The 144,179-nt window shown below is 43.8% G+C and overlaps 1 protein-coding gene across 2 annotated transcripts; it reads right to left on the bottom strand.

The window, feature by feature from the left end:
* Nucleotides 1-68,869: 68,869 nt before the first annotated feature.
* LOC147457840 (uncharacterized) lies at nt 68,870-134,112 on the bottom strand. Of its 2 annotated transcripts, none has more exons than XM_086512631.1 (5): nt 133,974-134,112; nt 70,367-70,988; nt 69,946-69,974; nt 69,464-69,520; nt 68,870-69,366 (listed from the first exon to the last, which is right to left on the bottom strand). In XM_086512631.1, exons 2-5 carry the CDS (start codon nt 70,974-70,976, stop codon nt 69,124-69,126), a joined length of 939 nt encoding a protein of 312 aa, XP_086368757.1. In that variant the 5' UTR covers nt 70,977-70,988; nt 133,974-134,112; the 3' UTR covers nt 68,870-69,123. The 2 variants fall into 2 exon arrangements, with proteins under 2 accessions (XP_086368757.1, XP_086368758.1); XM_086512632.1 differs by having other exon boundaries at nt 70,367-70,983; nt 133,974-134,071.
* Nucleotides 134,113-144,179: the final 10,067 nt, after the last annotated feature.

Genomic DNA, 144,179 nt, shown 5'->3' with positions numbered 1-144,179 from the left:
TCTATTTTGAAGTTCGGGTACAGTTGCTCGGAAGAGGATGTCAGATGTTTTTCCTGTTTTTCATGGCCTCGATTGGCGGGCTTCAATGTCACGGCAGGTGATACCAAAGATCGGGTGGATCAAAGCCGGAAATGGGGAGTGTGGGTGTGCGTTATGGCTTGAGGGTTGGACCACCAGGCACCAAATGGCCATGCAATGAAGGGGGGGCAAAAAAAAAAGGATTACTTAAAGTTTTTGAAGTTTTTTTGGGTGGACTTTGGGGACCCTTGAAGGAGGGGTAATGTGGAGCTTCCATGTGATGAAAAGGTCATCCCACATGCGCTCACAAGAGCTAGAGGCCTAGAGTATATGGGGTAAGGGGTTAGGGACTATGAGAGTATAAGTGAAGACTGGAGAGCTCCACAAGCTCCGGGCTATGGCGTGTGGGTTGTGCAGGTGGCATGCATGGCGAAGCTGGGCGATAACCAAAGTTTAGGGTGGCGTTGCTTGCGTGGATAGGGTGATGAAATGGCAGGCTAGCCCGTGACAGCACGTTCTAACGAGAATCAAAGTTGCCCCTCCCTAAACCATTTTTGAAGGCAAATGCTCAAAGGGAGCAATGACAGCACCATTGTTCCAATATGCCACTTTAGTGGATTCATTAGATAGCAAGGGAAAACATGCAATTCATCTAAAATTCACATTGTTTTATGATCTTATGTACAAACTCTACCAATTCATTACTTAAGGTGGTTTCATTTTATGTTTATGCAAATTGTGTCAAATCTCCAAAACTGCGCACGCCAAAAATCTCACTTTTAATTGATGAACAATTTTTCTCACAATTCAGTCCCAAGTGTGGATTTTCCGATCCACATTAGTGATTTGGGTACAAATGTTTTATATGGATGCAAATAGAACCTTTATAAGCACAATTTCATATGTTTTAGATGACAATGTAGGTTTTGCAAGTAATTTTGCAAAATGAAATTTCTAAAATGAATTGAAACTACAAGTTACATGTGAGTTTGATATATGACGAGGCTATGGAGCAAAACTTAAGGTCTATATTGAAATACGTAATTTTTTGTGTATATATTGGTGAAAGAGGCTTTGAAAGGCTAGATTTTGCCTTTCTCTCAGCATTTTCAAGATTCGGATTTCTTGCTTATAATGTATATTTGGTGTAAGAACTAAGTTTTTAAAGTTAAATTATTGTTACTTAACATGATTTTCTATCCAAAAATCTTTCAAACAAAGCAAAATCTATTTTTAATAAAAATTTATGATCATTTTATGTGATTTTTGTCCAAACTGCACTAAACTTTTATGTTTTTTTCATCTTAGAACTTTTTCTCATAATTTGAATATTGGGATTGAGTTTTACATGAACAAAATTTGGCACTCTTTATCACCTCATAATCAACATGGAGTATGAGCTTGACTTCTAAATCATGTTTCTAGCTTCACCAAATAAATATAACAAGTTGGTGGAAAAACACGACACTTTAGTGTCTCGAGACACTAGTGTCCAATTATAAAACTAGTGTTAAAGTGTACTTGCACTATGTAGATAGTGAATATGGTTTTTTTGAAGCTATTAAAAAATACCTACACCATTTCAAAAAAGTGAAAAACCTTGCAAAACATCTAAAATGCAAATGTGACAGGTTAGTTTATTATGGTAATGGACAGTCAAAAGACCCCTCTTGCATAAACTCCAAAACCCTTTTCCTTTCCCTAATGGTTTTAGCTTCAAACAGCTTCTCTACCTTTTCCTTACCCTTTTCTCATTTTGAGTACTTATGTATGCCTTTTTTTTTTATATCCATACAAAATACTTAGTGTTTCCCTTTGGGCCCCCAATCTTGAAATATTAGAAAATATTTCAAAATATCTTTATCTTTTAAGTTGTTTGCAGCTTCATTTCATTTAGTTTTACGAGAATGTGCCCATTCAACCACACCCATATGTCTCAAGTGCATAAGTGAATGGTGAATTTAGAAAATGCAAAGACACATGAAGGCGGAGTGTCAGAGTTTTTTTTTTTTTAAATCAATATAAAAGAAGGTGGTCAAGTATACTTCAGTATATTTGTGCTTCTTTTCTCCTTTATTTTCCCTTTAAAAGCATTTTCTTCTTTTGGAGCGTCTTTGACTATGCAAGTAGTGATGAATATTTTATTTTTGGAGCCATTACGAATACTTGTTTCAATGAAAAGTGAGCATTGCTATTTATTTGGCATCCTTTAACGTGGTTTTTGTTGACTTTTCTTTTCTTATCTTTGCATGAAAAAAGATCTTTCCAGTACTAGCTGTCACTTTTGGGGGGGGGGGGGGGGGGGGGGAATCTCTTATCACTTAGTCACATCACTTTATTGAAGCTTGAAAGAACTTGGGAAAGGGGAAGCTCAAATTTGTACTTGCAATTTGAAAGATCTGACAAGCGACCACCAATCATATAACCAAGCTAATTCATTTGTTTCAATAGCTATGTATCTCCTCTCACCATGGAAGTAGCATTGTGGCAAATTTTGAAGAATCTTCTTAGTAAGTATTTGATTTTATTTGCCCATTAGAAGCAGCAAAGTGGGTAGAGAGAGAGAGAGATAGAGAGAGAGTGTGTGTGTTCGCCAACTCCATCCACATATCCAAGCATGCCTCATGACTCATCATCGAAGTAGCATCGCAGCACAAGTGGGAGAGAGAGAGAGAGAGAGAGAGAGAGAGAGAGAGATGCGCACTTCCCTTGACTAGATAGAGTTGCTAAAGAGAAGTTATGGGTAGTAAATATATGATGATAACACATTGATATGCTAGATTGTAATGCAATATAGCTCTAGCTCTGGTTAAAAGTTTGGATCATGATGGATACAAATTAAGTTCTTCACAATTACTCTTGTCCTTCCTTAAGTATACCACCATTGGATCTTGATTGCATTTCATTGATGCTTGGGTTTTAAAAAATTATTGGTTTAACCCCTTCTCACCTAAAACAACCTCAACAATTGTCTGTCATAGATCATGTACTATTTAAAGAGCTTCCGTCTGGCTGGTTGGGGGAATACTATGAGAGCTTTCGTGTGGAGTAGACTCCTATCCACGATGTTCCTTTCTTGATAAAGCACTTTCACTTGTGTTGAAGAGCTCCCTTACAACCCTTGCTAGGATGGAGTCAAGGATTACAACATAGGCTGGGGGTGCACTATGTAATCATGTCAATGTACCACGTGAGTTCAGTAGGAGGGGTTTTAAAATGCAAGAATTTTAGGAAATTTAATAGAGATACTTAAAAACAAGGGGTTTTCATATTCAATTTTTGTTAAAAAAACCCTAAAATAAGTGCACCCCCCGAGCTCCCTACATTGGGTGTGCACAAAATTTCCTTAGTAGTATGGGCTAGACAAGTGTGAGATAGCGCCTACAAGTAAGGCTAGGTTGACGAAAGTCAAAGTCAATATTCACCAATCAGCCTCAATCAAGTCAACCTCAACCAAAGTTGACCCTAGCCAAAGTCGAACTCAATTGAATCAACTTTAGCTCAGCCAAACTTAGCTCAAGATGATCAAGGAAAAATTAACCTCATCTAAGTTGACCTCTCTTGAACTCAACCTTAGCCAACGTTGACCTAAGCTACTTCAACCTCAACTATGTCGACCTCAACCCAATGTCCAATGGTATGTGTACACGAAGTTAGCCAGGAAGGCGTGGGGCCTCTGGGTGTGAGAGATGTGTGTGTGTGTGTGTGTGTGTGTGTGTGTGTGTGTGTGTGTGTGTGTGTGTGTGTGTGTGTGTGTGTGTGTGTGTGTGTGTGTATCCGGAAAGATAATAGGCAGATTGTTGAGGGCAAACCATATAGCATGGTCAAACCAAATTATGCTTGACTCGCACGCAGCTTTGGGGTCTAAGAATCTGCAAGCACACTTAAGGTAAGGCCTAAACACATTCCATACTGTCTCGGTGTAGTAATCAGCGTTACTTTTACTAAAGGTCATCACCCCTTTAGTTCTTGCATACAAACCTGTATTCGAACTACATTTTTTATCATCAAGGAAACTCATATTGAACGGAGCTTTAATCAAATCCCCTTTGTCCAAGAGTTGGATCCCTTTCATAACTTTAAGTTTGCATTCCTCAAAAGTTGCAGGGGCCAAGTTGGCAAGGAAGACCCAGGTTTCCATAGATATGGGTGCTAGAAATCCTTTATTTGGGAACATCCATAGCCTATGGTCTACCCCCAAGGATTCTACCTCAATTTTCCTTGAAGGTAAAAAAGGAAATGCCCTAGAAACTTTCGGTACCATTTCCAAAAGCGAAGCTTCACTGAGTGAACAAAGGTCTTTCTGAAATTCTTTTACCGCTTCTAAAGCCGCTGCATCTCTACAAAAGAGGCTATTCGGTGGAGAGACTATAGGCGTAGAGGGAGCTATAACAAAGATAGGACTAAGCCCACAAAATTTTCTAAGAAGATCGGAGAGTTCAGAGCCTTTGGAAGAAAAAGATGCTAAGTCCTGAATATGTGTTTTGGAAAGTCCAGCCAGATTAGAAGTAAATTCCATCAAAAGGTTGATACCATCAGATTTATTTTTTACAAGGAGAGCCAGTACTTTAACACTAGGTTGGTAATGGGACACTTTTATGTCCTGTTAAGTGACCATTTTCCTTGAATTATGTCAAGAGTTTCAAAATGGATTTTGAGGTGCTATCTATCTAGAAAGTTGTCTCATGAGCTGAAAAAAACTCGAGATTTTTTTGGAAAATCAATTCCATCTTTAACATTGTCCTTGCACAACATTTCACAACCTAAACTGTGTGAAAAAAACGGGTCCTGTTTTTGGCTTTTTTCAACTTTTTGCAACTATACCACTCTAGAATTCATGTTTGTGAGGTCTATAATGCTAGGGAACTATCTTTAGTAGTCCTCAACATGTCCTGATGCTTCTAGGGAGACATAAATATTAAAGTTGTAAGATATGACCAAATCACAAAAATTGTCAAATCCTGTTTTTTAGCCAATTTTAGCTCTTTTATGATTTTTTGGTGGATTTCATGATATCCAAATGCATTTTTTATTTTCTATGTCGCATATTGTAACATAAAGCTAACATTCCTTGAGTTTTGGGGCACCTAATACCCTATTTTGCATAGTACACAACGATGGTTGATTTTTTCAATTATAGAAGAAAACGAAACATTATAGTATATCAAGTATAGCTTTTTCAATATTGTAGTTTCTTGTGACAACTACATGCATTTTGTAGGTAGTAACCATATCTAGTCATAAGGATCAAATTTGGCTAGATATTGAATAGTTTCTATGGGATTCTACAAGTCATAATGTTGAGCCCAGTTTTTCCATGTTTGTTGTATTTAACACTTCATCTTTGTCCCCAAGATTCCCCTTGGTAAGAGATGTATTATTCTTTTGACATGCTCCATGGCTCCTTATGAACATAAAGGACAATAGGGAGCTAAGAAAACATGCATATATTATTTGTATTGAGCGTGGCTATAGAAACTTTGATGATAGGTTTGCAGAATGGTAAAAATTCAACTTTTTTGTACCTATTTATTTTGGCAAAACAAAAAATAGTGAGTGAGAAGCAATCATATGTTCTGATCACCAACCCATTGAAGTTAACTAGGGAATTTATCTCAAGTCCTACAAAAATCCCTAATCTTATTTTTATGCAACAAAACGTAAGAAATGACTGTTTTGATGAAAATTCACTGGTCCATCAACTTTGGAGGCTTGGTGTGACCAAAAGATGAGAAATTTTACAAGTTTATTATTTTTTCATGTTTAGTAGGCCTTGAACTATAACCTCATGAAAGGATTTTACAAAATGAGTGGATCTACTATGGTTCAGGAGGTATTTTCAAAACCCTGAAAGGACACTTTTATGTCCTGTTAGGTTACCAACCTAGTGTTAACCCATTAGTCAAATTAAATAAGTTGGACAAGAGACAGACTAGAATCCTTCGAAGCATCGTAAATTAGGGCAGAGGCTTCTCTATCTTGTATACATTTTAGTACAAGTAGAGAGGCAAGGGAAAGGGGTTCCACAGGAAGAGCAAGCCCTTGGGAAAGGGAAACAATCTGAAAGGTCTTTTCAATTTCTTTCGCGAGTCGTAACTTCTCCGAAATCAGAGCTCTTTTTTCTAGGTCAGAGCACACTTTAACTCTTGCAATGAGCTTTCCCACAACCTGGTTAACAGAAGTAATAGATTATGTAAATGATAGTATTTAAGGTAAAGTGAGAGTCATGAATACAAAATGGAATGGTAATGCTAGCAACCTTACACCAGTCAGGTTAAAAAGCCACTGAGACTGTGTGATAGCACCCCGCACCCCGGCCTATTAGAGTATAAAAATTATGCTATAATAGGCGAAAGTTTCTAGAGTCATTGTCTGAGAGAGATCAGCGAAAGTTTCTAGAGTCATTGTCTGAGAGAGATCAACATCCAAGTCAATCTTTCATTTGCGTTTATTGTGTGTGTAGCAGTTCTAAATCTATATATATACGCAAACGAACACTAACTGTTCACAGACCAACAATTCTAGAAAAGTACAATGGATTTGTACAATAATCTCTTTGCTGTTGAAATAAATTATGTACAGGGTAATGAAGATAACAGAATAAAGCTCAGGAATCCTCAAACCCAAGGTCCGGGAAATTTTGCATCAAAATAAGAGATCCACCAATTTGTTAAGAACGGAATGTTTTAATCAAGGAAGGTAGCCCTCACCTGCACCCATAGCCACAAGAAAACAATTTGTTAGCATGTGACTGTACGCAGGTGATGCTGGGCATCCCAGTTGTTATCCATGTCACCAAAAAAAAAAAACCACAGTTCTTAACTTGTATTTTGTTGTTGTTTTTTTTAGAAAAAAAGTTCCTTGGCTTTTTTGCCAAACTGAAAAAAGGAGAGTAAAAAACCCCTAGAGCAGTTATATATCAGGTTATTTCTTGAATATATAAAATATATATATTATTTATTTATTTATTATAAAACTTTCCTTGTCAAACTTAAGATTTATAGGAGAGATTTTTTAGGTAGATTAAAAAAAATTCAATTTTAATCAGACTGGCAAAACCAGATCCGGTCAGCCACACCTAAGATCAAGCTGAAGGTGTAAAGTTAGACCTGACCAGATCATCAAGTACTAACTCCTTTTTCTCTAAACATCTGTATTTATTAGAATTTGGTAGCATAACCAGTAATACCAAAAAAATTCTCATTAAGTATCAATTTTAAAAGCATCAGTTTTCCAAGATAAGTTTCCATGAATCTCCTCATACCCCACCAGTATACAAAATAAAGTTGAGTATCATTCAGTGATCTGGCAGTTTAGATCAGTTTCCTTATATGCCCATGTTTTTGTAACTTTGCGCTATTTTCATGTCAAGCAACCAAAAACAAGACCAGAGTGAGTGTATGTAATCCATACTAGGCAGAAAGAATCAACTACTGATGTGTACTCATCAGTGTTGAGTTTTTTACCAACCAATTTCTATTACTATGGATATTCCCAAAAGTATAATTATACCAATGTTCCAAAGGTGAAACAACTTAAAAAACCAGTCAAACCATCAAGCTTTTTCTTTACAACCATCATCATTTATCAAAACACAGAATATTATCCATATTTATGTTAGATTTGATGCAATTTTTTAAAGGAAGACTAAGTATGTAAGCAGTTAGTACCCAACAAGAAGCAAGGAAGTCCTGAATTCCAAAAAAGGACCTCTAACTTAACAATCTTCAGAAAAATCTATCTATAACCACCCAACAAGGTAGGGTTTATTAAAATTTTAATAATCATCAGAGGTGTGATTTAGAATATCTTAGCGGGTGTGCACCGAAGAAGCGAAACCCGGCAGTCAGCCGATGCAACCCAGCAAAAAAATGAACGAATTGATATGTAAAAAAGCCATCAAATTCAAAAAGATAGGGCACCAATTTCCGAAATCTATACATAATGACCTCTTTAGCCGATTCAAAAATATACACCATATCTAGAACCCAAAACATTCCGTGGTCTTATCCACTTACCAATGGTACCGAGCCCTGTATTATTACAGCTGACAAAACAATTTCCGTACCAATCATATATATCCAATACAACACACCCCCCCTTTTTTTAATTTGAATTTCTGATTTTCAAAAAACCAACAATATCCTTTTTCATTTCTCCTACTGCGTAGCAGTTTCACAAACGAACGCATCATCAAGCAATAAACCACTTTACCTTTAAGTTCCACACATCCAAAAAATTCCATTTAGCAGAGAAAACCTGTTGTAGCCAGAACTTCCGGCAATACACCAATATAAAAAGAGCAGAATAGAATTTCAGTTAACCTGTAGATTACGAGCCGAGGGAACCTCAACAATCGATTTTTCGGATTTTTTCGGCATGATGCAACCACATTCTTCAGCAGACACTCACTCACACAGTAATGACCTCACACAGTAATGAACTCACACACGCAGAGAAGTGAACCAAAAACGATGTTGCTAAGTGAGTATGAGTACTCACCATTTTATACAAGTTGAAGTCATCTGTAGACGACGTGACCCACAGTGGTACCGGCCCCCTCCCATCGAGGTCACTTTATGCTAGCAAGTCTTTAGGGATTAAATCAAGCACGAGATCCGGCAGAATCAGGCACCTTAGGCATTAATCTTGCTTACACTAATCGACTGCAGACACCCCCCTCTTAGTACAGGCGGTGACATGTAGTAGGAGGCCCGCTTACTCAGAAAAAAGCCACCATACTCTATTTCCCAATTTTACCCTAATACAAGCTAAAGTTTAAAGTTACATGCAAGGACTGGCAGTGCCTGTCACATTATGGCCCCCCCCAATTACCAAGGCATTTCCATAGTCCCCGCCCAGCCGGAGTGATTGCCACTGGCCTCGGGTCTACATTCATATAATTCCCCCGAGCCATATGATAGGCTCTTGGTATACTAAAAAGTGAGAGATAAACCACCCTTCGGGTAGTTTTATATAGTTTTCCCTTTTTGTCTCGGGGTCGTACAGTGTGTTTAAAAGAGAAATTGTGATTTAAACAAGTCCAGATTCCATTTTCCAAAACCACTCCTGCTATATTGCATACTTGGTGAAACAAACCATGCTACAAAGCATTTTCTGAACAATGCTAAGATAGTATAAAGTTTGAATGCACGGACAGTTCAGATTGTATACCAAACACCTAATTTGTAATGAATACCAAACCATTCCATAGTTGATACCTGGTCCTTTAATTAGTTGAGAATTTTATTGTATTAAACCTCGGATGATCATACATAGCAATTTTTTACACCTACTTCCCAACCCTATGGTAAGCTAAATGTCATTCAGCCATCACTAGGGTAAAAAATTCACCAATCATAATGGTGAGAGTAAAAAATAAATAAAAATTGTCTAGGAGTAAAAACTAGTGGGTCTATATAAGATGGGAGATATATTTAAAAAAAGCAAAGTCCAGAGTTCCCTTTCCGGTGTTTAGCCTCTTCAGCTAATCAGCTTACTAGTCGTATTATGGCATACAAACAAGAACAGGTTTTTTCTATAGCAACTGCACATCTTTATCTGTCCAGTACATCTACTCGGAGAGAAACTTTACTCCGTTATGAACATCATTTATTTCGAGAGTTAGGAACCTCAGTTTCTCAAACCAAGTGGTGGACCTATCAGGACCGAGTGACTCGAGTGACTCTATGGGGTCGAGAGCATTTCAAAAATAATATCCGATTGGCGATGGTTGTTGAGGTACTGGGCCTAGGTCCACAATATTATTACATAGAATATTCAATAAAGCCAGGTTTTTCTGATCGGTTATACCTGCTAGCCCAGTTTCTACCTGCTCATAAGATTTTCTTGTATCATAATTATGATCATCAATTAAGAGGATATTTTAACATTACTCCACGCACTTGGGAGTATGGGGTCCTCTTGGCGACTCATATCCTACCTTTGGCCAATCGTCCAAACACATGATTCTACTGTGACAGCTGTTTGTGCGATCATGTAATGGGCGGTATAATAGAGATGTAGATGAAGGGCTCCTGAAATATTTAGCAGCTAAGCTTTTTTGTTCCGTGGAAGATTTTGTGTGTGTGTGTGTGTGTGTGTGTGTGTGTGTGTGTGTGTGTGTGTGTGTGTGTGTGTGTGTGTGTGAGAGAGAGAGAGAGAGAGAGAGAGAGAGAGAGAGAGAGAGAGAGAGAGAGAGAGAGAGACATCAAACATCAATAGCTTCAACAATCCCCATGATAATATTAATCCTTCAATAAAGCTTAATCAAGAACCAAACCTGGTTGTTAATAGCACCAAACTGGAATTAGATAACGATTAAGGAGTTTAAGCTCCTTATAAATTTTTAAGAAAACTTATCAACAAGATTAGCAGAACATAAGCTCATGATGAAGGAGAGAGGGGGTGGAAAATCCGATCGCCTTGAGCTCTCCTTGCCAAAAACTCTTTGAGATCTCTCTCCCCTATCACCTTTAGTATTGATAATATCGGTTTGCTCATTAATACACTCCACTTCCAATTCCATAGTCCTTGATCTTTCATAAATAAATCCATTTGCAAAATAGTTCCACTATGTGGGATATGTTCTGCAAGCTCTCGTACTTGATCTCTAAACTTCGAGCTCACAACTTCTTCAACAGCGTCAAACATCCGATATTCTAGAATTCCTCCGCTCTTCATCGCCGCCTTATAGCATGCAAGGAAATACTATGGATCGTGCCCTTGAAAAATACCACACAGTTCCCATACGGCATCAAGTGCCATCTCCACCGCATCATCAATCTGCTCTCTCTTCTTCATGACTTTCACTTCGAGTAGATATCCTTGTACTAATTCAAGCATCATCTCGAGCAACCATATTTTTATCAAATCCTTTGGATGTTAATGTTTCCATAAGCTTCATCATCTGCTCTGAATTCTCCATCTATATTTCCCACCCCGGCTCGTTTTGTATTGGGTTCACCAATGATGTCAAGAGATAAGGTGTTTGCTAGGGGAGCTAGGCAAGCGGGGGGGCCTCTTGCTGTGAGAGATGTGTGAGAGAGAACAGATAAACAGGGATAGCTCCAACAATCACCATGATAATAATAAACCTGAAGTAAAGCCTAATCAAGAACCGAATCGAGCCGTTAAGAGAACCATAACTTAGATTAGATAATAATTAGGGAATTTAAGCTCCTTACAAAAGTGCAAGCGAACGTATTAACAAGATTAGCATAACATAAGCTCATGATGAAGGAGAGAGCAGTGAAAAATCCGGTCGCTTCAAGGTCTCCCTACCAAAAACTCTCTAAGATATTTCTCCCCCTTCACCTCCAAAAATCAACACTCCCCAACTACACAAAAATGATAGAATTTTTGCCCTTCTACGGCGAGTTCTTCTATTTTTGGCTTCCTTCTATTTTTATCAACCACTTCGGTCCTTTTTAGCATGTGAACCACTCCTTTTGAGTTGTTATTTTCGACATGACTTGTGAGGCCCGCTCGTGAGGCCCCCCTTGCTAGGCAGGCATCGGGCAGGCAATATCGTTGGCCCTACTACTGGTGGGAGGGTGCCCCTTTGTATTCAAAAACATTGGCTTCTAAGGACACATGGGAACTCCCCACATCAACATATCACATCGTCAACTTTATCACGCTATCGGTGGTAGTCACCAAAGCCAAAAACAATGCCGAATGCCACCAGGGCCACCACAACAGTGTGCGAGGCAGCTTGCACCATGGCCAAGCTCTAAGGAGCCTTCTCACTCCCCCTTCTTAAGACCATAAGGATCCCACGCTCCATCTCTTATACACCAAGCCTCTACCCCCACACGCCACATACGGGTTAATACACTACCACATGGCAGGCCCTCATTATCCAGCCTCCTTTAGCCTCAAACTCTTACAAAATGCCACATGTGACCAATAATAATAAAACCTTTTTCTTCCCAATACTTCAAAGTCTTGTAGCCTGATGCTCATAGGTTCCATGTCTCGGTGACAAAACCCTGTGAAAATCCTCCGAATAGGCTTCAAATCATGATATCCCCCTCGCCCATTGACTTTGTCGAGTCCTCGAACGGCGCCAAAAAGTCATTTGATGTCCTATCGACAATCGTCGCCGATTTCAAACTTCAATATCTTCCCGATCCGAGATTCGATTGGTGAGCTGTAAACTCCTTTGACCTTCACACATGGCAAACCTTGGTGAGGTTGAAAAAAAAATCCCATGGTACAACGACCATGGTGACCAACATGACAAAGAACTGGCCCCCGATGAAACTTCCACTAGCAATATCTTGGTACCCAAAATCTTGTTTGCCTATTTGAAAAAATTGACGTGCTCCATAAGATGAGCACTTCTGCCTATGCATTCACTTCATCCTTGACCCTTCATCTATAGCTGTCTAATCCAATATGAATTTGCAAATCATTCTGAACTTCAAACTCTTATAACTTTCTCATGATAGCTCCGATTGACAAGCCGTAAAGACAAGCATGTGGAGCACAATGAGTATTGCATTTCTAATTCCTAAACTTATATTTTTGAAAACTTCAAATATATCCACTTTTAGCATCAAAAACATACTTTATGGCCCTGTAAATCCACATCTGGTATATATTTAGCATTAAACTTGCTTGTTACCCAGCCTTGGTCATTGCTTGATAAACATATTGACATCAAATAGGTTTAACTTGTATCCTTTTAATCTTTTCCCCATCATGAAAGTGGAGCGACACGACATCCACCTCCTTTGAACCTGCACAGTCTCCAGTCTGTGCCAATCGGTCCTCAATCTGTATCTTCTATAAGCACTTTAAGCTTCTTTCCATCATCAAGCTCACAGAGTTGGTAAGTATATGCAAAACCATATAAGGTCTTAACACTAGGCTGGTAACCTAACAGAACATAAAAGTGTCCTTTCAGGGTTTTGAAAAAAACCTCCAAAACCAATATAGTAGATCCACTCATTTTGTAAAATCCTTTCATGAGGTTATAGTTCAAGGCCTACTACACATGGGAAAAATAAGAAACTTGTAAATTTCTCATCTTTTGGTCACACCAAGCCTCCAAAGTTGATGGACCAGTACATTTTCATCAAAACAGTCATTTCTTACGTTTTGTTGCATAAAAATAAGATTAGGGATTTTTCTAGGACTTGAGATAAATTCCCTAGTTAACTTCAATGGGTTGGTGATCAGAACATATGATTGCTTCTCACTCACTATTTTTTGTTTTTCCAAAAGAAATAGGTACAAAAAAGTTGAATTTTTACCATTCTGCAAACCTACCATCAAAGTTTCTATAGCCATGCTCAATACAAATAATATATGCATGTTTTCTTAGTTTCCTATTGTCCTTTAGGTTCATAAGGAGCCATGGAGCATGTCAAAAGAATAATACATATCTTACCAGGGGGAATCTTGGGGACAAAGATGAAGTGCTAAATACAGCAAACATGAAAAAACTGGGTTCAACATTATGAGTTGTAGAATCCCATAGAAACTATTCAATATCTAGCCAAATTTGATCCTTATGACTAGATATGGTTACTACCTACAAAATTCATGTAGTTGTCACAACAAACTAACAATATTGAAAAAGCTATACTTGATATACTAGAATGTTTCGTTTTCTTCTATAATTGAAAAAATCAACCATCCTTGTCTACTATGCAAAATAGGGTCTTAGGTGCCCCAAAACTCAAGGAATATTAGCTTTATGTTACAATATGCGACATAGAAAATCAAAACTCCATTTGAATATCATGAAAGCCACCAAAAAAATCATAGAAGAGCTAAAATTGGCTAAAAAACAGGATTTGACAATTTTTGTAATTTGGTCATAACTTACAACTTTAACATTTATTTCTCCCTAGAAGCATTAGGACATGTTGAGGACTCCTGAAGATAGTTCTCTAGCATTATAGACCTCACAAACATGAATTCTAGAGTGGTATAGTTGCAAAAAGTTGAGAAAAGCCAAAAATAGGACCCGTTTTTTCACACAGTTTAGGTTGTGAAATGTTGTGCAAGGACAAGGTTAAAGATGGAATTGATATTCCAAAAAAATGTCAAGTTTTTTTCAGCTCATGAGACAACTTTCTAGACAGATAGCACCTCACAATCCATTTTGAAACTCTTGACATAATTCAAGGAAAATGGTCACTTAACAGGACATAAAAGTGTCCCATTACCAACCTAGTGTTAACTATGTCATTAATGGTCTAGCTTTATCATTTATTAAATTCCCATCACAAATCTTTGTTCCATATTTGACATATCAACACACCCAATTAAGGAAAACCCTTTATAGTGAACTCCTTTAAACTCAAGTATGCTCCAATTAGTTGTGCACACGTCTTGACCATCATGCTCGATTTAGGGAGATTCCTCAAGCTCAAGTATGCCTTACCCTGTCCATGTAAGCTTATTCACCACTAAACCCAGATCTCTTCCCACTTAGCATAAATCAAAAAAGGAAAAACCTATTTTCAAGCAACCTGCTACAAGGATAATCAATATCCTTTGAATGCGCAACTTGCACTTCAGTAGCCTCCAAGATCAAATGGGATAAGAAGGAATTTCCCAAACACTAGAGCAGAATAATATTCACATGAGCATACTTTGCCCGTATCAATCAACATCAAGCATTTCTGGTGCAGGTATGCTATTCCTGGATCTAACAGGAAGCAACCACAATGCATACCAAAATGTACCCATCCATATTGAATCTGCTTTTGAAGATCCGTAGAATCTCCTGGATCAAATACCATTGAGAGCACATAGCATTGATGGGTCCCACAATATACTAGAGCTTCACCTGAAGCATAGTGCAACACCCACATCCCATAAAATTTTAGCAACTTTAGCTCATTACCAGCAAGCAGTAAAGAGCACTTACTCCCTTTTACTCGCATTCAGAACATCACTGACATAAGCACCATTAGAAATAGCATCCAAACCCAACGATAGCTGGTACATTGTCCAAGAAAATTGTGCACTCCTTGCAGTACCATTGATCATTTAGCCTCATCACCCCCTTGAAACTTTGAACAATTTAAACCTTTTTTAGAGATATCCTCCACTGGGATTCTTGTATGTTGAGCTTGTACCTGATAATATGCATCTATGGCACCCTCCATTGGATTGGTAGAGCTTTCAAACTTTGCTTCATCTCTCACAGAGCTAGGCATTGTTTCCCCTTGCACTTCATGATGAGAAATAATACAAGGAGGAACTCTCTGCATATCTTGCACAAGTTGCGGAGGCTCTTCTTGCACCCTCTTTGAATGGGTACATGTATCAAAAATCTCTTCTATGCTACTATGATCATCTCCTTCAAATCTAGCCAAGAAACCATTCATTATTGCATCTCTTCTTCTATGATAACAGCACCTGCAAACATATTGTTAGTAACAAACATAGACTCATTGGCATTCTCATGCACATCCTGTGTTGGCTCCACAATCTGCGACACTTCATCATTTGTGTTGTGCATATAATAACTTTATCTATGCAATCATCTTTAGTAACCCTATTGATTTGCACAACTTCACATGCTTCCATGATGTTGAAGATTCCATTAATATCCTATAAAGGCTTGTCTTCTTCACAAAATCCTTGAGAACAACCCATGCCAAGGTCAGTAACTTGCGAAACACTTGCTATATATGTCTTCACTGGAACCACTATTGGAGGTAGCTTTCCATGCGAGCAACCTTTGAAAAAATTTCATCAATTTTTGTTTCAACATTAAATTCATTCTTTACCTTTCCTAGGTTGCTCAAAATATGGTCCTCCAAAACTAATATGCTACTTCCAAAGCTATATTTGCCTTGGCTTTGCTTCTTACAAAAATGTGTTCCCAAAATATATCATAGTTAAGGAACTGCATCCGTCCCCTTCGAAGACCTTTATTGAAGATAATCTTGCTTTGTTCAGTAATACGCTTCATTTCCAATTCCATAATCTTAGAGCTTTCATAAATAAATCCATCTACAAAATAGTCCCACTATTTGGGATACATTTCTACCAGCTCTCGAACCTCATCTCTAAACTCAGAGCTCACAAATTCTTCAAAAGCGTCAATCATCCGGTCTTCTAGAACTCCTTGGCTCTTTAACTTTTCTTTATAGCATGCAAAGAGAACCTTTTGATTGTGCCCCTTGTTAACCCTCACGGCTCACGGACACCCTATCACCTACGACGGACATGTATTATGTATTTGGTAGAGTCAGGTACCGGGCTTGTCGGACCAATAGGGAAAGGTAGAGTGATCGCCGATGAGAGGCGCACTTTAACTTGGACATTCAAGGGATTAGTTGGTTAAGCATGGGCGCCCAAGTGTGAATGGGGTGAGCTCCTATAAAAGCCAACTAAACCTAATTTTTACTCATTCTCTCATTTGTGCAATTGAAGAGTGCTCTTGCTCCATCTCCATCTTCTTCTTCTTCACCTCCTTGTGTGTGTGTGTGAGAGAGAGAGAGAGAGGGAGAGTGTGTGTGCGATCGAGCATTACGAAGGCACGACGGCGGCGAAGCGGTTGAGCGCGGCACGACTGCAGCTTCTTCTTCATCGCGGCGAGGAATCCACCACGAAGGCGAGCGTAGAGCGGTGAGTGACACACCCTTTGTTTTCTTGAGCTTGCTAGTTTAGGCTTGTTGTGTGCTTGGAGCCGTCTGTGGCTCGCACACGGTGTATTGGCAAGTCCCTTGCTTCGACAGTGCGGCAAGAAGCGCACATTTTTGGCGCCGCTGCCGGGGATATGCCCTACACTAAGCTCGGTTAGCACTTTACGCTTCCTTGTGGTGCAATTTCTATCATAGGAAAGGCAGGGAAGGAGTGTGTGGAGATTTCTGTTTTTTGCGTTTTCAGCAATTGCTGTCAAGTTTCAATTTCTGCTATTGTCTGCGTTTTTTCAATTTCTGCAATTTCTGCATTTTCAAGTTCGGCGTTTTCAATTTCTGTCAATTTTCTGCATTTCTGCGTTTTTTCAATTTTCTACAATTTCTGCGTTTTTTCTGCAATTTCTGCATTTTTTGTGCATTTTCTGCAATTTCTGCATTTCTGCGTTTCTGCGTTTTTCTGCATTTTTTTCAATTTCTGTATTTTCTGCATCAAAAGAAAAAAAAAAATAAAAAAAAATTGGAAAAAAGAAAGTTTTTGAGGGAAAAAAAAAAAAAAGAGGGAAAAAAAATCGGAAATTAAAAACGCGAGCGAGCGGGCGGCGAAATTTTTCGAAAATAAAAAACGTGACTCTTAAAACGGACGGGTTGGTTTGTATAAAAGATAGATCGGGATCGGGATCATTTTCCCAAGCCCAAGCCCAAGCCCAGGCCCAGGCCTCAGTCCTATGATATATACTAGACTCACTCTTATATATATACCCTACTCCCTCAAGAGAGAATGAGAGCATGTGGGACAAGTCCTCCACTCTCCTCCTTTCTCTTCCCACTTGCACCCTTAGACTTTCTAGTTTGGGCCTAGTTCCCTACTGCAAATTGACAGTTTTAGGGATTCCGAGGGCATAGAATGACCAAACGGAGGGCTGTAAAGCACGGCACGACCCTCTGACCGATACGCTCGTTTTGAGCTATCACACGGCCCATTCCACGACACGCTCTAAAAAATCTAGCAAAAAAACAAACAAAAAACACGCTAAAAACTAGTCATAAGGCCTCCTAGAGCAGCTTTTTGACACCTTAGGGTATCAAAAGCACATGCACTTACGCTCTGGGCGGGTGCTAGAACACGAGCATATTGAGGGTGCCTCTGTTCATACGGACACCCATTACCCATCCACGATAAGCTCTAGACCCTCAGCGGGGACACAAGGTAGCACCACCCAAGACCCTAAAATAGCCGCTAGTGATTCCTCCTCCGACTCAGAAATCATGGAAGCATACCCTACCCAAAACACTGAGAGAGAAGGCCATGCACCTCCCGAAGCTCCACAGCCTAGTACTAGTATGTTTAGCCGTTTCATGGAAACATTAGGTAGAGCTACTCGCTCGGAACCTGATGCAAATGAAGCACACGAAGGGGGTGGGGAAGTGGAATCTCCTTTCACATCGCACGTGGACCCCACACCCCCAAAGAGTGTCCATGTGGATATCCTACCAACTTCTTACCAAGAAGGCCCTGTTGAGCTGCCTCCTTCAGAAGTTCCCTCTAGAGTACCGTTGGTGACAAGTAAAACCACGGGGAGCAACATTGCTTCTACCTCACAAGAAACCGTTAACACGTCGACTCTAGAAGGATTGTTCATTAATGATCATTGGACATACGACCTCCACACTGAGGTGTTGACGGATCTACACTCTGGCCACGCCTACCATGTAGGATGGATAGAGATTGTACAATCCACCTCTAGTGCCACGAGCATCGAAGATCAACAGAAAATGATCTGTAATGTTATCCATGGCATTATTCAATCAGAAAGGCAAAACCGAGGGGTAAATATACTCTCAACTGGCCCATGAGATTTCTGGATACGAGCAAGGCTCAACAGCCTACTCTATCACAAATGGAGACTCCTCTAATGAGCCCCATGGACCCATCTTACGTCATTTCACCTGGGGTCTCTATGCAATCTGAGCCTCCGAGCGAAAACTTTAGCTTCCCTAACTTGGCTCAACCCTCTATCAAGGAAAACACAGTGCTCACTCCAGGGATAAGCCTGACAGAGAATGTACCGATGACATCTACGGTTAGCGCAGTGCCACTACCTAGTGTCGTAGTACCTAATATGGGGCCTCGACCGTATGTGCCTCTAGCCCCTTATGCACACATGGCCCCCACACCTCCAATTGTACCACTTGCTTATGCTCCTCGAGTGCCGCTCCCTAGCTCTTATCCGAGTGGACCTATGCCCGGTTATGTTCCATATCCTGCATCATCCACACATATGCCAAGACCGGTACCCGTTCCTCTCCCACATATGATTCCAAGAGTACCTCCACCGGCCCTGCCTCCTCACATAGGTGACTTGGCAGCGTTTGCTCAAACCATAGGTCGATCTATCGCGGAAAATATGCGTCATGCATCTGATAGAGAGCCTAGAAGTAAGGCAGTACAAATTGCCAAACTCACGCAAAAATTCAATGGGGACGAAGATGCTAGAAAACACATTGAAGTGTTTGAACAAGTATGTGATTCCTTAGGGGAACGCAACGAACTACATAAGTGCAATGCCTTAAGCTTGACATTAAGTGGGAAGGCTGGAGATTGGTATAGGACCCTAAGGGTGGACGAGAAAACAATCTACCCTACCCTTCGAAGGTTGTTTCTAAAGGAGTACATACGAGAAGGTGTGCTTTGGGGTGTAGCATCTCAGCTACAGAAGGCCGAACGTAAGGAAGGAGAGTCAGTAAGGGACTTCATTAGTCGTCTAAAGCACTTAAACTCTCGTTGCCCTGTAAATGAGCGCTTCAACAATAACCAACTGCTTGATCGATTCATTCGAGGGTTGAGGAATGAAGGAATCTATAATGGACTAGTGATTAGAGGTATCACAACCTGGGAAGATGTCACTGCCAATGCAATCCAATTAGAGGACAACTTGATGATAGCAGGCATGAGGGTGTCTACTGACACGAGATCCACTAGCTCACAAGCCATTGAGTATGAACCCATGACTGCAAAGCCCATTGCCAATGAGCCAAAGGTATTTGAGACATTCTTGACAGACCTCACCAAGGCAATCCAAGAGTCTCTTAAGGATAATCGACCCCCTCAAAATAGTCACATGTATCCAAGAAGGGAGCAACAATGGTGTTCCATTTGCTTAGGTCCACATAGCACTAGTGAGTGCCCTACGTTTAGAGTAAAATTTAATGGAACTTGCAACGCATGTGGTAGGTATGGTCACCAAGCTAAGGATTGTTTAATGATCAAACGTATGATGGCAAATAGACCACCTGTAGCCTGGACGGATGCGCCTCGAGCTCCTGTATTGATGCCTACTCCACCTGTTGAGCAACTACCGCAACACATGGTCCCTAGATCTCAAAATGTTGTACAAGCTACACCGTTACCACCTCCTGTGCTAGGACCGCAGCCCCCGCATCCAAGAGTCGCCCCTATGAACCAAGTGGGTTGCGAGCCATCAAATGCTTATGCAGATGGCTGTGAGGAGGAAATAGACACTAGTATTGCCTACGGACTTGATACATTGGAAGAGTGTCCTATATACTACATGGAAGATTGTTGGGGACAAGTCAAGCCGGTTTATCAAGCTGCTGCTCGGCATCCAGAGGTCAAAATATCAACACCCAGGCTAGGAGGCCACCTCTTCAATGCTACGAGTGTGGTGGACCACATCGAGTAGCGGAGTGCCCTATTAGGCTGCAAAAGAATGCTGCACAGATGCAAATGAATCAAGGGAGCACGTCTGCAATGCCAATACTCACATGTAATCGTTGTGGCATAGATCACTTGATTGCCCAATGCCCCTATAACCCAAATGCGCCTAAAATCACACCCCTAAATTGGTCGAAATTGCTAGTGTGACATCGCCAATACCACCCGTCGCACCCGCTTATGCGATTACACGGTCCATGCTTCAAGGGCCAGGACATATCCTCGAAGAGAGAGATACCGCGTCAGTTATCCAAGCAAAGAAAAAGAAGACACGAAGGAAGAAGTCGCAGAATACGGAAAATTCAAAGCCAAGTTCCAAAACAAACATAGGAACAGGAGATGACCCCGTGTATATGAATGACCTCGAGGATGATTCAGATTCAGTCGAGACAATGGAGACTAGAACCAATACCACAAAGGGAAAGACCGACAAAGAAAACCGTAACATGGAACCAAATGAAAACCGAATAAGAGAAAACCATAAAGAGCCTCTGAAAACACCACAAGTGTTTCCAAATCCAATCCAAGACCCCCAAGATAAACCGCAGGGGCAAAAAGGGAAGAATCGTAAAAAGAAGATTGGGACGTACCCAAACCCTGTAGACGAGATTAAGCAGGTGAAACATCTAAGAGGTTTAGTGGAGGAGACTCAAAGGAAACTAGAACCAGAACCCATGCATATCAAAATTCATGACACAGTGTTTCCCACGCAAGTTCATCCACCCCACATGAACCATAGACCGTTAGCCATATCTAGTATCATCCAAGAAGGGAGTGAGGACAGGACATCAGAAAGTGAGCATACACCTTTCTTGTTGGAAAGGATGTTTAACGAAGGAATACCTGATCCCATTGAGGAATATGAGATTCCATCCTCACCAGTTCCTAGTCAAGGACCTACACCCTGCAAAACGCCAATGAATGTTGCCAAACTAGTGGACTTCATGTCTTCTGAGGTCCGAACCACGATCATAGCAAAGCTGTATGGAGATCCTGAGTTATTCCTTGCACTTCGAGCATTCCTTAACGGAGAGCTACGAACGGGATTACCGCAGTTTGCGCAACCAAATAGGCCTGACTCGATTATGATTGATGAGGAAAATCATGTGCAATCACTTGACTTAGATGGACACGAGTCTGTGATCGAGGTACCCATTAACGAATTAGGGCAGTATTTTGAAGGCGACGAGTCTAATGCGACCCTACCCATCACTACCAAGGGATTAACTATAAAGGGAATTCTTGATGGTGGTGCGGGAGTTAGCATCGTTACAAAAGATTGTTGGGAATCCATGGGAAAACCCCGCCTCAGTGTTACTAACATTGTGGTAAAGATGGCAAATGGTACCATAGCCAAACCTATGGGGATGCTCAAGGATCTTAAGATCAAAGTTCTAGGACACAAGGTACGACATACGTTCATTGTAATGGATTTCTCTAAACACCTTATGTCATATGAAATGATTTTAGGACGACCATTCATGAGGGAAGCACAAATGGTTCATGATTGGTCTAAAAATCATGTCTATTTGCAATTCCAAGACTCTGTCCTTAGAGTGGATTTGGTGACTGGTAAGGTACACCCCTTAGGGAGTAAAACCATTATTGATCATCGCTCTGACACCACAGTTCACTCGGCCCCACTACAATATTGTTACACTTGTAAGAAAGATACAGACATTGGCCAAGATTCTCCTTACATGGATGTGTTACCGGGTATGACGGAATCAGACAATGTGGATTGGGTACACCTAGCATCAACCATAGACACTTGGGGAAATAGGGGGACGACCTGGGTAACACCTGAGGGGAATGAAATGCCTATACCCTTAAATATGCTACAAGCAATGCATATCGCTTCCGACAAGACTCATCCTAATGTAACGAAGAAAACATACAAGTGGGTCCCTAAAGCTTCTTTAGTGACCATAGCTAGTGCTAAAAAAACAGAAGCCTTGTAAGAAACGTACCACTCGCTCCAAGAAAAGTAAGAAAATGTTGCGATGGATCCCTAAACGACTATTGGAAGCCCAAGGCTACTATCAAGGAAATGATCAAATCTGGGTACCAAAACGTAGATTGTGCTCTTACCTATCACCTGACCCAAGTGAGCCCAATCCCGTAGCTCCAAAACGAATCAATGATCGTGAAAAGGAAAAAATCACAGAATGCTACACACCCGCTCCCGAGCTAGTTTGGGTACCAAAGAAAGAACGATTTGTTCCACCTAGCTCAGGAAGGGGGGAGTCCCATGAAGATTCTAGCTCATCATGTAATACATCCATAGAGGTAAAAGCTTCTACACAGCCTCCATCTATAGTAGTGGACCTCATGAAGCTACAAAAGAATCCACACCTCCCAGTGTTCAAGAATCACCTGATGAACCACTTCAAGTTCATCCTGGGAGAGTACCTTACCACCCTTGCAACTTGACGAGGCACCTAGGGTAATAGAAAACTACTGGCAAAAATCCTCACCTATTACCAACTGGAACAATTGGTTTCAAAGGGTGACAAGCTCATTTCAAACGGTATGATCTACCCAAGGAAGGGGGGAGTGTTTGCTGACATCATCATTCATTTGTTTCCCTCTCAACCTTTTCCCTGACCTCTTAATCTCCGATCTTAGGGAATGTACATATAAAGCTTTATACTCACAAAAAAAAAAAAAAAAAAAAGAGCAAGAGCAATTAGCAAACGAGTATGCACATTAAAGTCAAAACATTGACTCAGACCTACACATGTCACATTTGGTACAGTGAAACAGAAACCTATGCCATAAAACACCTTTGATCCTCATCACTTGAGTGATGGAGGGTAGGTAAGATTAGTACGATAGGAGTGTTTCTGTTTTAGAGTTGAGTGATTAGCAAAGTTCTCTTTTCCCACTAATGTGCCTCCTGGAGGTATTCCTTTGTTTCATAGTGTGTACAGGAGCGTGTTGCTATTGATAGGATTTGGACCTTCATGGAACCTTTCTCTCGTTCACACTTCAAATCAAGCGCGACCATCAACACAAACAGGTGTTTCTTGTCCATTAGCATTGCCCTTATCTTTTTTGCATCCATGTTTGTCTGCTTTGATTGTGATTGGTAGCATAATATTCAGCGCATTGGCTTAGTATCAAACATTTAATTCAATGTAATGTTTTGTCATAATCACTTGTCTAGGTTAAAAAATCAAGCAGTCCGACTAAGCTAGTTTGACCAAGCTAGGTATTAGAAATCTTCTCTTAATACCATGGGGAATGCCTTCCTAATAAGCAATGGTTACTTAGGTTCTTAATCCGATTTAGGCAGCATTGTGTGAAATGTACTAGGGCTTTCTAGTGGGCTTAACCCTATTGACCTTTAGCTTAAGTATTATAAAGGGAGTTTACTAATGTGATGAGCCTGGGGAGGGTAACAGTGTTATATGACCCCCCAAAGTTACAAAATTTAAATGCTGAAAATGAACAAACAAAAAATCAAAGTGCCACAATGTAAAATTTTAAGCTGGAAGAGAAATCTCAGCTTGATTTGGTACTTCACTCACATGTATTGCCTATGGTACTAGAGCCCTAGAGGTTCCCAGTGTGGGCGCTTTTCCTTGAAAAGCAAAAAACCCAAGGCATACAAAATAAGCACACACATCATAATTGAATCAATGTGAAAAGACTTTGGGGGGTCAAAGAAAAAGTAATCAGTCAGGCGATGATTTCATGAGAAATTCCTTTTATGGTAGCTTAACTACAAGGTTTTCTAGATATAGCCTCTAGTCAGCCCTCGAACATGAATACTTGGCTCTCGCGATTAAACAACTTAATTGACCACAGAAAATTAAGAAGCTTACCCATGGTATTAATATTCGATCTCTAGTGCTTTTCGACCGTCAAATTAGCGACCCCAGACTTGTTTAATTTTTACCTTTACATCTGTTTATGCATTTGATTACATTGCAATTTAATGTTCATTGCTAACAAATTGTTTGAAATTCTTTTACCAATCAATTTGTCTACCTAAAACTGCATATGCTTTTTTAAGAGAATGCAATTACTGTGCCAATGTTGTTTGATTTTGCAGTGACTGAAGAAGGCTAAGGACATTCATCTCAAATGCTCTTCCACCTCGACGAACCAGCTTCAACTCAATAGCTTCCGAGGACGGAATCTACATCAGGAAGGGGGGCATGTTAACCCTCACGGCTCACGGACACCCTATCACCTACGACGGACGTGTATTATGTATTTGGTAGAGTCAGGTACCGGGCTTGTCGGACCAATAGGAAAGGTAGAGTGATCGCCGATGAGAGGCGCACTTTAACTTGGACATTCAAGGGATTAGTTGGTTAAGCATGGGCGCCCAAGTGTGAATGGGGTGAGCTCCTATAAAAGCCAACTAAACCTAATTTTTACTCATTCTCTCATTTGTGCAATTGAAGAGTGCTCTTGCTCCATCTCCATCTTCTTCTTCTTCACCTCCTTGTGTGTGTGTGTGTGTGAGAGAGAGAGAGAGAGGAGGAGAGTGTGTGTGCGATCGAGCATTACGAAGGCACGACGGCGGCGAAGCGGTTGAGCGCGGCACGACTGCAGCTTCTTCTTCATCGCGGCGAGGAATCCACCACGAAGGCGAGCGTAGAGCGGTGAGTGACACACCCTTTGTTTTCTTGAGCTTGCTAGTTTAGGCTTGTTGTGTGCTTGGAGCCGTTTGTGGCTCGCACACGGTGTATTGGCAAGTCCTTGCTTCGACAGTGCGGCAAGGAGCGCACACACCCCTGAAAAATACCAGTCATTGTTCCCATACAGCACAAGTGCCATCCCACCGCATCACAATCTGCTCTTTCTTCTTCATGGATTTCCACTTTGAGCAGACATCCTTGTACCAATTTCAAGCATCTTCAGAAATCTTGAACTACTAGATTTTTATCAAATACTTTGGAAGTTAATGTTTCCATAAGCTTCATCATCTGCTCTGAATTCTCCATTTGCACCTCCACCTCAACTCATTTCGGTCATGTTCACCAATGATGTTGGGGACTTCTAGAACTCCTTGAATCTTCATCTCTACTTCATAGTATGCAAGGAGACCCTCTAGATTGTGCCCTTGAAAAATATTACCACATTGTTTCCATACGGCATCAAGTGCCATCTCCACCGCATCATCAATGAGCTATTTCGTGTTCGACTCTCTGTCCAAAACGAACGCACAGTCATCACATTTTTACATGATGGAATCAAAACTTGTCGAACCTTTTGGTTTTAGAATGGTACTCATTGAGATCTATCCATTGATATATTGCATGCCATCATATTTCTTATATTCTAGAAGATTCCATTTTTTGATGTGACAACTCCGTCTTATAAATGGAATCTCTCCCCACATTTTGGTTTAGTGGGGAGCTCATAACTTCTACAAATCAACTCCAAATTTGTTAGAGTTTGTGGATTTAGAGCTTACAGGGTGGTGTAGGTAGAAGACGAGGGGTTCCACTTGTAAAACAGGCTTGCTTGTGTTTTTCTATAATGGGAAGAATCGGCTGCCTCAATTTGTGAGAGCCAATCCAAAACATGATGGATGAATTCTATGGAGGTCGCTCCCATGGGCAAATGCAAAGTTTGAGAAAGTAATGTCCATGCCTCGACAGAAGATGTCATCCATGTTTGGTTTCTCAACTCTAACATTGCTTGCTTTACATGGAGGCGCATGCATAACTCTAGGATGGAGCTTCCTCTTTGTAGTTTCATGTTTATCCACATAGCCATTGTTTCATGTTTTAATAACATTTACTTTCATTGTTTGAAATTTTAAATAATGTTCTTTCATTTTTATTCACAACCAAAATAGAGGGAAACACCAAAATTTGAATGTTTAAGTGCTAAAGTGGGGTTCAGTAATAAGCGCGGCAATTATAGCAGCATTAATCACTACAAAACATGTTGTAATATAAGTGATAATATAGGTGGATAATATTTGAAATACAAAAAAATGTCCCCCCACCTCCCTCTCTTCTTGGCCATCCCATTTTGGACTCTCTCTCTCTCTCTCTCCAAAATGCGATACAGGATCGCGGTAAACGTTTTGAGATTTTCATAGTGTATCACAAGGGAGATAATAAGCTGAATTTTAATCGAACTTTGAAAATTTTCTTGAAAGTTGATTATTGACTTACCCGCAGGTTGCTATAGCTTTTCCAAGATTAGTGATGACCAAAAATGCTATTTTGAAGCTTTGAACTTAACTTATCTCGCAAGAAACTTCAGTGATGTCAATTCAGAGAGCAAGATAGATCAAAAAACTTTCTCGATTCCTACTTATCCTACTCCTAATCAAATTAGCCAAAAGATGGTGGAAAGTGTCCACTATCTTTTGGCTAACAACACTGGTATTTCTTTGTTTTCTGCTTGAATAGTGCGTCCACCCTTAGACTCTAAAATAGTCCAAGCTATCAACCACTTGAAAAAAACCTTATCTAAGCCTAAAGGTTCTCAACGAGTACAACTACTTCCAAGACACCTCTACACAACCGAAGTGACACACCTAGACTATGCGGTTTCTAAAAGTTGGTTTTAGTACTCTAGGTGAACCTAGAGGAAGTTTTGGACAATGCTACTCATTAGTGATATTTTTCCCTAGTTTACGTCACCTCATCCCCAACAACAACACCAAAATGTGGGGCTCTTTGAATATCAAGCCTCGTTATCTTTTTGTAGTGACAGTGAGAACCATGAACATAAATGTCATATCATGGGATAGAGTCCACCCCACTAGTTCATGCCGGCTATGAAAGGTCACCAGTCTCTTGAAAAATTCACTCAATCCCTATTTACTCAAAGCTACACTCAACTGCATGTGAGGCAGAAAATGCTAACTACAATACCGCAATCAAATTTTGTCGATTCACCAAGCAAACAAAGTCTAAACAAGATGAAACTTCTAGGGCGGGTAGACAACATCTAAAGACACGTGTGAACCCTCAAATCCCCCTTTGGACCACTTTCCAAAATCGTGCTTATTATCTACAAGATAGATTGACGTGTTCTTTACAACTTGGAACTCTCATTGAGCTCGTAACACATTACAATTATAACAATGGCTTGAAATAAATTGAAAAATTACAATACATGGCCATTTTGGGAAAATATGAAAAATAGGTTTAATCATTACTACGTCTTTGTATTTTTCCCTGATGTGTAGTCACTAGTAGCTACTATCAGCCGATGTCGGCTCAGTTAACACCACTCATCAGCTTCTAGCTTTGTATAGACCTTAGAACGCATTGACATCGTTCTTCTTATAAAGGAATACGCGAGGCCATTATTAATTATTGAAAGCAGGGTGGGATGTTGCTTTTTTTAGCGATGTTGCTTGCTACTGAGCAGAGGTGCAATGGCAACACTGTGTTTTTGCTTCTCACTCTTTTGAACAAGGTCCATGATAAACTTGCTAACACTTTGTCAGAAAACCAAATGTTGGTTTCTAGCTCTATACACAGCTTGGAATTCATCGATGTTGTCCTTCTTATAAAGCAATATGCGAGGTCATTATTGATTACTAAAAGCAAGTAGAGATGTTTCTTTTTTATGATAGGAGGGCTATTGCTTGCTACTGAACGCGAGGTGCGGTGGTAGCACTGTTTTTTTTGGGTCAATGTGTAGCATTGCATTAAGATCCATTTTATGGTTAAGATTCAGCCAAGTGGCTTTATCCTTTGGCTTTATTTGATGTCGTCCTTCTTATTAAGGAATGTGCGAGGTCATTATTAACTATTGAAAGCGAGCTAAGATGTTGCTTTTTTTTAGCAGTGTTGCTTGCTATTGAACGCAAGGTGCAATGGCAGCGCTATGTTCTTGCTTCTCGCTCTTTTCAACAAGGTCCATGATAACCTCACTAACACTTCGTCAAAACAACAGATGTTGGCTTCTAGCTCTATACACAGCTTGGTCCATGGCATGCCCCTCACATTTCATCCAGTTTTGTGGAGGAACATGGATCGCGATCCATGTACACTGTTTGAGAGGAAACTGGAACCATTTGACAAAGATTACTTCCAGGCAACAGGAATCAAAATTTGGGGTCAAGTTGACACCAAAGACACACTCAAAACAATCAAAATTTGGGGTCAAGTTGACACCAAAGACACACTCAAAACAATGAAATTAGACAAAACCTTAAAAGCTTAGAAACTTGACCAAAATTTGGGGCTTTTAAACTTTTAATGATCCAAACTCCAAAAGCCTTTAAAATTAGCATCTATAGGGCATAGACAACTAGCTGACCAAGTTTCATAACAAAATGATGTGAAACATGAATCACGATCCATGTACCTTGGCATAATTTTGGCTGATATTTGAGCAGTAGATAATTGAGACTTTTTCTAAAAAGAACATCAAAAAAAAGTTAAAAAAGTTGATCGAAGGAGCAAAAAATAAAAAACTAGTCAAAAGCTGCAAAGTAGACACAAAAAATCACTTTTGATTGGCAAAAAGAGATTTAAATCCAAAAGGTTTTCGGGGGTAGGCTACTAAAAAAATAAATAACTAGTAGGCCAAATTCCAAGTTCACATACGATGGAACATGGATTGCAATCCATGTACCTTTTTTAAGTTTCTGGACAAAAATTATACCAGCCTATAGAAGAGGTCGGTGTGGACAATATTTTCCCAAGCTAGATAGCCAAAAGCATTCAAAACATGGGTCAAAAGAGACAAAAACACCTCAAGACCAAAATCCACCAAGACGACCTATATCACGTGCGTTCAAGAGGTAATTAATAATACCCCAATATACATACTATACTTACACTGTGAGCCTATTTAAAAAAACCCCACCCCGCTCTGTATGTATACATTTTTATACATTTTGGTCTTTTAATAATCCTCTCCGCTTAACTCACGTGATATCATACACATTCTAAAAAGTGACCGCCCCAAGAAACTAATCCAAACCACACAAAAATCATATATCTAGAGTCAGGGTACTAAGGGCAAGGTGTGTGTCAGTTCCATCAAATTCTACCATAAAGGTACATGGATCGCAATCCATGTTTCTTTGTCACGGACTGTTGTCACAAACTGTTCACGGACTGTTGTCACAAACTGATACAAGACTCACACCATAGCTAAAACTACTCATAAGGAGCCTACTGGTTTTTTTTAAATTAAACTTGGACTTGAATTGAGGATTCTACAAGCAAAATTGAATTTTTTACCAAAAGCACGATAAATTGTGTTTATACTAGATTTCGACTAGCAGATGGGTTGTATACTCATAGCCACCGAGTGTTTTTTCTACAAATTGCAAGGGCTAGAATGTGTGGGGTGAAGTAATTCCGATTTGAGGATGTGAGAGCAACCAAAGAGGTAATAGGCCAGGGTTTCGCAATAGTGTTTTCTTGATGTATTTGTAATCAAGCAGACTATGTTAGAGTAGAAACCCTATTGTCGGAGACTAGTTTAGCCACATTTCCACAGAAGAGAGTGTGAATCAGGGGATGTTGAAAATCGTAGAACCCATTCTTGAGGAAAGTCTATTTGATAATTAATCATATATATCTTACACCTACATGGCAAAGGGATTCAAGAGTGTGCATTTCAAAGAGGAAACAAATATAGAAGCGAGACCATCCCAACCTACACCAACCGTGAAACCATTGAACCTGAAATGTCAGTTTGAAAATGAATAAAGTGCAAAAATTTACAAAGACAGTATGGATCACTACCAATTTGTGGAAACTTGCTTAGTATGCCAGCAGTATTATATGTACGGCATCGAGATGGATTACATCCTACTTATCCATTAGCTATGCATTACAAGTGGGTAGTAGATTTGATTACAATGCCAGTGGGTGTTTGGAAGATGAGGTATATTGTTCTTGCTAGAGAAGGTCTCATTAATCAGGTTGAAGGAAGAGTTTTGCGTACAAAGGCTACAACTATTGTATACAAATTTTTGCTTGAAGATGTAATTTCTAGGTATGATTGTGTTGGCAAAATCACTGCTGACAGAGGAGAGCTGGATGCACATGAATCTCATGAGTTCTTTGCTTGTTTGGGCATCAAATTGGCTCTTACTACGGCATTCAATCCAAAAGTTATAGAGAAGAGTGAAAGGGGGCATCCACCTATTGTTAAGGCTTTAGCAAAGACATGCTAAGGATATATTGGTGATGGCCTAATCTACTACCTTTTGCTTTATGGGCTGATCGCACTACGCATAGTTTATAGGTTATATGCCATTTGAATAGATGCATGGACAGAAACCCATTATGCCTACAGAGGGGGCACTTATGTCTTGGATTATAATGCCATGGGAAGTGAATATGTCTATAGAAGATTTGCTTGCTTTACGTATTTGCCAACTTGAGAGGCATCAAGAATATATTGAGTAGGCCAAAGCAAATCTCAAGGAGGATGTTGCAGGTTTTGGTGGCAAGATTGTTGCTACCAGAGCTGTTTTACCTATGGCTAAGCAAGCTCGTTGGGATGTAAAAGATGTGCATGCTCATACATTTATTCTGTTGTCTATGAAATGCACTATTACTCCTTACATTTACTCAGCAAAATATACAAAACATGCTTGGGATATTCTGGTTGGTCATTTCTGACAGTTCCCTTGTGCAGACTGTTCTTAATGCTTTGCCAAATTCAGACTAGACTTTTGATAGTACTTGGAGAGATGATCCAAGGACATCCAGAAGTTGTTAAGGTTAAGGCATTATAATCCTCTGGCTTTATCCTCCCTAGCCGCATCCCCAACAAGCCTTGTTTTTTCTTTGGGTCAATGTGCAGCATTGGATTAAGTTGCATGTTATGGTTCAGATTAAGCCAAGTGGCTTTATCCTTTGGCTTTCTTTGAAAAAAAGACCACTAACTTAGGAAGTAAATAGTGGCTTACCAAGTAAATAGTGCATGAAGGGCAAGAACTTTGTCTTTGTCAATGCCTAGACTGAGCTTCCAACGGGATGCTCCCCGAAATGTGCAAAGAAATATTTAGTCAGCCTGGCCTAATAGCCTTGGATATCCGTTGTGGGGGATTCCTTTGCTTTTCGTAACCCGTTTTTGCATCACCGTGAGGGAGCTGGTTGTCTGTTGCGATGAAGTAATTTCAAGGTAGAAAACGAAGGTAGGGACTCGGGACTCGGGAGTCACGTGTGTTTGAGTGTGTTGAAGAGGGAAATTGGCCACGACAGAGGAGTTGGAACTAGGTGCCACTTTGCAGGGTGGAAATGCCCAGAGTCTACACCCACCACGTGTACTTCCCACGGGCCATTCTCGATCGTGAGGCATGCACTCAATATTTTAGTGTTATTGTTGTTATTGATCTCATCTCATCAACAACGTGGCAGGCCATGGTGGGCTTCTTGTGGGCTCTCACAGCGGAGAAATTGACGGGTCTTAGCGTTATGGAGCAGCTCTTCAACCCGGCCACGTCGGGATTGCTCTGGTTCGCGGCAGTGGTACAGCTCTTTACTCTGGCGTCCATCATCCCATTCGCCAACGGCGAGTCCACGGACGCTCGTCGTTGGGGACCCTTCAACGCCCAAGCAGAGCGTTGGAACGGTCGTCTCGCCATGATCGGCTTTGCTACCCTGATTGTGGACGAGATGATCTACCAAGGCCCCCTCATCCATCCATGAGCACTTTCCTTTACTATTGCGCTCATGTAACATTTTAATCGATAGTGGGCAGTTGTGCGAATTACATCTTCATGCCATACTCCTACTCGGCTCCGTATAAATCCATAATGATCTCTCTAGCTACCTCTTCCACGCAGCTCACTCACCCAAGCGCCGCTTGTAAATAGAGTCTCGAACCCTTCTTTGTACATTTTAGCATAAAGTTTTTGGGCACGCTTTAGCCTCGTTTTGTGTTTCTTTCCTTGTTTTTGCCTGAATAAAGATATTTTCAATAGGTTTGCACGCATGTCTCTTTTGGGCAAATCCCAGAAGATACCACTTTGCTACAGTGAGAAAGGAAAGGTAGACTTTCGAGTAAAAAATGGGGAGGAGGCCACGTGGGGAGAGAGAGAGAGAGAGAGAGAGAGAGAGAGAGAGAGAGAGAGAGAGAGAGAGAGAGAGAGAGAGAGAGAGCTCTCTGTCTTACATCAAGAGAGAATTTTTTGCACTGTGTGATTTTGCCCTGCCTGTGTGTCGATTGTGGTGGGAACCTCTCGAGGAGGTGAGGCCACAGCATGGACGAGATGGTCGAGGCTCGAGAGGTCACAAGCCAGAGATAGAGCGAAGGGGAAAGTGCAGGCAAGAAGGCGAGGGGGGCAAGCGGGAGGCTGAGTAGGGCTGCATAGGGGGTCTTTCGCCCTGGCCTCTGCTCCTGGTCTGTGTGCGAGATGAGAGGAGATCTCGCTCTGCGCCTACTACGCACTGCTCTGCGCATTTCTCAGATTTGCGTGCGATGGAGCTACAGGGAGATCTTGTTCAAAAGCAAGCGGGGGCAGCCCCACAATCCTCAGCAAAACGGCCCTTGCAAAATACACTGCCGCAGCCTGCTCCTACACCCTTTCACTCGCGATGGAGCTGGAGGAGATGGTGTATGTGGCAGTGTAGGCAAGGCTCAACCAGCCATGGCAAAGCATGCGAGGGCGCAAAGGGCATCGATGGCAAAGCGGGGGGGGGGGGGGGGGAGGGCCGGGGAGAGAAGACAGAGCAGAGAGATAGAAGAGAGAGGAGAGAGAGGGGGTTTCTAGGGGGGAGGATCTGGCAAGATTCCCCTTAAATGGAGTGGACCGAGTAGGGAGTAACCTCAAACTTGGAAAAATAAAAAGTCTTCCAAAACATGTCCAAGTGATGGGTGAGTTAAGGTGGAAAGTCAGCCTTTGTGTCTACACGTACAAAGTGGTAGCCGACTTCACATTAGTGCAATTCTGTTTTTCTTCTCTTTAAAGTGTACTTGCACTATGTAGATAGTGTATTGTTTTTTTAAGCTATTAAGAAATATCTTACATATAAGCCCGCACCATTTCAGAAAAGTGAAAAACCTTACAAAACATCTAAAATGCAAACGTTACAGGTGAGTCTCTCAAGGTAATTAATTGACATTCAAAAGACCCCTCTTGCATGCACTCCGAAACCCTTTTCCTTTCCCTAACATTTTTAGCTTCAAAGAAGTTCTCTACCTATTCCTTACCCTTCTCAGTTTGAGTATTTATGTATTTTATTTTATTTTTGAAAGCCATTAGATATGCCATACAAAATATTTAATGTTTTCCTTTGCCACCCCCAATCTCGAAAAAATAAAAAACATTTCAAAAGATGAGATTTCAAAAACAAAAAAAACATTTCAAAAAAAAAATACATATAAAAGAAGGTGGTCGAGTACATTTATGCAAGCTTCTCTTCTCCTCTATTTTCCCTTAAGCATTTTCTTCTCTCAGAGTGTCTTTGACTCGGCAAGTAGTGAATATTTTATTTTTGGAGCCATTAGGAATACCTGTTTCAATGAAAAGTGAGCATTGCTGTTTATTTGGCATGCTTTAGCTTGGTTTTGTGACTTTTCTTTTCTTATCTTTGCATGAAAAAAGATTTTTTCAATATTAGCTGTCACATTTCGGGGGGGGGGGGGGGGGGGGGGGGGGAATCTCCTCTCATCACTTAGTCGCATCACTTTATTGAAGCTCGAAAGAATCTGAGAAAGGGGAGACTCAAATCTGTACTTGCAAGTTGAAAGATCTCACAAGCGAGCACCAATCGTATAACCAAGCTAATTCACTTGTTTCAATAGCTATATATCTCCTCTCTCCCTCTCTCCCTCTCTCTCTCTCTCCCCAAATATCCACATAGGCCTCATGACTCACCATGGAAGTAGCATTGCGGCAAATTTTGAAGAATCTTCTTAGTAAGTATTTTATTTTATTTGCCAATTGGAAGCAGCACAGTTGGGGGGGGGGGGGGGGGGGGGGAGAGAGAGAGAGAGAGAGAGAGAGAGAGTTTGCCATCTCCATCCACATATCCACAAAGGCCTATGACTCATCATCTAAGTAGCATCGCAGCAAATTTTGAAGAATCTTCTGCGCATGTGTTTGATTTTATTTGTTGATTAGAAGAACCAATTGGAAGGAGAGAGAGAGAGAGAGAGAGAGAGAGAGAGAGAGAGAGAGAGATGCTCACTACCCTTGACTAGACAGAGTTGCTAAAGAGAAGTTATGGGTAGTAAATGTATGATGATACCACATTGATATACTAGATTGTAATGCAATATAGCTCTAACTATGGTTAAAAGTTTGGATCATGACGGATACATATTAATCTCTTGACAATTACTCTTGTCCTTCCTTAAAAATACCATTGGATCTTGATTGCATTGCATTGATGCTTGGGCTTTAAAAAATTATTGGTTTACCCCTTCTCACCTAAAATAGCCTCGACAATCGTCTTTTGTAGGTTATGTACTATTTAAAGAGCTTCCGTCTGGGTGGTTCGGGGAATACTATGAGAACTTTCGTGTGGAGTAGACTCATATCCACAATGTTCCTTTCTTGATAAAGCACTTTCACTTGTGTTGAAGAACTCCCTTCCACCCCTTGCTAGGATAGAGTCAAGGATTCTAACATAAGCTACAGGGTGCACTATGTAATCATGTTAATGTACCACGTGAGTTCAGTAGGAGGGGTTTTAAAATGCAAGAGTTTTAAGCAATTTAATAGAGATACATTAAAATAAGGGGTTTTCATATTCAATTTTTGTTAAAAAAACCTAAAATAAGTGCACCCCCCAAGCTCCCTACATTGGGTGTGCACAGAATTTCCTTAGTAGTATGGACTAGACAAGTGTGAGATAGTGCCTACAAGTAACGCTAGGTTGACCATAGTCAAAGTCAATCTTCACCAATCAGCCTCAATCAAGTCAACCTCAACCAAAGTTGACCATGAACTCAATTGAGTCAACTTTAGCTCAGCCATACAGCCCAAGATGATCAAGGAAAAATCAACCTCATCTAAGTTGACCTTCTTGAAGTCAACCTTAGCCAACATTGACCTTAGCTACTTCAACCTCAACTATGTCAACCTCAACCCAATGTCCATGGGTATGTGTTCACGAGGTTAGTCGGGAAGGCATGGGGACTCTGGCTCTGAGATATGTGTGTGTGTGTTCTTCTAATAAACAAATCATGGGGATTGTAGAAGCTATTGATGTTTGATGTTCTCTCTCTCTCTCTCTCTCTCTCTCTCTCTCTCTCTCTCATATGTGTTCATACGAGAGAGAGAGAGAGAGAGAGAGAGAGAGAGAACATCAAACATCAATCATGGGGATTGTAGAAGCTATTGATGTTTGATGTTTGATGTTCTCTCTCTCTCTCTCTCTCTCTCTCTCTCTCTCTCTCTCTCTCTTGTATGAACACATACGAGAGAGAGAGAGAGAGAGAGAGAGAGAGAGAGAACATCAAACATCAATAGCTGCTACAATCCCCATGATTTGTTTATTAGAAGAACACACACACACACACACACACACAGAGCTTGACTAGCGAGAGTTGCTAAAGAGAAGTTATGGGTATATGATGATACCACATTGATATGCTAGATTGTAATGCAATATAGCTCTAACTATGGTTAAAAGTTTGGATCATGATGGATACACATTAACTTCTTGATAAGTATCCTTAAATATACTATTCGATCTTGATTGCATTGCATTGATGCTTGGGCTTTAAAAAATTATTGGTTTACCCCTTCTCACTAAAACAGCCTCGACGATCATCTATCGTAGATCATGTACTATTTAAAGAGCTTCCATCTGGCTGGTTGGGGGAATACTATGAGAGCTTTCATGTGGAGTAAACTCCTATCCACAATGTTCCTTTCTTGATAAAGCACTTCTACTTGGGTTGAACAGCACGTCTAGTCAAGGCTTCAAGTGTGGGACTTGCTTCAGTGACGTATATGGTTTATGGTCAAGGGCTAAAGATTCCTTATGGCTTTGGTTTTGATTGTTGGTTGTGGAAGCCACTGTGACTCATGGATTACTTTTCTTGGTTATGGTTGTGTTGCCAAAATGCTATCAAAAAAATTGTAGCCATGTTATGTGGTAAATTGGTTTTGCAAAATGGATGTGAATCACTCATATTACGATGGATTTCTCACCCATGTGACAAAGATTGGATTATGATTTATGATTCTAGATTGCATTATGAAGTGTGGTTGTTGGATTTTTGGTAGACATGGTTGCATGCATTTTGGACATTCGTTTCTTGTAAAGTTGTACATATGAACATGATGCCTTGTGTTGAAAAGGTGTGTAGCCTTTTTATTTGTGATCTTCCTAGCTTGGTTTAGCATGAGCATGTACATGTAGTGCAAGTCAGGACTGTAGTGCTAGTTGGCAGGTTGCCTTAACTGTCCATTAGTAATCTTTTTGAAGTATGACTTGTAGATAGCTAAAACTTATGTAGTAACATTAAAAATTTTTGGCAAATATGAGAAATTTTTAGGTCTTGGTTCTTTTTGGCTCCTTCATTCTTTTTTATGCAATTTTTTTGCCTTCAACTAGCCTTCTCTACATGTAAATGTACTAGGGAAGCCTACTGTTCGCATCAATTTTTCACATAGAGGTGCACAGGTTTTGAAATTTATGGTCTTCATGACTTTTGTTAGAACAAGTGTACATATTTTTTTGTCTTGAAATCGTTCCTTTTGGAGTTGTGGTTTGGGAGATACAGTTTGTTCCCACAAGGTATAGGATACGGCAGCCCCATAGATAGTTTGGTGTAGTGTAAGTTGTGAAACCTTACATGTTTGGTGGTGTATCTACACTTTAAAGTTGTTGTTTTGATGAAGCAATGGGGAAAGTGTAAAGATTTTTTTATCAAGTGCATTGGTCAATGTTTATTGTAATTCCATGCCAGGGCAGGTGCTTCTTAGTTTGGATGATGGTCTTTTGGGTGGGCATGTACTTGTAAATTCCCAAAGAATTACTTTTTGGTGGGAGTTCCTTTTATACGGTTTGTGGTGCTAAATGTATGATGATTATGAGTCTTTGTTGAAGTTATCTCTCAGCCTTCATATGTGTTGATATATCATGAGGTCAATAAGGATTTCCTTGAGAGGCTTAGTAAAGTAGAGGACCCAACGGATGTATGGTACCCCATTGAAGGACTTGTACAAGGTGATGATCATAGTGTAGATGCCTTTGTGAATCAATTTAATTCTTTGTGGAAGAGATGATGTGTTGCTTTGGGCTCTAAAAAATAGTAGTACCACTTATTATCCAAACAGTCTCTTCTAAAGTTTTACAAAAAATGGCCTTTAAACCTTATTCAAAGGTTCTAGGTTCAAAAATGATAAACTTTCTAACTCTTTTGTAGCCTAGGATTCCATTGATACAATGTAGAAGCAGTTAGGCCCACTCTGTCTGGCTCATAATCACATAATGGTTTACATATTAATTTTGGAAATAAAAGAATGACAAATGCTTATAGCTATGAATGTCCAGATTGATCAGAAAAGTGAAAAAATTCTCATAGGATGGATATGTATAGGCTCCAATGTAAGCTATGTGTTAACATTCCCCCCCCCCCCCCCCCCCCCCCCCCTCTCCTAGTTTGGGTCGTCTATGACACATCTTTAGGGTATCGGGTAGTGTTCTAGCTCTTGGGCTTTCATTTGCTTCCTCAAGGCATCCAAAGCATCATAGTATTTGATGTGTGGTTTCTTGTTTACTTTGGTCATGTGAAAAAACCCATGTAGGATGCTTCCTCAAATTTTTGCATGTAGTAAGATGGAAAAAACATAACTCAAGCATAGAATTCATAAAGGGCTTCATCCGGTGGTTGATTTAATAAATCATAGCAGAGCCCCGGGTTTCCCTTAAGGAAATCCATCCATGGTTCATCGGGGTTTGATCTACTTGGTGGAAAGTCTGGATGCATGTAAGTAGTTTCTTGGAAATTTTGATAAACATAATGCAAGCAAGACCTGATAACCGCTTCAATATCTCCATATCCTCTAAAAGCGTTTGGACCATACAATCCTCTGAAGCCCTACTTTTAGGTGGACTCAAATGTGGATAATTGAGCCACGTAGGATGTTTCTTTTGAATCAATTGATGGCTACCCCAACTCCGGACTCTTCCCACTAGACAGAAGGTTGGGTCCATTTTATGTCTAGCGGAGTGTGTGTGTGTAGAAGATGAGGCACTCATGATGTTTTTTAGCCAATACATCCCCCAAGTTGGGTGTTGATCAGCAGTATCCATGGCTTTATCCTTGATAAGTTTTTCTTTTACCTTGAGTATTTTGTACTTGATGAGTGGGTAGGGGAGAGACTGCTGATGCCAGGTTGTTGTGATCTACTTTGAAGTGATTTGAGACACATTGGCAGAGTGAAGGATCCATTGCTCCCATACCACAGCCTCTTTCCATATGTCTTCAGTCTCAGGCTCTATGTTGACTTTGAGGGCCTTCTCTACCTCAGTGGGAGAAGTTGTCAATGGGCACTTGTTTGGTTTCTAGCTCAATTGTTGAGGATTATGGGGGCACTGTTGTTGGATCATCATCTTCTTCTGATTGTAAGACTTCTAATTCCCCATTCCCCAATGGCACTATCTCTAGGAGCTCTTCTTCATGTACTCTCTATTTCCCTTTCATCTACTCTTGAGCCACTACCAATGTTGATTGTAAGACTTCTAATGCCCCAGTCCCCAATGGCACTATCTCTAGGAGCTCTTCTTCATGTACTCTCTATTTCCCTTTCATCTACTCTTGAGCCAGTACCAATGTTGATTGTAGTTCAGCTATTTGCTTCTATTAGTGATCTTCTTTTGTCATAAAGGAGAGTGAGATCTCTCTACACTGCATCTTCTCTAGCTTCAACTCTGTCTCCAAGTCTTTGATTCTCTTTTCTAGTGCTTGAGAGACTAAGTTGGAGCCTTACATAGTGAGCACTTACGGATTGGCTTTAAGTTTGGTGAGTAGCTCATTTTGATCCTTGATTCGAGCTTCAGCTTGGGTTGCTTGAAAGTTTGGTACCTCTAGTTGAGTATGTAGCCACTGATCATGTGCATTTGTATCCAACAATGTGGCATTGATCTCTTGGAGCTTCTTACATTGATTTTCAATGGCCATCGTCAGCTGCTCTATTAGTGCTGTCATATTCACTACAACACTACATGAAGATATCGACGTGTATATATCGACGGCCATGCTTTTCCACGTGTATATCGACGTAAGGCTATACGCGTCGATATACGCATCGCAGTGTGCGTCGATATATACGTGGAAAGGCTTTATTTGCCACGCGTATATCCACGCGTATAGCGACGCAAGAAAATTTGGGGAAAAAAAGAGAAACCCGCGCGCAGGGGCTATTTTCGCCTACTAAGATCTTGGCCGAAACCTGCTGCGCAGGTATTATGTCCATCTCCGCCCCCTCCAACCCCTCCCTCTCTCTCTCTCTCTCTCTCTCTCTCTCTCTCTACATCGTGTGTGTGTGTGTGTAGGAAAGAGAGAGAGAGAGAGAGAGAGAGAGAGAGAGAGAGAGAGAGAGAGATAAGGAGCGGTGTGTGTGTGTGTGTGTAGGAAGAGAGAGAGAGAGAGAGAGAGAGAGAGAGAGAGAGAGAGGTGTGTGTGTGTGTAGGAAATAGAGAGAGAGAGAGAGAGAGAGAGAGAGAGAGAGAGAGAGAGAGAGAGAGAGAGACCGGTGTGTGTGTAGGAAAGAGAGAGAGAGAGAGAGACCGGTGTGTGTGTGTGTGTGTGTGTGTAGGAAAGAGAGAGAGAGAGAGAGAGAGAGAGAGAGAGAGAGAGAGAGAGAGAGAGAGAGAGAGAGAGAGAGGTGTGTGTGTGTGTGTAGGAAAGAGAGAGAGAGAGAGAGAGAGAGAGAGAGAGAGAGAGAGAGAGAGAGAGAGAAATGTGTGTGTGTGTAGGAGAGAGAGAGAGAGAGAGAGAGAGAGAGAGAGAGAGAATTAATGTATGCTTAGGAAATTAAAATTAAAGAAAAAAAATTAAAGAGAGAAATGAAATGAAATGTTATATTAACGTCTTCGAAAGGCCAAAGTGACCTATGAGACATGAGACAAGAAAGTTACAATGTGATGGATTTGATACAAAGTCAGAGTAAGAAGATGACAAAATAAAATATTATGGAATCCTAAACTACTGGGTGTGGACTAAACGGCTAAACCAGCTAGCTGGGATAGGTAGATCATAGGAGATCCAGGATATGTCGCGCTGGCGGATCTCATCAATCTCCTCCATGGTCAGTAGTCTGACCGGGCGTTGTGCATGTCGAGCCAAAGTGACCTAGCTAGATCCTCTGATGCAGCCTCTGTCGATGTTGTGTAGTCCTCCGCAGTCGTGGGCGTCTAGATCTCCCTAGCTCAGTCGCTCGTTCGATCAGTAGAGAGATAGGGAAGTAGAGAGAGAGAGAGAGAGAGAGAGAGAGAGAGAGAGAGAGAGAGAGGTAAGTAGAGAGCAAGAGAGAGAGAGAAAGAGAGAGAAAGAGAGAGAGAGAGAGATAGGAAATAGAGAGATAGAGAAAGAGAGTTATATATATATATATATATATATATATATATATAGAGAGAGAGAGAGAGAGAGAGAGAGAGAGAGAGAGAGAGAGAGAGATAGGGAAGTGGAGAGCAAGACAGAGAGAGAGAGATAGGAAAATAGGGAAATAGAGAGAGAAAGAGAGATAGCGAGAGCGAGATCGAGAGAGAGAGAGAGAGAGAGAGAGAGAGAGAGAGAGAGAGAGAGAGAGAGAGAGAGAGAGAAAGAGAGATAGCGAGAGCGAGATCGAGAGAGAAAGAACGAGAGATAGGGTACCTAGACAGAGAAGAAACTATGGAACTAAAAGAGGCAAAGGGGTTTTGCCTGCTACATGCATTGCCATGTACAACTGGGAGTGCACGTATGTGTCTACCCATATAGGATTTGACCAATAAAGACGAGATTTTGACGCGGCGGTCCTGATCTCCATACACCTCTCAACCGAGGTGTACGGAGATTGGGCAAGACTAGAGAATGCGAGGTAGTTTACATTGTGAGGAGTATATATATATATATATATATATATATATATATATCTATATTAAAACAACATTCATAATCATTGTAGATGGCAACGTCATCAACTAACATGGAGGAAAAGATTTCATGCTCGTGCACGCTCTGCAAGTATCAAATCATGCGCAAGCGTAGGATATGTAATGAGCATGTGCACAAGTACGGAGAGTTTGCTAGAGAAACCGTACAGAATCTGCGATACGACTCCTACGGAACGGGCATTGATTTATGCGACATGGCACCTACATCTGAGAGAGAGAGAAAAAAAAAGATTATGCGTGAAGGTCCGACCAATATAGAGCCACGGATGGAAGCAGAAAAGGGCTTACAGACAAAAGACGACCGCATGGAGGAGATGCTGGATGCCTTCTTCCAGACAAGCGAGGAGAACGCGAACGAAGCAGCACCAGAAGCCGTGCGCCTATCTCCTGAAGACATGTTGAGGAAGTTGGCACGTCAACCAATCTATGAAGGTGCCAAAATATCTATGCTTCGTACTTGTCTGGCATTTTTGAATCTTCAGTCAGTGTACGGGTGGTCAAATGCAAGCGTCACTGCTTTGTTTAGGTACGTAATTTACAAAAGAGATTTTCCGATTGCAACGGTGATGTGCTTGGAGAGCTTTTTAATTTAATGTGGCTTAAACAGGTTATTGCGGGAGCAACTTCTCCCGGCTGGCAATGAAATGCCCCCCTCCAAGCCAGACGCAAAGCAACTTCTAGCCTCAGTTGGCTTGGACTACAACAAGATTCATGCATGTCCAAATGATTGCATTCTTTTTCGCAATGAATTCGCAAATTGTCTATCGTGTCCTAAGTGCGGAGCAATGCGCTACAAACAAGATGCAGTTGGCGAGACAGTGCCACCTAAAGTGTTGCGGCATTTCCGTATTATTCCTAGGATAAAAATCATGTTTCGTTGTGGTTCCATTGCAAAGTTGATGCGGTGGCATTCTATGAATAGATCCACTGACGCAACATTTAGGGTGCCCACCGCTGATTCAAAGGCTTGGAGGCACATTGAAGATACCTGGCCACATTTTAAGAGTGAACCACGCAATTTGCGTTTGGGCATGGCAATGGATGGAGTCAATCCATTTGGCTTGAGAAGCTCGTCATGGAGCACTTGGCCTGTGTGCCTTATCAATTACAACCTCCTGCCGTGGCTTGCCATCAAGAAGGGCCATTTGATATTAAGCTTGATTGTACTTGGTAAGTTCAAGGCAAAAAACATGGATGTTTATCTAGCTCCACTAGTTGACGAGCTCCAGGAGTTATGGCATGGGATCGACATAGCAGATGCGGTTGAACCAGTAGGACAACAGCATGCAAGGATCCATGGACTTCTTATGTGGACTATGCATGATTGGCCAGGATATGGAGAAGCTTCTGGTAATGGTTATTGATTTACAAAATTCTCCCTATTCACAAGCCCTTTGCCTTGGCCTCATTCATGCTTTAATATATGCAGGGCTAACAACTTCGGGATACAATGCAGGTCCAATTTGCGGGCAGTATTTGGATGTGCGCTATTCTGCCTCTCTTCGAAAGACAATTTATCAAGGCCACCACCGTTATCTTCCAGATGGCCATCACTTGCGCGAAGGTCAGCTTGGTCGCGTTGAATGTCGTCCTATGCATGTACAAGAGTGGCGTCGCCGATGGGAGCAACATGAGGGGCAACCTGTTCCAGGAATGAAACCTTTGTCCATTCTCCATATGTTGCCGTACTGGGGTGATCTACTAATTAACCATTTGCTGGATCCAATGCATATATTCAAGAATTTTGGAGAGCTCCTCTGGAAGACAATCATGGGAATGAAAGACAATCGAGCTTCATGAGATGATTTGCAGTCAGTTGGAAAGATTCCAGAGCTATGGCCTTTCATCAATGCAGCTGGCCAAACAAAACTTCCAAGAGCGCCATGGGTATTGCTAAAAAACGAAGAGCGACAAGTGAAAAGGGTGATTTCAGAGTTCAGGATGCCAATAGGATATATGCGATGTCTCAAAATAGCATTCACCCGTGACGATCAACTGTCAGGATTGAAATCGCACGACTGGCATAAGTTCTTGCAATTCATTCTTTCAATTGCGATCAAGGGGTGTTTAATGGAGGAAGTGCGGACCTGCATATACAAGATTTCAGAGCTAGTGCGGTGGATCTCTTCCAAGGAGATCTCTTCCAAGGAGATACGGGAGGAATCTATTGCAGTCGCAAGGGCTAACTCCATTGAGGCAGTTTGCATGATTGAGAAGTATCTACCCACGAGCTGCCTAACTATCCAAATGCACTTGCTCGTCCATGTAGTAGATGAGGTTGCAGTGGCAGGTACAGTCCACAGTCGTTGGATGTTCTTTCTAGAGCGGTTCATGAAAACACTTAAGGGTTTTGTTCGCCAAAAAGCGCGTCCAGAGGGGAGCATGACAGAAGGATGGCTGGTGCAAGAGTCTCTTGTATTGACGATTGAATTTCTATCCGTTTCTGACCCAGAAATGCCTCGATTGTGGAGCGATGAGGAGGATGCAAGACTGGTGGGAGAGGAGCCACAAGGGCAAGGGGTGCCGAAGAAAATGAACCTAGCCATGCGAGAAAAGATCATGAAGTTCTGTATACTAAATTCAACGCCGATGCAAAACTGGCTTCAAAGGTACGAAGAAGAGAAAGAGAAACGCAATAGGGAGCGACAGGATTTCAGGCGAAGTTGAACGACTAGAGGCTTACCCTTGCTAGACTATCTCGCTCCTCTACCTGAATTCCCTACAATGGCATGGTTGGACAAGACAGTGAGAGCAGCTCGACAGATCGGAGAACCCATATCTCTAGAAGAGGAAGAGTTGGCTATTGGATGTGACTGGAAGTATCATACATACATGGCACTGTGGTCGCATGGAAAGCATTTCAGAACACAACAAATTGACAGTAGAAGAAACACGTTTGACAGTGGGGTAATGGTTAGTTTCATGCAAAAGAGCAAGGCCAGTACTAGAGACACGAATGAAAGCACTAGCAACCTGGATTACTGTGGTCTGGTGTCAGATATCCTGAAAGTAAGCTTCAGGCGGTTTGAGATGTTTTTGTTGGATGTGAAGTGGTTCAAGGTGATTACTTCTGGTCGCAATGCAACGGTATGCAGAGATGGAAACAAACTTGTGCAAATAGATTCTACAAAGATTTGGACAGATGCAGGCGACACATTTGCTCTCCCCGAACATTGCGAGCAAGTGGTTTGCAATTAGAGATAGACAATGATACGGTGCAAGATCTTATCGATGATGCCTCACTCGTCGAGGCCTAGGCCTGTAAGTGTTTGTGTGAAGACGTTGATTTAAAATTAAGCTTAAAGTTAATTTAAACAATTGTGTTCTGACACTTTATTTTATTTTCTTTGTGCAGGACTTTAGTATGGCAGACCAGATTCCAGATCCTGCTTCCATGAGTGCAGATGCATTCATGGGCTTCGTTACACGGATGACGCCTGCTCAGATGGCAGAGGCTTCTTAGTACTGGGTAGCCAGAGGCACGGGTACTACGCCTCCGGGCTTCACACCGGAGGGTCCGACGCCTAGGGGGGGGACGCCTACGGGGGGAGGACGCCTATGGGTACGACGCCTACTTCTCCCATCACGGCCGCTTCTACACCTAGGGATGGGACAGAGGCGGGTACGTCCTCATCTCTACAGCACAGGCGCACTCGCCGATCTCGGTGATCGTCAGGTGGAGGTGGTGGTTGTTGTGGAGGAGGGTCCACAGATGCTTCGACCCCTTCTTGCTCACGACCCCCGTCCTACCCAGGCACACCTCTTGGCACACCTCGGACACCTTGGGGGGCACACGATCCTAGTGCCTCCAACCTCTATACTGTATAGGCAGATGGTTTTGTTTACATGGATAGAGCCGGGACTGATATGCGACAGCGGATTCGCCAGCTCGCGGAGCTACAATTTTCGACCAGCCTTCTGACGTCTTGGGGTGATCAGGATGGGGACAAAGTCAATTACATAGTGGAGACCATCCTGAGAGAGTACCAGCCTGCTCCGGGTTCTTCCGTTGTTCCGAGGAGGTGGATCAAGGGTGTTGCACGGGACACCGTGAAACATCGACGAGATGCAGCTCGGAAGGCTTTCAGGACCGGCTAGCCGAAGCCTTCGGGCATCCCACACGAGACGTGGCTGCAGATCAGGGAGGATGAGCGGACAGCGGACACGCGGTTCAGACAGCAGCATGAGGCCGCGCAGGTACGACAGATGACCAGGGGGACATCTCATCTTGGCAGCGGAGGCTTCGACACCTTTCGCTATGAGTTTGTGAGTTTTTAATCCAATCTTAACTATGGCGTTTCTTAAAACGCGATGAATCATGTATTCTTATTACTTTGATTTTTGTATAAACGCAGAATCTTGCGATGCATCGAGCTCCGACACGCCAAGAGGAGTCAGATGGATATCGCAGAGGTATCTATGAAGTACTGAATGATCTTGAAGCTTCAAGAGAGCCTGTAGACTGGGAGGCCTTACAGTCTCGCTGATCGCTTGAGGTGAGACGTTAATATGTGTGAGTTGATTTAATTAAGTAAGTATATGTGAAGTAATATCAATACTAATTTTGTGAGTTGTCCTATGTGCAGGTTGCGACGCCTAGTCATTAGTGGACCGAATTTCATATATATGCTTTGTGAGACACAGACACGCTTCTGTGTCTCTTTTTTGTACAGACAGTTATTTTTCAGACAGTTATTGTTTCCCTTATGGTTATGATTACTGTCATTGTCATTGTATAGACATGGTTATTTCTCCTATTCTTGTATAGACATAGTTATGGTTCAGGTTTTGTTAATGGTTATGTTTAACTTTCTGGTTATGCTTATGGTTATTGTTAATTTTGTTTATGGTTATGGTTATCTGCATTATGGTTATGCTTTTCAGTTGGTACGGTACTTGTCTTTCATTAGCCTTAAATCTCATGTGAGATCCTACATGGATAGCATGTAGGAGGCGTATACATGATATGGTTTTTTTTGAAAAGTTTATGCAAAAACAAAGGGAACTCTGTCGAAATTTCTGCGTACGGGAGCATGGTTGATTTTGGTGCTGCTCGCTTTCTTGGGCAGAGGGCAGGAAGTCTGGCTGTGGCTGTGTCCATCTTTTAACTGGGCACAGGCCAGGCTACCTACCCTCTGCCCAAGAAAATTTTTTTTTGTTATGGTCGTCGCTATCTGCGTCGCAAATAGCGACGGGTTCACAGGCACGTGGATATCGACGCACATAGCGACACAGTGCGTCGATATCTGCGTCGATGACACCTTTTTTTGTTGTAGTGATTTTGTAATTCACTTAGCTATTGAGCACTTGTTTTCTTCAAAAATGTAATATCTACTTGGGAATGCTTATGCAAAATACTATACTCTCCTACAAACATGTCTGCCACTTCGATTCCGGTCGTGAGATGTGCATTGGTGATGGTGCGGAAAAAGTTGGTTGAAGGTGGAAATGGAGCCAAGAAGTGTGAGACGTGTACACAAGTGCATGGCCAAGGGTTGAAGCAGGTATAAAGGTCCTCGGCAGACTAGTGACAACGGTGGGATGGCAAGTCAAAGTGTCCAAAGTGCAATGCTAGTCCCAAGAATGTAGTGCTCGAGATGCTCTAGAAGCTTGTCTAGATGACTCGTCAAATGGAGCCACGGTGTGAAAGTTATGCCAGTTCAAAAATAGAAGGCTTTGTAGGTTCCCAACGGACAAGGCAGGTATGGACAGGAAGCCAGAGCTAGAATGGGCACATAGATGTGTAGAGCTCAAGTTGTGGAGCATGTTGATCTTCTCGGATTGTCAATTGGAGCTCCAGGGAAAAAGTTATGGCCATTTGAAGATTTGTCGGGGGCCAGGTGTGGGGCAAGCTGACTGCTTTGCAAATTATGCCATCTAGCATCGTTATGGGTTTGACCAGGCTCTAGGAGGTGGGATGCATCAAGTGAGAATAGTAGGAATTGATGGGCAGTCAATAAAACTTCTAATGGGGAAGATATTCTATTTTGAAGTTCGGGTACAACCGCTCGGAGGAGGATGTCAGATGTTTTTCCCGTTTTTCATGGCCTCGATTGGCGGGCTTCAAAGTCGCGGCGGGTGATGGCAAAGATCGGGTGGATCAAAGCCAGCAATGGGGGGTGTGGGTGTGCGTTATGGCTTGAGGGTTGGACCACCAGGCACCAAATGGCCATGCAATGAAGGGGGGGGCAAAAAAAAAGGATTACTTAAAGTTTTTGAAGTTTTTTTGGGTAGACTTTGGGGACCCTTGAAGGAGGGGTGATGTGGAGCTTCCATGTGATGAAAAGGTCATCCCACATGCGCTCACAGGAGGAGCTGGAGGCCTAGAGTATATGGGGTAAGGGGTTAGGGACTATGAGAGTATAAGTGGAGACTAGAGAGCTCCACAAGCTCCGGGCTATGGCATGCGCGTTGTGCAGGTGGCATGCGTGGCGAAGCTGGGCGATAACCGGCGTTTTGGGTGGCGTCGCTTGTGTGGACAGGGTGATGACATGGCAGGCTAGCCCGCAACAGCACGTTCAAATGAGAATCAAAGTTGCCCCTCCCCAAACCATTTTTGAAGGTAAATGCTCAAAGGGAGCAACGACAGCGCCATTGTCCCCCCCCCCCCCCCCCCCCCGGAGTAAAAAGAAATCCAATGCGTACTTTAGAGAGAGAGAGAGAGAGAGAGAGAGAGAGAGAGAGAGACACCGTCTTCAAGAAATTCCAAAAATGGGAACCCAAAGTGGACCTGATTGGGTGCAAACTTCCCAGTTGCTGTGAAGGGGTCTCTCCATAAGAGACTCAAAAAATGTTTTTTTGAAGCAAGAGTCTTTCTTTTTTGCAATCAAAGAGGAGCTATGTGGAAGAGAAAAGGGAAGGCCAAGGGTGTGTTTCTTTGGCCTTGGAGAGCTTGGAGGAAAGAAATAGCCCCAAGCTTGGCTATAAATGGCTTGTACATCGTTTTGTCATCAAGAAGGAGCATCATTGCTATAATTTGTATTGTTCCCCCTTCCCCCCCTCTTTTTTTGACCGCTCTTCTGCAATCTATGGTGTCGTGTGTGTGTGTGTGTGTGTGTGTGTGTGTGTGTGTGTGTGTGTGTGTGTGTGTGTGTGTGTGTGTGTGTGTGTGTGTGTGTGTTTGTTTTGGGTATACGCCAAACTGGTGGTGTTTGTGTTGTAGAGAGGGTGAGAGAGAAGTCTTGTATGCACAAAGGTCTATGGAATGAACGTTGTAGGATGAAAGCACTCATGTACGGTTCTACATAGGAGGCGTGGGTTTGTGAATTGTGTTAGCGATACGAGGCAGGTGGTGTATGTCACATTTTTTGAAGGGCAGTTTCAGAGGACACGGGTATTGTAAATATCGTGAGCTATATAGGGGCATTTCTGTGTGTGTTGGGTGTGTTTGTGTGATGACGGAATCGGCCATGAATGAGGCAGGTGTTAAAGTAGTGGCTAAGTCAAATGTACGCATGAGGATGACCAACCATGCCAAGGCAAAGTGCTTAGGTGTGGCTCAGGATGTAAGCATGAAAGTAATGGGAATAGAATGTTTGATTGATTTTTTTGTGATGAAGGCAGGTGACAACACCTACCCTATTATCTTGGGGAGGTCATGGTTGCTGGCGATAAGGGCCAAACAAGATTGGGAAATTAGGGATTACTTTGCCGGATAAAGGGAAGGGAAGGTAGGTGGTGCTAGATCTAAAGACTAAAGAAAGTCGGTGCCATCCTATGGCAGTAAAAGGCGAAGGGGATTCAACAACAAGCTATGAGTACAAGATTGAAATAGCTTATGATGAAGGCTACACTAGTACTACCAGAGAAGAGAAGAGTGATGATGATATGTTGAAAATTGATGCTGATTGTTTTGGTGTCATTGTGGAGGGTCTCCCTATTGAGGAAGATGTGCAGCCTCAAGTACATGGTATAGGTGCGGAGCAAGTGGTGGATATGCTGAGTGAAGACCTAACCAAACACAAAAAGGAATATTGTGTTCAGCTTTATGCTTCTTATCCAAACTTGTTTGCGATAGAATAAAAGGATTTGCGGGGAGAAAAGGGGGTATAGCACAAGATCATACTTAAGGAAGAGTACAAGACAAAAGTGTAGAAGTTAAGGATATTAGGTGAAATTCAAAAGGAGGTGCTATGGCAGGAGATAAACAAGTTGCTGGATGCAGAGTTGGATGCAGGTATCATATATCTTGTTAAAGTGTTGGACTGGGTCTCCCTAGTAGTTATCACTCCTTAAAAGAATGGGAAATGGAGGGTGTGTGTCGATTATAAGCCATTTATTGCGGTCCTAGGAGAAACCACTACCATTTGCCATTCCAAGATGAAATTTTGAAGCAAGTGACAGGTCATGAAAGGTATTCGATTATAGAGGGATTTTTAGGGTACTTCTAAATAGGGATTGCACTTGAAGACTAGCTAAAGACAACGTTTATTTCTCCTTGGGGATGTTTTGCCTACCACAAGATGTCGTTTGTCATAGTGAATGCCTATGCCACTTTCCAGTATTGGATGAACAGGGCGTTTGGTCGATATTTGGGCACGTTCATCAGGGTGATTATGGATGATATTGGTTTCCATCGCTCTAGGTCGAAGCATCTATCAAGGCTACAATTGTGTTTCCAAAGGCTTGATGAACCAAGTGGCAGGTTGAACCCTAAGAAATGCAAGCTGGCACATCCTAGAGCTCATTTTTTCTTGGGACATGTGGTATCACAAGATGGCATCAAAGCAGATCCCGACAAGGTGAAAGAATTGGTATTGATGGAGCCGCCGTCAAATTCTCATCTAGTTACGCTTCATTTGTACATAAATTGAAGTATTTGTCATTGTTTTTTTGGATGTTGTCACAGTATGTGTATCCTCTCCAAAAGAGAGCGTAGAAGGTTCACAACTTCAAGTGGGATGGAGAAGCACAGGAAGCTTTTGACAATGTGAAAGAAATCTTGTGCCAGCTATCAATGGTGTGTCCTCTTAATTGAGAGGAAATTTTTTATGTTGCTATGATGGTGGGTATTGTAGATGTTGGCACATTGCTATTGCAAAAGTTGCAGAGGGTCTATTAATAAGTCTATTTATTTCAAAAGCAAGGTGATATGTCTTGAGGAGATGACTTATACTGAGGCAGAGTAGTGGGTCATGACCTTGGTCTTTGCTTTTAGGAAGTTCAAAGTGCATTTGATTGTGCAAAAGTTTTTTGTGTTGACTTCTAACAACTCGTTGGTGCTGCATCTAAAACCAAGGAAGCACATCATGAAGTGGGTGTTGGAGCTTCAAGAGTTTGACTTTAAATTTAAAATTGAACATACTAATCGGTCCCACTTGGCAGATAATTTGGTCAATAAGGGGTCTGATCTACCAGTTTATCCCCGAGTGGTTCGAGATGAGACAAAAGAGGAATCAGATCCGGAGGGCACCTTTACTTTGTGGTTTGATGGGGCATATCGAAGAGGTACAGTGGTGATAAAGGACCCGCAGGGCAAGGTCATGTTTTTGAAGTCTTATGATCTTGAGGATGTCCACACCAACAATGAGGTGGAGTACCTTACTCTTCTTTTGGGTTCGAAGCAGTGTATGGAGTTTGGTATATGTACGTTAGTAGTAAAAGGTGATGCATTATTGGTTGTCCAATAGCTCTTAGGCCAATGGCAGGTAAATTGAGATTCTTTGAAGCATTTGTTTTTTGCCATTAAAAATTTGTTGGAGTTTTTTGAAGGGATCCAATTTAAGCATGCCAAAAGGGAACAAAATCAAGAAGCAAACCAGTTGGCCAATGCTAGGGTGCACGTACATGTTGCAACTCTACACGTGGCACCAGTCGCTTATGTGGGGAGAGAAACTTTAAAGGATGTGTGATTGTTTAAATACAAGCAATGTCTGGAAGGTCTCTCTAAGCTGCAAAGAGAGGTATTTTGCAAAAGGCTTGCGATTTTACTATGATAGGCAAAGAACTCATGACCCATGGCAGAGATGGAGTTCTAAGGAGAGTGCTTTATAAGGAAGAGATAGGCATGGTAGTGGAGCAATGCCATAAATAAAGTGGACATCAAGGTAAGGACAAGGTGTTTTTTTAAGTGTTAAGAGCAAGGTTATGGTGGCCTTAAATAGTACGTGATGTACACTATTGTGCAAAACCTACCATGAATGTCAGGCCATAGGGGGAAGGAGGCTAATACTTGAACCACAGGGAGCTATTATAGCCCAAATAGATTTTGAAAAGTGGAGATTAGATGCCATTGGTCCTCTCCCTAAGTTGACAAGTAGAGAGAAGTGTATTGTAGTAGCCATTGACTACCTCACCCAATGGGTTGAAGCCAAAGCTGTGAAGGAGGTAAATGCACAAGTTGTGGCTCAATTTGTCTTTGATCATATTTGTTTTCATTTCAAAGTACCGTGATTGAGGTAGGGGTTTATGAGCAAACTAATGCGTGCATTGGTAGAGAATCTTAGCATCCAGTATCGATTTTCTTTGCCCTATCATCCCCAATGCAATGGTTTGGTAGAGAGTGCCAATGGGAAAATCATCAACATGTTAACGAACGTGTATAAGCAGGATTCAAAGTGGGAGATGAATTTGGAAAAGTGTTTGTGGACATACAAGACGTCCTACAAAGTGGCAACAAGCTTTACTCCATTCTAGTTGGTTTATGGCAAGGAAACAGTGCTGCCAGTATAGGTGCATCTAGGTGCTTTGAAAGGTATGTGGCACAACAATGCCACCCAACAAGGGGTTTTACAAGGTTGGATTTCTAGTCTTGAGACCTTGTAGATGAATAGGGAGGCAACAATGCATTATTATGTGAAACAGCGAGAGAAGCCGGTTACAAAGGTCAATCAAATCTAGCTGACAAGGATATACAGGAAGGGTATTTGGTGATGAAGTATGAAAGCTACCTGAATTTCACATTCCAAAAGAAGTTTAAGAAGAAGTGGATGGGTTTATACAAAGTGCATAGGGATTTTCCAAATGGGACCTATCTGTAGTGAGAGCAAATGGGAAGCTTCTTAGGCACAGAGTGAATGAAATGCGGCTCAAGCCATATTTTTAAAGGAATCTAGTGCCTAAGGTGCATCAAATTGTAGCCAAGGGGGGTGGGAAACCCACCTAAAAGAATGTAGTGTATAGAGGAGACAAAGCTTTGTACATAGCCTATACATACGGTTGTGGTTATGTGATTGCTTTTGCTTGTTTGTTCAGTGTGTCAGTTTTCAATGTTCTGTAAATATTCTTTTGATCAAACATAGATGTTCAACAAGAGGGTGGGAAATGATGGTGCAAAAACAGTTGGTCAAAGCTTGAAATGGATCCAAGCAATTTTTGACAGCGGGGACGTACGCTTTAATGTGGATTCTTAGGCCAAAAGTTCTCTAAAAGGGGTCTAATTGGGATGGCAAGTCAAAGTGTCCAAAGTGCAATGCTAGTGCCCAAGAATGTAGTGCTCAAGATGCTCTAGAAGCTTGTCCAAATGACTCGTCAAACAGAGACAAAGTGTGAAAGTTATGTCAGTCCACAGATAGAAGGCTTTACAGGTCCTCGACAGGCAGGGTAGGTACGGACAGGAAACTCGAGAAGGAATGGGCACGTAGATGTATAGAGCTCAAGTTGTGGAGCATTCCGGTCTTCTCGAATCGTCAGTCAAATCTCTAGGGAGAAAGTTATGGCCATTTGAAGATTTGTTGGGTGCTAGGTGTGGGGCAAGTTGATTACTTTGTAAATGTGCCATTTGGCATCATTTTGGGTTTGACCAAGCTCTAGAAGGTGATATGCATTAAGGAAGAATAGCAAGAACTGACGAGGCATCAATCACTTCTAACAGGGAAGGTATTCCAGTTTGAAGTTCGGGTACAATTGCTTAGAGGAGGACGTCAAATGTTTTTACCGTGTTTCACAATCTCGATTGGTGGGCTTTAGAGTCTTCGATGGTGGCAAATACTGGGTGCATTGAAGCCAGTAATGGGGGGGTTGTGGGCGTGCTTTACAGCTTGAGGGTTGGACCACCAGGCACCACGTGGCCATGCAATGAAGGGGGTGCAAACAAAATGATTCTTCGAATATATTTTTTTTTATCGACTTTGGGGACACTTGGAGGGGAGTAAAGTGGAGCTGCCACATGGCGCCAAGGTCGTCTCAAATGCACTCGTGGGAGCTGGAGGCTTGGGGTATATGGGCCAAGGCATTGGGGCCTTTGAGAGTATAAGTGGAGAGTGGAGATCTCAACATCTCAAGGCTATGGCGTGCATGTTGTGGCGCTGTGCAGGTGGTGTGCGTGGTGGAGCTGTGTGGTAGCCGGCAGTTTTGGGTGGCCTCTCTTGCGTGGAGACAGGGCAATGACATGGTAGGCTGATTGGCAAGGCATGTTCACACGGGAATCAAAGTGGGCCCTCCCCAAACCGTTTATGAAGGCAAATGCTCAAAGGGAGCAACGGTAGCACCGTCATTGCCCCCCCCCCCCCCCCCCCCCCCCCGCGAGTAAAAAGGAACCCAATGTGTACTAGAGAGAAGGAGACACTATCTTCAAGAAATTCCAAAAATGGGAGCCCAAAGGGGACCAATCATGTGCAAGATTTCCGGTTGTGAAGGGTCTCTCCATAAGAGGCTCAAAAAATATATTTTTAAAGCAAGATTTCCTTTTTTGCACTCAGAGAGGATCTCTGTGGAAGAGAAAAAGAAAGGCCAAGTGTGTGTTTCTTCGGCATTGGAGAGCTTAGAGGAGATGCGAGAGGAAAGAAAGAGCCCCAAGCTTGGATGTATATGGCTTGTACATTGTTTTGTAATCAAGAAGGAGCATCATTGCCGTAATTTGTATCGTGCCCCCTTCCTCCCTTCTTTTTCCAACCTCTCTTGTGCAATATGTGGTGTCATGTGCATGTGTGGGTATATGCCAAACCGGCGATGTTTATGTGTTGCAGAGAGGGTGAGAGAGAAGTGTTGTGTGCGCAAAGGGTTGTGGAATGAGCATCGCAAGATGAAAGCACTCAAGTACGGTGCTATATAGGAGGCGTGGGTTTGTGTATTGTGTTAGCAATACCAAGAAGGTGTAAGTCATGTTTTTTGAAGGTGAATTCAAGAGATAGGAGTGTTGTGAATACCTGAGCTATATAGGGGCATTTATCTATCTGATGGGTGTGTTCCCCATTCCTCCTCCCCAACGGCCTTGATTTTCTTGAATCTTTGCTCTTTAGCATAGAATGATGATTTGATCTTTTCTACTATACGATGAGCCAATTGAGTGTATTCTTTGATCTCTTATAAGCTAGTCGGCTCTGATTTTCTCGGTAAGGAGGTTCTAGCTCTTTTTGCTCATTCTCTGTTGTCTTTTGCCCCATCTTTTCTTCTTCAGCTCATGTCACTTCTTTAGGAGTCTCTGCTTTGAGCTCTGTTGGACTCTCTTGTTCTGTTGGTTCTTGTGTAGCTTCGTCTAATTTTACATCTTCTTGCATCTATGTGTATTCTTCTTCTTGTGCTTCAGTTGTGCATGTAGTTGCTGGCATAGGATCTATCTTTTGCTCTCGCACTGGTTCTTCTTGTGATGTTTTTTAGGCTTGCTTTATACATTGGTGGGTGGAGAAGATACCTCTACGGTAATTGGAGAGGGAGGTTGATCCTCAGGCTTTGTTTTTGGCATGTTAGATGTTCCGACTTCTTCATTTGCTCATGCCAACTCCTCTTTGTGGTAGATCTTTTCCAACTCTACAAGGGGATCTTTTCCATAAAAGGGGTTCTTTTTTCTTCACTTCATTCAAGGGTCTGGTTGCTAGAACTTCTCAAAATTCCCTTGCAACCTCTTTCCCATTGAAAATCTTCTTTTTCTCTTTTGAGTCTTGCAGCCCTCTTAGATGGTTCTTCAATGATGACGGGAGTGGACATACGAGTGCGCTTTGGTGGCTGCTCCTCAAAAAAAAGAATTCCTTTGGCCATCCATTTCTTCTCTTCTTCCACCTCTGGATCAGCTTCACTTTCTTCAGATGCTTTATCCTCAAAGTCCTCCATTGGACCTTCATCACTCTCTTCTTCACTTTCAACCGGAGCCGACTCGTGTATATTTATCTTTCTTTTGAGCAATGGCGGTGGCTCGTCTTCATCTTCTTCCTCATCTTCCCATCCTTCATTCTTCAATCCAGCTTCTAGCCATAAATTTTGATATGGTGTTAATGGCAAGTTGTCTGTCATTCCCACTGCATTGTAGGCAATTCAAGTGAGAACTTTTGGTGCCTCTTGATACTTGATTCCCTTGGTTTTATTTGTAATCTTTAGAGTGTTTAGCACATAGGATGCATGATCAATGGGCATTGGTATCCAAGTCTCGAAATCGATGGTAAGGGCTGAAGCCATTGCATGGTTAGGACAGGTGTATCTTGGTGGCCGCTTTGTCGAGAAATGGAAGTGTTGATGAAAAAAGTCTTGTGGGCTCCTCCGCCAGCTTGTAAATCATATCTTGGAAGGTACACACGGTGGTGTTTATGGTTAAGATACCCATTCTTTTTTTCTCCTTTGACCTCATGGATTCTCCTTCGGTCGGTAATTTGAGTGCCTCGGTCACTATTTCCTTGGAAATATTAAATTTTGTTGGTCGGCCAACCGCACCTGATATTTGTGATGTTCCATCTTCTTGGATGGACTGAGAAACTCATCTTTCTCTTTGCAAATCCACTCCACATAACTCCATTTGGTAGAAAGATTCAATTGTGAACTTTTTGTGAGCTACGTGTAACTCTGGTGTTTGGGCCACATCATAGATCTCTTTTCGCATCATCTGCAACTCAATTGCTTGGTTGTCTGTTGTTTTGAACTTCCCTTGGAAAATTTCTACATGGTTCTTGTCAAGTAGGTCCCTAGAAAATTTCTTTTTTCCCTCGTAGATAGACTCCTCTTCTAGCTTGTACTCTGGAAGGTCTAGTAGACTCTGCTTTTGAGTCTTCTTTTTTGGGGTGGAGAGCTAGTTCTACATTGGTCTCGGAGCAAGCACACCATACATAGATATTATGTGCATTTCACAACGTAAAATCACTTGTTAAGCCGGAATTGATATTTTGTAGATCAAATTCATAATTAAAGCCAAAATAATGACCACCCTGACCCATGAAAACAAAGTGTTACCATCAAAAAGCTAATTTGACCAAAACATTGCATCTGAGATAATAAGCGCACTAGATATCTTGGGCATGATTTTGGCATCAAAATTAGATTTTGGATGTACATATGGATTGTAGGAATTGAAAATAGATAGGATTTGAAGTTTGGCTAGATTTGGGTACATAGATGCTTGATTGGCATCACTTTTTGGCTGGAAGGCCCTAAAAATGACTATGTGTTGGTGCAAAATTTTGGAGTGTCCAAATTGATCCAAAATTGGTATGTAGGCTTGTAAGGACATGATATAGCTGATGGGAACAATTTGTAAGTTTGGACTCATTTTTAAAATGCACCTTACAACCACCTTCGTAATCTTGGTGCTCCACTCTTTCTATTTTCTTGTTGAAATGGCCAATTCTAGGGAGAGAGAAAGAAGGAGTGAAAAAAGAAGGAGCTTTGGAAGAGCAAGAGAAAGAATCTTGGAAGTAGGGAAAAGATTTCTCCTCATCATATTTTCGAGAAGAGCAGTTTGAACCAACAAAAGAAAAGAAAGGAAAGAGGATCAGGTTTTTGTCCCTTTGTCTACAAGTGCAACACACGTGTTAGAGTGGGATTTGTGCTTGATAGACAATTGATTTTTCCATGATATTTGCTTTTTGAGATTTGGGTTCGCAAATCGAGGTACATACTAATGATAGCATATGAAATTGGATTGTAGTGGGGTTTTCAAAATCAATACTAGAAGCTTTTTGGAGTTCCAAACCTAAATTCTATGTCTATTCTAATTTTTTGCTGAAATTACTCATAATTTATTCAATAAATGTCTTCTCCTACAATTGATCTCTAATTAAGTTTATTTTGTGTATTAGCTCTAAATTACATGTAGTTGTACCATGTCCACTTGGTTCTAGCATTAAGCTGATTTCCATCCATAGCTAGAGGCCTAGCGCCAACCAGTTCTCCCCAGGAACTTTGCACTTTATAACCATTTTGATGAACTTGACATGAATCTGATCAGGCTGGATGGAATCAACCATGTCAACAAGCCAACATAGTAGATGTATAGAGTATGGGGCTGATGGTTGCTATTTTACAACACCACGATGCAAATCAAGTGCAATTACTGAATTAAAAATGTGATATAGGTTTGGAAACCAAGAATGGGGAATCAAACCAATCTATAGCAGATGGATTAGGTGGATTTGAAGAGTGAGATATAGCAAAAATAAATAAATTATTAGAGGAAAAAATGAAAAAGGGATTTTGATGAACCAAGCATTGCAAGCAAGAGCTGATGTAACACTTGGCTTGAAAGGGCAAAACACTCAATTTTTGATCAGTGGAGTATCTTTGAAAGCTATGATCCAATAGGATATCTCAAGTGCTATGAAGATAAGTTGGAGTTACACAGAGTATCAAAGGAGAAAAACATTCTAGAATTTTATAAATTTGTGATTCTAGATTTTGTTGAAGAATAGGAGCTTCAACTGAAATATATCCACATTTGGAGCAAGTTTAAGTCAATTGTTATCCAAGAACATTGGAATCTAAGTATGTATGAAGAAGAATGGGATTGTATTAATGTGCTTACCTACGTAGATGTTTGCAAGCAAGTTCAAGCTAAGCTTGAAGATGTTGTAGACAAATGTTTGTTTGAGAACAAAAATCTATTACAGGTTGATAATAAATAAGTTGTTAAGGATGTTCAAGGAAAGCTTGGAATTTTTTATTCTATGTATTGGGCTATGCTAATGGATGATTTATTTGGTTTGGACATACATGAGGATTTAGAGGGCTTGGATGTACAAGAGCATGTGTCTGATGAAGATTTGCAAGGTGATGATTTAGAGAAAGTATAGACTCCTTCTCTAGTGAGGTTCTATGATGCAAAGGATAAAACCTTGTAGGCTAGTCCCATTTTAAATGATGCCTATTCAGAGGAGTTTTAGGATGAACTACAATCTCTTGGTGTTATAGATGATTGGATTTATTATGAAAATGATATGGATAGGAAAGTAGATGCAACTTTCCACATGTATGCAAATTTATTTGTTATAGAAGTTCAAAAATATTTGGTTGAGGGCGAGAAATTCAAAGATCATTCTAAAGAAGATATGGATAGTATGTATGCTCTATGTGAAAATTCTAGCTTGCAACCTAAGTTGCACAAGGTAGAACATTCTTATGAAGAGGTAGACATTGTAAGAAATGCGGAACAAAATAGGATCTTGTAGCAAGGAGAGTAGAGAGAGACATGATGCAAAGTAAATTAGTGGAAAATCAAAAATATTTTAGATTAGTACTATCACAAAGTGTTGGCATCATCCACTCATGCACTATCAAGATATATCTTAGATGGCAATATAGACAACTAGAGCAAGTTTGCAGGAATGTGGGATGTGTGTACAATGGCTCATGGATATGGCCTCCCTTTATAGATGTAAAGGAGAACCTATGGGTTGCCCTCTCAAATGAGAGATAGTCATCCATGCGCCCATGTGTAGCCACCCTTATGTAAACAAGTCCAAGTAGAACTCGACCACTAGCCATTAAATGCCAGCCATTGGCTACTGAAATTCAGCCACTGGCCACCGACCACTAGCCACCGACCACTAATCGGCCATTTTTTGGTCAATTTTTGACCAAGATTTGGCCAAGGTATTCCACTAAAAAGAACTATTTCAACGAATTTTTTAAAGCCCCGGAGTAGGCTCTTGAATTTGCTCTGTACCAGCTACGATCACAAATAAATACCTCATCAATGTGCAAGCTGGAATCCACCAAATATATGTGCACTATTGGCTTCTCCTCATATGGGGGCCTTGCAAACTGTGCAACAAACATTGTTGTGGGCAAAATTGACAGGTGGGAATTGTAGGTATACTAACACCTCCCTCAATGAACACCCAAATTTCTTTCTATTGGATGTGGGATCACTCCGAGTTGATGAAGGTTTTAAGTAGCTAATCTTTTCCAAGAGCTTCAGTGAAGATATCTGCATAATTATCTTTAGTAGGAAAATACTCTAGCTCCACAATCTCATCCTCAATAAGCTCTTGAACATAGTGGTATTGAACCTCAATATGCTTTGTGAGTGCTTGGAAGACACGATTCTTGGCGATCCCCATGCAACTCTGGTTTGTCACGTTGAAGTGTTGTTGCTAAAATAACACAAACACCTAAGTCAATGAGAACTCTCCTAAGACAAACTGCTTCACAAGCTGCAAAACAAGCAACTTTATACTCTGATTCTATTGAAGAAAGAGCGACGATTGGCTGCTTCTTGCTAATCCAAGAAAACACTCCAGAACCAAGTGAGAAACAATATCCAAAAATTGACTTTCTAGAATTGTAGTCTCATGTTCAATCAAAGTCACAATACCCACGCCCGAGTTCCATGCTAGTGTGTGATGTTAATTCATTGATGTATCAAAGGAAGAGGAGGCAAAGTTGCTACATGCATTGGACACCACCAATGTGTAAGTACTCATGTCTTAAATAAATCATACATTTGTGTCTTTCTTAACTTTTGTTCCAATCGTATTCTTGTTGCTCTCTTGGATTGTATATCTCATGCACATGTTACTCCAAACATTGCGTATAAGGTGTATCTGTTTCCAAAGTTTGGAATAGCCAACAATAATTCCATTCTAAATAGACATAGCCCAAACATAAATAAGTGGATTGAAGTCAAAATGAAGCTTAAGTCAAGGTACTACCATGGTCAGGCTCCATGGTACAACTCACCTTGCATCTTATTTCAGACATCATGTGGTTTTCTTACTAAACCATCTCTCTATCTCAAAAACACTTTCTTAAAAAATTGTTTTGGTATATTAAGATGGATTCAATACCTAAACCTCTTAATGAAAGGTTTAAATTTGTTTGGTATATTAGGATGAGTTCAATGCCTAAACCTTTAAAGAAACGGAAAAAATCAAGGCACTTGGCCTAGACGAAGCTGAGATGGCCACATGGTTGGAAAAGGCAACGAAGGTGAAGAAGGAATGCTTGAAAAATAAGAGGTACAAGTACCTTTCCATTGCCAATCCATCAAATGGAGAGTTCTTCAAGTTTCTATTCAAGCTCACGTGGGATGAAAATAGAATACTGAAAAGCACATGCAATAATGACAAGCTCTAAGATCCCATAGGAACACAAACTATTTTGCACGAATGTAGTTTACTTTAGCATTCCAGCTATCATGTCTTGCTTTTCATATACAAAAAGAAGATAATCCTACATCCAATGAATCGCACATAGGGAAAAGACCCACAGAACCTCAATTCAAAGATTATAAAAAAATTTGTGGGTGCATGAAGAAAGAGACTTATTGGACTTATTTGCATAAAGGTGTTTGCATGAAGAAAGAGACTTATTAGACTCGTTTGCATGAAGATAGAGACTTATTGAACTCATTTGCATGAAGGTGTTCATCACAATTAAAAATTCAAGTAGAAGGCCCACAATTACTAGCATTCTTTGATGAATTCTTCAAATCAAACATGAAGAATTATATTGTGCAAATGAAAGCCATGTTTTCCGTTATATTTAGTTTTGAACAAACCATTTAAAAATATATTTTTTCTTTTTTAAGTGTTTATGCACTTCATGGATGGGATAAAGTCTATTAATAATGAGAAGAAGATGGTAGATATAGCCAAAATAGTGGTTATTTCGTTAGCGTAGTGGGCAATTCCAAATTCCTGGCCTGTCGTTAGCCCACGTGCTCCTCTTTATAAAAAAAACCAGCGCTAACAAGCTCTAAAAAAACTACGCCGTCCAAAGCTACCCGACCTTCTCCACGCGCAATTCGTAGGTTACAGCAGCGCTGACAAGCTCTTAAAAAAACTACGCCGTCAAAAGCTACCCGACCTTCTCCACACGCAGTTTGCAGGTTACAGAGCTTGTTGGCCAGTATGTATGTTAAGTGCGGTTCACTTGTCAGGGCACAACAAGTTATTGATGAGCTTACAGTTCGGGATGTCGTCAGTTGGATTGTACTTATTGCAGGATATGCCCGACATGGGCAGGGTCACGAAGCTCTGGGCTGTTTTCATTGTTTGCGAAGCAAGGGCCTCTCTCCGGATGCAGTCAGAGGTTGTTGGAGAAGAATGTTGTGCTTGGCAAGATGCTGGTATACATGTATTCTAATTGTGGTGTACTTTGGAAAGCATAACAAGTTAGCTTCCCAACCGAGATTTCATCTCTTGGACTACATTAATTGCAGGATATGCCCAACAAGGCCAGGGCCAGGATGCTTTAAATTGTTTCCATTGTATGTGAAGTGAGGGTTTCTCTCCAGATGCAGTCACCTATGCTTGCATTTTGAAGGCATGTGGCATTATGCGAGACATTGATATGGGCAAACAAATTCACGATGAGATTGTCAATCAGGGGCTGTTGAAAACAACTGTCATGCTTGGCAATGCTTTGGTTGACATGTATGCCAAGTGTGGTGTACTTTTGAAAGCTCAACAAGTTCTTGGCTAGCTTCCTGATTGAGATGTGGTCTCTTGGACTGCATTGATTACAGGTTATGCCCAAAAGGGGCATAACCTGCCCATGTATGCCAAGTGTGGTGTACTTTTGAAAGCTCAACAAGTTCTTGACGAGCTTCCTGATCGAGATGTGGTCTCTTGGACTGCATTGATTGCAGGTTATGCCCAACAGGGGCAGGGCCTAGAAGCATTGGGATGTTTCTAGCGGATGCGAAGCGAGGGCTTCTCTCCAGATGCAGTCTTGCATTTTGAAGGCATGTGGCACTTTGAAAGACGTTGACACAAGAAAACAAATTCATGATGAACTTGTTAGTCGGGGGCTGTTGCAAAAAACTGTCGTGCTTGGTAATGCTTTGGTTGACATGTATGCCAAGTGTAGTGTACTTTCCAAAGCACAACAAGTTCTTGACGAGATTTATGTCCAGGATGCAGTCTCTTGGAATGCATTGATTGCAGGATATGCCCATCAAGATCAGGGCCAGGAACTGTTTGGCTGTTTTTATCGGATGCAAAGTGAGGGCTTCTCTCCGAATGCGGTCTCCTATGCTTGTGTTTTTAAGGCATGTGGCATTATGCAAAATGCTATCATGGGCAAGCAGAGTCATGATGAGATTGTTAGGCAGGGGCTTTAACAAAAAGATGTCGTGCTTGGCAAGGCTTTGCTTGGCACGTATGCCAAGTGTGGTGTACTTTTGAAAGCAGAACAAGTTCTTGACCAGCTTTCTGTCCGGAATGAAGTCTCTTCGAATGCACTGATTACAAGATATGCCCGACAGGGGCAGGGCTAGGAAGCTAAGGGGTGTTTTCAACGAATGCGGGGGGAGGGTTTCTCCCCTAATGTAGTTTCTTGGACTGCACTTATAGGAGGATATGCCCAACAAGGGCGGGCCAACATGGCAGACTTTCACACGGGCTCCATCGTTTTATCAATGCACCTAGGACAGCGATATGCACAGGGAGAAGGGCCGGAGCGTGGACTCTTTGCTATTTTTACAAGCTTGCAGGGAGATGTAGGGCTCTCTATAGCTTTCTAAAGCCAAGGTAGGAACGCAGCCACAGCCCAACCTGCGTTAGAGGCTGTTGAGAAAAGTTGTCCTGCTTCGCACTATCTTGAAGGGCCAAGTTTTGAAAACAACTAGTGAAGCGAGGGCTCAGCGAGAGCGGTCTCTCTTTAGATGGAATCACTTATGCATGCATCTTGAAGACTATGGCTCTATGCAAGATGCTGATGTGGGCACAAAAAATTAACAACTATGTTGTTACTCATAGGCTCTTGAAAAGAGGGCTCTCTATAGCTCTGTAAAGCCAAGGCAGGAACGTAGAGGTTGTTGAAAAAAATTGTTGTGCTTGGCACTGTCTTGGAGGCTTGAGTGCCAAGTGAAGCGAGGGCCTCTCTTCAGATAGAATCACCTATGCATGCATCTTGAATATTGTGGCTCTACACAAGATGCTGATATGGGCACACGAATTCACAACTATGTTGTTAGTCAGAGGCTCTTGATAAGAGGTGTCGTGCTTGGCACTGTCTTGGTTGACATGTTTGCGAAGAGAGGTCGTAGCCCGGCTGCTAGAGTCTGTTGAAAAAAGTTTTTGTGCTTGGGACTGTCTTGGAGGCTTGAGTGCCAAGTGAAGCGAGGGCCTCTCTTCAAATGGAATCACCGATGCATGCATCTTGAAGATTGTGGCTCTACGTAAGATGCTGATATGGGCACACGAATTCACAACTATGTTGTTAGTCAGAGGCTCTTGATAAGAGGTGTCGCGCTTGGCACTGTCTTGGTTGATATGTATGCAAAGAGAGGTCTTCTCTCCAGATGCAATCACCTACGCATCCATCTTGAAGGCATGCGGCTCTACGCAAGATGCTGATATGGGCACAAAAAATCACAATTATATTGTTCGTCGGATTCTCTTGAAAAGAGATGTTGTGCTTGGCTCTGTCTTGGTTGATATGTATGCAAAGCGAGGACATCTCTCTAGCTACAATCACCTATGCATGCACCTTGAAGGCATGTGGCTCTACACAAGATGCTGATATGGGCACAAAAAATCACAATTACATTGTTAGTCAGAGGCTGTTGAAAAAAGATGTCGTGCTTGGCACTATCTTGGTCAATATGTATGTCAAATGTGGTGCGCTTGAGAAAGCACAAAAAGTGCTTGATGAGCTTTCTGTCCAGCACTGATTGTGGGATGTGCGCAACAAGAGCAGCTCCAGAGGTTGTCATGCTTGGCAGTGTCTTGGTCGAGATGTATGCCAAATGTGATGTGAATGCATTGATTGCGGGATACACGCAACAGGAGCAGGGCTAGAAATCTCTCGGTTGTTTTCAGTGGATGCAAAGTGGGGGTCTCTCTCCGGATGGAATCACACACGCATGCATCTTGAAGGCTTGTGGTTGTACGCAAGATGTCGATATGGGCTTGAAAATTCTCTTTAATAGTAGCTGTTACAAAAAATTTCCGTGCTTGGTAATGCCTTGGGTGATATGTTTTCCAGCGGATCTGAATTGAGGGACTCTTTCCAGATGCAATCACATACGCGTGCATCTTGAAGGGATAAGTTTGTACACAAGATGCCGATGTGGGCCTCTCTCCATATGGTATCACATATGTGTCCACATTGCAGGCATGTGTCTCTATGCAAGAGGTTGATACGGGCACAAAAAAATGAGCTTTTTATTGTTGTTCAGAGGTTGTTGAAAAAAGATGTCGTGCTTGGCACAACTTGGTCGATAATTATGACACGTATGTTGCGCTTCAGAAACGTGACGCTTTCTCACCAACCAAAGTCTCTTGGAGTGATTTTATATCCAGTTATGTCAAGCAAGGGCAGGTGAGGAAGCTCTAAAATTAATTTCTATTTGCTGGTGGTTTGATTGATATGTATACAAAATGTGGTGTCCTCACAATAGCACAAAAACTTCTTGAAGGGTATCCTCCTTGTGGTGTCGTCTCTTTTAGCGGGTTAAGTGCAGGAGATTCCCAACATCGTTGATGCAAGGAAGTCCACTGGCGATAAACATTCAATCGCGCGGTGAGTAAGCATTATCATTTTTTTATTTTTGACACTGAGAACGCAGTTAACGAACGCATTGAAAATTGCACACTGCCGTGGGAATGGCACGTTCCTTCATATTATAAAAATTGGGGAAGATTGTGCAAACTCCCCCATGCAAGAAGACTTGCATGTTTTCTCTTTTTTTTTTAAACATAAAAAATGGAACAATGACATTGACATCTTGTATGATCATGAACATTGAGCTTGACAAAACTCTTAACACTCCTTGTGGTTTTTGGCGAGGTACCCCTCTGAAGCATTACGATCAATAACCAATTTTTGTGGAGGTACACCAGTGAACCACGACGATCGGTATCCCAAACACTCTCAGATAAAAAAATTTAACACTCTTTCATGAAATCTCTCTCTCTTCTCTTCTCTCTCATGAAATCTAACACTCTTTCATGAAATCTCTCTCTCTCTCTCTCTCTCTCTCTCTCTCTCTCTCTCAATTTCCAATATTTTGTTCGATCTCAATTCGATCTAACATAGCTAACGAAGCACTCTAGTTACTTGGTGAGCCTAGTGGGCTGTTTTACTTACTTGAGCCTACATCTTGCCACTTGGCATGACCTAGGCCCTTGCCCTAAGCCATAATCGGACGGCCAGCATAAATAAAGCACGCTGTGACAATATTAGCGACGCTGATGTTGGCTGCAGGAAGTTAGGGCATTACTCGAGAGGACGACAGGTGCACGGAGAGATTGTAAGCAAGGAAGATCGAGGGAATCTCTCCAAATGCAATCACCTATGCTTTCGTCTTGAAGGAATGTGGTACTATGCAAGACGCTGATATGGGCAGCAAAATTCACGATGGTATCGTTGTCCCAAATGCAAGAAAATCAACATTCTCCAATGGCAGCCTGCGTGTTAGCTTCATATAATTGTACTCCTTATTATTCAGCAGCTGGGCTTGTATGTATGGCAGACATGCTAGACTTGTTAAAATACAAAAAAACTTATGCAGAAATTTCAGTAAACATGTCTGCCTTTTGGAATGTTTCTACTTTGGGAATTCACCGTCAAGCACAACAAGAACAGGACGGTGAGCATGACTTTCACAGGATTTCTAAAGGGGATGGTTTGGAAACTCACCATCGAGCACAACAAGATGGCGAGCATTACTTTCACAAGATTTCTAGAGGGGAAGGTTTGGAAACTAACCACTCCTGATCATTCATCCAAGGCATGGAAATATACACGACGAGGCAGACTACCATGCGATGATTCTACCCAACGAGATTTATACGAAACAGATGGGAGACCTTTGAAAGTTGAAACAATGTCTACTAAACCTCCATTAACCTATGGTGTCTTCTGGAATGGGTTAATTTTTGCTTATGTGGAGGATGGCATCTAGACAAAGCAATTGCTTGTATTTATGAAACGTAATGCCATGGTCTGTCTCCAAGTGTGGGCACTTTTACCTGCATATATAAGTTGTGTGCCAGTAGAGGTGCAATGGACAAGGGATAACTCATACATGCTCAACTTGGCTAGAGCAGCTTGTTGGAACAGGATGTTGTTGTGGGTACTGCGTTGCTTGATATGTACGCTAGGTGTGGTTCCCCAGAAAAAGCGCAAGAAGTGTTTAACAAACTTCTTGTACAGGATATTGTCACCTTGCATGTGCTTATTGGGTCTTCGCAAGGAAGCTTTTGAGTATATGAAGGAGATGGAAAACAAGGGTCTCTATCCAAACTCTGTCGTGTTTGCTTGTATCTTGAAATCTTGTGGCATCACTGAGGCAGCAACAAGTGGTCACAAATTGCATGCTCAGATTATTGAAGAGAAATTGTAAAGAAAAATCATACTTGTCTCCAATGCATTGACGGATATGTATGCTAAGTGTGGTCTACTTGTAGTGCTCAGGAAGTGTTCCAAGGTATGGAAATTCGAGATGTGGTTTCATGGAATATGCTTATGAGAGCGTATACTCACTATGAGATGTGGGACAAGGCTATCATATGCTTTGAAAGAATGCAGTTTGTAAGTTGTGCTCCATATTAGGGCTAGCAGATACATGCTAAGATTTTGAATGATCGGATTTTAGAAAGAGACATTGTTACCGCCAACTCCTTACTTGACATGTTTGCAAAGTGTGGCATGCTTGCAGACGCACGGGAGATATTCAACAGGCTTCCATTCAGGGATGTAGTCTCTTGAAATTCACTAATTGCAGGATACACCCAGCATGAGCTTTTTGTTGAAGCTCTGAGATGTTTTTAGCAGATGTGTAGCATTGGCATGACACCAGATGTGTTCACTTTTGTTTCCACAATAAAATAATGTAGCAGCTTAGCAGCCTCATGCAAGGGCCACGAAATACATGTTGACATAACTAGGGATGGGCCATTGAACATTGATATGGTTCTTGGCACTGCCTTAGGCATGTATACCATGTTTTTCATGCACAGATGCAAGAATTATTCGATGAGCTTCTAGATTGCAATGTGCCGGTCGTGAATGCATTGCTAGCATGATATTCTCAGTCAGAGAAGGATGAGTAGGTTGGCAAGTCATTTGTGAAGCTAGTAGAGGAAGCATTAAGCCGGACTTAGTGATTTTTAGCAGTCCTGATGCATGCATTTATACGGGATTATTAGATGAGGGCCAATTTTACTTTGAGACCATGATCACATCCATGGGGACCATCTTAAGGTTAGAACACCACACTTTCTCGAGATGTAATCACCTAAGGCTGCATTTTAAAATAATCACCTAAGCTTGCATTTTGAAGGCATGTGGCAATTTGGAATAGTCAACGTGTCTGCCAAATGTGGCGGGGCCGAGAAGCTTTGGGTTGTTTTTAGCACATGCAAAGTGAGGGTGTCTCTCCAAATGAAATTACCTATGCTTACATCTTGAATGCATGTGGCATTATGCAAGATGTTGACATGGGAAAAAAAAAACGATGAGATTTTTAGTCAAGAGTTGTTGACAATGCCTTGCAATGCAAAAAATAGAATTTTGGAATGGTCTGAGATGTCAGAGGACAGGTTCAAAAACCTAACAGTACATAAGCAGATTGTTATAGAACCTAGCAAGACATATGTAGATTGACATCAAGCAAGACTAGTTTACAGGTCTGTACATGCACTTGTGTATGTTTCTTTGCATTACATATGTGTGCAATCAATGAGTGGTAAAGTTTGTTTTTCTTGTTTATTGTAAGAGTAGCTATTATTTTTGAAATGCATGAGCTATGGTGCAATCAATGAGTGGTAAAGTTTGTTTTTCTTGTTTATTGTAAGAGTAGCTATTATTTTTGAAATGCATGAGCTATGGTTATGGATTTTTTAAATTATTAATTTTTCCATTGGTTTGCCTTAAATTCCATGTGGAAGCCCAAATGAGGATGGTCAGTATTTTTTAAGAAAATACTCTCTCTCTCTCTCTCTCTCTCTCTCTCTCTCTCTCTCTCAGACACACACACACACACAGGTCTAAGATAGTGTTAGCCATGATGAAGCCTAGATAAATGTAGCAGACCAAAAGAATTAGCACAACTTGAAAGAAGCTTGAAGGTTGTACGCGCACCACAAACAATAGGGGCAGGGGGATCATGGCTGCCCAAATTTGTGTCTGCAGCCCATTTTGCACAGCGAATCAGCTTAAGATGGCTCGCTTCCACATCTGCATGCCCAAGCTTGGGTGGGCGGTGTACATTTCAGACTCCATACAATAACACAAACAGAAGACACAAGAGCAGATTCTTAAATCCTACTCAAATGAGAATCTAGTATGTACTGACCTGGAAGAGGCAAAACATAACAAAACTAACACAAACATGTATGGAAGGCCACTGGCTTTTAGTTTGTTCACTAAGCTCGTCTGCAAATTGTGAATCCACTCTGAAACCAGCAGTCTTCTGTATTACATGGTATAACCTCAGAGGTCGAATAAATTGTACGAGAGCGTCCGAATGCTGATAGATATATACAAGACCCTGATTGAGCCACAAAATAATACTGTACAGATATACATTCCTAGTGGTACAATGTGCGCATTCCTAATAAGCTTTGGGCAGCACAATCACTAGTAATATACAGTCTAGTGCCACGAAGGCACTCTTGGCGAGTGACTTTAGTGCCTTCCCATATCAATAACAGTAATCAGGTAGCATTGACTGTTCATCACTAGCAAATGCATCCGGTTCATATAATCGAGCAGAAGCTTCACTATATGCTGTACCAGCCAATGGTGAAGAATCAACAATGTCCTCTTGCACAATTGGCACATCTCCTTGTGCCCCTTGGAGTGTGAAAAAGAAGAGTGTGCAGGAGGCCAAGGAGGCTGCAAGCCCTATAAGAGTTAACTTGACTCTGTTCAGGGCTGGTTTTACCTTCAAAAAATGACGAGATGATTTTAGAATTTTGCTTTCAAAATTTGAGCAAAACAAAAGAGCTTAGCTTGTCCTCCATTTTTGTTGCACTTTGTACCTTGTAAGATCCGAGAAGCCGATCACGTGCTAGCACTTCTGGAGGTTTTATCCAAATCTGAGATCACAAGAATGAAGATTAATCTTAGAAGACCATTTGTGTTATTCTAAAAAGTTTCTCTGAAAATCATCGGCTCGAAAATACAACTCTCATGTATCTCGATGCAAAATTAGCTCTTTTGTGTATGAAATAGCAAACCCTGGCAAGAGACCTCATGAACCCTGTTCAAAATGAAGAGCCAGAATGCACAACCGTACAAAAAATTATGAAGGCTTGTAGTTAAATATGCCATCCTTACCACAGGAAAAAAAGGATACAGGAGTGCGTGTTCTATGATTTATTGTAATTTCTACGGTCTTTTAGGAAAATGGTGACTGATATCAAGAAAGTTCATGCATTCTCTCATTCATGAATCATAATGCACTTTCTATGAGCATCATTGCTCCTACTGAATAAAGAAACATGTAATCAACACCTCATACCTCTCCATCATACCATCCCGTCTCCTCATCTGCAAGCCAACAATGCAAGCACTGATCAGCACTCCAAAGGGAAAAAAATACACAGAACTACTGACCCTCATAAAAATAGGCCAAATGTGGTAGGTAATGTGGTATATTGCACTACTAACTAAACAAATTCTTTTTGCTGGATGTGCTTCACAATTGCCCAAGAAATCAATCTGTTAAAAACACCTATAGATATGGCCTAAGAAAGGTAGCAAGGAACCCCCCATGACATGTCCAGAACACTATGCCTTACTGTCCACGACATCCTGCAAAAGTAGTAGAGCTCCTTCGATTTCATCAGAAGATTTGTAAGTACAAACCATCCAGCTCTAAAAACCAGAAGGAAATTTCTCACACCACAATTGCAGCAGAATAAGAGAGAGGAGGAGCATACATTCGACTGTTGCACTGAAAAGGCGATTCCCCACGTATGCCCAACCGAGGTACATTCTCAATGCTGCTAACGTCACTGCCAGAAGGCCCCCACAAAGAGCTCCTGTTCCACATTTGAAAAGTTCTTTCTCTGCGTCCACACTGGTGGCCATGATTGGCCATCCTAACAAGAGAGCAACTACAGCACCAACAGCCGATAACTTCAATGTGTATAGCCAAAGATCTCCGACTGCCCAGGAAAAGAGCACTGAGTCTACCAGAGTTTGATACTCATTCACCGGCTGCTGCTCTAAAGGAACAGGGGAGCGCAAGCCAGAATTGCCATTGGAAAAGGGACGCCCATAGCGTGATCTATGATCTCCATTGTTGCCTGATTTACCCCCTTTCCTAAGTTTGGCAAATATTTGCAAGGTTTTTGAACAATGAGAGGTACACCCTATGATAGCTTTCTCCACTGAAATAAGCACAACTTCCAGGCTGATATTGGATTCAAAACTTTTCCTTGAAGATAGGTTCCTTCTTAAAGAATTATATAAAACAGTCTTCCGTGATGCACCACTCAAACCTTTTGCGAGAGGCATACGCGAGCAAGATGCTGATGTACTTCCCATGTTAGGCCTAAACTGGAAATCATATTCAGAAAATCTCTCAATCTCTCTCTCTCTCTCTCTCTCTCTCTCTCTCTCTCTCTCTCTCTCTCTCTCTCGCACCCGCTGCCCCGCCCGCCCCCCCCCCCCCCCCCCCCCCTTTCCCCCTCTCTCTCGTCGCACTCTATCGTTCCCCCTCCCTTGCCATACCGCCTCACGCTCCCCCACTCGCCCAGCTACCGCGCCCGCTGCTAGTGTGGGTGCACACGTACGTTTAGGGACTCCTTGGCGGACAGCCATCAAGCATGAGGAAGCTAAACGATAAAGCCGACCTACAAGATGCCATTCAAAAGTGCAAAGAGGAAATGACGGAGATCATTACCAAGATGAACCGCAATCTCTTGGGCACAATAAACATGCTCGAAGGACACGTGTTGATCCAAGAGAGCAAGATAAGTACGATGAAAGACCGAGTGACGACTCAAGAGGAAGAGATTGCGTCGATCAAGGAACACACTGGAAGAGGGCGAACTGTAACCCTCAGTAATCGAAGAAATCAACACAATCAAAGAGCAAGTACGGGCCATCAAAGAGCGAGAAGAGCAACACAAAGAAATGACGACTTCTTGGGTGGATGTTCTTACCAAAACTCAACAGAAGGCGGATGAAGCCGAGAAATGGATCAAGGTGGCCAAGAAAGGAAAAGGCAAGGAGATTACACCCACGTCCACACCCACTTTCATTAATTAGACACTAGAGGAGGAGCAAAGGAGACGGGTGCGCGCTTTACATGTGAGAATTTGCGGTCTTAAAGACAAAGGCAATGTGGACGAAGAAGTAAAGGAACTCACAGCCTTGATGGGGGTTCATGAGCCGACGCACACAAGGGCATGGAGAGTGGGCAACATAAAGAAAAATGGAAGCAGTGGAGAAACCTCAAAAGAAGAGCACTCATCTTTTGTTTTCCCTCCATGGAAGCGAAGAAGTCCTTGAAGAAAAGACCAACTCTTAAAGAGACTGGCATCTTTCTCGGGGATGATCTCACCCTCTCGCAGATCGCTCATATGCAGGAAGTAATGCCGGAGATTAGAGCGGCAAGGGGAAAAGGCAAGATTGCCTTTTACCAAGATGGAAAAGTGGTAATACTAGAGCGACGCTCCACATGACGGTGCGAGACTTATGGGACAGTGGCTGCCTGGAACTGTAATGGATCTATGCGTCTTGATATAGGTGCTTTTGAGGATAGCTTTACTAGAAGAGACATCATCTTTTACTCTGAGACACACCAGGCCCCTGGGCAATCCATGCCTCACATCAATGGATACAGATGGGAGACAGCTTACAGACAGGAGACACGCTCAGAGCACAGAGGGCGGGGCTCGGGGGGGAGTGGCAGTGTTATTTAGAGAGGACCAGCAGCCATTGATACATATAGCCTGTAGGGATGAGCAGGCTAGGTACATGTGGGTGAGATTGAAAGCAGAGACAGGCAGATATCTCTACCTAGCTATTTGCTACTTTCCCCCAAGTACATCAGTTTATGCATCACCCAGAGGACAGTCCCCTTTCTCTATTTTGGATGATGACATATGGGAGTTCTCTAGGGATGGTGACATTATCATCCTAGGGGACTTCAATGCTAGGACTGCCCATCACCAGGCAATGTTTTATGATACTTCAGAGGAGATGCTAAGAGAGCTAGATGTTGTGGAGACGGGCCTGTCCAGACTATCACACGATGTGGAATATACGGAGTATGGGCGACACCTGATAGACATGGGCACTCCACATGGATTGGCCATCCTGAACGGCCTACAGAGATTTTCTATTGCGGGAGGTTTTACATGCTTCCCACACAGACATGGAGCCAGCACAGTGGACTATGTCATGGCACAGTCGAATCTCATCTCTAGTATCCAGGATCTCACAGTTGGGCCCAGACCGGTTGGGGTAGCATTAGATCATGCTCTGGTGTCGATGACCATCTCTTTCCAATTCAGTGTAGCACACACGCCACAGGTAGCAGCCCCTACTCACTACACATTCACACGGGAGACGGATTCTGTATACATGGACGGGATCTACAGACGCCTATGCACTGAGGACCCGGGGCGACCTCTGGAGGAGCTAACTACTATACTGACACACATTACATGAGGCAGCAGCAGAAGCATACCCACACACCCAGCCTGAGCAGAGCCGCCGATCAGGGAGCATGCCTCAGAACAGCTGGTACGATGAGGAGTGCCGCCAGACTAGAGCCAGACTTCAGAGGGAGGTGCTTTTGGGGGACGTCACTCACAGACAGTCACAGATTGACTTCTGACGCCTGGTATGGCGGAAGAAGAGGGCTTTTTTGGCTCGACTCGAGCAGGATCTACATCAGCTATTCTTGAGTAAGGACTCGCGTGAGGCGTGGCAGCTCTTTCATGAGCAATCCCCCCCCCCTGCTATTTCCTCCACAGAGACCTGGGGTCAATACGCATCATCTTTGTACACAGTACCTAGACAGCCGCCCCTCCCCAACCCCCCCGACCCATGCCCACACACATGCTTTTTCACTGCTGAGATGGTGAAGAAAGCTATTGACAGGATGAGGACTGGGAGAGCATATGACCATGATGGATTAGTCGCTGAGCATTTCATGCATGCCAAAGACCTACTAGCAGAGCTTCTAGCAGTTATGTTTAACCGTGCCATGTGTGAGGGCCTACCGGACACTTGGAGCCAATCTACAATCGTACCTATCTTCAAGTCGGGAGACCCCATGGAGCCTGGGAATTATCGCACTACTATGATTGGGCACACACTGGCACGGTTGTATGCATCCATTCTTGAGCAACAGCTGAGTAGATGGGCAAAGAGGGAAGGAATGCGTGCAACTGGGCAGGCACGGTTCAGGAGAGGCTTCTCTACTCTTGACCATATCTTGACACTCAGGGCCATCATCGAGGAAGGCAGATCTCATGGGAGACGAGCTTTGTGGACTTCCGCAAAGCTTTTGACACAGTACCCAGAGCTAGACTGATGCGCAGATTACAGGAAATGGGAGTACCCACAGAGCTCATTTGGGGGATCACGGCATTGTACAGATCAGTAGTAGGGCATGTACGCACCACGGAGGGACTTTCTACACCGGTTCACTCCACTATTGGGGTGAAGCAGGGCTACCCGCTCTCTCCTACTCTTTTCGGTATGTAATGTGGATGAGGTTTCTGACTACATTGACAGCGATGGGGATAAAGGTGCACAGTTGGCAGGGACATGGATTCCACTTTTGTTATATGCTGATGATATTGTGTTGATCTCCGAATCCCCAAAGGGAATGCAACGTCAATTGGATGCTTTGCATACGTTTGCCCACGAAAGTGGTTTGTCTGTCAACCTTGGTAAAACCAAGGTTATGGTGTTTAATACCACCCCACAGTGGATCAGGAGGTCAGCACCTACATTCACATACGGCCATGAGACTGTGGAGTACACAGACGCTTACACTTACCTTGGAGTGGTTTTTAGCGGACCTACATTCTCACTCAGAAGAGCAGCAGAGACCAGACTGACTAGAGCCCACGCAGCATTGGGTAGATTGGAGAGGATGTGTTCGCAGGTTCAATTTCAGGAACCCTGGACAAAGCTCTGGCTCTTTGACACCTTGGTGGCTTCAGCATTGCTCTATGGGGCTGAGATATGGGGACCTTCATTGGATCACCATGGGAGGTCGCACAGACGGATGGGGGAACATGGAGAAACCTCTCATCTCTATGATCTCACAGCTCATTAGAGCCAAGGCATCAGTACCACGGGCCATTATCCGAGCAGAGCTAGCGGCCCCCCCACTAGTGGTGGAGGCGCTCACTAGATCAGTCTCCTTCATAAACCGCACATGGGAACTTCCTAGAGACAGATATGCTCGCATAGCACTTGAGTCCTCTCGACAGTTAGCCATACAAGGAGATACAACATGCTGGTATGGGGAGATGACATCATGGTTTCAGGCGCATGGGTTCAGCATAGACAGGCTGCCACCATTCCAGTACTCATTGGATGCACCATCTCTCATTCTTACACAGTCAGAGATCACCAAGCTCATCCGCCAAGACCTGACCCAGCTAGACACCAGGAGGACATGGATACAACCAACACAAGAATTGGGCACGAAGATGGCTTTCTACAGAGACCACCTTCTCCGGCTGACGAAAGATGGTTTTGTGACGAGACCCAGATACATGGATACCCACTTGTCTCATGGGATACGATGTGCTATTGGCCAGTTACGCACATTGTCTCACCAGCTACGGATTGAGACCGGGAGATACAGCGGATTACCAGCAGAGGCCACGACATGCCCCTTGTGTGACATGGAACCTGAGACAGAGCTGCATTATACATGCCGCTGCCCCGTCTACTACGAGATACTAGGCCGCTTCCATTGCTTGTTCAGAGAGGGTTTTGGACCACTCTCAAGAGTAATGGGATACGAAGATCAGAGATGCCGGGGTTTGTTCTTGCTCGAGCTGCGCAGACACAGAGATAGCCTGATGAATGGCGAGGCTAGCCAGTCTCAAAGACGGATCACAGACTTCTTCAGAGCAGACACGGGACAGCCGCAAGAGCCACTCCCACAGCAGAGCTCCCCCTCGTCTCACACCAGAGGCACTCGACCGAGCGATCGAACTGGGAAATCCAGGCGCCCACGACTGCGAAGGACTACACAGCATCGACGGAGGCTACGTCAGCAGATTCGGAGCACGCTCGCCAGGCATGCACGACGCCCGGTTAGACTACTAACCATGGAGGAAATTGATGAGATTCGCCAACGACCGATGCTAGATCTTTTGTGATCCAGCTATCCCAACAAGCTGCCCATTTTTGCTTAGTTGTTTGCTTAGCTCACATCGACCAATCTAGGATCCCATAGTATATATCTTTGTTTTGTACTGTTGTTAGGTTATTTATATATACCTAGATGAATCCAGGATATACCTAGATTCACCCTTGAAGGAAAGTGCAAGGTATAGCCTCATGGTAGTCACCCACGAGACAATATATCTTTGTTTTGTACTGTTGTTAGGTTATTTATTTTGTTACTCTGACTTTGTATCAGATTCACCACCTTGTAACTTTCTGGTCTCATAGGTCACTATGGCCTTTTGAAGACGTTAATATAACATTTCATTTCATTTCTCTCTCTCTCTCTCTCTCTCTCTCTCTCTCTCTCTCTCTCTCTCTCTCTCTCTCTCTCTCTCTCTCTCTCTCTCTCTCTCTCTCTCTCTCTCTCTCTCTCTCTCTCTCTCTATAACTGATATGTATCACATGCCTTCAATCGAAAGAAATCGTTGTATTGTTTTTGTTTTGGTCCCATAGGTCATATCTGAGCTCCGTGGACGATAATTCATCTATCAATCTATCTATCTCTCAACCTGCCCCCCCTCGCGCTCAGACTTTCTGCCCACCCCCTCACGCTCAGCCCTGCTGCCCACCCCCTCTTGCGCTAAGCCCCTCACCCCACCCCTCACGCTCAACCCTTGCAAGAGATCTTTTTAGGCAAAAATTTCAGATTTCAAAAGTGCAGAAACTCACAGACCCTGCAAAAATTCAGAAAATTCAGCAGTGCAGAAAATTTTTGGATTTTCAGTCATCTCAAAATTTTCAAAATTGCAGAGAATGTAGATGGGTGTGGCATAAGTATGTATGCGTGATCTGGGAGTGCAATACACATGTACACATAATGTGGAAACACGTATCTACATAGTGTGGTCTTCTCTACTCTCTTTCTCTCTCTACCTCTCCCTCTCCCATTGTGGTTCTCGAACATGAAGAAGCAAGTTGACAAGGACGACCCTTTGAAGCAAGCAATTCAAAAATGCGAAGAAGAAATGTGTGAGACCATCAACAAGATTAACCGCAACCTCCTAGGCACAATAAAGACACTCGAAGAACGTTGTCGGCTCAAGAGAGCAACATAAACATACTTGAAGGTCGTGTGACTGCCCAAGATGAGGAGATTGCATTACTCAAGAAGGAGCTTGCAGAGGTGCGATCACGAAACACACTTGAAGAGGGAGACCTTCAACCCTCAGTAATTGAAGAACTCAACACGATTAAAGAGCAAGTGTGGGCCATCAAAGAGTTGTGAGGGTGCGCATGTGAGAGAGAAAGAGAGAGAGAGAGAGAGAGAGAGAGAGAGAGAGAGAGAGAGAGAGAGTAGACACAAACGCAAGAGATGGTGAAGAGGGGGCGATCAGCCCCCGCATGACTACCATGAGCAGAAGACCCTCAGTACAATCAGTATGATCTCTATGAGATGAGAGATATGGAAGTGGGTACCCCCCTGGCGCTATAAATAGGTGCCCATGGGGAGGTAGGGCAAGGCCTGATGAAAATCCCCACGACCCAACAGAAAAATGATATATGGAAATATATGTGGGCGCCCGGAACCAAACTCGGGCGGCTGGACCAGATACAACCTAGCCTATGGGTGGCAAGCCCGGAGACATACTAGCCGTACAAGTATGCCCTAGACTTGTGAAGCAGCAGAGTGGTGTAAGTCTAACACCCCCTCTCAGCACCTGATGCTGAACAAACCACGTGAAGCCGAAGATGTGAGGCAAATGATAAAGATGTCTGCTGCAATGTCCACTGAAGGACAATACAACATGAGTGTAGCAGCAGTCTGGGGTGTCCCGACCGCCAAGAAATCTCCGTGGTAAAGTGCCGTCACAAGCAATGTTGCAAACTGCTGTACTCCGCCGATACAGTGTGAAGATACTGCGTGAAGGTCCCGAGTTGAGTGTGAAAACAACTCCTTGTCATAAAAGAAGTGCCAATAGACCTGCAAGTGTCCTGCCCAATAGGATCTATGGTGTCTGTAGTCAAACCATCTAGAGAAAATGGAGAAGCCCGAGAACCGTCATGAGAATGCACGGAAGCCTATCAATGCATGAACCTGTAACCCAGTGTGGCCAGGTGGCTAAGCTGTGTAAAACTCCAGGAAGGTCAGATGTAGCAATCTGCGCCGTAAACTCCTCCGAATCAAGAAAAGCCAGACTAAACAGTCTGCACTGTAGAAGCTATCGTAAGCTGCAGCAATCACCGAGAGACCGCACGGACCACCACCGAATGGTGTCCTGTCAGTAGGTAGGGTAATCCAGATGAGGGGAAAACCAGACTCAACAGTTTGCGCTGTGAAGATCCTCTAAGAAAAGGAAAGGCCAGATCAATCTGTCTGCGCCGTCTTGCTTGTATCTCCTACCTCAAATCCGCCGGTGTCAGCCAAAACAGAATCCGCGCCAACAATGCCACCAAACCGCAACTCGGTGTGGCTCTCAATGTGAATGAGTTGGGAGTGGCCTACTGCCCAGGTCGGGGGATAAGTCTGCTGTAAGGTTACCAAGGGTGAGTGTAAGCAACTCTGAAGGTAGCAATCCAAATGATCAGGAGTGTAGAAGAGCAACTACACTACCATCCAAGCCAAGCTACGGGTGACTCCGGATGTAGTCGCGTAATGATGCTTGATCTCCCGCATCTTGCGGGTAAACTCTCCAAGAGAGTCTAAAGAATCGAAGTCCCACTCGAGTCTGTAGATCCAAGCAATGAACCTGTCCAAGAAGAGATCCAAGATCCTCTCCCTAAGTCCATGTAGATGCTCTTGTGTAAGCAAGTGATCTGATGTGTCGAGGTCAAGTGGTAAGTGTGTCCACCCAAGATTACTTGTGTAAGCAAGTGATCTGATGTGTCGAGGTCAAGTGGTAAGTGTCTGTCCACCCAAGATGGCGGTGTCCTCTCTGGGAATGTCAGAATCCCATATGCCATGAGCATGGCCATATCTCGTGTCAACTTCTCGATGAGGGCATAGGTGTATCCATAGCAAACCACAAGTCACCACCCCCTTTGGAGTGTGCAACCGCCGGAGTGTGCAACCGCCAAATTATGGCTGGAATGAATGGATCTCCCAAGGATCGTATGCCCGTAGATGATCAAGCTGATGTTGAAGATACCATGTACTGCAACAGTCATTGAGAAACTACATGGACCACCATCGGATGGTGTCCTGGCATGAGGTAACTTCATCCTCTGTGAAAAACACAAGCCAAGTGTCTGCTGTCCACCCAAAAACACAACTGCGAGGTGATGAAAACGCTGCTGTCCAGAGATTTTCAGCATGCTCGTACGCTCCCGGCATGGTCCGGAGCGGTGCAGAGGAGTATGGGAAGGTGGGTGAATCACTGTCACTGCCCCATATGGGCTGAAAACAGAAAAAACGGCAAGGGGTAATGGCTGAAATCTGATGAAGACGGAGAGGATACTCCCCGGCAATGCACCAGACGCAGAGCTGGGTGGTGGTGGCGAGATCCGAGGTCCAAAAGCTGAGCGCTGCCCTCCTGCTGCAAAAACGCAGGTCAATTTGCAGTCCACTTTTGCTGCACTTGTTGGCACCAAAAACCTTCTGTTTGCTGAAAAAACAAAGGCTTGATGGGTACCCTGGGTGCCCAACAACTTGTGGAAGGTGTCAACAACACAAAGTGACCAATAAAACCGCCGAAAATGGGCTGAAAACCCAAAAACGCAGATGTGGCTGAAAAACGCAGATGAAGCAGAGGAGGTTTCCGGCAATGAAATGATCCCAGAAGTGAAGCGCTAGCAGCCTAATGCAAAAACACTAACTTGATCTGCAAGAACACAAGTGGAGGGGGATCCTCCACGACGAAAAATGTAGATCTCATCGCGCGCCTGGTTGTTTGTAAAACGCTGGCAGAATTTGCATGAAACGCTGGCTGGTCCTGTTAGAGTTACACCACCGTTGCTTCGCCATTTTGTATGGCTTGTAATTGTCTTGGGTTGGCCACCCATCACACATCATGGAGATTGCATGGGCGGACACTTTTAGCACGTGTTCGGCCGGTCATTTTCTGAGCCTGGCTTGGTGCACATATTTTTAGCCATTTTTGGGCTTTTATGTTTTTTGCACCAGTTACACATTTTTCTCTACCTCAATCTAAGATTCTATAAATAGGATGCTTAGGGTCTTGTAGTCATTCAGACTGAGATTGTGTATTGAGAGCATCATTTGCAAAGCACTTGTGTTCTCTCTCTCTCTCTCTCTCTCTCGCTCTCTCTCTCTCTCTCTCTCTCTCTCTCTCTCTCTCTCTCTCTCTCTCTCTCTCTCTCTCTTTTTCGGCGCGCGTGGCTCGCACTCTTTCCGTTGCTCACTCTCACATGGTATCAGTCGCCAACAACGGAGAATCTGCATCAATCTCTCCTGAGGCTAGCGCTAGCACTTCTACCGGTTTCCATCGCAGCGGATCTCAAAAACGCTGATCAGTGTTTTTCAGCCCTAGCGTTTTCTGCAAGAACAACAACGTTTTTGCATCTGAAGCCCTCTCCATAGCGCTTTCCTCCTGCAGCAGAATCACACCAAAACCGGCACAACATCTGCTGGCGTTTTTGCAAACCCTAGCGTTTTTAAACAGATCTGTGTTTTGCAAATCTTGTTGCGTTTTTCCGTGTCTTGCTGGCGTTTTTGGTGGTTTGCGGCGTTTTGCACAAAACATTGATCTTGTGCACCTACGGGAGTGGCTGAGGAACACCTAGGAGTCTTCTACACTGCCTGGAACTTGCAGATCTACACCTTGGACAGGTATCTACACCCAATCGGCACCATTTTCGGTACTTATTACTTGCTGTTTTTTTCTCTGTTTTCAGCCCCTCGAAGGCTGAAAAGTGCGAGAACCCTCGTCTCTGACACTCTGCGACGCTCACGCACAGACAGCTGGCGTACATGCACGCTGAAAATCTCTATTACAGCAGAGTTTTCAGCACCCGTTGCAGCGTTTTTTGGGCGAAGAGCACGTCAAATTTTTTACCTCTTGTGCGGTTGAACCATCTCTTGCTCGTCAGGACACCATCCGGTGGTTGTCCGTGTGGTTATCTTGGACTGCTACAGCCTTGGGAACGGTACCTTCATCGACGTCTTGCGATCTTATCGATCTACCTTTGGGACTTCTCTCTGACAAGCGGCCTAGCAAGCGGCCTAGCATAAGCCAATTGAATGCAAATCTTGTCTCTGAATATTTGAGCAAAGACAAGTGGCTCCTCTTTGAGAATTCATGGCGCACTTTTTGATGGTTGAGCACAAAGGAGACAATTCGAGAGGCGTCACCAATGGTGGGTGAAATCCATGACAAGTTCCCTATGTCCTTGAGGAGGTTATTGAGGCAATGCGCCATGCAAAATGTGACATGGATGCTGGGATACATGCCCTCAATGATAGCTCCGGCTGCCCTATTTGACGCCTCTCCATCTGCAACCATACAAAGGACATTCTCCGGGCCGGTGATCTCTATGGTGCTTGTCCACTCTGCAGCAAGCATCTCGGCGGCCTTGCCACTATCGGATGCATCATGTGACTCCACAAAGTACATCTCCCCCCGAGAGTAGGCCACCACCCCGTGGATGGACCGCTTGCGGGTGTCGCTCCATCCATCTACAAGAAGAGAGACGCCATTGGTCTCCCACAAATCCTTTGTTGCTTGGGCCGCTTGCTCCACGGCAAGCTTCTCTTTGTCAAGGAGGGTGGTGCAAAGCCTCTCCGATGAAGGTGGCACATAAGAGGAGCCATATTCCCCTATTTTCGTAACCATGGTTCGAAAGTATGGAGACCTATCCACACAAAATAGAGCATGTTGCGTTAGTATGGAGAGTCGAGAAATTATAACCCATTATGAATACAAAATGGAAGATTGCAATGTGCATATGCCAAGGGAAACTCACCGCGAAGCATGGAAGGCAATGTGGTCGTGGAAGAAGAATCGGGCAACCGACCTATCTACCTCTTCCTTCAATTTAGGATTCCAATTTTCGTTGAGAGTGGTTTGGCGATGCGGAAGGGAAGAGGACGGTGTAGATCCATGGCTCTTGAAGGTTCGAGAGATGTCGTCAAGGTTGGCTTCCCTTTGCTCTCGCGGTGTCGCCGTGGCGGAGGGATCAACGGCAACAAAACGGCCCCTCTTGGCCGCTTCCGCAACCTCATACACCGTGAGTTTCTCAAGAAGATCCAACCTCTTCTCGGGAGCTACATGAGGGCAAAACTTCACCTCGTGACCGAGTTCATGAAGAAGATGGGCTCGCACTTTGTTTGAACCACCCGATCTCTTGTATGGACATAGCTTGCACGTCCATGGTCTTGCACCGCCACCTTTGCCACGCGAGCTAAAGTCGACTTCATCCCACCACGACCACGTTTGCACGGCGGGCCTCCTTCGAGAAGAAGCGGCTTGAGAACTGGAGTTGGCTTGAGATGACATGATGGTGGAGAGACTCGAGAGAGTAGAGCTTAGAAGTTAGAAGGGTTAGAGGAGAGCTTGTGTGGAGAGAGAGTAAAGGAGAGCTTCAAAGTGGGTAGAAGAGGGAGAGGAGAGCTTCAAAGTTCAAACTTGAGCCTTGAGCTCGAGGGAAATGGAATGAGCTTGAGCCTTGAGCTTGAGGGAAATGGAATGAGCATTGAGCATTGAGACTATGAGTATTAAGAGGCCCAAGGGAGCCTTTTATAGCCTCCCAAGGGCCAAGGCTTAAAAAATATGACAGTTGGGGCTGCACAGAGCCGTTGCAAACGGTCAAAAACGGCCATTTTTTTGAATCCGACCCCTGTCGTCCCCGTCCGGTCCGTCCGACCCCGGTCCGGCCCTGGCCGTCCCCGGTCCGTCCCCCCTGCGACCCGCCCGTCCGACCCGTTTTCCGTCCGTCCCTCGGCGTTCCCAGCCGTTCCCGGCCCGGTTACGGCCGTTCCCCGGCCCTAGGGCCCGTCCCCCCCGTCCCCTGTAACTATGCTCTTGTCGCCGATGACGGACCACGCTCTTGCTACATCGCAGTCAAGTACTTGGGTTGTTGACAGCGGAGCCACCACTCACATGACTCCCCAACAGTCATGGTTTAGCTCTCTCAGGGAGACTCACCGGCAAACCGTCACCATTGGTGACAACCATGAGATTCAGTGTCTGGCACAAGCCATATTACCCTCTTTCATTCTACCTCAGACCCGAAGTTCACTTCAGTGGAGGCGCTTTACGTTCCGGACATGGCCTTCAACCTCCTCTCTATGTCTAGTTTGGACTCTCAGGGAGCTGACATACACTTTGGGAGCGGAGGCCCTTTACGTTCTGGACATGGATTTCAACCTCCTCTCTGTGTCGAGTTTGGACTCTCAGGGAGCTGACATACACTTTGGGAGTGGAACAGTCACCATTTTTGATTCTACGACAGGTACTATCCTTGCACGCGGTGAGCGCGATGGTTTCCTATGCCGCCTCACTGCTCTTCTATCTAGGACCACGGAGTCTTCTTCTCTATAGCATGCACGATTTGGACATCTATGTCATCAGCAGCTTCAGCAGGGTGCTAGGACCTCTATGGTGGAGGGTTTACCAGCGATACGCTCCTCATCAGGCGTATGCGAGGCTTGCCAGATGGGCAAGCAACACAGGGTTGCCTTTCCGAAGCAGGCATCCAACAGAGCTTCGGCACCACTTGCACTGGTTCACATTGATCTATGTGGCCCGATGAGCACTTTTTCATTTTCTGGCTCACAGTTTTTGCTTGTGCTTGTGGATGATTTCAGCAGGTACACTTGGGCTTGGTTCCTCAAGCTTTCAGTTTCATTCGAAATTGGAAAAAGATGGTTGAAAAGGAGGACTTGCACGTCAAATGTATTCATTCAGACAGAGGAGGTGAGTTCACCTCGAAGGACTTTGCATAGTGGTGCAAGTCAGAGGGCATCCAACGCCAGCAGACTACTCCTTACACTCCTTCCCATAGCGGAGTTGTTGAGCGGAAGAATCGGACTATCATGGAGATGGCTCGTGCAATGCTTGTACATGCTTATTTGCCCTGGGTTTACTGGGCAGAGGTGTGCAACACGACGGTTTACATCTAGAGTTGTTCTCCTACCCATGCTTTGCAGGACATGACTCCTTATCAAGCTTACTACGGGCGCAAGCCCTTGGTCTCACTTTTGAGTTTTTGGGTGTCAGGCCTTTGTCCATGTGCCAAAGGAGAAGCGACAGAAGTTAGACTTCAAGACGAAGAAGCTCATCTTCCTGGGCTAATCACGAGAGTCTGACGGATATCGGCTTTATGATCCTGACGCCAAGACCACCATAGTTAGCCGTGATGTGACTTTCATGGGGCTCTTCAGCACACCTGCAGAGGGGCAGCATCCAAGCCTATATCTTCCCTACCTCCTCGTCCACCTTCTACACCTGATCCTATCCCTGTTCCTATTCCTGTTCCCTCTACACCGTAGCCAGTAACTTCACCCGATCGTGTCATGTCACGTTCCGATTTTGATGTGGATGATGGTTCTCCTTTGGGGGAGGCGGTCCCACCTCGCAAGGAGAAGTTAGTTCGTGGTTGGCTCTACTCTACGGTTTCTTCCTTTGGAGTCACGAAGTTACGAGACATTGGACAGCCTCGACGTTCTGCACACCTCAAGAACAGGCAAGTTTATGATGGCGCAGAGTAAGTAAACTTTTGCACTCATGTCTCAGATTCAGGCTTTACCAGTTGAGCCTTCCTCGGTGGAGGAAGCACTTCAGCATGATTGCTGGAAGCGTGCCACACAGACAGAGATGGACGATATCGAGCAGAATAAAACTTGGACTTTGGTTCCCAGGCCCAACAAGAGGAAGGTGGTTTCTACGAAATGGATTTTCAAGACTAAGTACAAGGCCAATGGTTCCCTCGACAAACACAAGGCGAGACTTGTTGCTCGAGGTTTCACACAACGACCAGGCGTGGACTTTGACGAGACCTTTGCTCCCACCGCTCGCATGACTACCATACGCAGTGTTTGCTCTTGCAGCCAACTTTGGTTGGTCTATCTTCAAGATGGATGTCAAAAGTGCGCTTCTGAATGGAGATTTGGATAAAGAAGTTTATGTGGAGCAACCTCCTAGGTTTCACATAACAGGCACAGAGGATTGGGTCTATCAGTTCTGGAAATCATTGTATGGACTAAAGCAGGCTAGACGACAGTGGTACCTCATACTTGACCAATTTCTCGTGAAGCTGGGGTTACGACGTACCTCATCAGATTCCAATTGTTATGTTGTCTCTGATGGCTCTTTGGTTACAACAGTGATTGTCTATGTGGACAATCTCATTTTCACAGGCTCATGGACCAGCAAGATCAAGTTGATCATGAAAGCTATGGAGACGCGTTTCGAGATGACTGATCTCGGGCTTCTTCACTATTTTCTTGCTCTTTCCGCTGCTCTCTCATAGATCCAGCCCTTGGGAGGAGAACAAGCGCCGGTCTTATGGAGAGCCTGAAGCTATTGATACCATGTGATAGTGCGCCTGTGCGGAAGCGAGAGAGAAACAACATCCACACCCACCATTATTAGCTTCACACTAGAAGAGGAGCAAAGGAGACGTGTGAGTGCCGTACATGTGAGAATTTGTGGCCTTAAAGACAAAGATAATGTGGACTAAGAGGTAAAAAGAACTCATGACTATGATGGGGGTTAATGAGCCGACGCATACGAGAGCTTGGAGAGTGGGCAATAAGAAAAATGGAAGCAATGGGAAAACCTCGAAGGAAAGGGCACGTATGCTTCGTTTCCCCTCCATGGAAGCGAAGGAGGACTTTTTGAAGAAGAGACCAACTCTTAAGAAGATGGGCATCTTTCTTGGAGATGACCTCACCCTCTCGCAGATTGCCCATATGCAGGAGGTAATGCCGAATATTAGAGCAGCAAGGGAAAAGGCAAGATTCCTTTTTACCGAGATGGAAGAGTGGTGATATTAAAGCCACGCTCCGCATGACGATGCAAGACCTATGGGACCACACTCAAAGTTGCTACTTGGGAATGGTAATGGATCTCTACGCCTTGGTGTGGGTGCTTTTGAGGATGGTTTCACTAGGAGGGACATCATCTTCTACTCTGAGACACATCAGGTCCCCTTGGCAGTCTATGCCACATGTCGACGGATACAAATGGGACTCAGGAGACAGCTTGTAGACAGGAGACTCGATCAAAGCACACAAGACGGGACTCGAGGGGAGTGGCAATTTTATTCAAGGAGTTGCAGCCATTGATACATATAGCCCGCAAGGATGAGCAGGCTACGGACATGTGGGTGAAATTGAGGGCAGAGACATGCAGATATCTCTGCATTGCTATTTGCTACTTTCCTCCAAGTACGTTAGTATATGCACCACCTAGAGGACAGTCCCCCTTTCCTACTTTGGATAATGACATATGGGAGTTCTCTAGGGATGGTGACGTCATCATCCTAGGGGACTTCAATGCTAGGAATGCCCATCACCAAACAGTATTTTATGATACTTCAAAGGAGATGCTGAGGGAGCTAGATATTGTGGATATGGACCTATCTAGATTATCACAAGATGTAAAGCATACTGAGTATGGACGGCCCTTGATAGACATGGGGACTGCACATGGATTCGCCATTTTGAATGGCCTGTAGAGATTTCTTGTTGTGGGAGGTTTTACATGCTTTCCACACAGACATGGAGCCAGCACAATGGAGGCACAGCCGAGCTTTATGGACCTCACAGTTGGACCCAGACCTGTTGGTGTGGAACTAGATCATGCCCTTGTGTCGATAACCATCTCTTTCCAATTTAGTGTAGCACACATGCCACGGGTAGAAGCCCCTACTCGCTACACCTTTACACGGGAGACGGACTCTGTCTACATAGATGGAATCTACATACGCCTGTGCATTGAGGAGCCAGGGCGACGTCTAGAGACGCTTACTACTATACTCACACAGACATTGCATGATGCAGCAGCAGAGGCATACCCACATACCCAGCCTGAGCAGAGACGACATTCTGGGAGTATGCCCCAGAACAGTTGGTATGATGAGGAGTCCCGCGAGGAGAGAGCCAGAATTCAAACGGAGGTGCTTTTGGGGGACATCACTCACAGACAACGTCGGATTGCCTTCCGACACCTAGTGTATAATAGAGGGCGATTACTATCTTTCAAGAGCGGGGTACGTCACAAGTTTGTGACGTGGCACAGAGGGTTAGGGTTTTAATGAACTTAGCCCTAACCCCCCCCCCCCCCCAAATAAAGTTGTCCGACTTATAAAGCATAGCCGAGGGGCCTAACTCAAAACTAAACCAAGGACGTAAAAGTGCAAACATGGCTACCGTACGGGCAGAGCCTGCAAAACGCGAAAACAGCCTTTGGCGTTAGCTGTTGTAACAAATTGCTGACGTGTCAAAGCCTAAAGAATGGAGCCAGCTTACAGATGTCGGCCGAGGGGCCTAAACCCTAAGAAGAACAAGTAACAAAAGAAGTGTCACAAATTGATTACGTGGTTGCCCGAGAGCAGAAACCCTAATCCTAATTTTTGCCAAAAACCCTAATTTTGAAAACCCTAACCCTAAAACTTGCAAACCCTAATTTTGGAAACCCTAACCCTAAAACTGCAAAAACCCTAACCCTAAACCTAAGGGCAGCAAGGAGATTTTTGAAATTTGCGCTAACATGATGATGTGGCAGGCTGTACAGATTTCCGCGTTTTGCGTTGGCTGATGACGTAGCAAGCTGTACGGATTTCCATGATTTACGCTGGCAGCTTTTTGGCTTTGCATTTGGACCACATGCTTTTAAGTTTGAAGGCTTTTCACTGTAATTGCTTTTTAGGCCAAGGGCCTTTAAATATGAGGCTAGGGCTCATTCTCTGGCATGCTTCCTGGAGAAGGTGCAAAGTCTGGAGTACCGGCTTGTACTGTGTTGATGCAATATAAAGAAATACCGAAAGGGGCGCCAAGGTTTGGGGCCAATACTCTCTGGGGTGGAATTCCGCCACTCTGCGTCACGTGTGCTCTCTCTCTATTTCAGTTCAGTTGTTATTTAAGTGCTAAAAGTCTATTCAGTCTGTTCTTTTCTGTTAGCACGTGGTGCCCGTCTTGTGACAGTGGTATCAGAGCATCAGGCGTGTGCTTTTCTGAAAACATACCGGTCCGACAAAAGAGCAGACATAGCTTTTTGGAATTTTATTTGAGGTATCTTCGGGCTCCGTATCTTCGGGCTGCAACCCGGACTTATTAGCCACTCCCACCCTTACTTCATCGCGCATCGGGTGCGCCCCGTCTTCACCGCACTGTCTTACAAGGCATAAGCCAATTAAGAACCCAATACTTGGAATTCATGGATTCAGCAGAATATTTGCAGTTTCTGCTCAACGAGCTTCACGACATTCTTTCGCGGCATCCTCAGCAAAATCTTCAGATGCTGCAAAGTTTTCAAAAAAAATTGAACTACAAGTTACCCCCTCTGATGCCTCAAGTGGTACCTCCTCCTCCGGCACCAGAAAGTACGAGAGCTTCCAACCGGCAACCTTCTCAGCCATCTGTTCCGATCGGGGGAGTCTTCAGGAATATGGTGCAGCCATCTGACCCTGATCCAGTGCAACCACCTTTGCCACCGCCATTGCCCCCACCTCCACCACCACTGCCACCAAGCTACAATGTATGGAGCCCATATGGATACCCTTATTATCCATACCCGGGACATGCGCCTAACCAACCCAAAGATTTCAAAGATGGCACGACAATCAAATTTTTCACTTTTTTCGGGGTGAAAGATCGCAAGAAAGCATTGCAGTTCCTAGAGCAATTGGACAACATCTATGCTTTGGGGAACTCTACAGAAGAATCCAAGATTTCTCGAGCAGCGGACTTCTTAAGGATAATGCTATGCAATGGTGGAGTTCAATCACAATACAACCGCATGCTCCAAGGACCTGGAAAGCTTTCAAGACAGTTTTTGCACGTAGTTACATGACTTCCATGTTTGAAGTCCGGATTTTGGAAGAGTGGGGCAACTTGAAAATGCTTGCCACCGAAACCATGGACGACTATAACCAAAGTGTACCTTCCGGTGTCCTTCTTTAAGTTCATTCCCTTGGAGGACAGTGCGAGCGCTACACCATTGGACTACCATCACCATTGCAGGAATATTGTCTCTCCAAGCAAGTCTCTACCATGCAAGAGCTTATGGACCATGCCGCCGTCGGCTACAAGCTCATGAAAGGAAAGTTACCAAAGAAGAACCTCCGACCACTAACCAGAACTCCTGGCAACAACGAACAAATTCTTGAGAATCCCGTGAAAACCAACCTCAACGGCCTCGTTTGACACAACTTCAACGAGAAGCCTTGTTACAAGAAGGCCAATGCTTCGAATGTTTCCAAACAGGGCATACGTTCAATACATCTCCTGAGCGAGCCTCGACGTCCTCAGTGCAACCTTCTGCTCCCACCACAGACAGAAGAAGCTAACTCCTTGATCAAAACAGCCGACAGGAGAAGCTAACTCCTTAATGAAAAGAGCAAATTGATTGTCCCTCGGAATGACCCTCGAAAATTTTTTATCTAACTTGAGTTGTTCTAAGATATGCTATAATCACGGACGATTACTCTCTTTCAAGAAGGGGAGATGTAACAAACTACTGACGTGTCAAAGCGTAAAGAATGGAGCCAACTTACAAATGCCGGTCAAGGGACCTAAACCCTAAGAAGAACAAGTAACAGAAGAAGTGTCACAAAGTGATGACATGGTTGCCCGAGAGCAGAAACCCTAACCCTAATTTTTGCCAGAAACCCTAACTGCTGAAACCCTAATTGTGAAAACCCTAACCCTAAAACCTACAAACCCTAATTCTAGAAACCCTAACCCTAAAACTGTAGAAACCCTAACCCTAACCCTAAGGGCAATAGACAGATTTCCGAAATTTGCGCTGACATGATGACGTGGCAGGCTGTACGGATTTCTGTGTTTTGCGTTGGCTAATGACATGGCAGGCTATACAGATTTCCGTGATTTACGCTGGCAACTTTTTGGCTTTGCTTTTGGACCAGATGCTTTTAAGTTTGAACGCTTTTCACTGTAATTGCTTTTTAGGCCAAGGGCCTTAAAATATGAGGCTATGGCTCATTCTTTGGCATGCTTCCTGGAGAAGGCGCAGAGCCTGGGTATCGGCTTGTACTATGTCGATGCAATATAAAGAAACACCAAAAGGGGCGCCAAGGTTTGGGGCCAATACTCTCTGGGGTAAAATTCCGTCACTCCGTGTCGTGTCTGCTCTCTCTATTGCAGTTCAATAAGTGCTAAAAGTCTGTTCAGTCTGTTCTTTTCTATTGGCACGTGGTGCCCGTCTTGTGACAGCTGTCACAACTTGATAACGTGGCATAATCAACCGTGGACAGATGCTGACGTGGCAGACAGTACTGCTGTACGAAAATTACGCTGACATGCTGCTGATGTGGCAACACGAACCCTCGTAAAACGCGTTGCTGACTTGGAAGAACTGTGCGGAATTCCGCACAAAGCGCTGATGCTTTTGAGCCAATTTTTGGGGATTATTGCGTTTGGAACCCTCTGTATAAGGTACAGCGGAAGTGAATGTTGAACTTTACTCAAGATAGTGCTCCGAATTGTGCTCAAGGGTTCCTTTTACTTACGGAAGGGAGAGAGCCTTCCGTTCCTTTAGTGAGAGAGTGCAAGTGATCACAAACAAAGTGGATAAACATTGAGAATGAAGGTGTTGAGACTGAGAGATAGAGAGAGAAGAATACGACACCAGAATGTTGTCAAACCCTCCTCCGAAGGCTCCACTCTCTATGGCGAGAGCGGTCTACTTATGATTGCACAAATCTCTACAATGCTTTGGACTTGCCGACGATGTCGACGATGATGAGGACGACGACGAGACGGGCTGAAATCTGAAAACGCTAAGGGCTGAAATCTGCAAATCTTTATGTGCTGAATTCTAACTATGTAGGCGACGATGCGACGACGACGCGCTGAAAACGCAGATGCTGAAATCTGCGTTTTCTGGGCTGAAACTGTAAACTTCGATGGATCCCACCATGCGGCGAAGGACTGTTGCGGGTAGGTGAGATCTGCGAGGTTCGGGACTTCTTCTGCGATGTCTGACTACTAAAAACTGAAAACGTTGAGTCCAGGGCTGAATCTGTCGCGATGGAATTGCAATACGCTGAATGTCCTGCTGCTCCAAAACACTAGGGCTGAATTCTGTTGTCGCTGTGGATCCGCTAACACTAGGGCTGATCTGCTATCTGCGGGGGAATCTGCTAACGCTAGGGCTGATCTGAGGTTGTACTGTCGCCAGGAATCTGCAAGTGCAAAAACGCTGGCTGATCTGATGCAAAACGTAAGGCCTTCTGGTGAGTGAAAACGCTAGAGTTGTCGCGGGGGGAGAGTCTTGCTATGAAGTTGCCTGTTGAACAAACTGTTCTTGTTGCCTCTTCTGCGAGAAAGTGCTAGCGCTAGGTTTACTTATATACTTGCTTGCTAAATTTGCCCTACCTAGTTCCCAACAAAAGTCACTTAAAAATAATAAGTGAAAAATGTCAAAAATAGGTGTATGCATCGTAAAAATGCTCCCGATGGGTTCTGATGGATATCTGATGGTCATGCTGTGTGCAGCCAGAGCATATGCATCTACTATGAGTGTCTGGACATGCACGGTCTGCGAACAGATTCACAAAATTGCCAAAACACTTCCTATTCTAACTGAACAGACTCACAAAAGTGCCAGAACACTTCCTATTCTAACTGAACTGAACCCATGTCATGAAGTAGCTTGTCCACGTACACAAAGGGTTAAATGTGCACGTGACATCCCCTCCTTTTCAAAGTGAGGTACTGGTACGGAACTGTATGGCGTCGAGGGAGATCGCCAACAGCGTCTGGAATCCTGGAAAGCACTCTTCGCCGGCCCACTCTGATGCGTGGGTCATGCAATACTTGAACTTCATAAAGGTCCGCAATGCTTGCTTCTTTGGGACATGCCGAAAGCAACACAAAGTCATCTGCAGCTGCTTCAATGCTTCAACTTCGTCTATAGTCATGCGTTTACCTTCTTCAAGAATCTTCGAGGATGAAAATTCATGAAACCGCTTTCAACACAAAAACATGAACATACCCATTCCATGTAAAGTGACTAGAAAAATTCTAGGCTTCTTTAAAGACTGTGCATGCAATGTAGATGAACATAGAGACGGAGTGCCAAACCGTTCATCAAACACACGCAAACAATGGGGTCTAATTTTGACTCTCTGACCTAAATCAATCAACTGTGGCAAATCACAATGGAAATGCCAATGCTTGATGCTCAATCCTTCTTGTGCTCTTTCGGAGACTGTGTCATGCCAAGGAAGAGACACGGAATGTGAATTCCTTGAATGCAACCATTTCATATTCTCATGAGTAATCCGCATACATTCGTGCTCATTCATGAGTGAATCATGCTCATCGTACAATATGTCATGACTATAAAAAGGGATCACATAAAGATGGTGACTAAAATACAGGAAAGCATCATGAATGAAACACTCGAACAATGCATGCTGACTAATCATTTGAACACACATTACTTCTTGTGGGGGTTCTTTGGACCTCGACTTGAGAGCCAAGATCGGTTCTTCGTGATTGATCGAATCTTCCTGTGGGGGTTCTGTGGACCTCGACTCGAGAGCCAAGATCGGTTCTTCGTGATTGATCGATTTGCAATGAGGTTAGCTTCACTAGAAAAAGTATCAACTAAATCATCATCCTTGTGAACAATCACATCTTTTCCTTGCAAATCATCATGCTCGTGAATAATCACATCTTGATCATGCAAACCATCATGCTTATCATTATCAAGCAATCCATCATGCTAATCACTGTCATGCAATTCCTGTGTGTCATGCTTTGGAGAAGACGAGACTGAGAGAGCCTCCTTCTCCCGAATCTCTCTAAGTTGCGCCTGCACATTAGAAAAGAGTCGGAACAATGCGGCTTTCCTTTCGCTGTGCTCACGCTCGATAGTTGCCATTCTTTTTTCGTGTTCACGATCAAATTCTGCCTATCTTTCTGCTTTTCTTGCTTCGTGTTCTACCCTCATGTCCATCATCATCATGTCGACAGCCTCCATAGGAGTTAGTGCAATCCTTTGCATAGATGGGGAAGGGAGAGGGTCGGAAAAACCTCTTGGTGGGGGAAATTCTTCTTCGCCTCTCTCATGCTCATCACCTCCAAGCGAAGTATCCATTCCGCTTCGAGTGATGACCATCCTTTGAAGTCTTGGGTTCTTGTGGGTTCTTGTGGTCTTGGGTTCTTAAGTTCACGAGAAACTTGGGTTCTTGTGGTTCTTGGTTCTTGGGTGTCTTGAGGTTCTTCAGGGTCTTGAGGGTCTTCGGGTTCTTGAGGTTCTTGTGGTTCTTCTTTCGCTTGCAATCTGTGTTGGAGAAGGATCTTCTCTTCACCCAAGTTCTTCTCTTTTCCGCAGGCGCACCCCTTGGCGGCCTCGCGCTCACACCAAGGTTGCTTTTTTCCACGTCACGTCGATTGGCCGGCCGCTAAGTGCACGGTCCGCTCTCAATGAGTGAAAAGAGGCACAAGGAGAGGCTGGACAAGCCCTTCTTTCTTGGGTTTCTTGTCACTCTTCAAAAACACGATTAGGAATCAACACGCCCAAGAGGTCTTGGGTTACATGCGACCGCAACAAGGAAAAAATTTTATGTGGTTCTTTCCTTGAGTTATACAAAACACTATCAAAGCTTTGATACCAATGTAAGGTGCAGCGGAAGTGAATGTTGAACTTTGCTCAAGATGAATGCTCCGAACTGTGCTCAAGGGTTCCTTTTACTTACGGAAGGGAGAGCCTTCCGTTCCTTTAGTGAGAGAGTGCAAGTGATCACAAACAAAGTGGATAAACACTGTGAATGAAGGTGCTGAGACTGAGAGACAGAGAGAGAAGAATACGACACTAGAATGTTGTCAAACCCTCCCCTGAAGGCCCCACTCTCTATGGCGAGAGCGGTCTACTTATGATTGCACAAATCTCTACAATGCTTTGGACTTGCCGACGATGTCGACGACGATGAGGACGACGACAGACGGGCTGAAATCTGAAAAACGCTAAGGGCTGAAATCTGCAAATCTTTATGTGCTGAATTCTGACACTATGTTGGTGACGATGTCGATGGCGACGATGCGACGACGACGCGCTGAAAACGCAAATGCTGAAATCTGTGTTTTTCGGGCTGAAACTGTAAACTTCGATGGATCCCACTGTGCGGCGAAGAACTGCTACGGGTAGGTGAGATCTACAAGGTTCGGGACTTCTTCTGCGATGTCTGACTGCTGAAACCTGAAAACGTTGAGTCTAGGGCTGAATCTGTCGCGATGGAATTGCAAAACGCTGATTGTCCTGTTGCTCCAAAACGCTAGGGCTGAATTCTGCTATCGCTGTGGATCTGCTAACACTAGGGCTGATCTGCTATCTACGTGGGAATCTGCTAACGCTAGGGCTGATCTAAGGTTGTATTGTCGCTAGGAATCTGCAAGTGCAAAAACGCTGGCTGATCTAATTCAAAAATGCTAGGCTTTCTGGTGTGTGAAAAGCTAGAGTTGTCACGGGGGGGGACTGTCTTGCTGAGAAGTTGCCTGTTGAACAAACTAATCCTGCTGCCTTTTCTGCCAGAAAGTGCTAGCGCTAGGTTTACTTATATACTTGCTTGCTAAATTTGCCCTACCTAGTTCCCAACAAAAGTCATTTAAAAATAATAAGTGAAAAATGTCAAAATTAAGTCCCCTCACCACCTCAAAAATGGGAGGCGGTACGGAAAATTAAGGTGGATTAGCAAAGAACAAGTACGGGCCACCCCAGCCTTCGCAGTCAACTCATGGAGATGTAACGTCAACAACAGGTTGACGAGTGCGCAAAGCAGATGCTTCAGTTTGCCGACAACATCTATGCTTTGGGGAACTATACAGAAGAATCCAAGATATCTCAAGCAACGGGATTTCTTAAAGATAATGCTATGCAATGGTGGAGTTCAATCGCGACACAACCGCATGCTCCAAAGACCTGGCAAGCTTTCAAGACAGTTTTTGCACGTAGTTACATGACTTCAATGTGTGAAGTCCAGATTTTGGCAAAGTGGGGCAACTTGAAAATGCTTGCCACCAAAACCATGGACAACTATAACCAAACGTTTCTCGACGTGTACCTTCCGGTGTCCTTTACGTTCATTCCCTTGGAGGACAAGTGCGAGCGCTACACCATTGGACTACCATCACCATTGCAGGAATATTGTCTCTCCAAGCAAGTCTCTACCATACAAGAGCTTATGGACCATGCCGCGGTCAGCTACAAGCTCATGAAAGGAAAGTTGGAGTTTACCACAAAAGAACCTCCGGCGAATCCTATGAAAACCAATCTCAACGGCCTCGTCTGACACAACGTCAACGAGACGACTTGTTACAAGAAGGCCGATGCTTCGAATGTTTCCAAACAAGGCATATATTCAATACATGTCCTGAGCGAGCCTCGACGTCCTCAGTGCAGATCCCCGGGGCCACCTCCGGCCAAGAAGGCTAGACTTGCGTTTGGACTAGTACCCGATATTTATGGTATACACCTCCAGAGTTTTAATGAATTATGCAGAGCTTATGGGAAAGTAAACGGCTTGAAAGCCCTTATTTACTTTGACTCCGGAGCTATGGAGAACTTCATCCATCCAGAATTCTTGAAGCAGATGCACTTTGATTATGATGCACAGGGTGGAGAAATTGAAGCTGAGCTAGCCACGGGGCAAACTCAGAAAGTGGTACCCCTCATTGATGCACTTCCAGTGACTATACAAGATTATCATGGAAAAGCCGATTTCCACATTATGAAGTTTGGCAATTGCAACGTTCTCTTGGGCATGCCCTGGCATGACAAGAATGATGCAACTCTCCAGGTCCGGACCCAAACCATCACCGTGATGCAGAAGGGCAAGCTCGTTGCCCTCAAAGTTCGGTTGTCCAAACAAAACCCTGAATGACCTCTCTAGTTGTTTTCTAGTTAGATACTTTTGAGCATTGTTTGAGAAAGTATTGTTTGAAATTTGTTTGAAATGGGTGCTATCCGTTTTGAACCTGTTTTGGTGCCGATTTGAAATGTTTGACTCTGGTTTTAATACTGGTTTCATTGATTGGTGATTTTACTCCCGGGAAGAGAAGTGAGAAATACTGTTTTGGTATTGTTTGAACCTCGGAACGACGCACGCCAATGCCTGGGGAGCGTTTGGTTGTATGCTTGAATCTCCAAGCGACGCAGACTACGATCTTGGGAGCGTTTGGTTGTACAGTCTTTTGAGCTCATGGCCCGGACCTTTTTAGGTTATTTGCGGGGGGAGTGACGAGGTAGTCGTTGAGTAGCTTCATACCGCAGACCGTTTGTCTCGGGGGAGTGCTCATCGGCGCTGTTTGTTGTGTCTAGTAACATGCATATGTAAGCATTTGTGTTGCATTGTGTATGTGCCAATTACTGAATATTCCTAATTGGATGAGATTGCATGGGTATGTAATTTTAGTGCATCAAGACACTCGTGGAAGATCAGTACGGTCTGGGTGTGATGGCTAATTTTACTACATCAAGAGTTCCAATCTGGACAAAAGGAGAAGCTAACTCCTTAATCAAAAGAGCCGAAAGGAGAAGCTAACTCCTTAACAAAAAGAGCAAACTGATTGTTCCTCGGAATGACCCTCCGAAATTTTTGAGCTAACTTGAGTTGTTTTGCAGATATGTTGTAATTGCGGACGATTACTCTCTTTCAAGAAGGTAAGATGTCACAAACTGCTTACGTGTCAAAGCCTAAAGAATGGAGCCAACTTGCAGATGCTGGCCGAGTAGCCTAAACCCTAAGAAGAACAAGTAACAGAAGAAGTCCTACCAACTTATGCGGACCCTGTCCGATGGGGTCCCAAGTGACATAAAGGATTCAAGACCCGCACGCACACACAAACTGATGACGTGGCAGATTTTCGAAAATTGCGCTGGTTGATGATGAGGCAGGTTGTACGGATTTCCGTAGTTTGGGCTGGCTGATGACGTGGTAGGCTGTACGGATTTCCGTAAATTACGCTTGCAGCTCTTTGGCATTGCTTTTGGACCAAGAGCTTTTGAGTTAAAAGGCTTTTCATGAAAAACTACTTTTGGGGCCTAGGGCCTTTAAATATGAGGCTAGGGCTCATTCTCTAGCATGCTTCTTGGAGAAGGTATAGAGTCTGGAGTACCGGCTTGTACTGTGTTGATGCAATATAAAGAAATACCGAAAGGGGTGCCAAGGTGTCACGTGACACATCCAACCCTATGTGTCCATGGACAAGCTACAGCGTGATCAGGGTTCAGTCAGTCCAATCAGTCTAGATTAGAAGTGATCTGGCACTTTTGTGAGTCTATTCGTAGACCGTGCATGCCCCATGAACTTAGTGTAGATGCATATCCTCTGGTTGCACACAACATGATCATAAGCATTCCCATCAGAATCCATTAGAATCAGTCAAGGGAATTTTCCAGTGCATTTAGCTTATTTTACCTATTTTTAGCATTTTCCACTTATTAATTTAAGTGACTTTCCAACAAAAGTAGGTAGGGCAAATTGGGTATAAGAAAATATATAAGCAAACCAAAGTTAGCACTAAATGGAAGAAGAGGCAACAGGAGCCAAGCTCAGCACGCCACTTCTCGGCAAGACCAAGCCTTGGTGGTTCCCTCCAAGCAGCAGATCCCCCCATTGCCTAGCGTTTTCAACAAGAACCATCGCCAGCCATCCTCAACATTGGCGTTTTTGCATCAGCGGGTCCTCACCATAAGAACACAGCAGATAGCGTTTTTGCATCTGTCACAAAGTGATGACGTGGCGGACAACAGAAACCCTAATTTCTGGAAATCGCGGAGGTAGAATATTAAAAATATTTTATTTTTTTATATATATTTTTTTTTAAAAAAAAAATTTTGGGAAATTTTGAGCGACGCAAATCTCAGCTTTTCGCTTTGATTTGGGAGAAAGAAAGAGAAAAAGAGAACTTGCTTTTTACCGACTCTCATTGAGAGAGAGAGAGAGAATCTGCTTTTGCTTTCAAGCTTTTGGGGCTCTGCTTTTGGGCATCCCTTGTAACCTTTAAATTAGTGGTGAGGGCCTCACTTCTCAGAGCATCTGGACGCAGAGTCTGAGAGTGAATCCCGACCCACTCTCTTGTACTTTGAATTGATTAATACAAAAAGAAATACCGAAAGGGGCGCCAGTCTTTGGGGCCAATATCTCTAGGCACGGAACTCCGCCGGGCCATTGCAAATCTATTGTGATCTGTGAATTGTTTTGAAGTGGTTATTTAGTGCTGTCGCGGTTGATTATTGAATTGGAGTGTCCAAGTTTGTTACAGCATCAACATCCTTGCCAGCAGAAAACATCAGCCTAGCGTTTTTGGTCCCAGATTCAGCGTTTGCAGAATTCAGCAATCCAGCGTTTTTTCATCATTGAAGTACTTGCAGATTCAGCCCTAAGAAGGTAGCAGATTCGGCCTGGTAAGACCATCAGATTCAGCCTTTAGGAACCTTTGTTTTCAGCCCTAACCCTGCACATTTTCAGCGACAAAGACCCACGGAAACAGCCCCCAAATCAGTGTTTTTGGACTAGTCGCAGATTTCAGCCCATAGCGTTTTTCGACAGTAGTAGAAAGATTGCAGATTTCAGCCCTTAGGTCGACTTCGTCATCCCCATCGTCATCATCGACATAGCCTAGACTTGCATCAATCACATGCATTCAGTTTGTACCAGATTGTGCAATCATAAGTAGACCACTCTCGCCGACGAGAGTGGGGCCTTCGGAGGAGGGTTTTACAACGTCTCTGGTGTCGTATCTATCTTCTCTCTCTATCTCTCAGTCTCATATACTTGCACGCACAGTGTCCATTCACTTTGTTTGTGATCATAGCATTCTCTCATTAAGAACGGAAGGCTCAAAAGGAACCTTGAGCACAGTTCGGAGCACTCATCTTGAGCAAAACGCAAACATTCATTCCGCTGCACCTAACATTGGTATGAAAGCTTTTTTGGCAGTGTTCTGTATCACTCAAGGAAAGAACCACAGAATTTTTTTTGCTTGTTGCGGTCGCAGGAACCCAAGTTCGCTTAGGCGTGTCGATTCCTAATCGTGTTTTTGAAGAGTGACAGGAATCGTAGGAAAGAAGGGCTTGTCCAGCCTCCCCTTGTGCCTCTTTTCACTCATCAAGTGCGGACCGTGCACTTAGCGGCTGGCCAATCGACGTGAGGTGGGAAAAAGCAACCTTGGTGTGAGCGCAAGGCCGCCAAGGGGTGCCCTCGCGAAAAAGAGCAGAACTCGGGTGAAGAGAAGATCCTTCTCAGACACGGATTGCAAGCAAAAGAAGACCCTCAAGAACCTCAAGATCCGCGAGAACCCAAGAACTCAAGACCCTCAAGAACCCAAGAACCCAAGTTCCTCGTGACCTTAAGAACCCAAGACCACAAGAATCCACGACTTCAGGATGGTCATCACTCAAAGCGAAATGGATACTTCGCTTGAAGGTGATGAGCATGAGAGAGGCGAAGAAGAATTTTCCCCACCAGGAGATTTTTCCGACCCTCCCCTTCTCCATCTACGCCAAGGATTGCACTAACTCCAATGGAGGAGTTGGAGCTGATGTTTCTGAAAAAGAATTTAGAACGCAAAGCAAGAATAGCAGAAATAAATCGCAGGCACGCAGAAGACAAAGCAGAAAGAGAAGCAGAAAGAAAGGCAAGAGTAGCAGAAAGAAAGGCAAGACAAGAACAGAGAGAACCGACACATGCAAGAGTTCTTGCGACTCTTTTCTCAAGCTCAAGCACAGATGCCAGAGATTCAAGAGACGGAGACTCTCTCAGTCTCTTCTTCTCCAAAGCAAGACACACATGATTTGCATGATTATGAGAAGCATGATGAATTGGATGATAATGATGAGCATGATGATTTGAATGACAAGCATGATTATTTGGATGACATAGATAAGCATGATGATTTGAATGATATTGCTAAGCATGATGATTTGGATGACAATGACAAGCATGATGATTTGCATGATCAAGATGTGATTCTCACAAGCATGATGATTTGCATGAAGATGATGTGATTGTTCACAAGGATGATGTGTTAGTGGATGCTTTTTGTAGCGAAGCTAACCTCATTGTAGATTCGATCAATCACAAAGAACCGATCTTGGCTTTCGAGTCGAGGTCCAAAGAACCCCCACAAGACGATTCGATCATTCACGAAGAAGCGATCTTGGCTCTCGAGCCTAGGTCCAAGGAACCCTCACAAGAAGTATTATGTGTTCGAATGATTGATACACACGCATTGTTCGAGTGTTTCATTCGTGGTCGTTTCCTGTATTTTAGTCAGCGTCTTTATTTGATCCCTTTTACTAGGCATGACATATTGTACATTGAGCACGTTTCACTCATGAATGAGCACGGATGTATGCGGATTTCTCATGAAAAGCTGAAAAGTATGTATGTAAGAAAGTCACATACCATGTCTCTTTGTTGGCATGACACATTCGTAGAACGAGCACATGAAAGTATGAGCACCACGCATGGGCATTTCCGTTGTGAATTGCCACAGTTGATTGCTCTAGATCATAAGAGAAAGATTCGATCTCATTGTTTGCATGTGTGTGGTGAACGGTTTGGCACTTTGTCTATTGGTTCATCTACATTGCATGCACAATCTTTTAGGAAGACGAGATTTTTTCCAATCACTTTACATGGAATAGGTATGTTCATGGTTTTGTGTTGGAAGTGGTTTCAGGAATTTTCAGCCATGAAGATTCTTGAAGACGAAAGAAGCATGACACTCAACGAAGTTGAAGCATTGAAGGAACCACAAATGACTTTGTCGCTTTTGGCGCGGCCAAAAGAAGCAAGCGTTGCAGACCTTTATGAAGTTCAAGTACCGCACGACCCACACATCGGAGTGGGCCGGCGAAGAGTCCCTTCCAGGATTCCGGATGCTATTGGCGATCTCCCTCGACGCCATACAGTTCGGTACCAGTACCTCACTTTGAAAAGGAGGGGATGTCACTTGACACATCCAACCCTATGTGTCCGTGGACAAGCTACAGCATGATCAGGGTTCAGTCAGTCCAGTCAGTCTAGCTTAGAAGTGATATGGCACTTTTGTGAGTCTATTCGTAGACCATGCATGTCCAGTCACTTAATGTAGATGCATATCCTCTGGTTGCACACAGCATGATCATAAGCATTCCCATCAAAATCAGTCAAGGGAATTTTCCAATGCATTTAACCTATTTTTGGCATTTTTCACTTATTAATGTAAGTGACTTTCCAACAAAAGTAGGTAGGGCAAATTGGGTAGGAAAATATATAAGCAAACCAAAGTTAGCACTAAATGGTAGAAGAGGCAACAGGAGCCAAGCTCAGCAGGCCACTTCTCAACAAGACCAAGCCTTGGTGGTTCCCTCCAAGCAGCAGATCCCCCCATTGCCTAGCGTTCTCAACAAGAACCATCGCCAACCATCCTCAGCATTGGCATTTTTGCATCAGCAGGTCCTCGCTAGAAAAACACAACAGATAGCGTTTTTGCATCAGCATCCTCGCCGGCAAAAAACATCAACCTAGCGTTTTTGGTCCAACTTCAGCCTCTAGCGTTTGTGGTCCCAGATTCAGCGTTTGCAGAATTCAGCAATGCAGCGTTTTTTCATCATTGAAGTACTTGCAGATTCAGCCCTAAGAAGGTAGCAGATGCGCCCAGGTAAGACCATCAAATTCAATCTTTAGGAACCTCTGTTTTCAGCCCTAAACCTGCAGATTTTCAGCGACAAAGACCCACGGAAACAACCCCCAAATCAGTGTTTTTGGACTAGTTGCAGATTTCAGCCCATAGCATTTTTGGACAGCAATAGAAAGATTGCAAATTTCAGCCCTTAGGTCGACTTCGTCATCCCCGTCGTCATCATCGACATAGCCTAGACTTGCATCAATCACATGCATTCAGTTTGTACCAGATTGTGCAATCATAAGTAGACTACTCTCGCCGACGAGAGTGGGGCCTTCGGAGGAGGGTTTTACAACATCTCTGGTGTCGTATCTCTCTTCTCTCCCTATCTCTCAATCTCATATACTTGCACGCACAATGTCCATTCACTTTGTTTGTGATCATAGCATTCTCTCGTTAAGAACGGAAGGCTCTCCCTTCCATAAGAACAAAAGGAACCTTGAGCATAGTTCGGAGCACTCATCTTGAGCAAAGCGCAAACATTCATTCCGCTGCACCTAACACAAGGTTTGGAGCCAATACTCTCTGGGGTGGAATTCCGCAGACTCCATGTCGCATGTGGTCTCTCTCTCTCAGTTAAGTTGTTATTGAAGTGCTAAAAGTCTGTTCTTTTCTATTGACACATGGTGCCCGTCTTGTGACACTCTGATACCATGTCAATGTCGACGATGCGGAAGCGTAGAGACCAAGGGGGAAGAGAGAGAGAGAGAGAGAGAGAGAGAGAGAGTCTCCTGAACCAATCAACCTTGGCAATGAATAACTAAATGTGTATACAATGGAGGCAAGGAGTTGCTTATATAGCAATCTAGTAAATTGCCCTACCCAAGACTTTGACAAATAAGTAGAATAAATATCTAAGATCCAAACTAAATAATAGGATCACATTGGGCAGTTCACTTGAGATGCCAAAACTTTAACAGTCTGCTCCCTAGAGATACAGACACATGTTAGGTGCAGCGGAATGAATGTTGTATTTTCTCAAGATTAGTGATCTTTATTGCTCAAGGTTCCTTTTAGTTCTTAGGGAAAGAGAGAGCTTTCCGTCTTATGGAGAGTGCTATGATCACGAACAAAGTGAGTGGATATTGTGCGTGCAAGTGAATGAGACTGAGACAAGGAGAGAGAAGAGATACGACACCCGAGAGGTTGTAAAACCCTCCTCCGAAGGCCCCACTCTCGCCGACGAGAGTGGTCTACTTTGATTGCACAAAGGTTTACAATGCGTATGCAATGGACTGATGCAACTTGGACTATGCCGATGACGACGACGATGGTGACAACGACGACTTGATGGCTGAAATCTGAGATCTTCTAATCGTTGAATTCGGGGACTGTTTCGGTGGCTGAAAATGACTGTTTTGGCTGCGTTTTTATGGCTGAAAATGGGGGATCATCTGCAACCAACTTGGGGCTGATATGCTACGGAGTCATAGGCTGAAAACACTGTGTATATGCTGCAGATTAGGGCTGAAAGTCAAAAACGCTGATGCATGGCTGATGCTAGCAAAAACGCTAATGCTGATAGGGACCGGAAATCCAAAAACGCCAATGGGCTGATTGGGGGAAAACGCTAGCAAAGCTGATGAGTCTGCCGGCGATGGCAGTAATCTGCTAACGCTAGGGTGCTGGTGGTGTTGACAATCCAGGCAAGGCTGAAAACGCCAGATCTTGGAGGTAGGCGAGGATGGGATCTCCAAAAATGCCAAGGTGCTTGAGGGGGTACTGCTGAGAAGTTGCCTGTTGAGCGGGAAGCTCCTGCTGCCTCTTCTGCTAGAAAGTGCTAACTTTGGTTTGCTTATATATTAACTTAGCAAAATTGCCCTACCTACTTTTGTAGGAAAGTCACTTAAAAATAATAAGTGAAAATCCCAATAAATAGGAAAATAGGCTAAATGCACTGGAAAATTCCCCTAACTGATGCTAATGGATTCTGATGGGAATTCTGATGATCATGTTGTGTACAACCGGAGGATATGCATCTATGCTAAGTGACTGGGCATGCACGGTCTACAAATAGACTCACAAAAGTACCAGATTATTGCTATTCTAAACTGATCGGACTGACTGAACCCTGCTGTGGTGTAGCTTGTCCACGGACACATAGGGTTGGGATGTGTCACGTGACAACACAGCTGACACACATGGAGTTTTTTGACATGCTCATGTTAGAGGTTAATGAGCTGGTACCAGGACGCAGAGTTTTGCTTATGGGTGAGAGGGACGTAGCTTCCCTAGTGTCAGTGTTGACACATCCATACGTGATGGACAGTCTTGATGATGCAGTCTTTGCAAGTAGCGTAGGGGAGGCGAGTACAACCAGATTTGCGCAGATTTTGTCAGTGTTCGGGCGTCCGATGATCGACTTGTTAGTGTCGAGGCCCGATCTAGCAACAGCTGTGGGAGAATTTGCAGCAGGGATTGTAAGGTGTAGCAAAAGTGAATGTTGAACTTTGCTCAAGATGAGTGCTCCGAACTGTGCTCATGGATTCCTTTTACTTACACAAGGGAGAACCATCCATTCCTTTAGTGAGAGAGTGCAATTGATCACAAACATAGTGGTAAACACTGTGGATGAAGGTGTTGAGATTGAGAGATAAAGAGAGAAGAATACGACACCAAAATGTTGTCAAACCCTCCTCCAAAGGCCCCACTCTCTATGGCAAGAGCGGTCTACTATTGATTGCACAAATGTTAGGTGCAACGCAATGATTGTTTGCGCTTTGCTCAAGATGAGTGCTCCGAACTGTGCTCAAGGTTCCTTTTAGTTCTTATGGAAGGGAGAGTCTTCCGTTCTTAGTAGAAAGTGCTATGATCACAAACAAAGTGAATGGACACTGTGCGTGCAAGTGTATGAGACTGATGCAAGTCTAGGCTATGTTGACGATGACGACGGTGATGACGAAGTCGACCTAAGGGCTGAAATCTGCAATCTTTCTACTGCTGTCCAAAAACGCTATGGGCTGAAATCTGCAAATCATGTATCTGCTGAATTCTGACCCTATGTCGATGACGACGATGCAACGACAACGCGCTGAAAACGCAGATGCTGAAATCTATGTTTTCCGGGCTGAAACTATAAACCTTGCGGAGACTGACCGTGTGGCGAGGAACTGCTGCGGGAAGGTGAGATCTGCGAGGTTCGGGACTTGATCTGCGGGTACTAACTGCTGAAAACTGAAAACGCTAATGTTCCTTGACTTTCCGTCGCGGTAAAGGTGTAAAACGCAGGGGCTGATCTGCAACCAAAAACGCTAGGGCTGAGTTTTGGTTCTGCTGCTGTCGTGGTTCTGCAAAATGCAAAACGCTAGGCTGATCTGCTGATCTCTTGCAAAAACGTTGGGGCTCTTGCTGTCTGCGGCGGTAGCCGAGGCTGATTTGATGGGGAAAAACGCTAGGTGATGCTGGATCTGCAAAACGCTAGGCCTCCTAGGGGTGTCTGCTGAGAAGTTGCCTGTTGAGCATGGAGCTCCTGCTGCCTCTTCTGCCATTGAGTGCTAACTTGGGTTTGCTTATATACAAACTTAGCAAAATTGCCCTACCTACTTTTGTTGGGAAGTCACTTAAAAATAATAAGTGAAAATACCAAAAGTAGGGAAAATAGGCTAAATGCACTCGAAAATTCCCCTGACTGAATCTGATGGATTCTGAAGGGAATACTGATGATCATGCTGTGTGCAACTAGAGGATATGCATCTACACTAAGTGACTGGGCATACACAGTCTACGAATAGACTCACAAAAGTGCTAGATCACTTCTAATCTAGACTGACTGGACTGACTGAACCCTACTGTGGTGTAGCTTGTCCACGGACACATAGGGTTGGGATGTGTCACGTGACATCCCCTCCTTTTTAAAGTGAGGTACTGGTACCGAACTGTATGGCGTCGAGGGAGATCGCCAACAGCATCCGGGATCCTAGAAGGGACTCTTTGTCGGCCCACTCTCATATGTGGGTCGTGCGGTACTCGAACTTCATAAAGGTCTGCAACGCTTGCTTCTTTGGGCCGCGCCGAAAGCGACACAAAGTCTTCTGTGGCTCGATGCTTCAACTTCGTCTAGAGTCATGCTTCTTTCGTCTTCAAGAATCTCCATGGCTGAAAATTCCTGAAACCATCTCCGACACAAAACCATGAACATACCCATTCCATGTAAAGTGAAGGAAAAAAATCTTGTCTTCGCTAAAAACTGTGCATGCAATGTAGATGAAGAAATAGACGGAGTGCAAACGGTTCACCACATACACGCAAACAATGAGATCGAATCTTTCTCTTTTGATCTGGAGTAATCAACTTTGGCAATTCACAACTGAAATGCCCATGCTTGGTGCTCATAGTGTCATGTGCTCTTTCGGGTACTGTGTCATGCCAAGGAAGACACATGGAATGTGACTTCCTTACATACATACTTTTCAGCTTTTCATGACAAATCCGCATACATTCGTGCTCATCCATGAGAGAGACGTGCTCAACATACAATATGTCATGCCTAGGAAAGGATCACATAACGATGTTGACTAAAATACAAGAAACGATCACGAATGAAACACTCGAACAATATGTGCGTATCAATCATGCGAACACATGATACTTCCTGTGAGGGTTCTTTGGACCTAGGCTCGAGAGCCAAGATCGATCCTTCGTGATTGATCGAATCTGCAACGAGGTTAGCTTCGCTAGACAAAGCATCCACTAACACATCATCCTTGTGAACAATCACATCTTCTTCATGGAACTCATCATGCTTGTGAGAAATCACATCTTGATCATGCTTATCATTGTCATTCAAATCATCATGCTTATCTTTGGCATCCAAATCATCATGCAAATCATTGTCATTCAAATCATCATGCTTCTCACAATCATGCAGATCCTGCGTGTCATGCTTTGGAGAAGAAGAGACTGAGAGAGTCTCCTTTCCCCAAATCTCTTGCATCTGTGCCTGAACTTGAGAATAGAGTCGCCAAAACTCTTTGTTGTGTTGGTCGCTCTTTTCTTTGAGGGCTTTGTTCTCGCGATCAAATTCTACTTGTCTTGCTTTGTTCTCTCGATCAAATTCTGCTTCTCTTGCTTTGGCTTCCAAGCGTGCTTGCTCGCTCTCACGCGCTATGGCTGCCATTCTTTCTTGGTACTTACGCTCGATGGCTGCGATTCTTTCTTCACTTTCTAACTTCCTGTCCATCATCCTCTCGTCGAAAGCCTCCATAGGAGTTAGTGCAATCCTTGTCGTAGATGGTGAAGGGGGAGGGTCGGAAAAACCTCCTGGTGGGGAAAATTCTTCTTCGCCTCTCTCATGCTCATCACCTCCAATGGAAGTATCCATTCCGCTTCTAGTGATGATCATCCACTGAAGTCGTGGGTTCTTGTGGTTCTTGGGGTCTTGGGTTCTTAAGTTTACGAGGAACTTGGGTTCTTGGGGGTCTTGGGTTCTTAACTTCACGAGGAACTTGGGTTCTTGGGGGTCTTGGGTTCTTGAGGATCTTGAGGTTCTTGAGGTCTTCTTTCGCTTGCAAATCGCGTTTGAGAAGGATCTTCTCTTCACCCGAGTTCTACTCCTTTCTGCGGGCGCACCCCTTGGTGGCCTTGCGCTCACACCAAGGTTACTTTTTCGCACCTCACGTCGATTGGCCGGCCGCTAAGTGCACGGTTCGCTCTCAATGAGTGAAAAGAGACAAGGGGAGGCTGGACAAGCCCTTCTTTCTTGGGATTCTTGTCATTCTTCAACAAAACACGATTAGGAATCGACACGCCCAAGAGAACTTGGGTTCGTGCGACCTCCACAAGCAAAAAAACATTATTGTGGTTCTTGTGGTTCTTTCCTTGAGTGATACAGAACACTGCCAAAGCTCTGATGCCAATGTTAGGTGCAGCGGAATGATTCTTTGCGCTTTGCTCAAGATGAGTGCTCCGAACTGTGCTCAAGGTTCCTTTTAGTTCTTATGGAAGGGAGAGCCTTCCGTTCTTAGTGGAAAGTGCTATGATCACAATCAAAGTGAATGGACACTGTGCGTGCAAGTGTATGAGCCTGATGCAAGTCTAGGCTATGTCGACGATGACGACGGTGATGACGAAGTCGACCTAAGGGTTGAAATCTGCAATCTTTCTACTGTTGTCCAAAAACACTATGGGCTGAAATCTGCAAAGCTTGTATCTGCTGATTCTGACTTTATGTCGATGACGACAATGCGACGACGATGCGCTGAAAACGCAGATGCTGAAATCTGCGTTTTCCGGGCTGAAACTATAAACCTTGCGGAAACTGACCGTGCGGCGAGGAACTGCTGTGGGAAGGTGAGATCTGCGAAGTTCGGGACTTGATCTGCGGGTACTAACTGCTGAATACTGAAAACGCTAATGTTCCTTGACTTTCCGTCACGGTAAAGGTGCAAAACGCTGGGGCTGATCTGCAACCAAAAACGCTAGGGCTGAGTTTTGGTTCTGTTGCTGCCGTGGTTCTGCAAAATGCAAAACGCTAGGCTGATCTGCTAATCTCTTGCAAAAACACTGGGGCTCTTGCTGTCTACGGCGGTAGCCGAGGCTGATTTGATGGGGAAAAACGCTAGGTGATGCTGGATCTACAAAACGCTAGGCCTCCTGGGGGTGTCTGATGAGAAGTTGCCTGTTGAGCGTGGAGCTCCTGTTGCCTCTTCTGCGTGCTAACTTGGGTTTGCTTATATACAAACTTAGCAAAATTGCCCTACCTACTTTTGTTGCGAAGTCACTTAAAAATAATAAGTGAAAATACAAAAATAGGGAAAATAGGCTAAATGCACTGGAAAATTCCCCTGACTGAATCTGATAGATTCTGAAGGGAATACTGATGATCATGCTGTGTGCAACCAGAGGATATGCATCTACACTAAGTGACTGGGCATGCACGGTCTACGAATAGACTCACAAAAGTGCCAAATCACTTCTAATCTAGACTGACTGGACTGACTGAACCCTGTTGTGGTGTAGCTTGTCCACGGACACATACGGTTGGGATGTGTCACGTGACAACAAATCTCTAAAATGCAATGGACTTGCGGACGATGTTGATGACGATGAGGACGGCGACAAGACGGGCTGAAAACTGAAAACGCTAAGGGCATAAAACTGCAAACCTTATATCTGCTGAACTATGACTCTATGTCGGTGACGACGACGCGCTGAAAACACAGATGCTGAAATCTGCGTTTTCCGGGCTGAATCTGCAAACTTTGGCTGATCTGACCATGCAGCGAGGATCTGCTGCGGGAAGGTGAGATCTGCGAGGTTTGGGGGCTGCGGTGTAGAGTTTATACGCTGAAAATGCAAAACGTTGATGCAAAGGCTGAATCTGTCGCAGAGAATCTGCTAAACGCTAGGTGTTCTGCTGATCCAAAAACGCTAGGGCTGATCTATTGTTTCTGATGCAAAAACGCTATGGATGTTTGTTGTGAATCTGCTATCGCCGGCTGATCTGCAACTGCAAAACGCTGGGGCTGATCTTGATGAAAACGCTAGTTGTGCTGCTGCAGAAAACGCTAGGGATGTCTGTTGCAAAAACGCTAGGTGTTCTTGTTGGGGTCTTGCTGAGAAGGTGCTCTATTGAACACTTGATCCCTGCTGCCTCTTCTACCAGAAAGTGCTAGTGCTAGGATTTCTTATATACTGGCTTGGGTAAATTGCCTTACCCAATTTCCCAACAAAAGTCACTAAATAATAACGAGTGAAAAATGGCTAAAATAAGGAAACTAGGTCTATGCACTGTAAAAATGCTCCTGATGGGTTCTGACTGTAATCTGATGATCATGTTGTGTGCAACCAGAGGATATGCATCTACTCTAAGTGTCTGGACATGCACGGTCTGCAAACAGACTCACAAAAGTATCAGAACACTTCCTAAGCTAACTGAATTGAATCCTTGTCATGAAGTAGCTTATCCACGTACACATAGGGTTGAATGTGCACGTGACATCCCCTCCTTTTCAAAGTGAGGTAATGGTACCAAACTGTATGGCGTCGAGGGAGATCGCCAACAACGTCTGGAATCCTGGGAAGGACTCTACGCCGGCCCACTCTGATGCGTGGGTCATGGGATACTTGAACTTCATAAAGGTCTGCAACGCTTGCTTCTTTGGGCCGCGCCGAAAGAAACACAAAGTCATCTGTGGCTCCTTCAATGCTTCAACTTCGTCTATAGTCATGCGTCTACCTTCTTCAAGAATCTCCGAGGATGAAAATTCCTGAAACCACTTCCAACACAAAAACATGAACATACCCATTCCATGTAAAGTGACTAGAAAAATTCTAGTCTTCTTTAAAGACTGTGCATGCAATGTAGATGAACATAGAGACGGAGTGCCAAACCGCTCATCAAACACACGCAAACAATGGAATCGAAACTTGTCTTTCTGATCTAAATCTATCATATGTGGCAAATCACAATGGAAATGCGGATGCGTGATGCTCAATCCTTCTTATGCTCTTTCGGAGACTGTGTCATGCCAAGGAAGAGACACGGAATGTGAATTCCTTGAATGCAAACATTTCATCTTTTCAGAAGTAATCCCCATACATCCGTGCTCATTCATGAGTGAATCGTGTCCATCGTACAATATGGCATGCCTATGAAAAGGGATCACATAAGGACGGTGACTAAAATACAGGAAACCATCACGAATGAAACACTCGAACAATGCGTGCTGACTAATCATGCGCACACATAATACTTCATGTGGGGGTTCTTGGGACCTCGACTCGAGAGCCAAGATCGGTTCTTCGTGATTGATCGAATCTCCAATGAGGTTGGTTTCACTAGAGAAAGCATCAACTGAATCATCATCATTGTAAACAACCACATCATTATCCTGCAAATCATCATGCTTATCACTATCATGCAAATCATCATGCTCGTGAATAATCACATCTTGGTCATACAAATCATGTGTGTCGTGCTTTGGAGAAGAAAAGACTGAGAGTCTCCTTCTCTTGATTCTTTTCAATCTGCACCTGCACATTAGAAAAGAGTAGGACCAACTCTCTCTCTGCTCTCGTCTATTTTCGGCCGCCAAGCGCACTTGCTCGCGCTCATGCTCCAAGGCGGTATACCCTCTTGGCTTCGGCCACCAAGCGCGCTTGCTCGCACTCGCGCTCCAAGGCTAACCGTCTCTCTTTGCGCTCGCAATCCAATTCGGCTTTTCTTTCTTTGCGCTCGCGATCCAATTATGCTTTTCTTTCTTTGGTCGCCAAGCGTGCTTGCTCGCGCTCACGCTCTAAGGCTGCCATTCTTTCTTCGTGTTCACGATCCAAGATTGCCTTTCTTTCTTCACGCTCGCGCTCCAAGGCGGCGCGTTGCGCTTCTTGTTGTATCATCCTATCCATCATCATAGTGACCAAAGCCTCCATAGGATTTGGTGCAATCCTTGGCGTAGATGAGGAAAGGGGAGGGTCGGAAAAACCTCTTGGTGAAAAAAATTCTTCTTCGCCACTTCCATGCTCATCACCTCCATGCGAAGTATCCATTCCGCTTCGGGTGATGACCATACACTGAAGTCTTGGGTTCTTAAGTTCACGAGGAACTTGGGGTCTTGTGGTTCTTGGGTTCTTGAGGGTCTTGAGTTCTTGTGGTTCTTTAGGTTGTTGAGGTTCGTCTTTAGCTTGCAATCTGTGTTAGAGAAGGATCTTCTCTTACCCGAGCTATTCTCTTTCCCGCGGGTGCACCCCTTGGCGGCCTTGCACTCACACCAAGGTTGCTTTTCCCACCTCACGTCGATTGGCCGGCCGCTAAGTGCACGGTCTGCTCTCAATGAGTGAAAAGAGAAACAAGGGGAGGCTGGACAAGCCCTTCTTTCGTAGGTTTCCTGTCACTCTTCAAAACACAACTAGGAATCGACACGCCCAAGAGAACTTGGGTTACATGCGACCGCAACAAGCAAAAAAAATGTGGTTCTTTTCTTGAGTGATACAGAACACTTCCAAAGCTCTGATACCAATGTGAGGTGCAGTGGAAGTAAATGTTGAACTTTGCTCAAGATGAGTGCTCCGAACTATGCTCAAGGGTTCCTTTTACTTACAGAAGGGAGAGCCTTCCGTTCCTTTAGTGAGAAAGTGCAATTGATCACAAACAAAGTGGTAAACACTGTGAATGAAGGTGCTGAGACTGAGAGATAGAGAGAGAAGAATACGACACCAGAATGTTGTCAAACCCTCCTCCAAAGGCCCCACTCACTATGGCAAGAGAGGTCTACTATTAATTGCACAAATCTCTACAATGCAATGGACTTGCCGACGATGTCGACGATCATGAGGACGGCGATGAGACGGACTGAAAACGCTAAGGGCTGAAATCTGCAAATCTTGTATCTATTGAATTTTGACTCTATGTCAGTGACGACGACGATGCGACGATGCACTGAAAACGCAAATGCTGAAATCTGCGTTTTCTTGGCTGAATCTGCAAACTTTGGCTGATCTGACCGTGTGGCGAGGATCTGCTGCGGGAAGGTAAGATCTGCGAGGTTTAGGGACTGCGGTGCGGAGTCTATATGCTGAAAATGCAAAACGCTGACGCAAAGGTTGAATCTGTCGCGGAGAATCTGCAAAACGCTAGGTATTCTGCTGATCCAAATATGCTAGGGCTGATCTATTGTTTCTGATGCAAAAACACTATGGATGTCTATTGTGAATCTGCTATCGCCAGCTTATCTGCAATTGCAAAACGTTGGGGCTGATCTTGATGAAAACGCTAGCTGTGCTGCTGCAAAAAACGTTAGGGATGTCTACTGCAAAAACGCTAGGTGGCCTTGTTGGGGTCTTGCTGAGAAGGTGCTCTATTGGACACTTGGTCCCTACTGCCTCTTCTGCCAGAAAGTGCTAGCGCTAGGTTTTCTTATATACTGGCTTGAATAAACTGTGTGCAACCAGAGGATATGCATCTACTCTAAGTGTCTCGACATGCACAGTCTGCGAACAGACTCACAAAAGTGCCAAAACACTTCCTAAGCTAACTGAACTAAACCCTTGTCATGAAGTAGCTTGTTCGCGTACACAGGGTTAGATGTGCACGTGACAAGGATAGTCAGCCGTACGGTGACTAACACTAGCATGATGCTTCGTGGAGCTTTGCAGACCATACAGAGTTGTCAGCGGAATTTACATGCAGGTTGTAGCCTGGGTATGCACACTAGCCTACCACCAGAGCCGATACAACTGAGTGTAGATCAACAGAGTAAGCCAGTGGGCGTAGGTTGAGAGTCTCTCACCTGTTTTCTTGTATATACTAGTAGTTTAGCTAGTAGGTCTCACTTATCGGCGCATCGCCTTTAAGTGGGAGATTGTTGGGGTAAAGGCGCTCCGCCTTTTGCCCGCCTGGACGTCCAGTGTCCGGCCGCCCGTCCACGTGTGTGTATATCCTTATTCTTCATTACTTATGAGAATAAGAAGCTCCTCTGTCACGTGACACATCCAACCCTATGTGTCCGTGGATAAGCTACAGCACGACCAAGGTTCAGTTCGGTGAAGTCAATCTAGAATAGGAAGTGATCTGGCACTTTTGTGAGTCTGTTCGCAGACCGTGCATGTCTAGACACTTAGAGTAGATGCATATCCTCTGGTTGCACACAGCAAGATCAGCAGCATTACCATCAAAATCCATTAGAATCCATCAGGAGCATTTCCAATGCACAGAACCTATTTTCCCTATTTTTGACATTTTTCGCTTATTATTTTTAAGTGACTTTTGTTGGGAACTAGGTAGGGCAATTTGCATAAGATAATACATAAGGAAACCAGGGCTAGCATTCCACAGGAGAGGAGGCAGCAGGAGCATTGCTCAACACGTAACTTCTCAAGCAAGAACCATCAAAGCCCAGTGTTTTGAAGGCCCCCCACTTCAGCGTTTTTCAAGCAGTAGAACTAGTGTTTTTGAAGCCTTAAAGACAGCGATTTCCAGCCCCTGCAGACCTGCGTTTTCAGCCTTGCAGATCAGCATTTACAGCCCTGCAGATCAGCATTTTCAGCCTTTCAAAGCAGCGTTTTTCTTCAGCAACAAAACAGCAGCATGACCAGCGTTTTTAGGACAGCATGACCAGCGTTTTTGAAGACAGCAGCCAGCGTTTTTTATGACAGCAGTAAGCCAACGTTTTGCATGCAGTTACCGCCCTTGGTGTCCACCGCAAATCAGCCCCGCCTTGGTGCGATAGTTGCAGATTCGCAGCATTCAGTTTTCAGCCTTAGCGTCATCATCGTCGTCCTCACCGTCGACTTCGACATAGCATCATTTAGTACTCACAGCATCAATACCTTATATCAGATTGTGCAATCAATAGCGTAGACCTCTCTCGCCATCGAGAGAGGGGCCCTTGGAGGAGGGTTTGACAACTTCCTGGTGTCGTATTCTTCTCTCTCTATTTCTCAGTCTCATGCACCTTCATTCACAGTGTCTATTCACTTTGTTTGTGTCCATTGCACTCTCTCATTAAAGGAACGGAAGGCTCTCCCTTCCGTAAGTAAAAGGAACCCTTAAGCACAGTTTGGAGCACTCATCTTGAGCAAAGTTCAACATTCACTTCCGCTGCACCTTACATTGGTATCAAAGCTTTGGCAGTGTTCTGTATCACTCAAGGAAAGAACCACATAATTTTTTTTGCTTGTTGCGGTCGCACGTAACCCAAGACCTCTTGGGCGTGTCGATTCCTAATCGTGTTTTTGAAGAGTGACAGGAAGCCCAGGAAAGAAGGGCTTGTCCAGCCCCCCCTTGCTCTCTTCTCACTCATTGCGAGCGGACCGTGCACTTAGCAACCTGCCAATCAACGTGAGGTGGGAAAAAGCAACCTTGGTGTGAGCGCAAGGCTGCCAAGGGGTGGGCCCGCAGGGAAGAGGATAGCTCGGGTAAGAGAAAATCCTTCTCGAACATAGATGGAAGCTAAAGAAGAACTCAAGAACCGCAAGAACCTCAAGAACCTAAAGACCCACAAGAACCCAAGTTCCTCGTGAACTTAAGAACCAAGGATCACAGTGTATGGTCATCACCCGAAGCGGAATGGATACTTCGCATGGAGGTGATGGGCATGACAATAGCGAAGAAGAATCTCACCACCAAGGAGGTTTTTCTGACCCTCCTCTTCCCCATCTACGCCATGGGTAGTACCAAATCCTGTGGAGGTTTTGGTCAAGTCGATGATGGAGATGATGGCACAACAACAAGAAGCAAATCACGTTGCAATGGCTCAACAACAAGAAGCGAATCGCGTTGCGATGGCACAACAAGAAGCGGATCGCCGTGCCTTGGATCGCGAAGCACACTTGGCGGCCGAGGAACAAGAAGAAAGAAAAAGAGCAAGAAAAGCAGAAAAAAAGGCCAACCTGGAACAAGCACCCTTGGTGGCCGAAAAGAAAAAGGACTTGGATCGTGAGCACAAAGACAAAATGGCAGCCTTGGAGCGCGAGCGAGACGCAGGCAAAGAAAGAAGAGTGGCCTTGGAGCGCAAGCGTGACGCAGGCGAAGAAAGAAAAGCGCCTTGGAGTTAGAGCGTGAGACCCAGAGAGAACAACGCATGAACGACTTGGTCCTACATGTCCTCGCCTCGAAACCCGAGCCGGCCAAAGATGTTGGTGGTTCTTCAAGTGGCGCAAGCCGCGATTCAGACTCCAACAACCCCGTGACAGAGAAGATCACGTTCAGTAAGTATGATGGTAAGATGGATGCCACGATTATTCATTCTTGGTTGCATCGATTTAATGCTTACTTTGCGACAACTAAGAAGACAAGGAATAGCAAGGTTTTGACGGCAGCCATGTATCTTGTCGGTGATGCCATAAATTGGTACCACGCATGACAAGAGGCACAGTTGGCCGTGCACCTAGAGGAAGCCGATGAAGACGCACCAGTTTCCTTCAATTGGGCCGACTTCCAAGACAAGCTCAAGGCGCGGTTCATGCCACCACAGTACCTCGCACGATTGAAGGACGATTGGCGCGCTCTCAAGCAAAATGGTATGCTAGTTATATCTTTCTCTAATCGTGTTTTGCAGCTCGGCACCCAATTACGCAAATCGGATGATGAGCGCAAGGAGGCTTTCATTTTCGGGTTGGACGACTATATCAGGTTTCATGTCGAAGTCCTCGACCCAATTGATCTCAACAAGGCGGTAGCGATTGCTCTCGCACAGGAGATGAAGCACAACAAGGGAAAGCCTAAGGAACACAAGACTTCCACAAGTACCTCTCAGACTTCGCAAAACCCTCAAAACGGTAAGAATGGTAAGAACGGTAACTCTTCTAACCAATCTTCCAATAGTCTCCCAGAAAAGAACTCTCCAAATGAACCTAAGGGTAAAGCTAACAAAATTGCTAAACCTAAGCTCACTCCAAATGAAAAAGCCGAACAAGGAATTTTAGAAGGATACACCACGTCGGAAGAGCAAAGCACTTATTCTAAGGAAGGTCATTGTTTTCATTGTCACATTAAGGGTCACATAAAAAGAACGTGTCCTAAGCTTGAATCGAATGAATCTACAGAACCCAAAGAACCCACTTCCTCTGTCAATGCAATAAATGAGAACACGTGTGACCCAAGTCTCTCATGATCCTCCCATTGATGAGTCTCTCATTAAGTGTTATGGTCATGTGAATGGTCAGCATTTTGTCATATTGGTTGACCTAGGCAGTATGCATGATTTGGTTAGTGACTCTCTGTCACAAACGGGAGCGCATAACAATATAAAATATACTCGGATAAATAGAATTTATCACTTAATATTGAAGCCAAAGATATAGAGAGAAATAGATAGAGAGAGAGATAGAGTGAGAAGATCGACACAGTACTGGGGACCAGAAGATGGGTTGGTCCCCCCCCCCCCCCCTTAGAGACAATCCTTTATTACGGAGAATCTTTTTACAAGCACAAGAACCGAAGAAAACCCCTCCGTTCTAATTCTCTGACTCGATGGTCGTTCCTTCCTGTAAGGGAAATCCGAGAGACGAGCTCTCAACCCTTTTTCCGTTTGTACTCGGAGTCGAGACTCCACAGACAATTTCCGAATTCCGTTTCCAGAATTCCCAAGCGTAGGCCGAAGCCTTCTCGCTTCTCCTTCGCGATGAAGTACCTGCAAACACACATGCAAATACGCGACAACAATTCGTATGGCGAATCCACAATAGATACCTATCACTCTTGCGCGGGAAAAGCGACTTTCGTGCTTCGTAGTCTCACGCGATCTCTCGCGTCTTCTGGCGGTAGAGTCTTCGCGTCTTCTGGTGGCAGAGTCTTCTCTTGTTGGCATTGGCAACCCCTTTTTCAGTGAGGGCATGTGGTGCTTTTATAGCTCCTTGACCACGGCACGAATAGCTGCTCGCGCAGAGATCGCGGCCGTTTTTTTTTTTCTTTTCTTCTGTTCTACCTGAAATAGGGAGAGAGAATTCGTTGGCTGGTTTTGTTGCTTTATTTTCTAAGTGGCTGCCCATTTATTAAGTGGATGGCCGGCATATTTTAAAATTGGTCTGAACCTGCCAAAAAACTCAATAAGTTTAAAACAATGCTTTTCACAACACTTCCTAGACGTCCCTGGATGCAACCACATGCACAAATGCAATGCAAACATAGATTCCTCGCAGGAAAGCATTTGCTCTTCCTGGAAAACTCGTTAAAATTTTCTGCTTTTTAAGAAAAGCTTCTCAAAACCCATCTTTATTCTTGTGCTTGCATCTTTACGCGTATTCCTCTTTTCCAGTTCGGATTTCCTCTCGACTATGGATATTCCCTTTTCGATGTACCCGTCACCCACCTTGTGACGCATCAGATTACCCATCACCTAGTTCTTTCCTACCGAACTTACGGTACAATCCCCTTCATGATGCTGTATGTCACCTATCCTATGACGCATCAGAGATGTCCGTTCCCGGATGGTCGGATACTTCTTACTGATGCTCCCTGTCACCCATCCGTTGTGACGCATCAGAAGTACCCGTTCCTGGTGGCCTTACAGATATTTCCTTTCACAGTGCTCCTGTCATTACTTTGAATGACGCACTAGGGATACTCTGTACTCGGATGTCTCCAGTGAGAGAAACCCTCACTTAAAATTCCAATAATTCATTTAGAATTATTTTCTTGGTGTTCCAAGCGAGAAAACCCTCTCACTTATAAATCCAATAATTCATTAAGAATTATTTTTCTGTCAAATAAAGCCAATTTAGCAACATCCCTCTCACTTATAAACAGTTGTCCTCAATTGTAGAGGTCCAACTGAACTGTCGAGGAGAAACCGGAAAATTTCAAATCTTGCTCAAAGGTGAGTTGAGCTAGTCCTTTCTCAAAAGAGAACTTAAAAATTATATTAAACAAAAATTCAAGAATTCAATACTTACCTTACCGGTTCATGTGCTTCCTGTGGTACCTCGAGGATATCCTTCACCAATCATCAAACTTACGAGCCATGTAAGAGCTCGTCATTCGCGTTTTTCCAACAGATTGGAAGTTTCCTCATCCGAGAATCTGTTAACTCAACTCCACCTTCTCAATCCCAAGAAGAATAATCCTCCTAGAAATCAATCTAGGTATCTGTCCTTGCGCATAATCTTGCGCTATAAGTCCTGAGGATATTAAACCTCTTCTCCGTAGAGACTCAAAGTCCTTCTACCGAACACATCTCAAATAGAGATTCTCGTGTCGGAATATCCTTGCGCACAAAAAGGCGCTCAATAGAGTATAACAAACTCCCGTCTAGTTCCTTAGCATAGGTCTGCATCTTCGTGTTATCCATGTACCCAAAGGTGTACCTAAGTTTCACTGAGCCTGGGAAATTACCTTCCCTTCGTTAGATCCTTAGAGCGAAGACGCTCAACCTGACGATCCCTTGGCTCAATCTCAGAACAAAACCCGCTCATCAAATAACTAGGATTTCAATCCTTGGATTCCTCGAGCACAAGCCTTAGTAGTTGTTTGTTCCTTCCTCGTAAAGAGAGTACTCCTTCACTTGTGCGAAAAGCACTACCATATCTTCCCTTACCGGGTAGGGGATGTGGGCTTAAAGAGTATTTAAGCTTAATGAAAGCTTTTATTTGCTTGGAAACTCAGAATGGTTCCTTCATAATTTCCTACCCACAGTAGTAGCAGGCAATTTGCTGGAGAACTACCGGATACCAAATCAATCATGGACCTTCCGGATGGTTAAGCAAAGCAGTTCATCATATAAAACAATGTTCTGACTCAACCACTCGAGAGTGATTGTCCTGGTTAGACACGTGCATATCTCGTGCATAAAAGCAATACGCAGTTTTCAAATCCCTCAAAGATTTAACTTTGATCAAAGACTTGCCCTCTCACTTAAAGTTTGAGGATCTTTTGTTCAAAATCTCAGGAGTTATAGATTGAATTCCCTTACTCCATACTTTCTCCGGATAGCAATGTATCCTTCGAGGAGAGGTAACAAAAGTTCGTTGTTTCTGTGTTCAATGGTTCCCGTCCCACTGTGGGGATTAGATTCTATGTACACTGAGATGTACACTTTCAGCTTGTATTGCTGACTCCACCATTTGTTGCAAAGTATCTTGCAGATGCGTCTACAAAATTCGGGCAAAAATCCTTTGTTGAATTTCTTTATCTTTCCTCCCTCAGAGAGGGTCGAGAGTGGAGCTACCTTGGCAAGAGTGAACCACTACTTGCTTTGACTCGCTCGTGTTCCTATTGGGCAAACCGATCCCAATCTTCTTGGATGCCTTCCTCAAAGCGTAGAGGAAAAAAATTTGTCGGAAAATTCAGCCTTGAATTGAATCCAAGTCTTGTTGTAAGTCCTTGCAGAGCCGTGGTATACCACCAAGTACTTGCAATCCCCTTGAGGTGTTTGGTCACATGCCTCACCTTCGACGCTTTTGCAAAGGCTACTTCAAACTGTCGAATGAAAGCGTTAGCTTTTGGGACATCTTCCCATCCGTCAAAAGTATCAAACTTGATCGGAGTGTTCTGAGGTATAAAGACCTTTTTCATATCCTTCCCGGAATGACGGGATGTCTTGGCTATGGTTATGGATTGATGTTCATGGATATTTTCTGGATTCTGAAGGATCTCGAGCATTCCGCTCCTTGGATTCTCTAGGCTCTTGAGCATCGTGCTCTTGTTTCCTTCTCAGAGAATCCCAAGTCCTGTGTCGACTTCTTGCAGAGAGAAAAAAATTTCCAACTCTACGAGCTTTTTCCTGCAGGACTTAGGTTTCCGTCTGCTTGCTTCTCTCTTGGCTTGTCATGGCTTCTTCCCGTATCTCCCCAGAGTCGTCCTCCTTTACAAAGAAAGAGAGGAGACCATGCTCTGATACCACTGTCACAAACGGGAGCGCATAACAATATAAAATATACTCGGATAAATAGAATTTATCACTTAATATTGAAGCCAAAGATATAGAGAGAAATAGATAGAGAGAGAGATAGAGAGTGAGAAGATTGACACAGTATTGGGACCAGAAGATGGGTTGGTCCCTCCCCCCCTTAGAGAGAATCCTTTATTACGGAGAATCCTTTTACAAGCACAAGAACCGGAGAAAACCCCTCCGTTCTAATTCTCTAACTCAATGGTCGTTCCTTCCTGTAAGGGAAATCCCAGAGACGAGCTCTCAATCCTTTTTCCGTCTGTACTCGGAGTCGAGACTCCACAGACAATTTCCGAATTCCGTTTCCAGAATTCCCAAGCGTAGGCCGAAGCCTTCTCGCTTCTCCTTCGCGATGAAGTACCTGCAAACACACATGCAAACACGCGACAACAATTCGTATGGCGAATCCACAATAGATACCTGTCGCTCTTGCGCGGGAAAAGCGACTTCCGTGCTTCGTAGTCTCACGCGATCTCTCGCGTCTTCTGGCGGTAGAGTCTTCGCGTCTTCTGGCGGCAGAGTCTTCTCTTGCTGGCGCTGGCAACCCCTTTTTCAATGAGGGCATGTGGTGCTTTTACAGCTCCTTGACCACGGCACGAATAGCTGCTTGCGCAGAGATCGTGGCCGTTTTTTTTTTTTTTTCTTCTGTTCTACTTGAAATGGGGAGAGAGAATTCGTTGGCTGGTTTTGTTGCTTTATTTTCTAAGTGGCTGCCCACTTATTAAGTGGATGGCCGGCATATTTTAAAATTGGTCTGAACCTGCCCAAAAACTCAATAAAACCTTATAAGTTTAAAACAATGTTTTTCACAACACTTCCCAAGCGTCCCTGGATGCAACCACATGCACAAATGCAATGCATACATAGATTCCTCGCAGGAAAGCATTTGCTCTTCCCGGAAAACTCGTTAAAATTTTCCGCTTTTTAAGAAAAGCTTCTCAAAACCCATCTTTATTCTTGTGCTTGCATCTTTACGCGTATTCCTCTTTTCCAGTTTGGATTTCCTCTCGACTATGGATATTCCCTTTTCGATGCACCCGTCACCCACCTTGTGACGCATCAGATTACCCATCACCTAGTTCTTTCCTACCGAACTTACGGTACAATCCCCTTCACGATGTTGTATGTCACCTATCCTATGACGCATCAGAGATGTCCGTTCCCGGATGGTCGGATACTTCTTACTGATGCTCCCTGTCACCCATCCGTTGTGACGCATCAGAAGTACCCGTTCCTGGTGGCCTTACAGATATTCCCTTTCACAGTGCTCCTGTCATTACTTTGAATGACGCACTAGGGATACTCTGTACTCGGATGTCTCCAGTGAGAGAAACCCTCTCACTTAAAATTCCAATAATTCATTTAGAATTATTTTCTTGGTGTTCCAAGCGAGAAAACCCTCTCACTTATAAATCCAATAAGTCATTAAGAATTATTTTTCTGTCAAATAAAGCCAATTTAGCAACACTCTCTTGTCGAAAGAGCCCACTTGGAGGTTCGCAAGACATCTCCTTTCGACGTGTCTGGCTTCTCTCCCGGTATGGACTCTCTCATCACGCAAGAGTGCCTTGATGTGTTGTTCACTATTCAACAAGTGTCCTTCCGCAGAAAATTTGTAGTCTCTCCTCTTTCCGAATGTGATATGCTTTTGGGCATTCGATGGTTTCGTGAACATAACCCTCTCATTGATTGGGCGGAAAAATACGTTCACTTTCAATGCCAAAAGTGATTCTCCCATTGTCATTCGTGGAGAGAAAGTTGTTCATTCTCCATCTCTCATTTCTAATGTGCAGGCGAAGATTGCAAAGAACCAGGAGAAGGAGACTCTATCAGTCTTGTCTTCTCCAGAGCATGACACATGATTAGCATGATGATAAGCATGATGATTTGAATGATAATCATGAGCATGATGATTTGGATGATAATGACAAGCACGATGAATTGCATGATAGTGACAAGCATGATGATTTGCATGAAGATGAAATTGTTCACAAGCATGATGTGTTAGTTGATACTTTCTCTAGTGAAGCTAACCTCATTGCAGAGACGATCAATCACGAAGCACCGATCTTGGCTCTCGAGTCAAGGTCCAAAGAACCCCCTCAGGAAGAACCGATCTTGGCTCTCAAGCCTAGGTACAAAGAACCCCCTCAGGAAGAACCAATCTTGGCTCTCGAGCCTAGGTCCAGAGAACCCCCATAGGAAGTATTATGTGTACGAATGATTAATCAGCAGGCATTGTTCGAGCGTTTCATTCGTGATCGTTTCCTGTATTTTTATCGGCGTCTTTATGTGATCCCTTTTCCTAGGCATGACATATTGTACGTTGAGCACGTTTCGCTCATTAATGAGCATGGATGTATGCGGATTGTTCATGGAAAGCTAAAATGTTTGCAGTCAAGGAAGTCACATTCGATGTCTCTTCCTTGGCATGACACAGTCATGGAAAGAGCACAAGAAGAAGTGAGCACCAAGCATGGGCATTTCCGTTGTGAAATGCCACAGTTGATTGATTTGGATCAGAAAGACAAGATTCGATCTCATTGTTTGCGTGTGTGTGGTGAACGGTTTGGCACTCCGTCTATTTGTTCATACATTGCATGTACAGTCTTTGAGGAAGACCAGATTATCTCCACTCACTTTACATGGAATGGGTATGTTCATGTTTTTGTGTTGGAAGTGGTTTCAGGAATTTTCAACCATGGAGATTCTTGAAGAAGGTAGACGCATGACTAAAGACCAAGTTGAAGCATTGAAGAAGCCACAGATGACTTTGTGTCGCTTTTGGCGCGGGCAAAAGAAGCAAGCGTTGCAGACATTTATGAAGTTCAAGTATCACACGACCCACACCTCAGAGTGGGCCGGCGAAGAGTCCTTTCGAGGATTCCGGCTGTTGTTGGCAATCTCCTTCGACGCCATACGGTTCGGAACCAGTACCTCACTTTGAAAAAGAGGGGATATCACGTGACACATTCAACCCTATGTGTCCGTGGACAAGCTACAGCACGACCAGGGTTCAGTTCAGTCAAGTCAGTCTAGAATAGAAAGTGATCTAGCACTTTTGTGAGTGTTCGCAGACAGGAGTATTTTCCAGTGCACAGAACCTATTAGAATCCATCAGGAGTATTTTCCAGTGCACAGAACCTATTTTCCATTAGAATCCATCAGGAGTATTTTCCAGTGCACAGAACCTATTTTCCCTATTTTTAACATTTTTCACTTATTATTTTTTAGTGACTTTTGTTGGGAACTGGGTAGGGCAATTTGCATAAGATAATACATAAGGAAACCAGGGCTAGCATTCCACAGCAGAATAGCCAGCAGGAGCATTGCTCAACAAGCAACTTCTCAAGCAAGAACCATCAAAGCCCAGCATTTTGAAGGCCCTCCACTTCAGCGTTTTTCAAGCAGTAGAACCAGCGTTTTTGAAGCCTTAAAGACAGCGATTTCTAGCCACTGCAGTCCAACGTTTTCAGCCCTACAGATCAGCGTTTACAGCCCTACAGATCAGCGGTTTCAGCCTTTCAAAGCAGCGTTTTTCTTCAGCAACAAAACAGCAGCATGACCAGCGTTTTTAGGACAGCATGACCAGCGTTTTTGAAGACAGCAGTAAGCCAGCGATTTGCATGCAGTTATCGCCCTTGGCGTCCACCGCAGATCAGCCCCGCCTTGGTGCGACAGTTGCAGATTCGCAGCATTCAGTTTTCAGCCTTAGCGTCATCATCGTCGTCCTCACTGTCAACATCGACATAGCATCATTTAGTACTCACAGTATCAGTACCTTGTATCAGATTGTGCGATCAATAGCATAAACCTCTCTCGCCATCAAGAGAGGGGCCCTTGAAGGAGGGTTTGACAACTTCCTCGTGTCGTATTCTTCTCTCTCTATTTCTCAGTCTCATGCACCTTCATTCACAGTGTCTATTCACTTTGTTTGTGTCCATTGCACTCTCTCACTAAAGGAACGGAAGGCTCTCCCTTCTGTAAGTAAAAGGAACCCTTGAGCACAATTCAGAGCACTCATCTTGAGCAAAGTTCAACATTCACTTCCGCTGCACCTTACATTGGTATCAAAGCTTTGATAGTGTTTTGTATAACTCAAGGAAAGAACCACATAAAATTTTTTCCTTGTTGCGGTCGCATGTAACCCAAGACCTCTTGGGCGTGTTGATTCCTAATCGTGTTTTTGAAGAGTGACAAGAAACCCAAGAAAGAAGGGCTTGTCCAGCCTCTCCTTGTGCCTCTTTTCACTCATTGAGAGCGGACCGTGCACTTAGCGGCCGGCCAATCGACGTGACGTGGAAAAAAGCAACCTTGGTGTGAGCGCGAGGCCGCCAAGGGGTGCGCCTGCGGAAAAGAGAAGAACTTGGGTGAAGAGAAGATCCTTCTCTAACACAGATTGCAAGCGAAAGAAGAACCACAAGAACCTCAAGAACCCGAAGACATGGCCGGCGTCTTGATGATGGGGGAAGACATGGCTGTCTTCATAACTACCCTCTCTTCATATTGTGAAGAAGAGGGGAGAAGGGGAAGAGAGGGAGTACTTGTGTGTATGCGTGTATGTGTGTAGTGTGTGTGTGGGTATGTATCCGTGTGTGAGAGATTGGGGGCAGCGGGCCTGGTGCACTTGGTAATGCTGCAACAGTGAGGCAGCAGCAAGTGCTACAGCCTTGGCAGCGTGCAGTCGCAACAGGTCAGCCACAACGGGTTCAGCAGCAGCAGCAGTGGCGCGCGCAGGGGGTGAAACAGCAGCAGCGGTGGCGCGCACAGGGGGCAGCAGCAGTGGCGCGCAGAGAGAGAGAGAGAGAGAGAGAGAGAGAGAGAGAGAGAGAGAGAGAGAGAGAGAGAGGTTGATCCAACTAAGTATGACCAGATAAATACAAAGTGATGGCCAAGGGACCAAGGGGCTTTTATATACTGCTCTTATGAAATTGCCCAACCCAATTAAATAAACTATGTCAACAGGTACAATGAGTAAGTTAAATAAATAAACAATAGATTAAGTGTGTTCATACGAGATGCATAACTACCTCTACATATCTATGTATCTATAGTGATGTCTCTCTGCATTTGTTCCTAGTCATTAACAACACAACCCTAAAGAAAGCAAAAAATAAAAACAAGGATGGTCCAGCTCGAGGTCATTAAGTTTTAGAGCTTTACTAGTCTAGAGGCGCCGCCTCCGGCGGCCGCACCTCTCTCTCTCTCTCTCTCACATGCGATCCTCACTTTCAAGATTCATGCGATCCTCCTCAGCTCTTATGACTTTGCGTCCAGAAGTGAGGCCCTTGAACTTCTTTTATTCTTACATAGGGATGCCAAAAGCAGAGCCCCCAAAAGCAATAAAACTCAAAAGCAATGAGGCTTAAAAGCAACTAGCTCTCAAATCTGCCAAAAAGGTAGCCAGCGTAAAGTTTGGAAATCCGTACGCCAAGCCACGTCAGCATGTCAGCGTGATTTACGGAAATCCGTATAGCGTGCCACATCAACAGCCATACTGTTCGCGGGTGGTCATACCACGTCATCAATCTGTGACATCCTCCTCGTAAGCAATCTCTACTGGCATCACAATTGAGTCAATTGCAAATAATGCAAACGCAGCAACACATCAATACCCGGCTAGAACCTTCCTACCGTTGCCATGCTCAGAGATTGTGCTATTTGGAGTGCACTACTTGATGCTGGCGCTCAATTAAGAGCTTGCAGGACCGGAGACAATTGGCTGAGTGAATGAATGCTCTCATGATGACCTGTTGGCCGCATTAATTACAAACGCCAGTGATAATCGAAAGCCAGCATAAATAAAAACTGCTTTTGAAGACCTCAGCGTGAATCTGATATGTCGTTGAGTAATTGGTCTAACAAATATGAGCTTGTGTCACCTTCTTCTCCACACAATTCTTTGCCATTGCCTAGGTTCATGAGCCAAAGACGCCTGATACCATATCAGAATAGCACAATGTGGAAGCATAGATATGAGAAATGCTCACCGTAGAAGTCATGCAAGAGAGAGAGAGAGAGAGAGAGAGAGAGAGAGAGAGAAAAAGAAAGAAAGATTTTTAACGTCTATGTCAGGCCGAAATCGGCCTATGAGACAAATCAAATGTACATGGTGTGTATGTCATCCGTCTATCGGAAAGACAAATGAAACAAAACTGATACAAAACTGAACTGAATGTAGGTAGTGGGGTATCTGAGGAGGGATGGAGCTCTATCTCTAGGGGTATATGCATGTCTATATGCTCAAGGTAGTACAATCATGAGAATGCATCAAGCTATCTAGCTCCATCCTGTACTAATGGGGGGATGTAAGATGTGGTACATGGGCGGGTCTGGTGCCAAGGCTGCCCGGATGAAAGCTGTCGGGTCGGCCTTCATCTGGGCCACTCGCTCCTCAGTGGCACGGCGCTCCCGGGCTCGGATCTCCTCGATCTGTCGGTGGTGGGAGCGCGCGCCCCTGTAGCCTGTGACTCGTGGTCGTCGTCTAGCTCGGCTCACCTCCGCCTGTGGGAGTGTCACTCCCCTCTGAGTGTCTGGTGGTGGAGGAGCGGTAATCCTCTGAAAGAAGTCTGTGAGCTGCGACTGTCTCCCCTCTGTCTGTGTAGCTGTGTGTGGCTGTAGTAGTGTGTCCCGATGGCTCTGTATCTCTAGTAAGAACCGTCCGAGCTGTCTCTGATCCCGAGAGTCCATGATCTCTCGGAGAGTGGGCTGTCCTCTGAATAGGGCCTCATACCTGCCTCTGATCTCAGGGTATGCTCTGCATCTACATACAAAGTGCTCCTCAATCTCCACCTCCTCTGTGCAGGCTCTGCAGACGCGCTCCTCCCTGGGGACACCAGTATGTCTCCCGATCTCAATCTCTAACCTGTGTGAAGCCACTCTCAGCTGACCAATCGCCACCCGTGAGCTATGTGGCATATATGTGTCCATGTAGCGTGGTCTCTGTATGAACCCCCCAGACAATATGGTGAGAAACTGGTCTCTGTAATCTGACATCCTCGTCCCCAAGCCAGGTGACTCCCAGACTCTCCTAGTGTATAGCTGCCACAGATCCTGTCTCAGTACCAAGTTCCTCTCACTGCGAGAGAGGTGAACATATGGTGAGTGGGGGTCGTACTGGAAAGGTGGTAGGCTCTCCATGTCAAGACCGTGTCCCTCAAACCATGCTCTGACCTGTGAGTACCATGCTCTCTCATGCCCACTCTCTGATAGCTGTATAGCTGCCTCAAATGCTCTACGAGTAAGTCTGTCAGGAGGTAGCTCTCTCATCCTCTGGATGAAGCAGACTGTCTGGAATAGTGCCTCTACCACCATGGGTGGTGTGGCGAGCTCGGCTCTAATAATGTCATGTGGCACTGTCTTCTTGCTGCGGAGCAAGCGTGAGATCATACATATCTGTGGCCTCTCAAGCTGTGTCCACTGGTCAGCTGTCAATCCTGGTGCCCATACTGCCGCCGAGTACATCAAGGCCGGGGTGACTAAGGTGTCGAAAAGCCACCCCTTCGTGCAGGGTTCCTGAAAGTGTGCCTGGTGGCATCTCCGCTCTAGCATGGCCAGAGCTGCATATCCTCGGGTGAGCCTGTCAGCAGCAGCCTGCCTCATAGTGAAGGGTCCTGGTAGGCTGGTGAGTGTGATGCCAAGGTAGACATAGGAGGTGACTACATCAACCTGTCCTCCTGCTGCTGTGAATGTGGCAGCGCTCCTCACTGCACTGGATGTGTGAAAGATCATAACCTTGGTTTTGCCAAGGTTCACAGTCAACCCCCTGTGTGTGTTGAATTCGTCCAAGGCCTCAAGATGGCGTTGCAAGCCCTCGGGTGACTCTGAAATCAACACAATATCATCAGCATATAACATGATGTGGACCGGAGTACCTGCCAAGTCGCTCCCCTCTCCCCCTGCTCGCAATATGTAGTCGGAGATCTCGTCGATGTAGAGCCCAAAGAGTGTCGGGGAGAGTGGGCATCCTTGCTTAACACCAATGGTGCTAGCAATGGTCTCTGAAAAACCGCCTGGGCAACGAACTCGACCCGTCACCTTCTCATAGAGAGCATATATGGCCCAAATCATCTCTGTTGGTACCCCAATGCTGTGAAGGCGCTGGAAGAGTCTCTCGCGTGGGACTATGTCAAAGGCCTTGCGGAAATCCACAAAGCAGCAGTAAAGCCTCTTCTTCTGCGCCTTTGCCCCATCAATGAGGCAGCGCAGAACGAAGATGTGATCAGTGGTGGAGAAAGCTCGTCTGAAACCTGCCTGGCCTGGAGCTCGTAAACCCTCGATCTCTGCGTAGTAGCTGAGCTGTGCCTCAAGTACTGCTCCATATAGCTTGGCCATCGTGTGGCCAATCATGATAGTCCTGTAGTTCCCTGGATCCAAGGTGTCGCCAGATTTGTGGATAGGCACTATGGTGTGCTGTGTCCACTCCTCTGGGAAGCCCTCCCCTATAGCCCGGTTGAAGACATGTGCAATCAACGGGGCTATAGTGGAGGCCGCATAAATGATGTGCTCACTCTGTAATCCAGTATGGTCAGCTGATCGTCTGTGCTGCATGCGGCGTATGGCCCTCTCTACCATCTGTGTTGTAAAGAAGGAGGAGCACGTGGGGCGTGGCTCGTGTGGCTGTGGGATAGGAGGCTGTCCTGGCACCTCGTAAAGTCGCTCTGCATAATCATGCCATATCTGTGGATCCTCAATAGCTGTAGTCGGACGTGGCTCGCGCAGGGTGCGCCATGCCGTCGCGCTATCCATGCTCATGAATAGGCGGTATAGCTCAAGCTCCTGTGCCTCTTCGAATGCTCGCCGCTTTTGGCGTGTCAGCGTCTTCATATGCCGTCTGGCCTCTCTCTCTGTGATCTCTCCTAAGGCTCGCTGTGCGCGGAGGCATCGGTATAGCTCTCTGCACTCATCATCATACCAGCGGTTCTGAGGCATAGTCCCGGGGGGGGGAGTGCGTCCTGTGTGAGTGGTGTGTGGAAAGGAGCTAATAGCTGAAGTGTGGAGAACGGAAGAGATATGTGATGTGAGAACTGAGAGTGGTGTGGATGGGTGGAGGAGGCATAGGCCATGCTCGACCTCGGCCGAGTAAAGAGAGGCTAGCTCATGTGTGAAATCGATGGTGGTGTGTGGAGTGTGTGCTGTGGAGCTGTGTGGGATGGTATCTCCGGTGATGGAGAAAGAGAGGTATGTGTGGTCGGCTCCGATGGGTATGGGTGGAATGGTGAAGGATGTGATAAGGTGTGTAGCCTCCCTGGGTCCCAGAATATAGTCGACTGTACTCCCCCCTCCCTTTGCAACTCCATGTGGCATACAAGTCAGGCCCCCTGAGGTGGGCCACTGGACCATCCCGTTATAAATAACGAGACGGTGCTGGGAGCAAAGTCGAAGTAGATGTCGTCCGTAGGCTGTGACTGGAGCTCTGTCTGCTGTATCTCTCATAGTAGCCTCCTCATCTAGAGTGTGTAGTGCCTCTGGGTCCTCGTGGTCATATGCCTCACACTGCTCACTGCGCGTACGAGCATTGAAGTCTCCCATAAGGAAGACTTCACCCAGTGTGGAGTACTCCATAATCTCCTCCGTGAGGCATGCGTACGGTGACTCCTGCTCAATAGGGGCGAATCTGGAGCCTGTGGGAGCAAAGTAGCAAAGGGCAATGTAGACGATCCTGTCTCGTGAGAGCTCGAGGCGAATCCACATGTAGCGGGCCTGTGGGTCCCGGGCAACAATCTGTAGTCTGCTGTGAAGCCCCTGTCTAAAGAGTATGGCCACTCCTCCTGAGCCACGAGTGGTGTGCTGGCGCATACATCCCCGATGTAGAGACTCCCACTGGAATCCATGTATCCGTGGTAGCCCTCTCTCTGGGCTCTCGTGTGTCTCTGTAAGTAGAATGATGTCTCGACCTCTCATCACCTCCTCAAGTCTCTCTGGGTGTGTCCATAGGTCTCCATTGCAATTCCAAACCGTGACATGAATCTCCTCGTGTGTCCCACAGGCCGCGAGTCCCTATGCGATGGTCTTGCCATCAATGATAACCCTACCATCTCGATATACTGCCTTCTTCCCTTCTTTGCGGGCTTGGTGGACTCTAGGCATGCACGCGCGACGGTGATCTTGTTGCATCTTTGTGAGGTCATCATCAAGATAAATCGGGGGGCCTTCTAGCCCTCTCAAGATGACCCTCTTTCGGAGGAAAGAAGTTCGAGACTCCTCGGAGGCGAATTGGAGGATGAGAGCTCTCTTCTTTGGATCTTTGCCAGCTCTCCAAACTTTGGAGAAAGGGATTTCTTCTTCCTTGTATCCCACTTTCTTGCATAAAGCTTTCCCATCGCTCTCGGGTGTAGACCCTTCTTCTTCTTTGATGCCGGTCACTCGCACATTGAGACGGCGAGCTTGTCGCATCTTCTCCTCCTCGATGGTTGTGTGTACGATGAGTACCTCATCTTTTTGGGCTTCCTCTCTTGCAACCTTCTTGATGTTCTTTTTGACCACTTCGACCCATCCTTCTTTGGTGGCCTCTAATTTGTCCTCAATGCTTGCGGTGAGGGCTTTGGTGATCTCCTCCTTGAGGGCTTCCTTAGCCTCCTCTTTAATCTCTCCTTCTTCGGGAGTGAGGGATGTGATGGAAGCATGAAGGAGATCGATTTGTGCCTTCATCTCTTCTTGCTCTTTCCTCCATCTCTCCCTCTCCTTCCCGTTCTCCCGTTCCCTTCTCTCCTTCTCCTCTTTGAGATTTTGGATTTCCGCTCTCATGTCCTCTTTCTCTTCGTTCCATAGCTTGATGAGGGTGGCTTTCTCCTCCTCCCATATCTCTCTCTCCATCCGCCATTCTTTCATGTCCTTCTCCAATTGTGCAAGCCTCTTGTTCGTGAGCATGAAGGTTGTCTTCATTGTCGATGCCGGCGTCTTGATGATGGGGGAAGACATGGCTGTCTTCATAACTACCCTCTCTTCATATTGTGAAGAAGAGGGGAGAAGGGGAAGAGAGGGAGTACTTGTGTGTATGCGTGTATGTGTGTAGTGTGTGTGTGGGTATGTATCCGTGTGTGAGAGATTGGGGGCAGCGGGCCTGGTGCACTTGGTAATGCTGCAACAGTGAGGCAGCAGCAAGTGCTACAGCCTTGGCAGCGTGCAGTCGCAACAGGTCAGCCACAACGGGTTCAGCAGCAGCAACAGTGGCGCGCGCAGGGGGTGAAACAGCAGCAGCGGTGGCGCGCACAGGGGGCAGCAGCAGTGGCGCGCAGAGAGAGAGAGAGAGAGAGAGAGAGAGAGAGAGAGAGAGAGAGAGAGAGAGGTTGATCCAACTAAGTATGACCAGATAAATACAAAGTGATGGCCAAGGGACCAAGGGGCTTTTATATACTGCTCTTATGAAATTGCCCAACCCAATTAAATAAACTATGTCAACAGGTACAATGAGTAAGTTAAATAAATAAACAATAGATTAAGTGTGTTCATACGAGATGCATAACTACCTCTACATATCTATGTATCTATAGTGATGTCTCTCTGCATTTGTTCCTAGTCATTAACAACACAACCCTAAAGAAAGCAAAAAATAAAAACAAGGATGGTCCAGCTCGAGGTCATTAAGTTTTAGAGCTTTACTAGTCTAGAGGCGCCGCCTCCGGCGGCCGCACCTCTCTCTCTCTCTCTCTCACATGCGATCCTCACTTTCAAGATTCATGCGATCCTCCTCAGCTCTTATGACTTTGCGTCCAGAAGTGAGGCCCTTGAACTTCTTTTATTCTTACATAGGGATGCCAAAAGCAGAGCCCCCAAAAGCAATAAAACTCAAAAGCAATGAGGCTTAAAAGCAACTAGCTCTCAAATCTGCCAAAAAGGTAGCCAGCGTAAAGTTTGGAAATCCGTACGCCAAGCCACGTCAGCATGTCAGCGTGATTTACGGAAATCCGTATAGCGTGCCACATCAACAGCCATACTGTTCGCGGGTGGTCATACCACGTCATCAATCTGTGACATCCTCCTCGTAAGCAATCTCTACTGGCATCACAATTGAGTCAATTGCAAATAATGCAAACGCAGCAACACATCAATACCCGGCTAGAACCTTCCTACCGTTGCCATGCTCAGAGATTGTGCTATTTGGAGTGCACTACTTGATGCTGGCGCTCAATTAAGAGCTTGCAGGACCGGAGACAATTGGCTGAGTGAATGAATGCTCTCATGATGACCTGTTGGCCGCATTAATTACAAATGCCAGTGATAATCGAAAGCCAGCATAAATAAAAACTGCTTTTGAAGACCTCAGCGTGAATCTGATATGTCGTTGAGTAATTGGTCTAACAAATATGAGCTTGTGTCGCCTTCTTCTCCACACAATTCTTTGCCATTGCCTAGGTTCATGAGCCAAAGACGCCTGATACCATATCAGAATAGCACAATGTGGAAGCATAGATATGAGAAATGCTCACCGTAGAAGTCATGCAAGAGAGAGAGAGAGAGAGAGAGAGAGAGGTTGATCCAACTAAGTATGACCAGATAAATACAAAGTGATGGCCAAGGGACCAAGGGGCTTTTATATACTGCTCTTATGAAATTGCCCAACCCAATTAAATAAACTATGTCAACAGGTACAATGAGTAAGTTAAATAAATAAACAATAGATTGAGTGTGTTCATACGAGATGCATAACTACCTCTACATATCTATGTATCTATAGTGATGTCTCTCTGCATTTGTTCCTAGTCATTAACAACACAACCCTAAAGAAAGCAAAAAATAAAAACAAGGATGGTCCAGCTCGAGGTCATTAAGTTTTAGAGCTTTACTAGTCTAGAGGCGCCGCCTCCGGCGGCCGCACCTCTCTCTCTCTCTCTCACATGCGATCCTCACTTTCAAGACCAAAGTGGACCGAATTAAACTCCTTGAGCAATCAAGGCTTCTCAAGGGCACTACAATCTAGTTTGCAGAAGATCTTTCCCCGGCCAGCTCAAGTAGAAGAAGGTAGAACTACAAAAGGTGCGAACAGCGCGCACGGCAGGAAAATGGGCAGTCTATCGAGAAGGTAAAGCCATTATTCAGGAGTTTCACACTCCCAAAATGTTTCCCCTCTCACCTACCCACCCTTAGGTTTTTAAGTTTTGTCTTTTGTTCACCCCTCACTAGACCCTCAGTCCTTAAACAAGATGTATCTGACAATCCCCTCGCTTAGAAGGAACCTTTTGTAATGCATTGTTTTCTTGTCCCATAACCCCGTGGACGAGAATTCAATCTCTCTCTCTCTCTCTCTCTCTCTCTCTCTCTCTCTCTCTCTCTCTCTCTCTCTCTCTCTCTCTCTCTCTCTCCATTATGTCTCATGTGCAATCGTCGTGCTGTAAAGCGCACTCTCTTGAGGGAGAGTCGGATGGAGCTGTTGACGCGTGGCCAAGGGGGCGGGGATTGGAATCCCTCCCCGCTTTATATATAGTATAGATATAGACGTGCACCCCCTTGACATGCAAAACTTGGTAATCTTTCAAATGAAGGAATCATTCCAACCATTGGAAAATGTAGATGGTCGTCAACAGTGTTCGGGAGAAATCATTTTTCCAAACATACAAAATATCTTTCCTTGAATTTTCCAAGAGGAAATTTTAGAAAATTAGCCTACTTTTTCAGGTTTTTACACTATTTTTCTCTATTATGGGGCAGAATTTCTACTTTTCCCCTTGCCGTGAACCGGCATTTTGGAAATTGAAAATGGCACGATATTAAGCTGAGACACATTTTTCCCGAACACTGGTCGTCAGGCATCTAAGCGGTAAGAAAGGACACATTTTCTCATGCCAGTTTCCCTTTGTACGGTACTTGTGAAACCAACTGATGTGTGATATTCTTTGAGCTAGTATTCATGGGTTTGTGAGGGTACAATGAACTTTCTAAGCGTGTTCAGGGTCGCTGTTCTCCTTCACAAGCTTTGCTTTACGCCAGCAATCTCCACGGACTGCTCTCTCTCTCTCTCTCTCTCTCTCTCTCTCTCTCTCTCTCTCTCTCTCTTTGTTTCCGCACGCCGTATGTAGGTAGTAGGCTTACCTGCGCACGGGGAAGCTCGCACGCTGGTGGTCTTCGGATTGGGGAGGATCACCACAACAAACTTGTCGTGACAATTTTATTTTCTCGAATTGGAGATGCTATTGAAGATTTTTTTTAGAGCGTAAATAATACATCAAAATGAACATAAAAGATTTTTTTTGAAACATATTTTTTAATGTGAAAATCAGATTGTAATTATCACAGTAGAATCAAATACTTTTTTTCCGGTGTAAAACACTAGTGCAATGTACACATGAAGATAGGGCACTCACCGTATTTGTAGTGGTTTCATTTGAACAAGCACCCACTTCAAAAAGCTTTCTTTCGATGGACTACGAACAAAAGAAGAATAGTAGTTAAACTTTTCATACCATGAAAATTTTGAATTATCATCAAAAAAGTAGATAGTGCACGATCTACATGATTGTCATACAGAAGTATGGTGAAGAGTGGGCAGTGTGTCTCTCCAAAATTTTCAAAAAAATGAAAGTCCTGCGTTGTAGTCCATTTTCTACTACATAGTTATGGTATTCAAAAACAAGATAACAAACTGAAAGGTGCACAAAGACGGTGCTTATGCACACACACACACACACAGAGAACACAAGATGTGGGTGGAGCAATTCACCACAATGTAAGAGAGCCCTTTATTCTTCTTTTTAGTAAAAGAATAAATATATTCACCACTTACATAGTGAAATGACACTCTAAAGAGAAGAAAACGCTAAAGAGAAATTAAGCACAACACAAATGTAGTAATGTGCAATCGATCATCTCTCTTTATATAAACAAAAAAAGTCTTTTGACTTCCACTTTCATGGGTCTTTTCATTTCCAAAACTCACCCTTCACTTATTTCATTTTAATGTTTCGAAAGGATTTTTAATTTTTTGAGATTGGGGAGACCTAATTCTTCTATCTAGTAAAGAATAAGGTGTATATACAAATAATGGGTGGTCGGACGTCTCTAGTGCATTCGATCGAGATAAAAGGCACATCGCCTTTACCTTAACAATCTCCCACTTGAAGACGAATGTGTCGATAAGTGGTACTACTATAGAACTTAATAGTATGTACAAGAGATGTAAAGAGGAATCTCATCTCAACGATGCATGCCGCCATATAGGCTCTAGTGGTGTGTAAAAGCTTATATTCTTGCTAGAATCAGCATGTATACCTTGGACGTATCTTGTAATGACCTACACTACTCCATGATGCATCATGCTAGTGTTAGTTATCATTTGACTGACAACCCTAGCTATAAACGCTCCCACCACAGTTGTTATATAGTGTCTCGACACTAAGAGGTCATACATGAGAGTCCCAAAGTCTGACTACAAACACATAATCTTTGCCAACATATCCGTGGCAATCGCAACAATGCATGTGTAGTGACCTATGTCAATCTATCCGTAGTAGGTATCTCACCTTCAGAACTAGGTATCTGAACGTAACTACATCACCTTCAAAACTAGCCACATATGGATGTGTCAATCCTAACTCCAGGGTAGTCATCACTCCCTCATCATCCATAAGGACCGCATCCAGAATTGCCATATCAAGCATGAGCATGTCAAAAAATTCCATGTCAGTCATATCTGTAGTAGGAGGTATTTATGTCCTAAGAGAATCAAGTTTTTGTATCTCGTGAGAGCATGGCCACTCTAACTTTGTAGCAACATACCCGCCTTGCACAGCATTTTGAAGATCTGCGAAAGAGACTTGTCTCGTCTCTTGTTGGCATGCTTCCAAACACAATCGAGACTATGACATCTCATACCTCAAGTACATGCATAAGGTAGACCAAGCCTATGCTCCTCACGCAACAATGACTAGTGAATTGCAATGCATCTGAAATAATTTCTCTCTAAGCAGTACCTGGCATCCACTCTGTCAACTATCTCACCGAGATCAAACTGTGTCTCAGCTGAGGAACATATCGCATATGATGAAGTGTGTATGATGCATCGTTGGGAAATGATAAGCATACATCTCCTGCACCCTCTTTGTCACAGACTAAACCATCAAAAAGCTGCACACAACCAAGCCTCCCACTAAAAAAACCACCAAACCACTCGTGACATGGTGTGGCATGGAAAGTAGCATCGCCATCTAGTAACCATTGTGGAGAAAGTGTGATATCCACAGACATATCTGCTAGAGGTATACTCGAGGCAAGCATGACATGACCATCATTGGCATATACCACCACTGCAACTACCTCTTTGTCAAAGCCACATTTGCATCTCGCATGCATCTCCTTTGTTGCATCATGCATCTAAAGAAACATCATTTAATGTGCCCTATGTGACCACAATTTCAACATCTCAAGTGTTGAAAAAAACGAGATCGTTGTTTCACATAAGTTGTCATCGTGAACCTCGAATTGTCACACATATCAACTGCCATAAGTGAAGTTATGGGTAGACAGCATATACAAGGATAATGTGCATAAACCAATGTCAAAGATGAGTGCACCAAAACTGAAACGAAAGAAGCTCGTTGTGGGGAGAAAACGCTCTCAAAAAAACTCACAAAACACTCATAGTGCTTAAGCGCATCAATGCATAAAATCTCCCAAGGAAGTGTAACCACATTGTGCTTTGCAATCATCACACTGATGCAAGTCTCAACTACCAAATGTACCTGGAAACTGTGCCTCGAACTTATAGAGCAAGTGGTAGAACAACTCAACCACTACCAAAGCTCAAGTCTGGCTACTTGTAACCATTGACTGCCTGTCTACTATATGCAGTAGACTAACGATCAAAATGTTTGTCGATCGAAAATAGTGCATACCATAAGTCTACTTCTAGCCAGCATAGCATAAACCTCACTCACGTGAGAGTGGGTACAAGAACACCAATTTGTGTCCAAAACCCATCAAAGTGAGAGTCAAAACTCGATCACTGTCAAAAGCTCAAGCCTAGTTACCTGTAACATGACACGAGCATACATCTCATATGCACTCCTTCTAGTGTGTGAACACATGTCCGTGTCCAAATAATTGTATGCCCATCAATGTAGGAGTAAAGTTAACCACAACAAGAGGGAATCAATGTCTCAATCCAATGATCGCAATACATAAAAAAAGTGTATGGCAATCAAGCCAAAACTATGGCAAGAAATCTAGGGAAAATCGGACAGATTCTCCCCTGCAAAATGAGCGAAATCTCAATGCAAACTCTCAAACAATAAACTCTCAATGCAAACTCTCAAACAATAAACTGTATCCAAGATTCCAGAGTGGGAGATGATCTCAACCACTACAAATTGACTAAAAAATTGTCAACCAAAAGTATGGCAAAGTGGGAGTAAACCTCGACCACTATAGTCATCGCAAGAGGACTCAAAAGACCATAAGTCATAACCACTACTCAACACCAAAGAGTAATACCAAAATGGCTCCACAATGTGCATACAAATTTACAATGGAAATCCACACTCAACGTACACAAATGGAGTACCCGTGCATATCAATGCCGACAGAGGTGCAATCTAGAAAATTAATCAATGCAGAAACAATGCGCTCAAGAAAGCTCACCGACACTTGAAAGTGCTCGCTAAAATGCATGTACAATAGGCATCAACCATGTGCCATAACCATATCCAAACCCGTCCAAAAAGACTGTGAGCCGAAGCACAAAATTTCTACCAACTTGTGAAAGAAGCTCCACTTGTAGTGCCAATGCCTACAACTTTGCATTGCTGGAAATGGGTATCCGTTGGCCAAATGTACCCGAGTGCTTCTTCTTTACCCAAATCTACCAAAAACCTCAAACATCAAGCTCTGCACTGGGTGAAATTTCATCTCCAACTCAGAATTTATGCACTCAACTTTGAGCACGTGGTGTGCTTTCAAAAGTGCATCATACTCACACATTGTTGCATGAAACAGAAAACCTAAAATTTCCTAGATATAGTCAGTATGAGCTGAATATCAAAAAAATGGTGAGGAATTTCCCAAAAAGTTTCTTCTGCAAAGTTGTAGACAACATCAAAACGGAGGAGTGTGATGGATAAAAATTTTAGATCTACAATCTCTAGAGAGGAAAACAAATTGCAAAACAATGCTGCTACGCACACACAGTTTTTAGGTCACCTTTATCTACAGACTATCATCCACACTCTCTTCTGAGCTTCCACAAGAGCATACATCACTCTCAATTGAGCTAACAAGCTCTCATTGCATTCTCACAAAGCTTCCAAGATTTCTTGATCTCTCCACCACCCAGACCAAGCAAGCTATCACCTTGAAACTCTCAACATTGCCATGCTCCCTGCCATTGCCAAGCTGTAGCTTTGATACCATTTAAAGGGTGCATGAATGTAATGAGTGTGGAGAGAGAGAGAGAGAGAGAGAGAAATGAAATGAAATGAAATGTTATATTAACTTCTTCAAAAGGCCAGAATGACCTATGAGACCAAACTGATACAAAAGTGGTGAATCTGTTACAATGTCTGGGTACCTTAGTACTAAAGTACTAAGTGTGAAAAGTGTGAAAGTGTGAAAATAAATGTGAAAGACTAAATACAAAGTACTAAATAAACTTTTTAGGAGCATTCTGGGTGTCTGGCTAGAATGCTTCTAATGCTTTGTTGTAGTCTCCTCCGGTGAAGTGTGCTTCTGCATCTCGGTTGTGGTCGTCTCGATTTCCTAAGCTCAATCGCCCTGTCAATGAGGGTGCCTTTGGTATGAATGTGGGTACTCCTTTGTGCTGGCTGCTGGCCTCTTGCTTCTCCTTCCACTCCTATTTCTCTCGATCCGAAGAAATCTGTGATCTGCCTCTGAGGTTGTAGTGCTCTTTGTCTTCTCATTAGATTATCCCTGTGCCGATGTAGTTCCAGTAGGTACAAGCCTAAGCATCTTTGATCTTGGTATTGCATGACTCTATCTAGAGGTCCAAAGCCTTCTTTAAATAGGCAATGAAAATGCCCACGTATCTCATAGTATACGGTGCAGTGGCATATGTAGTGTAATTCTGTCTCCGGCTCCATTCCGCATAACTTGCAAATTCTGCTCTCAGGTGGGATTCCCCTAAATCTGCCAAATTCAATTTCCAACTGGTGTGAGGATGTACGAATCTGACCAATAGCACATCTCAAACCATGAGACAGGTGGGTATCCATGTAGCTCGGGCGAATCACAAATCCATCTTCAGATAGTTGTAGGAAGTTTTCTTTGTAGTCATAGCATAGCATGTGGGTGGAGCAACTCACCACAATGTGAGAGAGCCCCTTATTCTTCTATTTAGTAAAGAATAAATAGAAGAATAAGGTGTATGTACAAATGATGGGCGGAATCTAATGTGAGGCATTGCATCGTGTGCATGGCCTTTTTTTTGCCTTGCAAAAGAGGACAATACTTCTTCTTATGCTGGTCCAAAAGACATCTGAAACACAAATTGTGTTACTTTGCATGGTTAAAATTGCTGAGAGACCCACCTGGAGTATCTCGTGATTGCTTAGGCTTCTTAGCCTCTTGTGGGCGTGGAGAGGTAGATTGTCTCTTATTCCTCTTGGAACGTGTGGGAGATCTACCTCGCCATTGGCTCTTAGCCGCATTGCTCTTAGCAAAAGAATTCTTAGAGTAGGGAACATTTCCCTTCCTCTCTTGTTCATCATCATATCTTTGGGCATGACCGATGGCTTCTTCCAAAGTTTTTGGATGTTGGGTTTTGACATGAAGACGATAGTCTTTGTCAAGACCCCTATTAAAACCCCGTATCTTTTGGAATTCATCTAGACCTTCTAGTTTTAATATGATTTCTTGATACTTGAAAAGATACCGAGTGAGAGAGAGGCCATACATTCGGCATGCATCCCATGCTAACCAATTCTTATCCTCTTTATTGCAAAAACTCTTTGGATAAAGAAGCTTGAAACGCAGCCCAAGACAGAGGATGAGCATCTATTGGAAATGTCATCCACCACTTATAGGCCTTTCCCATAAGAGATAGACTTGTTTCCACAGATTTCTTAATATATGGAGTGTGTCTTAGCCTATGAATATCACTCCATTTGTGTAAGAACGTATTGACCGCATCCTTGTTGTGATAACACTCTTCATCGTGAAACTCAAGAATGGTGATATTCTTAAGTAATGTATTGCTACCTTCTGCATATTCTGAAGCACTTGCCTCTTAGACTCCTTGGGTAATGCGAGCTTGGGTTCCTTGAACCATGCCAATTGGGGTTCCTTGAGCCGTCAATGAATTCATTAATTTCACAAGTAGCTCAGTAAGATTTGTAAAATTTGCATTTAGTGCAGAGAGGTTGTGTTCAAGTACACTTTGGCTATTTTCCAAAGTCTTGAAAGCAGCCATATCTACAAGGCCATGATCTCCTAGATCATCATCATCATGCATATTAATGTCGACAATACCCGTGGTGTCCTGATTTTGGTGTGCGTGCTCAAAATCAAAAGTGTGTGTAGGGGGAATATCCTCGCTGGCCATGGTAAACACATGCTAATGTAGAGAGAGAAACTCCGTCAACTTGTACCTTGTAAAGCTTGAAGTCTTTGTGTTCTTTTATACTCGATAACTTTTGTGTTGCATGAGATCCTCGCCTTGCAAAAATTGTAGCGCTTCACGACTTGTTCTTCGTAAGAACACCTTCGTTGATTCTTCACAAAAACTCGTCGTTTTTGTGAAGGCTTTTGTTCACTTGTGAAGCTTCCTCCTTGAAGAAAAAGGAATTTTGGAGGAAAACTTGCCTTTCTCTAAGGAGTGAAAAGGAAGGGTGAAAGTACTTCCTTGAAGTTTGCACCTTTCCTTTCCTTCTAGCTTTCTTTTTCAACTCAAGTATGCTATCTTTCTTTGTTGTATACAACAAGGCTCAATAGTTTGGATGGTAGAGTGTTGGCCTCTTACCCTCATGGGGTGGGTTCAACCCTCCTTCATGCAAGGGTTTAGAGGCCTCCTGATGCCGTAGAGATGTCGATCAAGTTTGCCTTGGTTGCCCGCCTTGCGTTTCCTTGCAATACTAATTCCAACATGCTATATTCTTGGAACTTATAAATTTGAGGTTAGTTTTCAAACTTTTCACCTCCATTAACACTTTGAAGAACTTCACATCAGCTTTTTCTACTTTAAGTTGCACAACTTGGCTTTCATGAAAAAACACCTTATTTTTTATTTGAAATATCTTTGCCTCCATTTCATCAACGTCAACCTCAATTTGGTTAGCAGAATCGCTTTGTATCACAACATGCAAGAAAATCCCAACATAAATGCACTTGTCGATGTAAGAACACTCGAGAAAACCATCCTGAACTTCAATGTGAGTTGCTTCACTTTCTACCTTCACTTGAAAACCTCTAGAGAATTGCTCCTCATAGAGATTAAATAACTCCACTCGACAAATATGCAAAAATTAAATTGAAGAGACTTCAAGTAACTAAACCTAAAAACTTTTGACTCGTGTTCCTTGAATTTTCTTCCACTTCTAGCTTTTTGGATAAAGCATTTAAACCTTTTTAAATTGAAGAGACTTCAAGTAACTAAACCTAAAAACTTTTTGACTCGTGTTCCTTGAATTATCTTCCCACATAGAAAATAGATAACATCAACAAACCCATCATTGATGTCATTCGACATGAACAAATAGAACCACTGAGAGATAGTGAGATCATCCATGTCTTCTTCATCAACAAAAATGCTTAGAAAGATAGAAGCATCTTCAAGAAAAACCACTTGATTGTCACCCAGAAATCGCAAAATACTTGCATCGTCAATGGTCACCATCTCCTAGGCATCATAAATACCATTCACAAAATTGACATCAAGAACACGGGATAAGTCCTCAAGAATATCATCGAGAAATTGAACTTCCTTGGAAAAGGATGCACTTCCAATCTCCTTGACTGAATTTGCAAAAGCACCAACATCATATAGATCATTCAAGACACCTTCCATAACATCAAGGTTTGAAGAAGACTCCATATTCACGATTCAAGTAAGTTGAAGATTCAAATCCTCAATTTGATGATCCTTGTCTAGAAAAACTTGCTTAAGAGCATCATGAACTTTATAACAAGAAGAAATATGCAAAATCAACTTCAACTTAAACTTGAGAAAACTCCACAATCAATGATGACTTCTCTTCTTGAAGTTGATTGATTTTGGAAACCGCTTCATTTGCTCCACATACGTAAATGCCTCTCATTATCCAACTCCAAAGAAGGCTTATGGATCATCTTAACTTGAGAAACAACAAGACTTTGTAGTTCAACAAATTTAGGTAGAGAACTTCTTTGCAAATTACTAATTTTTTTCTCAGGGATGTGCATTATGGAATACTGTAAATTAGGAACCTTTTGTATCCAAGCTTGCAATTCAAAGACTTGAAATTCAAGATCAACTTGAATAACTCATATCCACTCTTGAAAATTGGCTTTCAATCTTCAAGATTCCAAAAAACACTTTTTTCTTAACAAACACCTTTCAGGATGTCACTTGTGGGATACTCCTCATTAACATACATAAAAAACTAATTCATCACATCATCACTACACATTGTGTCTTCATCTATCTTCATCTCTTCTACTTCAATACACTATAATTTGATGTCTCCCTGAATTTCAACCTCTTCAAGATTGATGTCCATTGTCGGTATATGGGTTTGTATGGGATATTGGTGGCTTCTCTAGCTCACCCCCACTTGGATTTCCTTCTTATCAATCACAAATCCTTCTTTTGAGTAACTTGCCTTCTTTTCCTACAAAGAGGTGAGTGTCTTTGATGTGAGGTTTGGGGACAGATGGTACTCCTCTTGGCTCCTTTGGCTCATGAGTTACTCCTAGCTTCCTCCTTCTTCCTCCATCATCTTTTTCACTCCATCTCCCTTGCTTTGAAAAATACCTCCTTCTTGAACCACTTCTTCTTTGCAATAATTTGTGTATCTAGAACTTTATGTTACCATATACATGTGGTAGTGAATTGTGTGAACACACTTAGGACTGTCGGGGCATTTCCCCTCACTAGGAGGTTTTCCCCCCCGTGCATTGTACATACGTCCATCATTCTAGGGCTATCTATCTTTCCATTGCACACTAAGTAAAACACTCTCTGTTGTGTGCCTTGAGCTTCCTTTGTCTTCTCCAAGATATGTGTGTTTTTTTGCAACCCTAATTTCAATAATTAGCATCAGAGCAGGTTGCATCCTCTCGGGTTTAGTCGCCAGCAGCTCCAGCACACGCCTGCTCACTTTCTCCAATTTTTGTGAGCTTTCACAAGCGTTCGCAGGTCAACAAAAATTTCGGGCTCATTTCGGTCGTCGTTTCCACTACAGGCAGTATTGCACATGCTATTTCGTCATTTTGGGCAAAAATTCTATCAGTGCCGTTTTTTGCATAACAGGTCCCTTAAAGTCTTCTATGGTTTGTGCTATATAGCACGTATTGTTCCCACTTTGTTTCTCCTCTTTTCATGCAGTTTTCACATTAGGTGCAGACATTCGTCATGGCCGACAACAACACAGATGTGTTCAAGATGGTTGCTACTGAGGAAAGATTGGATGAGGACAATTACCCTAAAGTGGGTTTACATTTCTTGTGTCAAAGGGCATTTGGAATATTGTGCAGGGCATTGATGTACGTCGCGGTTCTAAGGATGTAGGCAATGTTGAGGATGTTGCAGGTCTTGCTGCAAGGGTTGCTGCTATTAGGGTTGTTTTGCCTACAACTAGACAAGCTCGTTGGGATGTAAAAGATGTGCAAGCTCATGGATTGATTGCGTTGTCTGTGAAGCGCACCATTACTCCTCACATTTTTCAGCAAAATTTACAAAACAGGCTTGGGGTATTCTGGCTGGTCTTTATGCAAGTCGCAATGAGGCAAAAATTGCATTGCTGCGTAAAGAGCTGGAGTCGAAGATTATGCATGAGGAAGATGATATGGACACTTTCCTTGCTGGTGTCAAGGATATCAATGAGCAACTTATTTCTGCAAGTGAAGTCATTTCAGACAGCTCCCTTGTGCAGACTATTCTTGATGCCTTGCCAGATTCTTACCAGACTTCTGCTAATACTTGGAGACTTATGACCCAAGGAAATCCTGAAGTTGTCAAGTTTGATGCATTATGCACATTGCTATTGCAAGAGTCACTTTCCAAAAAAAACAGGACTAGACAGAGTGCAATTGAACATGCCTTTATTGATGCTCAAAGAAAAGGTGGTAACAGCAATGTAGCCACTTCTCATGGTT

Source organism: Adiantum capillus-veneris, chromosome 5, assembly GCF_014529385.1.
Source record: "Adiantum capillus-veneris isolate H3 chromosome 5, ASM1452938v2, whole genome shotgun sequence".
In the NCBI taxonomy this organism is placed as follows: Eukaryota; Viridiplantae; Streptophyta; class Polypodiopsida; order Polypodiales; family Pteridaceae; genus Adiantum; species Adiantum capillus-veneris.
Note: the sequence above shows the minus strand (reverse complement) of the source record. Positions and strands in the feature narration are given on the sequence as shown.

Coding starts and splice junctions, on each gene's coding strand:
- LOC147457840 (XM_086512631.1), bottom strand. CDS start 70,976: ATGGGAAGTACATCAGCATCTTGCTCGCGTATGCCTCTCGCAAAAGGT. Junction 69,975..70,366: donor TTTCAGTGCAACAGTCGAAT/GTATGCTCCTCC, acceptor GTTGGCTTGCAG/ATGAGGAGACGGGATGGTAT. Junction 69,367..69,463: donor GGCTTCTCGGATCTTACAAG/GTACAAAGTGCA, acceptor CATTTTTTGAAG/GTAAAACCAGCCCTGAACAG.